This window comes from Astatotilapia calliptera, chromosome 12 (assembly GCF_964374335.1).
Source record: "Astatotilapia calliptera chromosome 12, fAstCal68.1, whole genome shotgun sequence".
In the NCBI taxonomy this organism is placed as follows: domain Eukaryota; kingdom Metazoa; phylum Chordata; class Actinopteri; order Cichliformes; family Cichlidae; genus Astatotilapia; species Astatotilapia calliptera.
The window spans coordinates 11966891-12099294 of record NC_137433.1 but is presented as its reverse complement, the minus strand read 5'-3'; the positions used below and the strand labels follow the sequence as shown (position 1 = coordinate 12099294).

General features: G+C 42.2%; 2 protein-coding genes and 2 long non-coding RNA genes across 6 annotated transcripts; 1 reads left to right on the top strand and 3 right to left on the bottom strand.

Moving 5' to 3' along the window:
- Nucleotides 1–33300: 33300 nt before the first annotated feature.
- On the bottom strand, nucleotides 33301–34203 carry LOC145432234 (uncharacterized). 2 transcript variants are annotated; one of them, XR_013912513.1, is made up of 3 exons: nucleotides 34073–34203; nucleotides 33876–33987; nucleotides 33301–33795 (listed from the first exon to the last, which is right to left on the bottom strand). It is a non-coding gene; the product is annotated as an uncharacterized LOC145432234 (long non-coding RNA). The 2 variants fall into 2 exon arrangements; XR_013912512.1 differs by lacking the exon at nucleotides 34073–34203 and having other exon boundaries at nucleotides 33876–34015.
- Nucleotides 34204–44201: 9998 nt separating this feature from the next.
- LOC113033131 (histone-lysine N-methyltransferase EHMT1-like) lies at nucleotides 44202–118336 on the top strand. Of its 2 annotated transcripts, none has more exons than XM_080308905.1 (23): nucleotides 44202–44338; nucleotides 46711–47080; nucleotides 47187–47322; nucleotides 53977–54059; nucleotides 54665–54893; nucleotides 55035–55180; nucleotides 56166–56309; nucleotides 57726–58030; nucleotides 58159–58242; nucleotides 58333–58421; nucleotides 58521–58627; nucleotides 62087–62209; nucleotides 64051–64152; nucleotides 64243–64347; nucleotides 88402–88556; nucleotides 89270–89437; nucleotides 89583–89727; nucleotides 89896–89973; nucleotides 90268–90383; nucleotides 113109–113195; nucleotides 113302–113380; nucleotides 114167–114342; nucleotides 117858–118336. In XM_080308905.1, exons 1-23 carry the CDS (start codon nucleotides 44217–44219, stop codon nucleotides 117952–117954), a joined length of 3246 nt encoding a protein of 1081 aa, XP_080165031.1. In that variant the 5' UTR covers nucleotides 44202–44216; the 3' UTR covers nucleotides 117955–118336. The 2 variants fall into 2 exon arrangements, with proteins under 2 accessions (XP_080165031.1, XP_080165032.1); XM_080308906.1 differs by having other exon boundaries at nucleotides 53977–54063; nucleotides 54669–54893.
- LOC145432233 (uncharacterized) lies at nucleotides 77313–77965 on the bottom strand. Its single transcript, XR_013912511.1, has 2 exons — nucleotides 77830–77965; nucleotides 77313–77749 (listed from the first exon to the last, which is right to left on the bottom strand). It is a non-coding gene; the product is annotated as an uncharacterized LOC145432233 (long non-coding RNA).
- On the bottom strand, nucleotides 94943–105597 carry LOC145432232 (uncharacterized). The gene is made up of 2 exons (XM_080308907.1): nucleotides 105291–105597; nucleotides 94943–95704 (listed from the first exon to the last, which is right to left on the bottom strand). Exons 1-2 carry the CDS (start codon nucleotides 105576–105578, stop codon nucleotides 95264–95266), a joined length of 729 nt encoding a protein of 242 aa, XP_080165033.1. The 5' UTR covers nucleotides 105579–105597; the 3' UTR covers nucleotides 94943–95263.
- Nucleotides 118337–132404: the final 14068 nt, after the last annotated feature.

Genomic DNA, 132404 nt, shown 5'->3' with positions numbered 1-132404 from the left:
TCAGATCAATACCAAAATGTATTGTATTGCACAGCACTACCAAACTCTCAAACCACAGGCGATGGGTGAGCCACGAGAAGGACCTCCCAGCTCAGTGAAGAGATTATGAGACAAAAAATGGATATAAGTCCATTGGGCTATTACTTTACCTTCAAGGTAAAGTAATAGCCCATGGCAAATTTGGAAACTGTTGGCAGTTGACTATCTTCAACACATCTGCATTTGTTTTGCAATTTTCAAGTAGGCTCATGTGTTAAAACTACCTGTGCAAGCTCAAAGTACTTCCCAAAGTCTGCATAGGCCCATCTGCTCAGTGTCCTCCTCAGTCACGCTGGTTACCATGATTTCTGGTACGATTCAGTTTAACTTACACCCACAGTGTATCAGTGGAATTCAGCTGTGTGTGTGTGTGTATCAGTGGACATAATTTTATACATAGAGGTTAGAGTGTGGCTATGAAGAAAGCTTTTCTTTAAAAAAAAGAGTTTAGGGACATAATTACAAAACTTGTCCCATCCTGACGACCTCTTCCACTGTGATCTGGACCAATCTGTATTTTGTCTCTTCTACACCCTCCAACTTGAACTTAAGTATGTGAAATATACTTTTATCAAGATTAAAGAGAGTACTGCTTGCTACTGACTTTAATGTAAATTAACTTTACTGTTAACATTCCTCGTCTTTTACTTTGAAAGGTACAAATAGAAATAGTATTGGACATTCCTTTCTTTGCTACAGGCCGGGTGGGCTCCTAGTAAAGTTTGCAGTATTTACATCAGTGTTGTCTGAAGCCTGTCCATCACAGACAGTGAATCCACCCGTTGGATCTTTTAATGAATTTATTCGATGGTTCTTGGTTCCAGTCAGCTCTGTACATTTATTCGCCCCAGTCTTGGTTCCTGTATGACTGTAGCACACACAGAGTGTGTCTAGTAGAAACTGAAGCATAAGTTACATGACTCTTCTATAATTAACACATCAACTGTGAGCATTCCCTATTTCCCTTACCTCTCTCTCATGTTGGCCACACACCTGAGACTATTCAGACAGATCTGTTGATCACAGATAATTATGTTGTTTTCTAAAGCAGACTTGCATTTGACAACTGAAGAGCATTTTAGGCCAGTAAGTTTCTTTCTGGAATCAGTGGGCCATTCAGAGTTCATTGATGCACGCTCATTAAATGAGACCACCTCTTCCTTAAAAATAAAGTCTGCCAACTTTGACAAGAAATGAGTCGAAACACAAGCATTTTAAAAAAAAAGTAATAAGAAAAATGTATGGATTTATTTGAACTGATGAAAGATGAAAAGCATTCAGTTATGTTACACGCAATAACTCCATTTGATGTTACATCTTTATGATATATGTGATCAGTGGGAGCAGATGACTCCTCAATCCCTCATTGAAAGACCTTGTGGTTCATTAAACATGCATCTCCCTCCCACCATCACCACCAAAGAATATTGTAAATACAATGCAGCAAACAAAGTGGTGGCCTTCCTGTACCGTGTCACATTTCTGCAGTTTCAGAACCTCAATAGAAGCCCCACATGGACCAGAAGAGTGGTTTTCTTTGTCATCACTTACCTTCCTTAGGTTTTTGTTTCTCCTATGCCAAACAAGAATCTATTAAAGATCCTTTTTTGTCTACATCTGAGTAGGTGGGGCGATCGTGGCTCAAGAGTTGGAAGTTCGCCTTGTAATCGGAAGGTTGCCGGTTTGAGCCTTGGACAGTTTCGTTCGTTGTGTTCTTGGGCAAGACACTTCACCCGTTGCCTACTGGTGGTGGTCAGAGGGCCCAGTGGCGCCAGTGTTTGGCAACCTCGCCTCTGTCAGTGCGCCCCAGGGTGGCTGTGGCTACAATGTAGCTTGCCATCACCAGTGTGTGAATGTGTACACTCTAAAAACTATTGTTTAAGCTCAACAAAAAAAATTAACGCAACAGTTTCCATTAATCTTTTTGCGTTAAGATAACTTGTGTAGAAATTACGTTGAACCAACAAACTACATTGAGTTAGAGGAATGAACTTTTCCTCTATAAGTAAAGGTAATTTTAATTACCATATACTTAATAATTGGTAACTTAAAAACATGTTTTTAAGTTGTTTACTCAAATAATTTATGTTCCTCCAACTTCTTTTTCCATATTATTCAAAACTGTTTTTTAAGTGTTATGTAATTAATGATAGTAGTTACGAAAACATTTTTTTAAGTTAATCATTTAAAATATTAAGTAGCTGATTTTCTTCATTATCATCATAATTTTAGCTTTTTCTTGTTTTTATTATTGCACTAGCTTTTAAGAATTGAATGAATTCCACATTTTTAAGCAATTAACTTTTTTTATTGTTTGTACAGTTTGTACAATTTATATTTTACTTTAGGCAATTCAACACCTTATAGTTAAACAGTGAAAATAAACCAGAAATCCACTTAGAAAACATTTGTACTAAGTGTTCAGTAAATGTTAACTTTCAGTGTTCAAACTTTCATGCAGTAAACACATTTAAGATTAATTTTACACATACAGGACTCAAAATGGTTAACAATTTTTGAAACAGAGTCAACATGTTTAACATAATGCTGGTTCATTCATCAGCACATCTCTTTGAGGATTAAATGCAGGATAAGTTTTAAGGACAGGGTAGTACAACAACTGTCAAGACACATTTCTTGAATATAATATCAAAAATAACTAGATAGAAAAAAATTAGTGTCTTCTATTTTTTATCAACACTATCATTTTTTTCCCAGTGGACTTCCAAATACAAAGTAACACAATCTGAATAAAATTTCTTAGTGCTCAAAACAAGTGACATCTTTAGAACATACTGTTCTTGAGACTTACTTTTGCACTGGCTCTCAGTCCATCAAGATCAAGCAACAGCTTCTGAAAGACTTCGAAAGTATATTTCAGTTCCTTGCAATAGCTCAGATTGAGAGCATATATTATGCCCATGAGTAACGCACAGCAACTTGGGATATCCGGGCCCTCCAGGATTTTTGTTCCTTCTACCACAATGGTTGCAGTCTTGTGGTCAGATCCAGGGGTATACCGGTCACCGATGATGGCAATTTTCATCACCTGCCTTTCTAGGTTGGCCTCAAATTCTTCTGTGTCCTTGTAAAGCACATTTTAAAAATAGGTTAGTTGATTATAGTGTTGCAGGAATTGCTGTCTTGTGTGTGACTGGGTGCAGTAAGGAGTGTATGTGATGTGTGTGTGAGCATGCGCGTGAAGGAAACGCGGGGCGCGAAAGAGGGAAAAGAGAGAGAGAGAGAGCGTGTCATGGGTAGAGAGGGCGACCGGGAGCAGCGTTCTAATGGGCTACAGGCTATGCAGTGTGTTTTCAAAGTGTGCAGTACTGTTATTAAAGCCTCATCTCTTCAGTACTCTCCAGTGCCTCGGCTGATTTCTGTCTGCCTCACTACTCCACAAAAGTGAAGGGAGTTAACCCCGGAGGAGGACAAACTTCGGCCCTGGAGGAAGCATCTCCCCTCGCGTCTCCCGACCACGGTCAGAGGACTGACGGCAAGGAATGGTTAACAATAGATTAGACTTTTATCCTTGCTGAATCTTAATAATTCAGAAGATCAGTGCACACACACACACACACACACACACACACACACACACACACACACACACACACACACACACACACACACACACACACACACTGACCCAAATAGGATGCATCAATAAGCATGAGACAAAATTATGGTATCATAAGACAAATCAATAAAAACACAGCCCGTTTTTTGTTTTGATTTTTTTTAACCACACAACATGAACAACATTTTCTATGACCAGTTTGACCTGCTCTACCTAAATCGATTTCTAACATGGGATTTACTTGCTTAATGTGAGGTTCACTTGTGTAGGCCTAAAGACAACATTCTAGTTTGTTTTTAAGAAAACTAAACAACAGTATGCCAGGTTTGGTCATCAATTTAGAATGTAAAACTAAGGAAAACAATAAACTCAAATCGAACATATACATAATTATTAGCTTTGACATATTGGATTAGCTGAAATGATTAAGTGAAACGCTACAATCATTAGTTGAATTGTTCAAGGAGCCTTTTGCCATGCCCAACACCTAAGCTGAATAGGCCATTGCTATGATATTATTGGTCAGGGTGTGACCTTAAGTGAAAAATATTTACAAATTTACACTGTGATTGTGTGGATTTATTTGTGTTTAAGATGCTGAATTACTTACACCAAACTCCATGAAAAGGTCTTCTTCCTTCTCTCCAAGGTATGTGATAAGGCAGGGGATGGCTACTTCTCTGCGCATTTCAATTGTATTGTGCTATTCAAGAAAAAAAAAGATAAAGTATGAGTATAAACTACATGGGTGACTGCCAACAAAGTGCATTTCAAAGATAACACAAAGTGCAACACAAAGTCTAAATAGTTATCATACCTCAAGAAGCATGTCCTTGATCTGCCTGATTCTCACTCCTTTAGCTCCTCCCCTTGATGAAACGACATCCATCAGTTTTGGGATGCAATGGTCAAGTTTAGCCATTAACGTGGATTCCAGGCTTACAGTGGTTATTCTCTTGAACTCTTCCTTTATCTGTAGATGACACAAACAGAAGAATTAATCCTTGCAGACAATTAGCTATATTGCATTAATGAATGTTCTAATACATTAGTTAAAGAGGAACAACTAAATCTGTATGAACCACAGCAGTAAAATGGACAACATCAAAATGGCCCACTATTACTGATTGTTTTTTCCCCATACTCTTTAAATGAGTCACTTGTGAAAACCTGGACCAGTTAAATAATAGGAAACTGCAGACTTCACCAAAATTATCTTTAAAAGAAACCTGTTGTTTTTAAAGCATTTAGGATAAACTTGCTTTAAACTGATAATCCACCACATTCATCTTTTTTTTTTTCTGTAATGTTGGAGTCATGTTTCTGCTTATTTACTGTTGCATTCAAAAATATTTGTGTATGAGAATGTTTATTTATTTATTTTTTTACTTTGTGCATTAGGATTAAGATTGTAATCAGAAAATCAAATATAGAACATATGGGGAGTGATATGAGTGTATTATGTATGAAATGTAAGAGAAAATTTTTGTTACCTGTGTCGCATCAAATAATGCAGGCCAACGCTCCATGAAGTTCCTGATAGCGGGTGCCTCATATACGATTTCTTGCCTGCGAAGAGAGAATGTCTTACCCATTTTCCCTGCAATCACCTGGCAATTATCCCTCTTCATCACTTCACACAAGAGGTCCACTCTTTCCTTCTCCAAACTTCCACTTGTTTCCCCTTGAGGATGTGGAGGTAGGTAATTTACTTCAGCCTTTTTAGGCTTTTTAACATTTTTAGCAGGAGCCTGCTCATGTGCTGGTTTCCTCTTGAGTGAGTTCACCACAATTTCGGGGCAGCCAGTACCTCGAAGATTGGATCTGAAGTTGTTCATTTTATATTTGAGGCGCTGAATCCATCCATAACATCCATGAAAAGAACCTGGTTCTTCGAGGCAGGGATGTTTTTTAGTCAAGGTCTCTGCTACTTGATTTAGTTGTGCACTTGATGGATAAGCAGTGTACTCAAAAATAGCCTCAGCTAAACTTCCAAGGATGTCTGGAAGTAGTGTGATGAGATCTTTAGTACCAAAAACAGTCCCAGAACAAATGAAGTTTTGATTGCCGGACTGCAGCAGAATCTCCGTACTGGTAGAGAAACGAGGGATTGGAAATTCTATGGGCCATCCATTTGATCGCTGGACTGGTATTTCTGTCTCTAATTCTGAAGAGACAGGCAATGTGTCATGTGACAATGCAGATGAGCAGGCATCATCAGAAAATTGAAGAGGATCATCAGCAAGGCTTGTAAAGGATCTGTCTACATCTGTTAAGGTCAGAGTTAGTGTAGGAGGTTCCTGGATATAGATCACCTTGATAGTGTCCTTATCCTTAATGTCAGTTGTTGAAAGCAAGGAGAAAAACTCATTACCAAAATCAGCATCCTTGTAATGAAAACAGAAATCCCCAGAAATCCTAAATGTATCTTGAACAACTGTTTGAAGTTCCTCAACTGTTCCAGGGATTCCAGATGGTAATGCCAGTTTCTCGACATCATGTTCTGAAAGAATCACTCGTAGATGGGCTGGTTGTGACATCTGTAATAATAAAAAAAAAAGGTTTAAAATGTTTCAGTGAGCACCATAACAATGAAGGTAAGTAAAAAATGCACAATAGCGTTTCCCACAGAGTTGGCTTCACAAAATACCAGGCCAACACCAAACTCTATTCCTTCTAATTTTTCTCAATCTGTTTTAAATGCAAACATGAAGACTACATTATAACAACGTCAACAACAATATCATACTATGTTCTTGCACTTTATTTGCATCTTGTACCCACATCTTAATGTAATGTCAAGGCTGATCATCATATAAAAGTTACAAATGAGAAAACCCTGTTACTGTCTTTTTGTTCTGGACTTTTGTTGACTTCCAAATTTGACAAGTCAAGGCTATGTTGGCATTCTATGGGACATAAATGTAACGTTTCAGGGTTACAATGCTTTTTCCACCAAGCATGTAAGGTGTTAAGGGGAAGATATCAGACAGCTCTGATGGCTCTAGCACTTTCACAGTGTGTGTTTTCTCAAGAACATAGCTCCTGAGATGCTCAATTGACCAAGCACTTAAGCATTTAACAATGAATACAAGCATGCCCTTCAAAACAACTATTTGGATCAACTCTCCAAAATCTGTCACACCACCTGTCGAGCCATTAGCCAAAATCATGCCAACTGCATACTTTGTGCCGCTATAACATACATTGTTGGCTATCTGAATGCGTGTTTCACCAGCAAATTTAGCATGCAGTGCTTCCTTGATGTCTTCTCTTAGCACAGTAACATCTACAGTAGACTAGAAAAGCGCTATACAAATGCAGGCCATTTACCATTTTACCTCCTCCTCCAAGCTCACAAGGTCTTTCAGCAGTGGCTCCAGTACAGTACTGTAACCAAATCTTTTCACATCATCAGCCTTGCAGAAAATTGCTAAGAAGATGGAGGTCAGTGAAGATCTGAGCTGTGCAGGAATATCAGCTATCACCCAGTACACAGCAGTGACTTTGTGTTTTTTCCTTGACGTACCCAAGGGATTGCATATTTCAAAGTCATCAATATACAGAATAATAGCAATGGTAGGATCTTCTCCAGAAAACAACTCATTTGTTTTATAATAAATGCCATCACAAAATGCCCTGTACTGTGTTCCATCTTTACCTTGAGGTTTTTCATCATGCAAGATCAAATCCTGGATCTCTTTCCGTGTCATAGCCTGAAGCAATGACTTCAGAATAGGAACATACTGGAAGCTTCTGTCTGCCTCCCTACTAAGTGCATACTCCACTGGTTCCACTACAGCAAACTGCTCCCTAAAATATGCCCTTCTCTTGTAGGCAGAAGAAAGTGAACCACCACTACACAAGGTGGAGGTAAAGGGGTTGGCCTCACAAAGCTCTGTCACCATATCTGACACAACAGATTCATCTATCTCACAATTGTTCTTCCTCAGACAGGACTGTAAAATCTCTTTTATGAGGGGGCCTGATGCTGTTTCGGTGATAAAGTGTAATTCCTCAATAATCTCATCAATACACTTGTTAGATACGTTAAATTTGCTCTCCAGTTTTAGAAACAACAATGCCATGTTTTTTTCAATGATATTTGGTAGATCTCTCACATCATCATCGTTACCTTGACCATCATTGGTAATCGATAATTCCTCATCCTGAACATCCATATTACTACAATCTTCTGTGTTTGAAGAACACACATACCTTTTTAACAGGTTTTCCTTGAAGTCTTGCAGTGAATGAGGAGTATGCCTTCGGCTTCTGTGGGAGGCAAATGTTCCATAAACATTAGTGCTGAAATTGCAGTTTTTAAATACACAAATGACCGTTTCGTGTTTTTTTCAAATGTCGACCAAGGTGCTCGAAAAACATTTTTTCTGTGGAGATTGCACTGGTGCTACAACACTGGCAAGTGAAAGACAGAGTTTCTGCAGATGTGACTCGTTCCTGAGTTTCCTGAGAGTGATTTCTTGATAGATGTGATCTAAGGCTACCCCAAGTTTTGAAGGAACAAAAACAATCTTGGTGAGGACATGGGAGACATCCCCCTCCATAACTATGGCGTAATCTATAATGTTTTAGCAGCCCTGTTTTTGTAGTGTTTTTGTAGTTAGAAATGTACACATTTTGCACACCCAGCCCATTTTGTAAAAATGTGTACTAACTTAACAAACTACTAATGACCCTAGATGATCATACTATGTACAAACTGCTTACGTAAAGTCTTAATGTCAAGTAGGTTTACATAGCCTATGCCAGAATGATGCTGTCGGAATCACATTAACAATATTTCACACAACCTGTGTTAGAAAAAGTAATAAAGCTAGATACAACTTTAAAGATCAAGAACAATACATACTTTAAGCTGTATCACAATAGTAACCACAATAAAATGTAATATTATTTATGGCGTCTCGTTATGCAAGTTTTATAAAGACATAAAATAAGTGAGCCAGACAGAAAAAAAAAAGGTTTCTATGGTTATCCCACTGACAAAGCTATTCACAGCTTAAAGGCTTCTAATGTTGGTTTTTTTAAAAAGTCAGCCTAAAAAAAGTCACAATTTCTGATCAAAATTAGATTGCATTGTGTAGCAAAACTTCAACCATGCTTTTCCTAGCCACAGCAACACTATCTAGCTAAAGACTTTTGTCAAATGAAACTTTATAAGTCTTAACCACACCTGTGCTAAAGTTTAGAATGGCTAGCATTAGCTACATGTGGTAGTGTAAAATATTTCCTCAAGTGTATCAGCATAACATCATACACAAATCCACCAATGTGACTAGCACAAATCCTTTGCTTTAGTAGAACTGTTATTTGTAAATTAAATGTTACTTACCTTGAAATTTCTTTTACATAAGCTTGCAAGTCCGCCATGCAAGCACAGTCTTAATATGTGAATTTGCCCGGGTACGTTAAGTGGGTAGGGGAGGGAACTTGAAATCAGAAGTTAAAATGGAGAAAAAATAAGTTATCTATTCAATTTCTTTGAGTAATTGCAACTTGAATTTTGTTTTGGACACATTAATATTGGGATTTAATTTCATATTACATACAAAATTAATTTGATGTAATTACCAAAATTATTAATTCATCACAACCCCAAAAATAAAGTTTGCAACTTAGAAGATCTATCTTAATCAGTAAATTGAATTTTTATCTTGCAACCATGGATTTACTCAAGTGGTGGTAAACGGCCTGATGAATTAGCGCTTTGGGGTCCTAGGAACTAGTAAAGCGCTATATAAATACAGACCATTTACATCTGAGTAAAGTGCTCAGGCATTGAAATTAAGTTTTAATTCATATGGAAAATACCTGATTCATTCACTATCTGTGTATAAAAGGCTCTGGGAATTTATGTTCTGCAATATTGTGTGGGGTGGAGCCATAGGAAATGACATAGGCGGAAGTTTAGGGTACCGCGCAGTGTTGCCAACTTAGCGACTTTGTCGCTATATTTAGCGAGTTTTCAGACCCCTTAGTGACTTTTTTTTTTTAAACCAAAAAAAGTCGCTAAAAAAGACGTGAAAGCGCGTATCACTTTTACTCTGAACAAGCAGCGGGTGCTGTAACGCAGTCAGTTCTTTTACTCTTTTACTCTTATGCTGTTACTCTTATGCTGTTTTGTGTGTGTGTTTACTTATAAACACACACACAAAGTAACTCCACCAGAGTGCCTATTTCGGGTCACTTTTGCCGGTCCAAGCCCGGGTAAAGGAGCAGGGTTGGAATTGTGACATTAAAAAAAACAATAATTGCTAAAATAAATTTAATTTGTAGTTCTAAATAAACTCTAAATGCATTTAGGACGTTTTTTTACTCACTTTATGTCTCTTCCACGATGTTATTTCTCTCTCCAACAACATAGGTTACAATTAGATTAGCATGACCAATTTTGCAAATTAGGCGATGACGTCATTTAGCGACTTCTAGCGACTTTTAGGACAACCAATAGCGATTTTCCTTACTGAGGAGTTGGCAACACTGGTAACGCGCTGCTAATCCAGAAGGGGAGATTGTTTTCCGTGTTAGTTCTGTTTACCTTGTAAGCTATGTTCCAGGGGCCCGTTCTTCGTACCTCACTAAGTAAGTTAGCTGGATTAGATTGTTGACGATTTCGCGTGATCTTGGATCGTTTGGTTCCCCGAAGCTCATCCGGGACTTGCTGTCATAGCAACAGAGCCGTAAGCGTAAACCTGCTCGGGAGCAGGTTTACTTTATGTAAACAGGATTAGATCGCGGCCACGCAGGCATGTCCGCTTCAGTTATACGAAAGCAACAGCGATATTCCACCACTGTTTCCACCATAAATAAATAACATCAATGTAACTAAAGATAATGCAGCACTTGATCCTGTTATTGATGTCACACAGATACATACAGGTCATTTCCTAAAAAAGGGAAATGTACTATTAACATTCTATTACATGTATGTGATTATTACAGATGTAATTCATATTTCAGAGTAGTAATAGTAAATTACTTCATGTAAGCAAGATGAGAGACCACGGCTATAAAAGCGAAGGTGGATTTGGGAAGCCTGTCGCAGCCATGTCCTGTCCGTATACGCGAGCCACCCATTGCGGAAGGTGCAAGATTGATAAGGAGAGTCCTCAGAATTCAGCGTATATTGCGGGATAGACAGGATCCTTTAGCTCAGCGCGACAGTGTGCTCATTGAGAGATATCGATATTCCTGTGAGGGTATTATTTACTTAACCAACTTGTTGACGAGGGGGTGCAGGACCACCACCTGTCTTTTTTTTTGCTCTGCCCTTTTCTTGGTTGCTGTTATGAACAAACTAACAGATTATTCCAGGGTCTCTTTCCAAGAGACTAAAAGCAATATAAGTGATAAATATTACCATTCTGTAGAATATTCTTATATTTCACTTTTACTTGTTCCCATGTTCTAGTGGGTCCTGTTGTGGCTCCAATGTGAAAGGGGATATAATATAACATAATTTAACATAATATAATATAATGTAATATATTATTGGATAATATAGTGTAATATAATAAATCTACCCTACCGCCTACTGGTGTTGGCCAGAGGGGCCGATGGCGCGATATGGCAGCCTGGCTTCTGTCAGTCTGCCCCAGGGCAGCTGTGGCTACACCTGTAGCTGCCTCCACCAGTGTGTGAATGTGAGAGTGACTGAATAGTGGCATTGTCATGCGCTTTGGGTGCCTTGAAAAGCGCTATATCAATCCACTCCATTATTATTGTTATTATTAAATTACTTACGAGTTTAATTTGTCAGCAACTTTCTGCCAGCCCTCTCTCCTTGCTTTTGCAGCCTTTGCAGTGTTCCCTTGCGTTCTGATTAAACTCTGAAACTCCTGAAATCCCTCACTCAAGAGTTCTTGCTCTGCTGCCGAAAAATACCGAGCGCGCTCCTTCGACATTTTCGCCGACCAATCAGAGGGTTGCCGATCAATGTTTCTACTATCGATGCGTAGCCCCTTTTACGACACCCAGTGATCTCACATTACTTCATCCAGCTGTACTAATCGTCAACAGCAGGTGTGTTCGGAGAACCGGGATAGCGAGCTCACGGTTAGCGCGATGATTTGGTCTTGGATGTGTCATTTGATCTTGGATGTAGTAAGCCACGTACGAAGAACGGGCCCCTGGGCCCTGTTTCAGAAAGCCGGTTTAGTGCAAACTCTGAGTAAGTATACCCTGAGTTAACGAAAACTCTGGGTTTTCGGTTTCACAAAGCGAGTTTAGATTAATTCTGAGTGAGTTACTATGACGACACACTCCGTGAAGCTAACCTGCCCCCTAGCAGGTTTACTTCAACTAACCCTGACGTTCTCCGCCTCTTTGTCAGAAACCTGACTGTAGGAAGTGTCAGACATGGCGTGTCCCTTCCTTGACACTGGCAGTCCCAGGCTTCTACCTTTCTACCTTTAAAACCCGCCACCAGCCAAATGGCTGGTAGGCTTTTAGCTAAGCTTTAGCTTCAGGCAAGTGGAAGCTAAATTGGCTAGTCATTCATATGTAAATTGGGTTGTTAGCTGGGAATTCTGGAGGGAGGGGAGTGGGGGTGTGTGGATGAGGGGGTGGGGGAGCTGCTAAAAGCGGTGAGCTTCCTTTTGTGTTTCATCTTGATGCATTCTCAATCATCCAGGGAAACAAATCTCCAAAAGTCACCAACTTGGAGTGTTTCAGTTTGCCATCTTAGGGAGAAATCAACACACATGGGTGTATGTCCTTTGTTGCTGACATTTATTGATAAAAACAGTACAAAAAATCAACCATTTGTACACATTTTTACAAATAATTATAAAAAGTGAGTGAGTACATTTCAACATTTTCAGCAATCACTCACAATCCTGGCACTGCCATGGTATCTGTAGTCTGCATTTACCTTGGCTTGGCTTCCTGATCAATTGTCCACTACCAAAAGGAAGCCAAGCCCTGTGATCGCACCTTGTTTTGTTGTAAAGGGTGGCAGGGCTTGGCTTCCTTTTGGTAGTGGAGCATTGATCAGTCGTCCATTGTGGCATCAATGTGATCACACCTTGTTTTGTTGTAAAGGGTGGCAGGGCTTGGCTTCCTTTTGGTAGTGGAGCATTGATCAGGAAGCCAAGCCCTATATATATGATACAATCTCACTACACTTAGCCTAATCCTTCATTGCCCTGAAGAATTCTGTGGTGTACGGACCTCCTCTCCAAGGAAAGAAAATGCAGAGAAGACTCACCACTCAGCAGGCCTTGGAAATGATCCTGAGGGAAGTCGACCCTTGTGACTCGGATGGAGAAGACCTACAAGTTCAGCCGGATTCGGACTCAGAGCTGTCTGATCAGTCTTCCGGTTAGTTGCATTTCATGTTATTTCCTATTTCATTTCAAATAAGTAAGTGGATGTAGTTTGTAAGTAAGATATTTCAGACATTATTCTGATACAGAGGAGGAGATACTGGACCTTCCCATTGCTCACAATTTGAATTTGTTCACACTGCAGATGAGGAGACTGCTTCTGCACCTAAAAAGAGAGCTTGTTTGGGGACTGAGACAGCGAAAGATGGCACAGTGTGGCGTGAAGAACAGGTGGGGACCTGTCTCCCTTTCACCCCAATAGAAGCGTACGCTGCAGATGGAGAGCCAACGGCTAAGGCCAGGAGAAATATCACGAGTCGCCTTCGGAGCTTCCTGTGTTTCATCACTCTTGACATGCTTCGTAGCATTCAAGAATGGACTGTTCAACATGCACAGCAAACGGAGCATGTTCATTGGTTCATGGACCTCCCTGAACTAATGGCATTTATTGCAATTGTCATCTTGCGGGGGGTTACCAGGGTTCCATCTCTAAATGACTGCTGGTCAGCAAACCTGGGAAACCCACAGATAATTGGAACTATGGCACGAAACCGCTTCCAAGAAATCATGCAACACCTACGCTTTGATGACAAGTCCACCCGCAGTGATCGAGCAAAGACTGATAAGTTCGCTGCAATTTCCAGTTTGTGGGGATCATTTGTCACCAACTGCATCACGTGCTACAACCCTGGTCTACATATCACCGTTGATGAACAGCTTTTCCCATCAAAGACTCGGTGCAGTTTCCTGCAGTATATTGCAAGTAAGCCGGACAAGTTTGGGATCAAGTTTTGGGTGGCTTGCGACCTAAAATCCAAGTACATTTGCAATGTCTTCCCATATCTTGGCAAGGACCCCAGTCGTCCCACTGGGGAGAGACTTTCTGAAAATGTAGTAATGAGGCTGATGGAACCATTCCTAGACAAGGGCAGAAATGTTACCACGGACAATTTTTTCACATCGCTTTCACTTGTGCAAAAACTTCTTAGACGGAAAACCACCATCCTCGGCACAGTCAACAAGAGTCGCAGGGAAATTCCTCAATCCACTAGACAGACAGATCGCAATGAATTCACCACTCAGGTATGTTGCAGGTCTTTTGTGGTTCTATGTTTATGTGTTTCATTGTGTGTAAAAGTGCTATGGAAATAACAATTTATCTTATTTCTTAGGTGTTTTCAACCTCTGCTGCCACGCTGACGGCGTATGCGGCCAAACGGAAGAAGACAGTCTACATTCTTAGCAGCATGCACGGCGTGGTTCAGACTGATAACACTACCAAAAGGAAGCCAAACACTGTCACCCTTTACAACAAAACACAGTGTGGCGTGGATGTGATGGACCAGATGGTTCGGGAGTACACTGTCCGCAGAGGAACACGGCGCTGGCCAGTTGCCGTGTTTTATAACATGATTGACATGGCAGCACTGAATGCACATGTGCTGTATCAAGCATGCTCCGGGACGAAGGAAAGACGGGTGGACTTCCTGGTGGAGCTTGCAAGGGAGTTAGTTCACTCTCATGTAGCTGCGAAGAAGGCAAGAAAAGAACAGTTGCCTTTGACACAACCCTCCACACCGAGCCCTGGAAAAAGAGCCATGTGTCAGGTCAAACACAATTGCAAGAACAATCATGCCACTGTGCGATGTGTTCACTGCAACAGATACACATGTGGTAAAAGGATTGTGAGTGATTGCTGAAAATGTTGAAATGTACTCACTCACTTTTTATAATTATTTGTAAAAATGTGTACAAATGGTTGATTTTTTGTACTGTTTTTATCAATAAATGTCAGCAACAAAGGACATACACCCATGTGTGTTGATTTCTCCCTAAGATGGCAAACTGAAACACTCCAAGTTGGTGACTTTTGGAGATTTGTTTCCCTGGATGATTGAGAATGCATCAAGATGAAACACAAAAGGAAGTGCACAGCTTTTAGCAGCTCCCCCACGCCCTCAATCACACACCCCCACTCCCCTCCCTCCAGAATTCCCAGCTAACAACCTAATATACATACGAATGACTAGCCAATTTAGCTTCCACTTGGCTGAAGCTAAAGCTTAGCTAAAAGCCATTTGGCTGCTCTCCGGGTTTTAAAGGTAGAAAAGCCAAATGGCTGGGCTCTGGGCCTTCCTAGTGTTGAAGAGCCAGTAGATGTTGAAGCCCAAATTCTCCGCAGAGCTCTCCGCCGGGAGAGAGTGATTAGAGCGCGTTTGGACATTTTATCATTTCCTGATGATTTTCTGTGTGAACGTTACCGTTTTTCAGCACAATCTATAATTTATTTGAATAACATCCTCAGGCCTAATATTGCTCATGTGACACATCGCGGACATTCTCTCAGTTCTGTACATATTATTGTGTGGATGCTTTAAGCATCCACACAATAATATGTAAAATGTTCTCAAATTATTGGGCTATTCAGGTATGATTCAGCTTTTTCAAATCTTTTACTGTTTTACTTTTATGCCTCTTAAAGTTTTCAGTTGCAAAATTTAGATTTTTCACAAAATACATGCGTTGTTATGGTTGCTATGCACTTGGCTTCCAGTGTGCCACTGAAGGTTTTGCAGTCTTCTCTTCATGTCCGAACAACTTCTTGCTACTTGCTCAATTTTCACTCAACTTCCACAAATTATACATCAAAACTTAGGTATTTTTGCTGGGTTTCCGAAAATGTCACTATCATTGTTGTGGGATTTATAAAATTTTGGCAAATCTCGTCAGACCAACACAAAGTCGCAAAACTCTCCATAGAAAGTCAATGGAGAGCTTGTTCAAAATCACTGCTTGATTTCTGTAATGAGAGGCATATTCGAATCGTCATATCTCCTTAACGAAGCAAAGTTAAGACATAAGGCTTGTCCCAGTATATCTTCAGACACTCCTGACGCTCACAATTCAAGAATTATTTTCTCACCTATTACCGTTCTGAAATGAGTTAGACTTGTTTGAGGGTAGGAAATTCATCCTTCGCTCAGATTTCTTCAGATTTCAAACTCTGGAAATGAACCACTTTTTTCTCTCGTCATATCTTTTTAATGGATTTCCACAGAGACCTGAAAATTTCCATGATTGTTCACCAAAGCCTGCTGTCTCTTACGGTGAAAGAATGATATTGATAGTCCAAATAGATTTAGAGTTAGAAAGCGTTGTTTGAGGGCAAGTCAAGGCAGTTTTTGCTTTGCTCTACTCAGTTATGGTGCATTAGAAGTAAATTATCTTTAATAATTCATATTTTAATGATAAATTGTCAACACTTTAAGATTCCCCCATCTCTTCTGAACAAAACGGTGTAAGAATGACCGTTCTAGCCCCTACGGTTAGGAAATTATGGTCATTTGTTTGAGGGGAGTCGTCATTATGAGAAATAGACTGCAAAAATCCTGTGTCTCTCTGTGCTGCGTGCACCTGTTTTGGCGGGAAAAAGTGCACAGGCTCTCTGATTGGTGGATTCAAATTCAGCAGCTCCAAGGCTGCTTGACTGAGCTAGAAACTTACCTCTCTCCCTGTGTGTGTGTGTGTGTGTGTGTGTGTGTGTGTGTGTGTGTGTGTGTGTGTGTGTGTGTGACAGAGAGGGAGAGAGAGAGAGAGAGAGAGAGAGAGAGAGAGAGAGGAAGCCTTTTTATGGGATGATCTCATTGTAAGATTCAAATTCAATATATTTAGACTGGTTGACTGAATTGGATCTTGTGTGTGTCTCTCTCTGTGCATGTGTGTTTCCATATGTGTCCATATTTGTGATTGTGTGGCTGTTATTTTTTTTTGCCAATTTTTTTCATTTAACAAGTATATTTGAGGGACTGTTACAGGAAAAATGTTTCTATGTTTCTTTACCTTCTTTTAAATGTGCAAGCATGCCCTTTTGTCTATGGTTAGATTAGTTTAGAATTATCTTTTTAGACTTTCTCAGCAAAGACATCTTGTTTCTGGGACATATTGTTTTAGATTGTTTTATCTCTCACAGCCTTCTCCCAGCTCTCTGCTGACGAGACTAGCGCCACATATGGAGTTGTTTATTTTATTTGTTTTGTATTTTCTTATCCTGTTCTCACTGTCTTTCCTATAAAAATTACCAAGCCACTGTGCATGGTGTGAGTTGTCCTTAGCAGCTCACCCGTGTACACGTTTGATAAAGAAAGTAACTTTGTCTCATTGTGTCTTTATTTCTCCTGGGTTTTTTACAGAGTTTTCCCCCAACATTTCTTGGTCCTTCGGAGCCGGAGCGCCTCCATCGTGTCCCATCTCCGTGACCAGTCCACGTTGTTCGTCTGTCGACAGCCCACACACTAGGTGTGTGGTCAAAGACCAAGGGCGTTAAATTCGAGTCTTGGCCAACGTTCTTAGAAAGCGACCCACGGTGGTGGGGCCCGATCGAGGTGGACCAGACCCGGCGACACTGACCAGGTAGATACAGACACACTGACACAATCTTGCGTAAAATCGTATTTTAAATTCAGGGAATTTAAAATAGCGAAAGTAGCTCGTCGCGACTGGAAGCTCCCCACTTCTGTGGGTTTAAAGTAGCTCGTCGGCTGGTAGCTTGGAGCTCGTCGACTGGAAGCTCCCCACTCTTGTGGGTTAGGTTTGGAGCTCTGGGTAGCTCCCCCAGCTGGGTCAAGGGAATAAGTAGCTCGTCTACAGAAAGACTGGCAGCTCCCCTTTATTATAAGGGTTCCGATCGCGCGAATAAGTGTGAATGTGAATGTATGCATGTGTATTGTTTTAATTAACGGAGCAAGCTGAATTTTCACGGTCCAATAAGAGACTGAGCTGCTCCTACTGTGTTTTTTCTTTTACTGCTGTTCACTGACGTGCTGGTGAGTTGAGAGAACGGTCGAGTTCCGTCTCGTACAGTTCACACCGCTTTTGGAAATAGTCCGAAAGTAGAAGGGCGTGTGAGCAACCACTCTCGTCTCTAATACCAGCGAAGGTGATAGCAGCTGTATCGTGTATATATTACTTAAACAAAAATAAGTAAATACTGCTGACGAGCAGTGGTGAGAAAAGAAAAGTCCAGACGCCGGACAAAAACAGTGTCTGTAAACTGAGAGATTTAAGAAAACAAAATATAAACAGTCAGAAGAATAGAACTCAACTGCCAGTTTAGTAAAACCAAAAGACGAGACACTGTGCAGTTCCCACAATCCTTTTAGTAAACCATCACTCACTCCTGCAGCCGCATCTGCAGCAACACCCATATCAGGAAGAACATAATAATCCCTTATTAAGTGAAAACTAGAGATCACAGTAGTTTTGAAGTAGTTTAAAAGGGTTGAAAACAGACCCCACTGAGTAGATATAAATATAAAAAGTACGAAATAAAGATGAAGGGAAAATTACAGTAGAAATTATCTTTAGAGTATTTGAAATTAATAATAGCAAGGATAACAACCTGTAAAGTGATATTATCAATGAAACACAGTTGGCATGATGACCATGCCCACAATGTATAAAATGAATATAAAGCAAATAATTCACACGAAAATATTTTAATAACATAAATAAAGTATATTAAGGCTGTGTCACTGTTCAGCCAAGGACAGTGTGTGAAAAGGTAACTGTCTCCACCTTGGGAAAAGGATGATTCTGCAGGTCATCTGAAGCCCTTGATGGATACAAAATAAAATATAAATAATATATTATAATAGAACTGCCTGGTCCGCCATGCAACAGAGAGAACAAATGTGACCACAGATTGGATGAATTCTAAATTATCTGTTTGCTGAATAAGATGATCCTAACTAACAAATTGGCTCAGTAGTAGTATAGTGTTACACACTAATAAAATATTATAATATGATATTGCTGTTATATAAGACAAAGAGGATAATATTAACAATGACATAATATTAATATGAAGAGGCACCTTAATCGGTTATGATGTGAGGTGGATAACTGTTAAGCAGTAGTCTGCATCAAGCTTAAGGTTTGCTGAAACTCAGTGTAATGACATGTGAGATGAAGACAATACAGAGAATAACTAAACTAATGAAGTGCATAGAGGCACTTGACCAGCTTGAAACCTATCATCCTAGAATGACACATTGCTGAGATATAGAGCACACCTATAATAACAACCAATAAGCAAAACCCTGTAGACAACAGCTACAACTACAGGATTGAGAAGCTGAATTAAATATGTAGACACTGCTAAGCTGATGAGCATGTTCCACATTTTCTTTTCTTTTTCTTTTGTTTCTTTTAGAGCAGAAGCTGCTGTAACACACCCAAAGAAAGACTCTAGGTCTGACCAACCGTCTCAGTCGTGGGCAAAAAGATGTCAGTCAATAAAATTCTAAAAGATAATTTGTTGACAAAAAATATATCAAGAGATAAAAGATAAAACAGTCCAGTGTCCCACTTATGAATTGTATAAAAACACACAGTCCCAAGGCCAGAGCCAGCTATGCCACACAGCCAAGTTGCACTCCACATGTTGCCTTTAACAGGGTTAGAAGTTGTCCTTGGAGACCCACCACCCTGCAAGCATATAGTCAGTGGTCACTCAAGCCTCTGCAACCCTGCTGCCTTTAGGCTGTGGCATATAATAGGCCCTGGCCTGCACAGAGAGACAAAACGACACACCTAATATAAAATTCATAGGGCAAAACCCGTCCATCCCAAACATATCTGATTTCATCACATTACATACCTGCACAGAGAGACAAAACAACACAGCAGTGTTTGTAGTGTGGGCTATAAGAAGACCGGTGTATCAGTGCAATCAAGTACACCTGCCTCTAATTAGTCCAACCCCATTCCAGCCATTGGCTCACCAAAAATGTGACACACACACAACCACTCCCAACCCAGTGCAACTTCACACAATAATATGGAGCTGAATTAACACAGGCACATTAGTCTACCATGTTACAAGCTGCATGCTATTACAAGCCAACATATGCAGACTTCTGCCTTGTTCGGGTGGCAGCATTTTTCTTTTTTTCTTTTGTGTCCTGACACGTTTATGTTTTTTGGTTTTGTTTGATTATTTTGTTGGTTGTGGAAACGAATTTAAACGAACTTGTGACCATAATTGAGAATCACAGTGACACATAGTGATTAGGCATATGATTGAAAAATGCCTAGGTTTAGAGCTGTGAGCTATGAGCTGTGAGCAATGCAAAGTTAAATATATATATTTGTATAAATGGGAAACAACCCTAACTTGAAAGTTTGAAATGTGTGAGATCCATGCATTGTTTGAAGAACTACAAATTATCTAAAACTGCCTTAAGTGAAAATGTAGAGTTGCATCTATTCTCCCAAACAAAAAAACAAAAAACAAAAAAAGGGAGAAGCTTTCTGTAACTTAAAAATAAGGCTGACTGTTGACAACAGACTAAAACACTAATTCGCAGGTGGCTATCAGGAACAGAGAGGCGAGCAAAGTCACAAACACCAAGGCCGCAGACAGCCACGCAGAAACAGCAGATAACATAGAGACAACGCCTGCTAGAACCGTGGAGAGGAAGGTCACTTCACACGAGATTGTTGCGCATGTGAAATACACAAAGATAAACAAATAACCATTTATATAGACAGCCAGTATGTTTTCTCTGCTGTGCATCATTTTGCAAAAAATCTGGAAAACCAGAGGAATGATTACACCAACTGGCAAACCAGCATGCCAACCTCTTACAACGCCTACTGACTCTTTCATTACTACAGGCAACAATTTTGCTGACAGAGCAGCAAAATAGGCGGCACAACAGGCAAACATCACATTGATGGCAGTAAACACACATCAGATTCCACTGGATGTGTTGAAAAATGAACAAAAAGCAGCAAGCACAGCAGAGCAGGCAAAATGGCTAAAACACGGTGCAGTTCTGACAAACGACTTAATGATGTGTTATGGCAAGCCAGTGTTGCCAAAATTCCTCCACAAAATGGCGGCATTAGTGACTCATGGCTGTATGCATTTGTCAACGGGGGGACTGACCAGTATTGTCAACTCTCATTTCTACACTGTAAATTCTACACAATACTCTCATTTCTACACTGTAAATTCTACACTGTAAATTTTGAAACCTCAGCAAAACAATTTGTCAGAACATGCATGACGTGTCAAAAATGTAATGCTCAGGGAAACCTGAGACCACACAATCCATATGGACTTTATTGAGCTAAATGAATGCCAAGGGTAAAAATACACCCTAGTGGTTATAGATGTATTCTCAAAGTGGCCAGAAATCTACCCAGTGAAAAAGGCAGATACAATTTCAGTAGCAAAATGTATGTCTAAGTTGTAGGAAAATAAAGAGATGATTGTAAATGACGAAGAATGTAATGATGTCTATCAAGTGTCTTGCAGATCACAGCCCGGTGACTGGGTTCTGATCAAAGTGCTCCAAAGGAAAAACTGGAGCTTGCAAAATAGCGGAACGACCATCTTGCATCCATCAGAGCCAGTAAGTGAAGCCATCTAAACACAGCTGACAGCAGGCTTGCCCGCTTGTTGTGATCTCGCCCGGTGGAGGGGTCAGCTTTCCTGGCCGGGGGGTCTACTCGCGACAGGAGGGTGTGTCTCGTCGTCATGAGGTGGTGGCTCTTAACAACTGCAGCGGCCCTGACCATGGCCGGGCTCCTCATCTTTGCTTCCGTGAGGGACAATAAGTCACGCTATATGAAGAAAAGGCAGACACTGTATGACAAAGGAAAGTACACCAAGTTTCCCCATGGCTACGCCACTAACTTCTGGTGGCAGTTTATGAACACTACAGCTTACTTGAATAATAAAACTGACTGCTATGCAAATACATATACACTTTCTGCCCACCGAGGAACGAGAGGAAGTGTATGGACTGTTCACTCAACGAAACCTGTGCCAGTAACACGACGCTGATGGGCCTAAACTGTCGCTCCGACTACAGCTACCGAATGCCACTACAAACAAAGACTCAGTACCAGACAGGATGTGCACGGACGGCACCCAGCAGCAGAGGAACCAGAGTTTTGGCTGACTGGTACTTCCTATGTGGCAACAAGGCTTATCTGTCACTCCCTGAAGGTTGGGGAGGTCTGTGCGCCCTGGTGGAATTATCAGATCACGTTTTCTTCATGCAAAGTGTTGCACATCACCCAAGCAGCCGGCAGAGACGTGAAGTGGACATCGCCTCCCCCAATTCTTTCGGCATTACCGTGGACACTGGAGTGCCGGGAGAGTTTCGCATCTGGGGAGGAGGAGTGAAATTCTTACAGAGCTTGATCCCCGGCATTGGAGTTGCCGAGGTGCGGGATCATGTGGAAATCAACCGATATGCTCTGCTACGACACATCAACTTGACTAAGACCCTGGGAACCGCCTTAGCAGGAGAACAGCAGGCCATCAGAACGATGGTGCTGCAGAACAGACTGACACTAGACCTGCTAACAGCATCACAAGGAGGAGTTTGCAAGCTGATCGGGGAAACATGTTGCACTTTTATCCCTGATGGATACGAAACTGGAGGAGACATTTATGAAGCTTTGCAGAATTTGACCGCTCTGCAAAAATATGTCACTGAACACACACCTGGAGCAGCTACAGCACAAAGCTGGCTGGACTGGCTGTTCAGCGGTTCATGGCTGGCTGCTGTGGCAAAGCCATTTTTCCTTCTAGGTCTCATCATGATAGCACTGCTCATATTAGTGTTGTGTGTGTTGCCATGCCTAAGAGTAATGATTTCACAGATGATAACAACTACAATGACTGCTTATGTTGCCGTGCCTGAAGAAGAACAACATCCCGTTGCAATTCTGTTAGAGGAGAACTTGTACTAGCTGCTAATAAATGACGTGGTGATTAAAAATGACTTGTCAAGTGATCATGCACTGATTAAAACATTAGTAGGTTATGCAAGTTTTCATGCTTTTATTTTTTTTGAAGTCTTGAGTTTTAAACATAAAGTTTTTCATTTTAAATATAACGTTTTCATGCTTTTATTTTTCGAAGTTCTCATCCTTTTATTTTTTGAAGTTTTCATTTTAAATATGAAGTTTTCATTATTTAAATATAAAGTTTTCATTTTACTTTTCACCCTTTTATTTTTTGTAAGTTTTCGTTTTAAAATATAAGGTTTTTATCCTTTATTTTTTGTAGTTTTAGTTTTATTATTTTTTCTTGTTTATTCCACTTGTTATTTCATTTACTATGTTTTTCTTTTTATTATTTTCTTTTGTTTTATTCTTTAGACCAAATGACTGCCATTTCTGCTATGCTGACATTTTGAAAATTTAAAAATTGCTTAAGATACTTAATCACAGACAATTGTTGTATACATTTAAAATAAGTTAAAACAGGAGGGAATGTTACAGGAAAAATGTTTCTATGTTTCTTTACCTTCTTTTAAATGTGCAAGCATGCCCTTTTGTCTATGGTTAGATTAGTTTAGAATTATCTTTTTAGACTTTCTCAGCAAAGACATCTTGTTTCTGGGACATATTGTTTTAGATTGTTTTATCTCTCACAGCCTTCTCCCAGCTCTCTGCTGACGAGACTAGCGCCACATATGGAGTTGTTTATTTTATTTGTTTTGTATTTTCTTATCCTGTTCTCACTGTCTTTCCTATAAAAATTACCAAGCCACTGTGCATGGTGTGAGTTGTCCTTAGCAGCTCACCCGTGTACACGTTTGATAAAGAAAGTAACTTTGTCTCATTGTGTCTTTATTTCTCCTGGGTTTTTTACAGAGTTTTCCCCCAACAGGGACCCTTAGCATGTTCAGCATTTTTTCAGCTGTCCATTTTGCTTTTCCAATTTTTCTGTTTAAGTTATTACTATTGTGCTAAATCATACTATTTCTGCTATTTTATAAGATTTGTGCTAAATATAGTATTTCTGTCAAATTATAGTATTTGTGCTAAAACATAGTATTGATTTAAAATTACAATATTCATAGTTCATCACAGTGTCACTGGTAAATCACAGTATTTCTGCTCTGTTGTACTATTTTTCTAAATCATAGTGTTTCTGTAATGCTTAAGTATTTTTGGCTAAATATATTCTTTCTGTTATCTTATACTATTTCTCCTAAATTCTTGTATTTTTGAGAAGTTATCATGTTTCTGGTAAGTTACAATATTTCTGCTAAGTTCTGCTATGCTATTGTATTTCTGCCAAGTATTATGTTTCCTCTAAGATATTGCAGTTCTGCTAAGTTATTCCATTTTAGCAAAGTTCCTTTGCTTCTGCAAAGTTTTTACAATTTCTGCAACTTTTCAGCTTTTTCAGCTAGTTTTTGCATACAGCTTCAGCTTTAAAGCATCCACACTGCATTTTCGCAGGAAATGCAAATTTTTCTAGTTTGTATTGCACTTCGGTTTTTTGCAAACGGGAGCTTTCTGTATAATATTGGTGACGCTGAGCACGTTTCCAAGGCTACCGTTTGTCGGGCAGTCAGGAATGTTACAGTTGCACTGAAACGTCTCCTGTACTCGTCTGTGGTGTTCCCCGGTCATAGACCCACAAGATTTATCAAAGAGGGATGCCACAAAATTGCAGGTATCAGGATGAACAAAACTTAATTCATGATGTGGTGATACTTGAACTACTACTTAAATTTTACATTTATTCTCACGGTTCCCAGGCGTGATTGGCTGTATAGATGGCACTCACATTCCAGTCATTGCTCCTTCAGTAAATGAAGGAGACTATGTGAACAGGAAGTCTTTCCACAGCATTAATGTACAGGTACATAGCTCCCTGTAGCATTTCAAACTAACAAATTATTTCATTATAGTAATGGATGCTAATTTGTGTTCTCTGCACTGTGAAGATCATATGTGATGCTGCCAACATTATCACAAATGTGGAAGCCAACTGCTCAGCCTCTGTGAGTGGTGGTGGTGGAGGACCCCCACCTGTTTTTCGGGCCTCCGCTTTTTTTCTAGTGGCTATAACGGGTCGCATATGAGCATACAGAGTAAGCAAATATGTACTTGTAATGTGCTCAGATAATTTCAATAAGTGCTTACAGAAACAAAATTAATGTAGCCTCTAACTGCAATTGATTTACATCGGACAAACAGACCAAGCACTATGGCTCATAATACAATTACACCTTACCTGTTTGGACTATATTTTTATATTTCATTTTTACTTGCTGCCAGGAACGTTTGGGGCCTGTTGGGTTGCACCTGCGCTCACATCACATCACAAAATAAAATGTATGAAATAAAAAATATAATATAATATAATAAAATAACGTGTTAAATGGGTGGAAATCCCTAGATCAATGTTTAAATTAACACTCACGCATTGACTCTGTCGGCTATGTTTTGCCATGCATGCTCCCTTTCTTTTGCAGCTGAGGCTGTGTTACTTTTTTTCCGCAAAATTTGCATGTTATCGGCATATGCTGCCATCAGAATTTCGGCCTCAAGCGCTGTAAAATACATTGAATGCGCCTTCTTTCCCTCCGTCTCCATGGTGACTCGCTTAATCTGTGTTCCACTAATCAGGGCTTTATGTATCCTCGTGCGCGCGCTTAATTTGGGGTTAAAGCAACTCCGCGTTGATTGAACTAATTGTTATCAGCCTTTCTGAAACCGAATATTCCGAGTTGGACAGTTCGGGGTTACTCAACCCTGAGTATCGTTTTTCACTCTGAGTTTTCTAAACCGGCTTCCTGAAATAGGGCCCTGGTAATGAACTAATCATGCGGGACGGTCCCTCCTACACTGGCCACGATCATGAATGTTATGAACAACTAGTCATGAATCCAAAACTGTGCAGGAATCATGTAAAATATCGAGTATAAAGAAAGAAACCTGAAAAATTGGACTGCAGAGAATGTTGCTCCTTAAAAGCTCCTTTGAGGATGTTTTCATTATATAAAGCATCTGAACAAAAGGGACATTTTTTGTACGAATATTCATATTTAATTGAATATATGTATATACAATAAACTTTAACAAAAGGTTAATTTATAAAAAAGTATAAGGACATTAAAATCCCCTTTGAACGCACGAGGGCAACATATCAGATGCTGAAACTTGTTTTATTATTTTTTAATATATGCAAAATATAAATTTTAAATTTGCTTACTTCACGGATGATGTCCTACAACTTGATGATCATATGGACAATAGATTCCTCCATTTAACACAGATGTACTTTTTGCTGCTTCTTCATGCTCGAAGTCGAAATCACAATGGATGGATGTTTGATTTGGCACAGATTTTATATAATATGTTCTGTCTGACACAACCCTCCAATTTATCCTGCCTGGGACCCACAATAAGAGTAAACTCGCTTGTGATTCCCTAGAGGTGGGTTTGATATTTAATATAATATTATAAATAAATCTCCATAAGATGTAGCTTTGCTAAAACTGACATGCCCGTGACAATAACTGCACCAGCGTTTTTGGACTCTATTAGCTGTGATTGTGTGTTACAGATATACTGTATATTAGAAGTTGGGTGTGGTTAATGAGGCAATCACTTTTTCACACAGGGCCATGTAGGTTTGGATGTTTTCCCTTGATAATAAACGCCTTCATTTAGAAACTGGATTTTCTGAAAAGTAAACAGGCTATACAGAAATACAGTTTCTATATAGGACGGTAGGACCTGAAAGATGGTGAACTATGCCTGAGCAGAGCGAAACTCTGGTGGAGGCCCTGACGAGCAAGTTGAATTGAACTTGTGTTATATTTGTGTAATATTTACATTTGTTTGATAAACTAAAACATGTAAGTGTGACAAACACAAAAAATAGGAAATCAGGAAGGGACACTTTTTCACACCACTGTGCATGGACAATGATCTGTGCTGAGCTTTACAATAATAACCTTTGCTCATGTTTCAGGGATGCTTTAAGAGATCGATATTCAATGCCCTGAGATGACATTGAATTTTAATGATACAGCACCAACTAACAACAACTAAATTTTAATCAACTACATTTCAGAGGAAAATAGTGGGGGTGGGGGTCTATTTATAACTAGTTATGTTCGAGTTAACAGTTTGCATGTTTTATCTACCTTTGCACTTTATATTATGTTAAATTATGTTTACTCTTTTTCAGGACCAACAGTGTTTTCAGGATATCAGATAATTAACTTCATTTCTATTTAGGCAGGCCAAAAAGGGGTGTACCATGGATTTCTTGGCATTATACATAGACAGTTTCTGAGGGCACTTCCTTCCTTAATCCAAAGCTTTCACGCTGACTGTTCCTTCATTTCCCATGGTGCAGAACAGAACACCAGGCCTTTTGCCCTGTAACCTTGAAATATCTCATCGGTGCATTTGTACAGAAGGTTCCAGTGCTTCCTGGATCTAGGAACACGTACAACTCAACTTTTTTTTGCTCCCTAAACAACAGACCTTCAACTGCATGATTACAAGTAAAGTGGAATGGAAATCTCAGTGTCAATGAAACTGAGGTTGCTTAAAGTGATGAAGACAGTCATGAACCCAGTCTAGAAAGTTCATCATAGGCTATTTGTGAAAAGTGTGTGATACAACAAGCTTTGAGAAGAAACATACACACACTCACATCTTCAAAGGCCGTTTCTTATTGATTATATTGGTTAAACTTACACCTGATTATACCCTGATCTGCATTAAGCAATTAAGTATAATTAACTATCATTAATAATGGATTGGATTTATATAGCGCTTTTCAAGGCACCCAAAGCACTTTACAATACCACTATTCATTCACTCTCACATTCACACACTGGTGGAGGCAGCTACAGTTGTAGCCACAGCTGCCCTGGGGCAGACTGGCAGAAGCGAGGCTGCCATATTAAAATCACATATGAATTATGGTTCTGTGTTCAACAGTTAATACCTCTTTCTTTTAATCAGTATCATGTCTAATGTTGAGTTGGCAACGCCTTTTTCATCTTTCACATTCCTGCAGCCACACACAGACACTAATCTGTCAAAGGTCAAAGCTGGATCATGTCTCTGGATACAAAATCTGGACATTAAAATTATTTTCTCAAACTGCATTTCTCATTCAACATACTGATCAAACTTAGATTTTAATTATATTTTTAAGACTAAAGATGATTAACTATAAGAAAATATAGATAAGATCTGTTATAGTGCTCTGCATCATTTTAAATATAGAAGGCTAGATGTCTTTACCCTCTCTCATATGTCCAAGAACTGGGACAAGGGGACTCTCAATCCCACCTTGAACTCTATAACAAAAGGGCATGCTTTATAACTAACATTACTCTTGCACTCAGTAACCAGCTGCTTTGCCCTTTTTCCTTTCATCAGACCATGCAGAGGTGCAGCCACAATCCCCCTTCCCCACAGCATTAACTGTATTGTAGAATTTTGATATTTTATGTCCCAGAGCTTCAAGACCATCCACTACACCCTGCAGGGCAAAGAGGAGAGAGACTCAGACAAAAGCAGCAGTATTTCTTATTTTATCATATAAATACACTGAATGCAAGAATACATATTAATCTTCCAAATGGCAAAGGGATGCTCGCAGGATGAATTAGGGTGCAGACACTTAAGACCATGATTATTGCTATGAGGACAGAGAAGGGCACTAGTCTGCATCAATTTATTTTAATGACACTTTATGGAGCATACTGAGGCCATTCCAGTTGTAAACCAACTCCCACCAAACAATCCAATCACCAGCATCCTTGACTGGGTCTTCTGCACAGCTGGGGCCATAATGGAGGGAGACCGCTCCCCTGAGAAATACAATAAAACCCTTGAATGACTGGACCAAGCTAAAATTGAGACTTGTCACTATTAGGAAAAAAAAAAAAGAACAAAATGAAACTCTGTGAAACATTCACACAACTCAGTGATTCAGCATTATAACACCTGAATTTGTTTCATAATGTCCTTGTATACCATGTATACCAGTGTTTCTCAGACCTTCCCTACATTTCTTCTTCCACGGTGTTGTTTCTGGAACAAGTGTTCTAATTCACCACCTGTGGGTCTTTTGTAGCCCGTCCCAGGGCATTCATGGTTCCACATCATAATGGATTTTGTCTACCTGCCTACCTCCATTAGCAGGTAATACACCATACTCACTATGGCTGACTATTTTTTCCAAAGCTCTTCCTGAGCTCCCTTCAGCCCCACATGGACCACACGTTCCAACTTCATGGGATACCTGCTGACATTTCACCTCTCACATTTGAAGGGTGTTCTACGTGATCATTGCAGCCAAGATTAGTCTGTCCTGTGGTTTTCACCAGTAGACTAATGGTCACACTGAGAGAACTAGCCAAGAGCAGGAAGCAGTCCTATGGTGCATGGTCCAATTCAACCAATCAACTTGGAGCTCACACTTGGCCTGGGCTGATTAGGCTCACAATTCTATAATCTCCTCTACTACTGGACTATCTCTGTTCAAGGCCTCTCTAGGATATCACCCACCACTGCTTCCAGGTCCAAAGAAATATGCTGTCTGTTTTTAGTTTTTTTTTTTTTTTGGGGGGGGGGGGGGGGGGGGGGGGTTGTCCAGGATAAACATAAACATGACATACAGGATCGCCAAGGCAACCTTCCTCAGAACAGCAGAACAGAACTGATCATCATTTGACCCCTGGCCCCCAACTATGTCAGAAAGTTTGGTTGTCTTCCAAATATACTCAATTAAGAACATAATCTAAGAAACTGGATCCCCGCTCTACTGGTCTATTTGAAACAGAGTCTCTCATGAACCCTGTCAGATGCGCTGCCAGCTAAAAGACATCCCTTCCACATCTCCCAGCTGAAACTGGTTCAGTCCAATCCTCTGTCTACTAAAGCTGTAAAAGAGATAAAGACAGATACCTTCCCCTACTTCAGGTGACTGTATCTAAATTTGATACATATATGTTAGTCTTAAAAGAATGAGGAGGATACACCATGATACACTAAGACTCACTGAACTCAGAAAGCAGAACGTTCTGACAGACAGACTAAAGCTTTTCAGAAAAATAGATAATAACATTCTTCTTTGAAAAAGGGAGCTTCACTTTTTAAATATTTTATACCATCTATATTTGGTGTTTTGTGGTATTTCTAGTATTGCTACATTCACTCTGATCAAGGATTTATTTCTTTAATCTACTGGCAAATTTAAAAGATTGATCATAACGATGATAAAATAATTCTTTTTCATCAATTGTGTTAGGCTCTTCACTTTCTTTTAAACAACTTTATTTTTAAAAATTCTATTCTCAAGGCCTTTACACATCACACATGAAAAATTCATAACAATATTTTGTGCATTCAAAATATTTTTCGGACTGAGCTATTTTTCAACTTTTGTAATTGTTCACATGTTCACACCGACCGCATAATTTCTCTGACATCATTTATTTTTTGAACCAAGCTTGATTTTCTTCATCTAAATAAACTGATCCGACCAGTCAGAACACTGCATTTGGCAACAGCTGAGCTCTTGACTCAAAACAGACACTGGTACTGAAAATACAACAATATGGAAAGAGTAAAATAAAACAGTTTTATCTCAGGCACACAGCTGGATGCTTCTCTGGCTAAGTCGCTTGTCTAATATTATTTGTCTGCCTCCTCAGATGTGCTGCTCCTTAAATCCTGAAACATGTGCAAAAGTGATTCATCCAGCATCCTGGATCACATCATAAAATTCTCCCTTCTGTTGCCTTCTTGTGAGAACTAGGTAAACTATTTATTCCTTTTCCTGTTTAAAAACATCAGGACGAGTTGATCATCACTTGATGTCATTTAAAATTTTTCCACAATGTTCTTTGAAAATACATTTTCTGCAAAAATGCAATCCCTTTAGTGTGTATATAGATTATATAAGTTTAGATCCAAAGAAATTGTAATTTTGTGACAGTGTGCTCTATGTGTCATGGCTTTCAGTCTTTAAAAAAATTGTAAAATTTTGGGAAGGATCATTTTTTCCAAGTAATAGACCTTTCATTGTATTCAACAATCAATAGCTGCATTAATGTGAACAGCTCAGCTCAAAACAAAATTATCTAACAAGCATCATTTTGTGATTTCAAAGAGTAGACGCACTGCAGTCCATGTCTAACAGGAACCTTTCATGATGTTGAATGGAGGGGTGGAGGGAAGTACATCTTGTACTCACCCAAAGGAACATCCCACACATCAGTCACTGTAACTTTATAGATGCCAAATCCTCAGGTGTGAGTGTTCTCTCTGAAATAGATCGAAACATAGTTCTGCAGAGCAACATATTTCATAATCTAGACTTTAAATTGATTCAGACAGTGGACAATGTAGGATCATGGCAGGGCTTTAAAGAGCCAACTGATGTGTTTATTTGTAATTAGATCATTGGCAGACATAGAAAACTGTCAGAAAAGAGAGCAGGATGAATCCCATCTGACAAGACATGTTATTACACGTGGTCCCAAAACACATGATAATATTATTATTATTATTGTTGTTGTTGTTGTTGTTGTTGTTGTTGTTGTTGTTGTTGTTGTGAGCACACATCAGCAGAATTAACTGAAATTACCTGAAATTTATGACAGCAGAATCGATTTGTGACAGCAGAAGGAATAATAAATCATTAATTAAGTGCAAAATAAACAAATAAAAATCAAGATTAAATATTACAAAATGCTACAAAATAAAGGAAATGTTATATTAAAGGAAATGTGATATTAGTAATAATAACAAAGTAATAATAACAAAATACTTCAGTATATTTGTGTCTCAGTATGTTCACGTTAAAGTCTGACGTGAATTTCTCTATGGCTCAAACACTACATAAGCAGTGAGGGTGTAATTAATTTTTGCACATGCCATCTATAACTACAGGTTAAAGCTCTGTCATGCAAGAAGGGGTCATAATTGGGTGCTGGGTGAGGCTGGGTGCTTTGACAAACTGGAAACATCTGGATCATCATGACATGAAAATGACAAAGAGCCTGTTTAGACTGTTTAGAGACTGCTGCTGTAATATGAAAATGCTTGCTTGAGTGCACACAAGCACTGCTGTGCTAATAACAACACAATAAGGAATCCGGGCCCTGTTTCAGGAAGCCGGTTTGGAAAACTCAGAGTGAAAAACGACACTCACGGTTGAGTAACCCCGAACTGTCCAACTCGGAATATTCCGTTTCAGAAAGGCTGATAACAATTAGTTCAGTCAACGCGGAGTTGCTTTAACCCCAAGTGAAGCGCGCGGACGAGGATACATAAAGCCCTGATAAGCGGAGCACAGATTAAGCGAGTCACCATGGAGACGGAGGGAAAGAAGGCGCGGTCAATGTATTTCACAGCGCTTGAGGCCGAAATTCTGATGGCAGCATATGCCGATAACATGCAAATTCCGCGGAAAAAAGTAACACAGCCACAGCTGCAAAAGCATGCATGGCAAAACATAGCCGACAGAGTCAATGCGTGAGTGTTAATTTAAACATTGATCAAGGGATTTCCACCCATTTAACACGTTATTTTATCATATGCTATTTTATTTGTTATTTTATACATTTTATTTTGTGATGTGATGTGAGCGCAGGTGCAACCCAACAGGCCCCAAACGTTCCTGGCAGCAAGCAAAAATGAAATATAAAAATATAGTCCAAACAGGTAAGGTGTAATTGTATTATGAGCCATAGTGCTTGGTCTGTTTGTCCCATGTAAATCAATTGCAGTTAGAGGCTACATTAATTTTCTTTCTGTAAGCACTTATTGAAATTATCTGAGCACATTACAAGTACATATTTGCTTACTCTGTATGCTCAAATGTGGCCCGTTATAGCCAACAGAAAAAAAGCGGAGGCCCGAAAAACAGGTGGGGGTCCTCCACCACCACCACTCACAGAGGCTGAGCAGTTGGCCCTCAGCCAAAACAGCGGGCGCCCTGTGGCCGAAGGCATCTCTGCGGGGACATCCTCTGAGTCAATAACCCCGCAAGACACAAGTGCCTACATAAGGGGTAAATTCAAAATAATACATGATGTGCATACATCCTTTCTTCACAGTCACCTTTGCAGTGCTACTCATTCATTTGATAAACTCTTTACCATAATGGATTATTTTGTAGTGAAGTTATTTTCCGACTGATCTTGCCTTCCCTCAGCCTTGGTTGTCTTTGAGAGCATAATGACAATGAAGTGTAAGGTGATTGGTATGTTTGTTAATTGCCATTTGGTCCCTTGTAAGTTATAAGTGACCTGTATAAACCTCATATTCTATCAGTTGATGGTGATGGTGTACTGCATCTGGTGCAGCCTCCTGTTGAGCCAGACCAACATGCAGTTGTGAGTACTCTTAATACTCCACAGATTATATGAGTTTACAGTAGAACAGCAATGTTGTCTATTTCTTTACTACAGGAAAATAATGAAGAAACATTGACAGCTGTTACAGAGGAGGAAGCAACAGAGACACTTTATGAGGTTTACATCTTTTAATACTTTGTGTACAGGAAACACAGGTGACCAATAAAGCCAGTTGAACAAAAAATCTGTTTATTCTTCTTTCAACATGTTGAGGTGATGGGTCAAAAGAAATGATTGTGACATATGGTGTCTCTGACTGCTCTTCCATCTTGTATGTCCGTGGGAGGGTCAGGATGTTCATGGTTTGGATCACTGCTGATGTTTGGTTCAGAAGGACAGTGTTCTCCTCTAATTGTGGCAATGTTGTGAAGAATCACACATGCCACAATAATGTCACATGCCCTTTCTGGGGTGACCCTGAGTCTTTGCAGGCACTGGAACCGGGCCTTAAGCATTCCGATAGTCATTTCAATTCTGGCTCTTGTCCTGCAATTAGCCAGATTATATCACTGCTGTGGGCCCGGTTCAGGGTCAGGGTAAGGGGTAAGCAAATAGGGTAAACATGGATACCCCCTATCACCAAGCAAGTAGCCAGTGAACTCTCCTAAGACAGAAGGGTACACTTCAGTTCAAATGTCCCTGAAGCAATTGGTCTTTATATATTTTAAAGTATTCTCAACTCACCATGTCCAAATTTTGTGCTCAGTGTACATTCACGGAATATTTGTGAGTCATGGACAGAGCCTGGCCACTTGGCTTCCACATTTGTGATAATGTTGGCAGCATCACATATGATCTTCACAGTGCAGAGAACACAAATTAGCATCCATTACTATAATGAAATAATTTGTTAGTTTGACATGCTACAGGGAACTATGTACCTGTACATTAATGCTGTGGAAAGACTTCCTGTTCACATAGTCTCCTTCATTTACTGAAGGAGCAATGATTGGAATGTGAGTACCATCTGTACAGCCAATCACGCCTGGGAACCCTGAAAATAAATGTGCAATTTAAGTAGTAGTCCAAGTATCACCACATCATACATTAAGTTTTGGTCATCCTGATACCTGCAATTTTGTGGCATCCCTCTTTGATAAATCTTGTGGGTCTGTGACCGGGGAACACCACAAACGAGTACAGGAGACGTTTCAGTGCAACTGTAACATTCCTGACTGCCCGACAGACGGTAGCCTTGGAAACGTGCTCAGCGTCACCAATATTATACAGAAAGCTCCCGTTTGCAAGAAACCGAAGTGCAATACAAATAATATGTACAGAACTGAGAGCATGTCCGCGATGTGTCACATGCGTAATATATGGCCTGAGGATGTTATCCAAATAACTTATAGATTGTGCTGAGAAACGGTAACGTTCGCACAGACAATCATCAGGAAATGATAAAATGTCCAAACGCGCTCTGATCACTCTCTCCCGGCGGAGAGCTCTGCGGAGAATTTGGGCTTCACGATCTACTGGCTCTTCAAGGAAGTGGCACGCCATGTCCGACACTTCCTACTGTCAGGTTTCCGACAAAGGGGCGGAGACAGTCAGGGTTAGTTGTAGTAAACCTGCTAGGGGGCAGGTTAGCTTCACGGAGTGTGTCGTCATAGTGACTCACTCAGGCTGCAGCTGAACTCGCTTTGTGAAACCGAAAACCCAGAGTTTTCGTTAACTCAGGGTATACTTACTCAGTTTTTCCACTAAACCGGCTTCCTGAAACAGGGCCCCGGTCGTTAATTGATGACATGACGAATCCTACTTCCGGGTCTAAAGTAGTCTGCGTTTAATATGGCTTTTGTGTTGTTAACATGTTTAATGTTATGTATTTCTTCTATTTAAGCTCAAAAAGCTCCTAAAACAGTCAGTGATCACTGTTGACCTCCCTCAGCTTTTATTACCGCTAATCATTTATTTAAGCTCAGTTTTTAAAACCTTAGGATGTAACTACAGCCCAGCCCATGCAACAGTATATGAATGACTAACCTCATATTGTGGATGGATTATCTCAGTTGTTCTCCTGGCTGAAGTTTGGTCCTTTTACAGCATCCTGCCATGCGATTACATTTGTTCCTGACCACCGAGTACACTCACGTTAACTTTTATCGAGTGGAAAAAAAGTTAGCTTGCTTATATTATGCTACACAGCTGTGTCACTAGCGGTCACGTAGCACATCATTATATAGCAGCTAGCCAAACTTCAGTAACCCTACAAACGTCACTGCTGTTTAGCTTTCTGTCTTCATTTATGTTGGAAGTGATAACAGAGCTGTACGTTTTAATTTGTTTCCAAAACCCAGCAGTCAGGACATGCTATATTGTATTTAGATAGAAGCTAGCGAGCTAACTTCTTGCTTCTAACTTCTAACTTCTAACTCCGTTAAATATCATAAATTCCGTTTTCATGGATGGCTGGATGTTAAACTCAATTGTTACACCTGGTAGAGCATTTTACCATAATCATTTTAGCTAAAATGGATGTGGTATGCTAACAGTGAATGCCGTCGGTGTTTACTGATAGCAAACTGTGGTACGGAGATGACTGTTTATAATATTTCTAGTGATACTCGAAAGGTCTCATCAAGTCCCGATTTAATTCGATTTATGCTGTTATCAGTGTTTGCAACGATAGCATGGCTGTGGTATTATATCAATGTATGCTCTCGGTGTTTGCTGATATCAAACTGTAGCATTAGGACCACTGTGAGTTAACCTTTGTAGTGATACGCACGCCTTTTTATTTAGACCTGGTTTAATTCTGGGATAGTTGAATATTTGTATATAATCCCTGTAGACCGTTTTAGATTATATGTAATATACATTATGTAATTATCCTTATAATTACAAAATGTTTTATGTAAGATTTATGTTTTGTAATTTAAATCTGACATCACAAAAGTATTTTGGAATTTGAATAATGTATTTTGTAACTGCAGTACACATAATACTAATTTTAAACAATTTTGTCCAGGTTCCTTGCCACTGGGGACCCCTTCAGGACCATCGCGTTCAGTTTTCAAGTTGGTGTGTCCAGGGTGAGCCAGATCATCCCCCAGGTAGCGACGGCCATCTGGGACTGTCTAGTGGACGATTTCATGGCTGTGCCTTCAACTGCAGACTGGCAGTCCATTGCAGAGGGATTCCAGGAGCGCTGGAACTTTCCTCTCTGCTGTGGAGCTCTGGATGGGAAGCACGTCCAGACGAAGGCACCCCCCCCAACTCAGGATCCATGTTCCACAACTACAAGGGAACTTTTTCCATTGTTCTCCTTGCGGTTGTGGATGCAAGGTATCGCTTCCGCGTTATTGATGTTGGGGGGTACGGGAGGACCAGCGACGGTGGTATTCTGGCCAACTCCACCTTTGGTGGCTCTTCGGGCTGGGACTCTCCATCTGCCTCCTGACCAGCCTCTACCCTGTGGAGAACACCGTGGAGCCCAGCCCCATGTCTTTGTGGCTGATGAAGCGTTCCCGCTGCGGCGTGAGCTCATGAGGCCTTTCCCTGGATGCCTCCTCCCTTTAGAGAAGAGGGTCTTTAACTATCGCCTTTCCAGGGCCAGGATGATAGTGGAGGGTGCCTTCGGTGTCCTCTCCTCACAGTGGAGGTTGTATCGGCGCGCCATGGAGCTCCGTCCTGAAATTGCGGAGAAGTGTGTGAAGGCAACTTGTGTTCTCCACAATTTTCTGCGCTGTGTGGACGAGAGAGGGGCACCTGCTGTGAGGGGTGTGGCACCTGCTGTGAGGGGTGTGGCACCTGCTGTGGTGGAGCCGTTGCAAGGCCTGGGTCGTATAGCAGCAAACAACTCCTCCAGAGAGGCTGTCCTAGTGAGGGAGAAGTTCATGGCCCACTTCTCGGCGGAGGGAGCTTTGTCTTGGCAACCAAATGAGCAGCCTGTTTGAAGTCCGAGTGACTTCCCCACAACGGCTCTTTTAAGAGCTACCCACAAACCTCTAAAGAGTGTTTCTGTCTTTTTAATTTTTTCTTAATAAATGGAGCTCTACTCCAAAATAAACTAACCTCTTTTTACTCTCTTAAGTAACTTGTCTTCACTATGTTCCTATATACAGTGTGATGCAAAAGTTTGGGCAACCTTATTAATAGTCATTATTTTCCTGCATGAATCGCTGTTACAGTAAAAAATGTCACTTGCATATATCATACAGGAGACACATACATTGATATATACTAAATATTTATTTCCTTTCTCTTTTTTGTGTTGCCAATTTATGCACCTGCTTGATTTAGTTTAAACAGTTATTGCACACTTTCTGTAAATCCAGTGAACTTCATTTCACTTCTCAAATATCACTGTGTCTGTCTCCTATATGATATATTTAACTGATAATTTTTATTGTGACAACCAATGATTTGTACAGGAAAATAATTACTTTTCACAAGGTTCACAACTTTTGCATCCCACTGTATTAGTATGTTTTGCCATTAGTATAATATGAAATAAATTCTACTTGTGTCAAGTCGTGTGCCAACATTTGCTGTATAGTAGAACAGAGACATTTGTCTTTATAAATGTTTATTGGAAAAAATGTATAAATTCACTAACAAAAACATTAAACATAAATATATAAAATTTAACTATTTACACAGAGAGAGGAATAAAAAGGACCCAGCTTGGAGTGGAAGAGCCTCAGGGAGAAGGAGAAAAATAAAACATTGTTTCTGCCCTGGAGAGCTGCTGCCTCATCAGAAAACTACTGATCATTAGTGTCCAATGTTTCCAAATTTAACACAGCTGTGCTGTTTTCAAAAGCTAATTTATAAATTTCAAATTTCACGGATTCTCGTGTCTGAGGCGGCATGCTCTCCAGAGCAGGAACAAGGCTCAGGAGGAAATGTTCTGTTAGAGACTGGCGTGACCTCTTTAGGGACTCCAGGATGGCCAGCTCCACCGCCGATGGACCGTCCTCGACCGCCTTCGAGCTGTCCTCCTCTGTGGGCCTGTAAAACACAGCACAAAACAACACAAAGTAATGAGAAGGCTGCTACTAGATTTTCATTTTCAAAATTGAAAAAAACAGGATATAAACAGATTGGTTGTAGATATTTAGTAAAGGTGATCACAAGGGAATTCAAGCAAGTAAAAAGCTATCAGTGTTTGATGTACATACCTGTGCGTGCAGCAGCAGGAGCTGAGGGACCAGGGACTGGGGAGCCAGCAGAAGCAACAGGGGATGACTCTGCTGCATGATTACTTGACTCTATCAAGACAATATTAAATATTAACAGGTTGAAGACAATAGTCATAGAGAATATTATTATATACTTATTATTATATACAGTGGTTTCTCATTTATTGCAGCACATGAACAGTAGGCGCAGTTCTCACAAGTTGATTCTCAAAGTGCAAACCTTTGGCGATTTTAAAACGTAAAAGTATTATGCCGTGCTTTTTCTCCGTCTGCAGCGCCACTTTTGTGCGCCTTTTTCGCTCGCGGTGCAGGTGTCTATTTCCGAATGAGGGGGGTCATAATCATGAGTGTTTTTGTGCTGTTTTTTCTATTGGACGTGATGGTTATCAAAACCAAACATGATAAGTTTGGCAAGCGCAGGAGACACGACACGGAGGAGATTTGTCAATTGGGCTGCAGAATGCAATGCGCATTGTTGAAAGCTGTACGGTGCAATAAAAAAAAATCAGCGAAAAGGCGAGGCAGTGACGGATGAACAGCGGGACCACTGTATACTGTTTATTAATAAACAAAATATATTCCTATATGACAACACGCATAAATTAACTGCCTACATTAATTCATTGTAAACATACCTTCTGACTGACACTCCCCTGCTGCCTCTTCGGGCTGTCCCTGGTCCTCAGGGGAGAAGTTCTCCACGGTCCGCACCATATTACTGCTAGTCTCCCGCGGGGTGAGGAAGGGGTCCAGAAACTCCATGACCGCGAAGAACTTCCATCTCCTCCCCGATCCTGCTGCAGACCCACTCCTCCTTCTCTGTCCTCTTCTCCTTATTATACGTCCCTGAGGCTCTTCTACTTTCTCCTGCAGATGTCCTCTGAATAAACGCATTATCTTGTTAGCGGAAAGGTATTTTGTACATCAGTAGGAAAATAGCGGGACAGTAGGCGGGCTTGCTAGCTTTTGCGCGGCTACATCGGGTCAGTCTGAAAATTAAAAAGAAGAATGAATGAACTTACCATGTTGCCCGATCTCCTCACTTATGTGTCTCCAAGCTAGGTCCTTTTTATTCCTGTCTCGGTAGAAGTAGCAGCTAGCATCATATATCTCTGGATGATTAGTCACGGAACTGATGAGCTTTTCCTCCATACTGAATGAAGAATGAAGGGCTCCTGATTGGTTGTTGCGGCGCGATTTGACGCTGGAGTTCAGATTTTTCCAACTCCAGCGGTAGACGCGAAATGCGCTTATGCACAAAATGCAACACAAAAATTCATGGGCGTGGTTTTTTTTCGCGAGTCAAACGCGCCAGACGCGCTACACTGACGCGCGTTTCACGCGTTTTCGCGACGCAAATCTGCATCCGAATTTTCGCGGAAGCCACAATCGCGAGTCATCACGCCTTTCCATTGACTTTACATGTAAATCTGACGCTCTGGCCGCCTCTATCGCGTTCGGTGTGAACACACCGTAAGATAGCTGGGATAGGCTCGAGCTCCCCTGTGACACTGAAAAAGAAAGACAGCAGAGAATGGATGGGTGGCTGATCAAACGTAAACATTTAGATAGAAGCAAAGGCCCTGATGTGTTGTAGATGGCCTCAGCAAGTAGCACAGGCCCTGGTGTGGCGTAGATGGTCTCAGCCAGCACCACAGCCCCTTTAGTGGTGTAGATGGCCCCAGCCAGCAGCACAGGCCCTCTTGTGGTGTAGATGGCCTCAGCCAGCAGAACAAACCATGGTGTGTTGTAGTTGGCCTCAGCCAGCAGCACAGGGCCTGGTGTGGTGTACATTGCCTCAGTCAGCAACACAGGCCCTCTTGTGGTCTAGATGACCTCAACCAGCAGAACAGGCCGTCTTGTGGTGTAGATGGCCTCAGCCAGCAGCACAGGTCCTGGTATGTTGTAGATGGCCTCATCCAGCATCACAGGCCCTTATGCGGTGTAGATGGCCTTGCTAGCGGCACAAACCCTGGTGTGTTGTAGATGGCCCTTAGGCACCAGCACAGGCCCTGGTGTTTTGTAGTTGGCCTCAGCCAGCAGCACAGGCCGTCTTGTGGTGTAGATGGCCTTAGCCAGCAGCACAGGCCCTCTGGTGGTGTCGATGGCCTCAGATAGGAGCAAAGGCCCTGATGTGTTGTAGATTGCTTCAGCCAGCAGCACAGGTCCTGCAGTGTTGTAGTTGGCGTCAGCCAGCAGCACAGGCCCTGCAGTGTTGTAGTTGGCCTCAGCCAGCAGCACAGGCCGTCTTGTGGTGTAGTTGGCCTCAGCCAGCCGCACAGACCCTGGTGTGTTCTAGATGGCCTCAGCCAGAACCACAGGCCTTGTGGTGGTGTCGATGGCCTCAGATAGAAGCAAAGGCCCTGATGTGTTGTAGATTGTCTCAGCCAGCAGCACAGACCCTGCAGCGTTGTAGTTGGCCTCAGCCAGCAGCACAGGCCGTCTTGTGGTGTAGATGGCCTCAGCCAACAGCACAGGCCCTGGTCTGTTGTAGATGGCCTCAACCAGCTACACAGACCCTGGTGGGGCTCAGTTGGTGTCTTCTAGCATCACAGGCCCTGGTGAGGTGTAAATAGCTTAGACCTACGGTACAAGCCCTGGTGTGGTGGAGATGGCCTCAGCCAGCAGAACAGGCCTTCTTGTGTTGTAGTTGGTCTCAGCCAGCAACACAGGCCCTGGTCTGTTGTAGATGGCCTCAGCCAGCAGCACAGGCCCTGGTCTGTTGTAGATGGCCTTAGCCAGCAGCACAGACCCTGGTGAGGCTCAGTTGGTGTCTTCTAGCAGCATAGGCCCAGGTGAGGTGTAAATAGCTTAGACCTACGGCAGAAGCCCTGGTCTGTTGTAGTTGGCCTCAGCCAGCAGCACAGGCCGTCTTGTGGTGTAGTTGGCCTCAGCCAGCAGCACAGGCCCTATTGTGGTGTACATGGCCTTAGCCAGCCGCACAGACCCTGATGTGTTGTAGATTGTCTCAGCCAGCAGCACAGGCCCTGCAGCGTTGTAGTTGGCCTCAGCCAGCAGCACAGGCCCTGGTCTGTTCTAGATGGCCTCAGCCAGCAGCACAGGCCCTGGTCTGTTGTAGATGGCCTCAGCCAGCAGCACAGGCCCTGGTCTGTTGTAGATGGCCTCAGCCAGCAGCACAGGCCCTGGTCTGTTGTAGATGGCCTCAGCCAGCAGCACAGGCCCTGGTCTGTTGTAAGGCAAGGCAAGGCAAATTTATTTGTATAGCACAATTCAACAACAAGGTGATTCAAAGTGCTTTACAGAGACATTAGAAACAAAAACAAATAAAAAGCATGATTTAAAATTGATTAAAACAAGCAAACAAACAAACTAACTAAACACACACATTTCACACCTGTTCGCGCGATCTGAACCCTTATCGTAAGGGGAGCTACCAGTCCTTCTGTGGACGAGCTACTTTCTATTTTAAATTCCCTGAATTTAAAATACTCTCTAGACCCAGTCTAGACCCAGTTGGGGAGCTACCCAGAGCTCTAAACCCACTTAACAAACAAACAAACAAACAAACAAACAAACAAACAAAACAGTATATAAAATCAAAACAGATAAAATCAGAACAGTAGATAAAATCAGTAGTTAATGTAAGTTTTGAAATTTAAGCTTAACAAACAAACAAAACAGTATATAAAATCAAAACAGATAAAATCAGAAATAGATAAGATCAGTAGTTAGTGTAAGTTTTGAAATTTAAGCTTAAAAAAGCTTAAAAAAGCTTATATAGAGGCCCTCAGGCCTCTATAAAAGCTTAAAAATTTAAGCTTGTAGATGGCCTTAGCCAGCTACACAGACCCTGGTGAGGCTCAGTTGGTGTCTTCTAGCAGCATAGGCCCAGGTGAGGTGTAAATAGCTTAGACCTACGGCAGAAGCCCTGGTCTGTTGTAGTTGTCCTCAGCCAGCAGCACAGGCCCTGATGTGTTGTAGATGGCCTCAGCAAGCAGCACAGGCCCTGGTGTGGCGTAGATGGTCTCAGTCAGCACCACAGCCCCTTTAGTGGTGTAGATGGCCTCAGCCAGCAGAACAGGCCCTCTTGTGGTCTAGATGACCTCAACCAATTTTCACACTTATCAGTGGCTCATAGCTACCTAACTAGTCCACTTTAAGCATGTTTCCTAATCTGTCACACTTATCAGTAACTCATAGGTATCTTACTAGTCCGCTTTATTCATGTTTCCTTATTTGTCACATTTTTCATTGGCTCATACATATCTAACTAGTCCACTTTATACTTGTTTCCTAATCTGTCACACTTATCAGTAACTCATAGGTATCTTACTAGTCCACTTTATTCACGTTTTCTTATCTTTCACACTTATAAGTAACGCATAGGTATCTAACTAGTCCTGAATATTCTGAATAAATGTGTGAGATGGCCCTCAGGCCTCTACGTCCAGGCTTTGGTGACTACTTGGATTGTCTTATTTAGAGCAATGTGTGTCACTTTGGTTAGTTACTCAACTGAGGCTGATTTTGTTCAGTCTTTTGCTAACTGAACTTTGACATTTAACATGCTAATTGAAGCGTGTAGAGTCTGAGATGTAGCTCTTTTTTTCTGTATTGTACAATCTGATTTAGGGGTGAATTTACTGTGATTTCCACCCCTAGAAAGATTGTCAACTGTGTTGCATGTTTTGAATAATCTTCTTCAGAGTAGACTTCTGGTGTAAGCTAATAGGGAATGAAAAGAACTATAAAAAGCTGCTGTGGTTTTAATTTTCCAAGAGAGGTGTTATGTATTTAGCAATACATTGTTTAGTCACACTATTATTATTATGTTCTAAACAGAAGAACATCAAGTGTGATGTATGTGCGCATTGATCCACCTGTGCTTTTCCATGACATGTTTAATAAAAGTAAGTAACTTTCCACTTAAAGGGTTGTTGTGCCTAAGTAGCTAAGTTATAATGCTCCAAAGACACCTGTAAGCTATTGCCATTTATGTAAACAGAGAACTCGTGTACATTAAAGGTGGCGAATTATACAAGGCATAAAAGCAGCCTGATATCAGATATAAGTGTTACAGGGTAGCACAAAAGAGGAAAGAAATGTAAATCATGCCTATGTGTCTTGACTCAGCATGTGATGACAATGTATCAGAAAAGCTGAGAATAATTACTCTAAAGCAGGGGTCTCAAACTTAAATGAACTCTGGGCCAATGCTGGCACTGTCATCTCATTGGAGGGCCACTTTATGTTCAAGTAGTACAGTAGTGCATTTTGTATTTAACAAAATAAAAATACAGACATTAGTTCAATGAGAGAATCAAACACTAACACAGCCAATCCCTCAACATGTTTGTAATCTCTGCTCATATTGCCTTCATAATAAACTAGGGTGGCCATAGTTTGACTTCCAAAAAAAGAGGACACTTGACCCAGTCAGGAAGAAATTTAATGATACTGTTTGTTTAAAGAAAATTTTAACATATTCAAACGATGCCTTCTCTCTGCGGTTAATGAATGGTGAAAAAAAAAAAAGTCATATAGGCCTTTACAAGTCAACTAGTGCAAAATAGGAGGACGGTTGGACATCTTATTTTTCTTTTCTTTTTTTTGCTTTTTAAAGAACTTAATTTAAGATTGCACTCAACAAGGAACAAATCCTTCCTAACAAAAAAGTAACTTCAGGTAGTGTTTAACTAAAACACAGAATCTTTATTTGAAATAAAGTATGGGATTGTTTTGTAATTATCCAGGAAAACACCGACTTATCAGGGGTAGTGGCAGTATTGCCAGTTTAAAGACTGGCTCGTCTTAGCTGAAATAAATACATACGTCTGGTTAGTGCTACTGAATGAGTTGAGGTCTTCGGCTAATGAAAGCAGAGACTCTGCAACACTTGAAAAAGATTTCACCAAGGATGCAAGTTGCAAGCGCTCCCAATGCGTCACGTGAGCATGCGGGTGGGGCGGAAGTGAGGACCGTAGTCTTCCTGTTCCATCGGTCCCACCTTAGTTTGGACAGCTATGCGGATGAGTGTAGGTAGGATGAAACTCTGCTGGTGTAACTTTTTGTTTTGGCTTTTAGCGCTACAACCTCCGGTTGCCCGTTATCACTCGTGGCTTGCAATGCTTCTCTACGGAAGCGAGCTTTGCACGGCCTTTCTTGCATCTTTAACCCAGTTTGTGTTTCTAATGTATTAGCATACTTTCTGGTCACAGAGCTAACTGTTGACTTCTCTAAAGGCGCTAAAGAACATGTAATACTTGAAAAGCGTGAAGGGTGGTTTTTCAGACACTCCGAGTTGTTTTGTGGTATCTGGAGATTCCTCAAAGACTCCTGTAGCGATCACGACTAAAAAGAATTCGTCCACGAAAGGATTACAAATATTTGATTTCGTTTCCTAACTTAGGCTTTTGCTTCCGAATGAAAATAAAGATGGCAGCCCATCTGCCGCAAGAATAACATGGGAAATGGCATTTCAAAAACGTATTTTGCATGGATTGGATTGTTTGAAAAGGTCTTTTGGGAGTCTCCAAACAACCCCGATACGATAGAAAGTGCCTTTGAATAACATTCAGTAGTTTTCGAAAGTACCCGCTAAGTTTACTTTTAGGATAAACGGTGGTTAGCTCTGTTACCGCTGAGCTGCTATTGGAAACCAAAAAAAAGGGGCACAAACTGACAACAAATATTCGTATTCTTTCTTTACTGCTGCTTTCGAACTTCTGTGTATATAAAAGTTGTTAGAATTCAGTCCTAAGCGAAACACGCAAATAGGCGACGTGAAATATGTATACTGTGTGGTGTGTCACGTGACATGACAAAAATGAATGGCCAGACCCCTTCGGGTCAAAGTTCATTGACATGCAAACGTGATAATTGTGTTTTTGCTGCAATCTCCATTACCCTCTATGTTGAAGGGTATTTGCACTGCTTTTAGTTCGTCTTAAGATCAGATGTCTCAAACTGCATAGCAGTGTAACCTCGAAAAGGAGCGCTAAAAACAACAGTACAATTTAATTCTCTTTAGCTTTATTTATGTAGTGAGTTTACAACAAGCTCAGAAGGCCTTTTGGTAAGGTCACTACATGCATAAGGAACCTTTCATGTAGTCTGTTGATGAATAAAGTCTAACCTGGGGTCCGTTCTTCGTACCTCGCTAAGTAAGTTAGCTGGATTTGATTGTTGACGATTTCGCGTGATCCTGGATCGTTCGGTTCCCCGAAGCTCATCCGGGACTTGCTGTCATAGCAACAGATCCGTAAGCGTAAACCTGCTCGGGAGCAGGCTTGCTTTGTGTAAACAAGATTAGATCGCGGCCACTCAGGTATGTCCGCTTCATTTATACGAAAGCAACAGCGATATTTTACCACTGTTTTACCATAAATAAATATTATCAAAGTAACTAAAGATAATGCAGTATTTGATTCTTTTATTGATTTCATAAAGATACATACAGGTCATTTCCTAAAAAAGGGGAAATGTACTATTAATCATTCTATTTTATGTATTTGATTATTTCAGATGTAATTCATATTTTAGAGTAGTAATAGTAAATTACTTCATGTAAGCAAGATGAGAGACCACGGCTATAAAAGCGAAGGTGGATTTGGGAAGTCTGTATACGCGAGCCACCCATTGCGGAAGGTGCAAGATTGATAAGGAGAGTTTTCAGAATTCAGCGTATATTGCGGGATAGACAGGATCCTTTAGCTCAGCGCGACAGTGTGCTTATAGAGAGATATCGATTTTCCTGTGAGGGTATTATTTACTTAACCAACTTGTTGACGAGGGGGTGCAGGACCACCACCTGTCTTTTTTTGCTCTGCCCTTTTCTTGGTTGCTGTTATAAACAAACAAACAAACAGATTATTTCAGGGTCTCTTTTCAAGAGACTAAAAGCAATATAAGTGATAAATATTACCATTCTGTAGAATATTCTTATATTTCACTTTTACTTGTTCCCATGTTCTAGTGGGTCCTGTTGTGGCTCTAATGTGAAAGAGGATATAATGTAATATAATATAATATAATATAATATGGTGTAATATAATAAATTTACCCTACCGCCTACTGGTGTTGGCCAGAGGGGCCGATGGCGCGATATGGCAGCCTGGCTTCTGTCAGTCTGCCCCAGGGCAGCTGTGGCTACAACCGTAGCTGCCTCCACCAGTGTGTGAATGTGAGAGTGAATGAATAGTGGCATTGTAAAGCGCTTTGGGTGCCTTGAAAAGCGCTATATAAATCCAATCCATTATTATTATTAAATTACTTACTAGTTTAATTTGTCAGCGAGCTCAAAGTTAGCGCGATGATTTGATCTTGGATGTGTCATTTGATCTTGGATGTAGTAAGCGAGGTACGAAGAACGGACCCCAGATGACAGTACTACATGTGATTATTTTGCACAGCACAGCAATGGATCACAGCGCAGCCGATGAGGGTCCTTCTCCCAGCAGACAACCTTCAAGTCCTGCTTCTAGAACACCTGTGGGTGTCAAAGGACAAGTGTCACTGAGCAGTCAAAGGCCCAAAGTATTGATAACTCCCTTTCACAGCTCACCCATAGCCAATGCAGCTTTTCACAGCAAACGGACAGCAACTGGGAATCCTCTGGGCTCTCCTGTCAGCTTTTTTCTGGGCACTGCTGGACGTGTGACCACTCCACTCTTCAGAGAAAGACCTACTGCTGCTGGGAACTCAGAAAGACAGGCTCACAGTTCAGGCTCATCACAGGTGACGCCAGGAAAAAAAGTGCAAGCAAGTCCGTCTACTGACAAGGTAAACAGATTTACTTTGAAATGTTATCAGGCAGTATTTAGAATATCCTGTGTTTATATAATGCACATATAAACTTGATAACATGACATTCTCATCGTCTTCAAAGGGTGCCAGCTTGAAGATGTCAAAGTTGGCTGTGAGAGACTCAGTGAAGTCTGGACCGCTGTTCAACATGGAGCTTCATCACAGCCCCAAAGGCAAAGGAAAGAAGACCGTCTCCACTTCAGTCAAACCTCAGGCTGGTTAGTCCATCCATTCCTTTGGAAACTTAAATTTTTATGAAATCTTTTATTGATTCCAGTTTGCTGCAGACAGATGGCATCATAAGTAACAAGTATGCATCAAAGTGCATGCCACGTTTACTGTTTAAAGGAGTAGGTGAAGAAGAAATCTGTGCATATATATCAAAGGAGCTATGTTTAGAAATGTGTCCAAACAGCAGTTTGCATCTGAGTAAGAATACAGGAATTCTCTATATCTGTGTCCGTTCCCTACCTTTACTTCATCTGAACTACTTACATACTTAACAGATTTTTTGCTTGGAACAAGTGGAAAAGACAAATAATGTTAAAGGCTTTAAGATAGGTAGTTCTTAAATTTTAACTAAAAATTGTTTTCTGTTCTTGTTTTGCAGTTGCCTGTGTGAGGCATTTAGTAAACAGGTGTAAATTGATACTGTGCAGTCAGTAATCATGCTCCAAATATTTTTAAAAAGGCAAATCATTTAAGCCTATATACCCGTATTGATAGAATTTCTTCGTTAACTCAAAAGACACGACGTTGAACTTTCATTCCCAGCGCTTTATTCGTTACGCCATTTTACATACATACAACAACAACACTTCGCGGTCAACAGTACTCTCGCGATATAACAGAAAATAACAAGTTAACAATCTCCCTCTTTCTTTTAAAAAAATAAAAGTATAAACACACCCCTATAAACATTTGTATACATATATGTATATATTTATATAAACAAAAAAAAACTTTTCAAAAGTGCTTTGCTTTACTTAAAGCATACTATCATTGCACACAATAAACAATGGTGCATTTTAATGCAAAGGCAACTTTGTAAACAAACGATTACAGTATCCAGAGTCCTTCATCTAGCGCCTTTAGAAGGGTTAAAGGTGAAACTCCCTTTTTTGTCAGACAATCAGCAAGTTGAGATTTTGAGTCTGACCAACAAACCTGTCTGATTTTCTTGGCTTGTATGAGCTCTTTAATGCTGCTCATTTCTAGCCTCAGTCTCTTCTCTGTAACCTGCTTAGTAGACTTGAGTGCATCAGACATGGAATGATTGTCAGTCACACAGATCAAAGGAAGAGCGTTCAGACTAGTGTTACCAGTTGTAAGCTCAGAAAAAAGTGTTGCCAGGAAGACAGCACTGTCTATTCCATCTGACATGGCAAGAGTTTCTCCTGCCAGTATACTTCTAACCACACGCCTGATTTTTTTTAAAGTGCCAGAAGAGAGGACAAAACTTTCCTCCTTTACCCATAAGGACAATTAATGCCCCTCTTTGAATACTGTCATCAGGAAGGTTGCCAAATGATGAAGCATCACTGAAAACAACCAATGCCAGATCCTCACCCAAGTGCTGAAACTTAAGAGTCACTTTCTCTGCCTTAAGTTTACAGATAACTTTGTTCACTCAGGGCTCGCATAATCGCTAGCCCGACATCCCGAGGCTAGCGATTTTTCCAGTCGGGCTACCAAAATCTATCTCTGCCCTGCCCGTCGGGCTATCATAGGAAGAAAAAAAAATATGTCAATGCTTTTGCATTCTTTCGGAAATGTAGCTGGGTAATTATGTCATTGGCATCGATGAGCCACTGTAAATATGTGACATATTGAAATCGCGTTTGAATTTGCGCTTGTTTTTTGCTTTCACTTTGCAATCGCACGAACTGTGTATAGAGAGCGACAGTACTGATTGGTGAGTCACGATAATTTGCGCAGCAATTCCTCTGACATCGTCTTATCAATCGTTAGCTTACTATGCAAACATGACGAGTGAAATCTCCCGCAGCAAGCTTAAACATGTGAGAGGTTGATCGCGCAGAGAATCGCTGAGCGTTATGTGAGTGCATGTGTAAAAGCAGCAGGATATATATTTTAGTTCTGCTGAGCTAAATAAGACAGGTCAGGGTGAAGAAGTGACAGCCAAAGAAAAGCTTACCACAAAACGGAAAAGTTATGACAAATCAGACTATAAAGCAAAAATAAAGTGCAGCTTTATGGTTTCATGTACAAAAGAATTTTTGTGGCTGCATTATGACGAGCTAAATAATAACCAGGGGTGCAGATGAGTGGTCCGCAGGTGCGCATTCGCTGTCAAAATAAAAAAATGCGGACAAGATAAGAAGTTGCAACGCGTGTTTGCGTACATAAGATTTTCTGGAGGAGGACAGACATTTGTTTAGAACTCATAAAGATGTCGAAGAAGCAAGCTCCTTTAAGCAATTACTTTGGTGTTCCTCCACCGCAAAGGAAATGTCAGAAGGAGTCCGAACCACAAAAGAAGCACGTATTCTCGGAAAAGTGGTTGCAGGAGGTGAGCTGGCTTCAAACAAATGATGAACGCACAGAGATGTGGTGCAGAATGTGCCGTGAAAATCCCACTCTAGCGGACAAAAACACTGCCTTTTATATGGACGCAAACGTGCGTTGCAACTTCTTATCTGGTGCGCGTCTTTTATTTTGACAGCGAATGCGCACATGCGGACCACTTATGTGCACCCGTGTAAATAACATAATGTTCTGCCGGGTGTGTTGTTGGTTTTCCCTCGATTTCTGAGTTGACAAGCGCCTTTGTTACTGGGACCAGTAATTTTAAGAAAGGCCCCCATTAGAACCCATGAGAAATGCAAGAAATGCATTATTGCTCAGTCTGCAATATCTTTCCCAGAACAAACACCAATTGCAAATAACATACTAAAAATAAACCTGAAAATTCTGTTTAGAACAGCGTACTATGTTGCAAAGAGTGAACTACCACTGGCAAAATTTAGCAGTCTTTGCAAACTTCAAAAAGCAAATGGCCTAGATCTTGGTTCCACTTGTTTCTTACCCGTGACTTCAGTGGAAATTTCAAATTCAGGATCTGACACAGACGGATTCATGTTCTACACAGTTCTTACAAGTTCATAGAAATTTCTGTTCAATTAGAACCAAGTATTTGAGTTGATGATTGCAATTTTTATACAATGTTGTAATTTTTTTGATTAATTTTTTGTTTCTGTTACAATATTATACTTTTATGTATCATATTGTAAAGGAAACAAAACAGGAAACAAAACATCAGTCAAAAAATTGCTCTCTTTTTTTATTCGGGCTACTTAAATTTATTTTGGGCTACCAAAAACTGAAGAGTCCCTGCCTGAAGGGCTACCAGGGATTTTGAAATTTTGCGAGCCCTGGTCACTTCATGAATGAAGGAGTTGACGATCTCTGCAGCTTTCTTTCATGAATAGACTGTACAGTTGCATCTTTGATATTAGATCCAAGGCTACATGTGTCAAACATAACATCAGGCCTTGTTCATCAGGCCACATTTTTTTTTGACCTGAGTTGCTCACATTCCGTTTCACTTAAGGAAGCATCCCTCTGTACAGCCCGTGCTGCTTGTAACTGAACCGGTTGTAGGTTGTCAATGTAAAGTTGTTGATGCACCTCTATTACATCATTAACTGTACAAATGTCCATACCAACATAAGAAAAGCTGTCATGTTCTTCACGGCCCACAAGGAAGGTAGATTTCAGTACAGGAATGTTATGAGTTGCAAAGTGACTTGAACCAGCCCAAAGGAAATCATCAATGTGACATGCAAGCACTCCTGTAATCTCAGATTGTTCATTCTGCCAATAGAACACTGCAGGATCAACCTGTGATATTTTACCACCAGTTTTGAACATAATGTCTTTGACCTTATTATACCAATAAAGTGAAGCATGCAAGTCCATAAACACACTTTTTCAGTTTCCATAGAACATTGTCCTTGCCAGCTTCAGGTGGGGGACGAAGATAAATGTCTCTTGACAGTTGCATTCCCTGCAATAAGGCAGATTTAATGTCCATTGAATTTACTCTCCACTTGTTTTGACATATCACAGCTAGCACCAGTCTGAGGGACTCAGACACACATGTTGGAGAGTCTTTCTGTAGTTCTTTAGTATTTACCTCTTCAAACCCCCGTGCCACAAGTCGAGCCTTTGGGACAACACCATTAGCAGTTTCTTTGAGTGTACAGACCCATCTGGTAGACACAGATTTTTGACCCAGGTCTTTCACTTCATCAAACACACCATTACTTCGCCAGCTCTCAATCTCCTGCTGCTTACAACAACAACAACAACAATCTTTATTTATAGAGCACATTAAAAGCCAGGGGCATGCCAAAGTGCTTTACATAAAACAATAAAACAATAAAATGATTTACACTAAAACATCGGAGTCATATAAGTGTGGGATTATGTTCACAGGTAAAAACCACTGATAGGAATAATCTATAGCACACAGCTATAGCAAAGTAGAACTGTACCATCATACACAGTGATAGAGAACATAGACAACGCAACAATAAAATAATAAAATAATTAGCACTATAACGTCAGAGTCATATAAGTGTGAGATTATGTTCACAGGTAAAGACCACTAATAAGAATAAGCTATAGCACACAGCTATAGCAGAGTAAAGCTGTACCATCAAACACAGTGATAGAAAACATTGACAGCGCAGGACAATGCAAAACAACCAGACACATTAATAGAATAACTCACAGAAGCGAGGCGAGAATTTAACTAGTAGAAAAAGCAAGTTCAAACAAATATGTTTTAAGCCGTGATTTAAAAGATTAGCAGAATCAAAGGAAATATCTTTTGTTATGAGTACATCTGCATCTCTGTTTTCAGCTTCAGTGCAAAGACCATCAACAAGTGACATGTCTACAGCTTTCTTTTCACCTTCACTACCATCATGCTCAAGATATTGCACATTGTACCAGTTTTTGTATTGCCCTTTTGCTTTTCCCGCTCTGCCTAGCACTCTGGCTGTGTGTTGAACACCGTTGTCTCTGTTGGTAAAAGTGATCAGCTGTCCTGCCCTTAACTTTACATTTGCAGAGACATGATCAGTGGGTGTAGAGGGCTCATTTGCAGTTTGTGTGACAGACATGTTTTCTGCAGTGTGTGTGACAGACATGTTTTTCTGCAGTGTGTGTGACAGACATGTTTTCTGCAGTGTGTGTTTATCCAGCTCCGTAACTTGTCTCTAGATATTGACTTCATTCTTCCAGCATTCATATGGCCTGGCTTCATCAAGCTTTGGTGGTACTTTGCAATTGGAAACCATCCGCTGCTACCAATGTTAACTCAAAAGACACGACGTCGTACTCTCATTCCCAGCGCTTTATTCGTTACGCCATTTTACATACATGCAACAACAACACTTCGCGGGCAAGAGTACTCTCGCGATATAAAAGAAAATAACAAGTTAACATTCTTTTCCTGACCTGCTAACGTAGGTCACTGTTTACAGAAGACATAAAATTTTTTAGAGCTTAAGTTTTATTTATAATCTGGTATTAAGTTAAAAATGTTTGGAATTTGCATGGTTTTACACCATTAATCAAAACCGTTCTCACGGTGAGAGTTTAATCCACTATATTTTTGAGTTTCACATCAGCAACTTGTATACAAATATTTTCTCCAAAGTTTTTTGTAGTTCTAACTTGAATGGACTGAATTGACCATCATATTTAACAACAGTGTTGGTCAAGTTAGTTGAAAAACGTAAACAGTAACTGATTACTGATTACTTCCCCAAAAAAGTAATCCCGTTACTTTACTGATTACTTGGTTTCAAAAGTAATTAGTTACTTAGTTACTTTTTAAAAACACGATTTATAACCTGAATAGGTGATAAAGCGATAGGTCTTTCAGCCCAATTCTACTTTTTCTGCATAATCCATCATACAAAATGTAATCAAATGGAAAAGTCTCTTTTTTTTTAAACTTGTTTTATCAGTTTTAATCTTTTAACTTTATGCATCAACTAAAAATTAAATTATATGCACCATTCTCTGACTTGAAGAAATTAGTTTAACATTTAAACCTATTTTCTGTACATTCCAGCACATAAAATAAAAATATTTTTTGTGTTTACACTCAGTCTTTCAAATAGATGCAAGTAAAACGCAGCAGAAAATAAATAAAATCAAACACTAGCGGTCCTGTTGCTCTATTTTCACCTGTAAAGCAGGAGTAGGGTAGGCGGAGGTTTACCCTGGTGCAGGTGTGCCGCAGCGGTCAGTGGAAGAATCCGCGAGTTTCTCTGTGAATTTCCCATTACGTTGTTGCGCACTCGGTGCTTGTTTAGGGGTTTTTTTTTCGCTGTAAAAAGAAGTTTTCTTCCTATGCACAACGGACACTAATGTTTTTGTCACTTTTTATGGAATCAAACTCAAAGTAAGGTCAGTACTTCCACGCTTTAAACGCTGCACGCTCATACTATCTCCCCTACATGATATATTATCCATTGTTGATCTGCACACAGCTGTTGTCGCGAACGTCGCACTCGCTTACGTCATTGTCATGAGACATTCTCGCAAAAAAATCACGGTTTTAGTAACGCAGTAACGCAGCGTTCCTACAAGAAAGTAACGGTAATCTAATTACCGTTTTTGCGATAGTAATCCCTTACTTTACTCGTTACTTTAAAAAAGTAACGCGTTACTGCCCATCTCTGTTTAACAATGAGATGTCGCTGAAGTTCATGTGCGTGTGAAGGCAGACAAGCGAATACAGTTGACAGTATAAAATTTCACAGTTTTGACATTCGCAGAATAAAAATGTTTATGGTCAAATATTTTTGGTCTTTTTGTCCCTTTCCTAGGTCTGAAGAGGAAAAAGCGGAAGATGGGAATGTACAACCTGGTCCCTAAAAAGAAGGCCAAGGCAGTTAAACAGCCAGAGAAGGCAGGTCTATTAATTTATTTGCTCACTGACACAAACGTTGACTGGGGGTTTGGTTGAAAAGAGGCACTCTACTAAGATATTACGCAGTTGTTAATACCAAGTGCAGATCTTTGAATCACATGGTGTTGTATGTTTCCCTGTTGTTCTGCATACACTTACAGACATTGTTCTTTTGTATGGTTAAATGTTGTTAATTCATTATTTGTCAGACTGATTCTGAGTGGGACATTGGCATTTTTCATTTGTCACTGTCACGATGTGGTTTTCTTGTTCAACTGTTTCAGAACTTTTGCTATGAAAGGATGTCTACACAGAATTCTGTTTGCTTGTTGCAAATTGCTTTGTAGTTACTGGTCACTCGTTCGCTTCAATTTGTTATCATACATGTCAGTCATAATGTCAATACTTTGCTCTCACTGGTAGTTGAGAAGCTTAATTTGAGACGTGCCCACTGGACTTTGAGGTTGGCAAGTGTTGTCTTCATGGACTTGTTCCTGCAGACTACTTCCAGTTTGGACTAGCCTTTTTTCAAATGACTAGACGTAAATTGTCAGAAAATGTTATTCCTGTCTTTATCAATTTTTTATTATTTTTCTGTGTTTTAGAAAGAGGAGCCTAAAGTCAGAATGGAGAAGAACCAAACTGCAGTTGTTGAGAAACCAGTGAGTCCTCCTGTAACTGTACAGGCTGGAGCAACGACAGCTGTCAGGAGGGAATCGCACGTGGAGGAGATGGAGTCAGGACAAGGGAGCCATGTAGAATACACAGAGCTGGCTTTGGACTGCCTGGACCTGAAAGCTCAGCAGGAGCTTCTCTCACCATCCGTATCAGCAGGTAAGATGAACTTACTGAAGGATAACTGGATTACCTCTAACCTGAAGTCATCACAGCTCCTCTTTTCTTTCTACAATGCTCAGTTTTAGAGTTCACAGGCTTGCTGTGATCTGTATTAGAATAACAGGATTTTGTGTGTAGGTCTGGCAGCATATTCTGAAGTGGCAGAAACAGACTTGGCTGAGGAATTGCCGCTATGCTGCTGTCGCATGGAGACACCTAACAGCAGAGGAGGCCTCTCTGCGTTGGATCAGACCTGCATGGCCATGGAGAGTGCAGATGGAACGGTAAAGATCAACTAGAATAACAAAGACATTCATGGTCTCATTGCCCCTGGAGAAAAAAGCTTCACAGTAAACTATATGAAATAAATTTTATTTGTAAACACATCTTCAGATAAACAATACATGACTTTTTATTTAGCTAAAATTTAGGGTTAGCCAATTAGTGTATGGCAAAACTAAGTACAGCCTTTCTGCTTCGATAGGAATTAAGAGATTAAGTAGTGCTGCTAATCAAATATACTTGATTAGATGACCATTAGTAAGTGTGGGCACCTCTATAAAAGCAGAGGTTTTGGTAAGGCTGGAGCATTCAGCTGTGTTATCAGAAAAATTAGTAATGGTCTTAAAGAAGCAATTGCTGCTGCCCATCAGTCTGCAACGAGTTTTAAGGCCATTTCCAAATAATATAAACTCGTATCATTCAACAGAGAGAATGTCTTTCCATGAGTGAATCTCCCAGTAAATTCACCACAATGGAAGACTGCAGCGGTCAGAGAAATCTGTCTGACAGCTAAAACAGAAAGTCCACAAGTTACATCTCAGACTCTATAGGCCTCAGCATGTTAAATGTTAAAGTTTATCACAGTAAAATTTAAAAATGGCTTGATAGGAAAGGTTTTTAAATGCTATTTTCTCTTAAAAGGTCATGACATCACAGCTTGGCTTTGCTAAGATGCATCTGAACAAAACACACAATTTCTGAATCAATGTCTTTTGGAGAGTTGAGATCAAAGTGCAGATGTTTAGCCTTAATACACAGTGCCACATTTGTCAAAAACCTAGCACAGTGATGGAGAGGTGATGATTTGAGCTTGTTCTGAAGCCACTTTTGTATAACAAAGTATTCTAAAATTAAAAGCAAGACCATCAGCGTGAGAGCTAAAGCTTGGCTGAACTTGTCCTGTCATTCAGCGTGACAATAACCTTGTTTGCATTAATGCTGCATCAGTGTGGTATTCATTTTTTGTGTCTGTGTGTCTCCGCTCAGCTAAATCGCTGTCACAGGCGAGTGATGAAACAGGAAATGATGCGCCCCTCCAACACTGTCCATCTGCTGGTGTTGTGCGAGGATCACCGAGCCGGTATGGTTAAGCACCAGTGCTGCCCTGGATGTGGACTCTTCTGTAGGACGGTGAGCAGACAAAGCACACAAAGCCCTGAGATTATTAATTTACTGCAGTACATGCTCAAATATACTGCAGGACATTTTTGGCTGTTTTTGACTACTTTTGATTTTACCTCTATATTTCACTTTTAAAAACATTTTTCATTTTCACATACTCTATTAGTATATAGTATATTTACTATACATACTATATACCAGAGCTTCCCAAAGTGTGGGGCCTGCCCCCCAGGGGGGGGCGTAGAGCCATTGCAGGGGGGCGCGGTATGAAAAGGGGAGAAAAAAAACAAAAAAATGCTTGGACACTGCTAGCACAGGGCGCCCACACAAACGCATAGCAGGAGATGAAGCATCACTGAATATGTTTCCAAACCAACTTCATTCTAAGCCAAAGACTAGAAAATATGGTGAAGCATATCTTCCCTTTGCCTTCACCTGCACATGTGCCAAGTACGGATGGGTACCGGTAATGGCACCGGTTCTGACATAAACGGTAGTAACCAGACCGAAAAGCAGCGCACATTTCGGTACTTTTTTTTTTTCCCCTGAGATGTCATACACTTTGGATTCTAGCCAATCATTTAACCTTCACAAGGATAGTAGGCGGGCCCACGTACATTCTTTTAGAGCAGAGCTACAGATTAAAAATGCCCAAGGCAAAGAGGTCTAAAGTCTGGCTGTACTTCACAGCAAAAGATGCAAACTCAGCAGCCTGCAGGTGATATTGTGCAAAGGACATTTGCACAGTATCACTGTTTTTCATTTTGTCATTATTGTATGTAGAAAAATTGACTTTAATCCATTTTGGAATAAGACTCTAACATGACAGCATGTGGAACTGTGATGCGCTCGGAATACTTTCCGGATATTCTGTGTATTTACTTTACACATTTAAAGGGGATGCCGCATTCCTCCAAGAGACTCATTTACAGATGTCTGACCTCTCTTCCAGGAAGGTTCCTGTCTTCAAATCAACACAAATTAACACAAAATATTAGTAATCGCTTTGAGTGTATATGTGGCTTGACAAGTGAAAGATGTGGCGATCGTGGCTCAAGAGTTGGGAGTTCGCCTTGTAATCGGAAGGTTGCCAGTTCGAGCCCCGGCTTGGACAGTCTTGGTCATTGTGTCCTTGGGCAAGACACTTCACCCGTTGCCTACTGGTGGTGGTCAGAGGGCCCGGTGGCGCCAGTGTTCGGCAGCCTCACCTCTGTCAGTGCGCCCCAGGGTGGCTGTGGCTACATGTAGCTTGCCATCACCAGTGTATGAATGTGTGTGTGAATGGGTGGATGACTGAGTATGTAAAGCGCTTTGGGGTCCTTGGGGACTAGTAAAGCGCCATACAAATACAGGCCATTTAGAAACGTTTCAATCTGAAACATGTTGAATGTTTCACTGCTGTTCTTCTTAACTTTTATCCCATAGGGCACCTTCATGGAGTGCAGGCCCTATGGCAGCATCTCCCACCGCTTTCACCGTGACTGCGCCTCCATCCTGAAGGACCGAAAGTTTTGCCCCCACTGTGGAGAGGATGCCTGTGGGGCAAAGGAGGTCACAGTCCCCAAGGCTGATCTGTCACCCTCTGTCCCTAGATTGAATCCTGAGTCATTGCTTCCAGCTGCATCTGCGGTGGCTATGCCGGCTTCAGTCCCAAACATGTTACGAATACAGGGGCTCAGAGCTAAAAAGAGCAGTGAGCCGCATAGAGGCAGAGATGAGAGCCCAAGCAGGTAACATAGTGCTGCTTGTGGCCATGACATCTCTTCTCCTCACAGATGAAAAGTAAAGACTAACTTCCTGGATGAAAGGAACTATTAAACGATAAATCAAGCTTACTACTTGTTTTTTTTCTCTGCAGGTTAAAGGATGAGGCTGTGAACACTACAGAAAGACTTCCCAAAGAGTCACTGGAGAGCATTCTGTTGGCACTGGATGATGAGAAGTAAGGTTACCCATGAAATATAAGAGTGACATCAGTGTGGGTATCAAAGTTTACACTTTGAGATAAATGAATAAGCTGTATTCTTTTCAGCCTCAAACCAAAGAAGGTCAAGTACCCCACAAGGCAGCTGTACATTTCTGCAAAGCAGGGAGACCTCCAGAAGGTCATCCAGCTTCTAGGTAGCTCACATATGTTCTCAGAAGAAAATTGGCTTTAGCAACATCAACTCTGGATCTACTTCTTGGCGGCTGTGTAAGACCAAAATTTGTGTGTTACAGTTGATGGGAAGGACCCCAACTTTTTGATGGAGGGCCAAAACAAATGCACCCCCCTTTATGCAGCAGCTGCTGAAGGTCACCAGGAGATCTGTCACATGCTGGTCCAGGTGAGACGATATTAGCTTCACTGCAGACTGTTTGATAAGACGTATTGGAGACATGCTTTTTGGACACCCAAGTTGTAAATGCGATTACTCAAGACAAGGTGATACCTCAGGTGCATCTACCGTATTTTCACGACCATAAGACGCACTGTACTAAAAGGCGCAGTCTCAGTTATGTGTGCCATTACTGTATTTAACACACACATAAGGCGCACTGGATCATAGGGCGCATACAAGTACCGTATGCGTATTTAAAAATAAAGCGGGAGCAAACCTGAGTTCGGTACCTTACTCACATTTTTATTACCAGTAATCGTCATCATCAACAACACACAAGCATACAAGTGTGCATATTTAAAAATAAAGCAGGAGCAAAACAAAGTTTGGTACTCACATTTTTATCATCAATCAAACCCATCGAAGTCCTCATCCTCTGTGTCTGAATTGAACAGCTGCGCTAAATCTCCATCAAACATGCCAGGTTCACTTTCTTCACTGTCAGAGTCACTTTCCGTGCCGTGCGGCTCCTCGGAAATGATGCCAGCTTTTGCGAAAGCTCGAACAACAGTGCCAGCAGACATGTTAGCCCAAGCATCTACAATCCATTGGCAAATTGTGGCGTAACTCGCCCGGCGCTGCCTTCCACTCTTGGTGAAACTGTGGTCTCCATCGGTCATCCATCACTCCCAGGCCGCTCGCAGCCTTACTTTGAACGGGCGGTTCACACCGATGTCCAGCAGTTGGAGTTCCTTTGTCAGGCCTCCCGGAATGACAGCAAGCTCACAGTTAATTTGTTTCACTAGTTTTTTCACATCGGCTGTGAGATGGGCACGCATAGAGTCACAGATTAAGAGCGATGGTGATGCGTGGAAAAAACCACCTGGTCTCCTTACATACACCTCCCTCAGCCACTCTTTCATCATTTCCTCATCCATCCAGCCCTTTTCATTTGCCTTAATGATGATTCCTGCTGGAAACTTCTCTTTAGGCAAAGTCTTTCGCTTAAAAATCACCATAGGCGGCAGTTTCTGTCCATTAGCATGGCAGCCAAGCACAACAGTAAAAGAAGACTTTTCATACCCCGTTGTGCGTATCGCTACCGTGCTGGTCCCCTTCTTCTCCACAGTGTGACTCACCGGGATGTCAAAAGTAGAGATGGACCGATCCGATATTACGTATCGGTATCGGTCCGATACTGACCTAAATTACTGGATCGGATATCGGAGAAAAATAAAAAATGTAATCCGATCCATTAAATATCACGAAAGCACCTCACAAAACTTGCAACACGCCGTAACTCACCTCAGAACGTTAGCACGTCGGAGCAGTATGCATCACGTGATAGAGCGGCTGTGGCATGCGGGACCTGTCGGTGGTCTGGATAGCATTTGGAGCTTCGCTAGCAACCCGGCATTTCATCTCCGACAAAGTTATCCTGAGAGAAGTAAAGCAAGTGTGTAAGTCCATCTCTGAATGTTTGTAAAGCATTCCTGCATTAAGCTTAACAAGCGACTGCCTCTCCTGCTGCTACTTCAATCATGAAACTGCTTAACGATCAGCTGATTGACTTTTCTGTCGCGAGTCCGTGTCTCTAGTTTGCTTTTGGCCCATTTTGCACCAGAAAGAGGAAACCAGCGGCTGAACAACAGCAGCACGTTTAAGCTTGATCAGCTGTTGTTATTGCATTTGCATTTGTTTATCTGTCCAGTATTATTAAAATTCCAACATCCTTTCTCAGAGTGGTACTGAAAAAACTGGTTCATGCATTTATTACTTCAAGGCTGGACCAACTCCCAGTTTAAATTCAGAAGTGAGACTCCCTCTCCGCTTTTAGTTGGGACTGATTGAGGTGACCTTAGTTTGGCGTTCACTTTTGGGAGATTTCCGATAATGCACTAGTACTTCTACATCGCTCCACTTTTTTCCTCCCCATATGATCATATGAAAGCATTGTCATTTGTTTTTGTCTGCTCTGTTTGTTGTTCATGGTTTCTCTGTATGAGTTAACATGCCCGTCTTGGCTCACAGGTGGAAGGTGTAGTCATACTGAATACTGACTTTAAAGCTTACTACTACGGTACAAACTCTATTTTTTCAGTATGTACTCTATTTATGTATGTTTGTGCACATTGCTTCACCTAGGTCCCATTTTCCTATCAAAATATAAAGTAATTGAGCAATAAGATATCATCTTAAATTTTGTACAGTACAGTATGTGTGAGTCAAGGATTCCCAGTTTAGTCTCTGGTGGAAATTATTCTTTACAAATTAAAAAACAAACAAACAAAAAAAACACATCAGGGTTTTAATAGTTTTGCAATTTTCATTAGTTTTTATTTTTATTTAGTTTTGACTTCAGATTTTCAATTTTATATCAGTTTTAATTAGTTTTTACCAATTGTTTGCTAGTTTAGTTTAGTTTTTATTTTTTTGAAAATCCTTAGTTTCAGTTTAGTTTTGATTAGTTTCAGTTATAGTTTTAGTTGTGTTTGCAATAATTAAGTGCAACAAAATCCCAGTTTCATCATATCAGTCATGCTCTTCTGCTTATCCTTGGGTGTGTTGCTATTCCAGCTACCACACCCTGCACCCTGGACAGGTCGCCTGTCTGTCGCAGGGCTAACACGCAGAGACAGACAACTCACATTCCCACCTATGGGTTCTTTAAATAAATAAATAAATTAGGGCAGATGAACAACCATTGATACCAGGCAACTATAAAATGTATATCTTGGCCCCAATGAGACTATTAACTCTTGCAGCACCGGGTGTTCGTAATTTTGGTTCAAGTGAATTGATAAACTTTTTGAAGGCAATTGACTCACACGGTTATGTAGATATCCTAGTCCTGTTGTCTCGGGATGCATCACGCTGCCTTGCCTGGGGTTAGCTTCTGTTTTCTGGGGATGAGGGTTGAGTGTGCTCCCTTACCTTCTCATGGTAAGCTAGGTTAGCCTTCTTATGTGAGCTTTTCAAGAGCACTTTAAGGTTTGTGGGATTTTTTTCCCCTTTAGAAATGTCCCTCATAATTTGTCTCTTTCCACTACAAGACACTTGCTTTATCCAAAACACATATTCAAAGTAATCCCAAATTGGACTCCGGCGCTTTCTCCTGACTTTTCCTGACATGATTCTGCGAGTGGACGGAGCAGCAACACAGACGACTCAACTAACGTACTGCCACCTGCTGGCATAATGAGACAGCAAGAAAAAAATCTGTAAACTAAACTTCATTTTTACCCTTGACTATTGTATGACACGCACACATCAATGAAAACTAGACACATTTTTACTATAAATTCAGTTAATTTTAGTTAGTTTTGTGAACACTCATTACAGTTTTAGTTAGTTTTCCTTTTTTTGTTTTTATTTTTATTTCCGTTAACGAAAATGTTTTTTCACTTCTAGTTTTCGTTATTTCATTAGTTTTCGTTAACAATAACAACCTTGGTGCACACACAGGCTGGAGCTAACCTGGACATGTTTGATGAGGACCAGAGAACACCACTGATGGCAGCCTGTGAAAACAACCACCTGGACACGGTGAAGTATCTTCTTCGAGCCGGAGCGTCCGTCAGCCACAAGGTGGGTGGGTCAGTCCCCATCTTGGGCACCGTTAGCGTCTCCTATCAGCCTGGTGTATGCTTTACTCAGATTCTGTGTCATCCATCACTCAGTCTGATTCCACTCTCTGTCATCTGCTGCCACTTCTTAGGACCTTCAGAACCTGAGGTTCTGTTTTTAGAATCATATTCATTTTTTTCAACTGCTTATTAACAGGTCAGGTTAAAGGGGGGGTCCAGGCGAACAAAAGAAAACAACCCCTAAAACATGACAAAGGCATTAGATTACAAGAATCTAAGATTATCGTATAGTTTAAGAGATTCAGGGACCTGAAAACAACCAATACAGTAAAGCAAAAAATATATTTTATTTTCACTACATGGGCAACCTGGTAGCTGTACAGTTTCTAGCTTTACACAATTCAGAAGATCAGTTTATTGATGGGGAGGATTGAACGTGAGTTTTGTCTCGCACGGGAAACTGGTCGCAACTAGCATTGAGAGGTTCAGGCAGCAGCTAACCCAGGTACAATTTTGCAGAAAATCTGCCTACAATTTTGTCTGTGTAGGTTCTCAGCCATCCAGGTCGTTGTAGTCTAAGGAGCTGGGAAGAAAGCAACTGGACCTCTTTGAATTTTGTGAAGATGTTTTACCTCATCCAAGAAGCTTCTTGAGTTTTAAAACCAAAAGGTAGACAGTCCCAGGTATTTAGACCCTAGTGTGGGTTGTCCCTTAAGAGGGTCTAAGGAGCTTGGAAGGAAAAGCATCTGAACTTTTTTAAGTTGCTTGAAGATGTTTCACCTCTCATCAGAGAAGCTTCTTCAGTTCTGGGGTCAAATGGTGGAGAGTCCCAGATTTAAACCCTGTGGGAGTGCCCCCCCAAGAGGGATAAAAGGACCCCCTAATGATCATCCACCTAATCACATGAGTAAAGGTGTGAAAATGGGTGTAGGTCACAATCAGCCAAGGTTTCAGGTGAGCTCATTGTGAAACCTAGCCCCACCCTATCATGTGATTTCCTGAGGATGTGAGTGGGTGTTAAGGTGTCTGGGAAGGGATCTCAAAACTAGATTATAGATGGCAGACATTTGGTGTCGTAAACCACCGCCTCTGTTCAAAGATAGTCACTCACAGTGGACATAAATGGCTTCATTTATGTCCACTGTGAGCGACCATCTTTCTGCTGTCTGCCATCGATAATCCAGTTTTCAGATCCCTTCCCAGGCGCCTCAATTCCCACAAACATCTCAACAGGTCACATGTGTCAATCATACACATTAGAGACCAGAACTAGAGTGTCTGAGTCAACCTACTCGATAGCTTTGCAGTGTGAAAATTGTCATTACTGAGTAATGAATAATAATCCACTGGTTTTCCTGGTGTGATGATATGATGGCAGCATTACTACACTAGAATAAAAAAGTGCATTGTTTTGATCTACACACATAGTTTGATTTGTTATGGGTTAGCGAAAATAGGATATGCAAAGTGTTCTGAGTATTTTCAGAATCTGCTCTGTTGTGATTTGTTATTTTATTTATGCAGAGAATTGGTTATGTAATTGTGGCCAAGAAAAGAATTAGCATTGAAGCAACAAATATGCGAGAGACCCCCATTAAGCAAGTTTCTGAAACTACTATATGAAAAATAAATACGCTCACCAGCTGTAAGGCATAAACAGTGGAGCAGGAGCAGGTAGAGAACATTTCTGAGCTGCTTGATGCACTTTGCTTCATCATTTTTTGTCTATTGTCCTGTTTGACTCACAAGGTCCAGAAATCAGTAAAGTTCTCTTTCTTCTGGGCTTTGACAGTGTTGGCAGCAATGCAGTGTTGTTCAGTGTGAATCATGTTGTCATCCCAGGATATCACGGGCTTCACTTGTCTGCATCTGGCAGCTAAACTGGGGCATTACAATGTAATTCATCATCTGCTCTCCAAGGCATCCAAATACATCAATTGTCAGGTAAAAACACGGTGCGATTCACTAACTGCCCCTAATAGTCATGCGTTATGGGGAATCTTGGTGTGACATTTTCTGCGTATGTGTGCACAGGATGATGGAGGGTGGACTCCCATCACCTGGGCCATCGAGTACAAGCACAAGGAGCTGGTCCACCTGCTGCTGGCCAAAGGAGCCGATGTTAATATCAGAGATAAGGTTGGTGTGCTCGGCATACTGTTTTACTCTTGTTCCAGTGTTGGGTAAGTTACTTTAAATTAGTAACTTAGTTACATTACTAGTTACTTCTATTAAAAGTAACTCAGTTACTTCAAGTTACTCGTTACTTTCAAAGTAACTAGTTACTAGGGAAAGTAACTTTGGTTTTACTCAGAATTCTCTTGTTAATGTGTTGCTTCCGTAACTGGATATCCAGCAAGATAGGTAAATGCACTTCCTCCTTCTACGCACGCACCTGATTCAGTAAACAGGTTCTAGCACTTGTAACAAGGTGTCGCAGGCAACCAGAACAGTGTGAAAAAGTATGAAAATATTTGTTGAACACAATACAACAAACCATATCACCAGTAATAATCTCCAAAGAAGAAGAAAAAGCCACACAGTTCCCGCTTGATTGCGTTTGTGTTTTAGTTTATTGTCCTGGCTCATCTAAAGAGAAGCACTAAGTTATTTGTGAACCCCCGCTACAAGAGCGTCTCTCAGCATGGGCCTGAAAAAAGTTCTGTCAGCCGAGGATATTAAGAAGTCGCTGGAGTTTATGACAGAGGAGATTTCTGCTGTCAAACTGCAGCAGAAAGCCGTCCTGGACCTGGTCGAGGAAGTTAAGGCTCTCCGCATCCAGAACGCCGAGAAGTAGGGCTGCTCGATTATGGCAAAAATGATAATCACTATTATTTTCACTGAAGTTGAGATCTCGATTATTTGACGATATTTATTTAACCCTTTAAGACCTACTATAGAACCAAGTCCGCCAGAGCTTATATTATTTTTTTACATGTTGTAGTGCCATTTGTGGGAGCATTTCAAGTTGCTATACGTCAATACAACTGTTATAGCCCATATTTTAATAATATGTATGGATTAAGTCCATAGTAACTACATTAATTGCAAAAAAGTGCAATAAACTACAAAAAAATTGAAAATCGTTTTTGGTTTTTTTTACATATATTTCTACTTGGAGAAATTTAAGAGGTTTATCCCTCAAAACGTTAAATACAAAAAAGTTGCAAAAAATAGTTTACAACAACAGGAAATTTATTGAGTGTCTTCATAGTTTTATTTTGGAGATACACCAATTTTTATATACTGCAGGAAAAACAAAAAAACAATCCTATAATGCCAGTTTGCAAAGAAAACAGCATGTGCATCAAAATAAACTATTTCCAGCAGTGCAATTTGAGTTCTAAGCATCCCAGAAACTATTCAAAGAAGTCAAACATGACTTATAAAAACACCAGTATAGGTTTTTAAAGCCTACAAGTAAAAAACTACATTTTCCGCGAAGATGACGTCACTTCCAGTTTCGGGCAGGAAATGGCGGACCTGCGATAGTTCGGGCTGACGTCTTTTTCAATGTGGGAAGTGTTACGAACAGCTGATCGAACAGCTGAGAAAAATGTAATAATTAGCTGTATATATAGAACACCTGGCTCTAGTATTCAAGTATTTAATGACTTCATAGAGGAAATATTCTCTAAAACAAATCAAAGTTATGTTTATCTGTGGTGATTTTAATATTGACCTGTTGAATCCGAAAAAGCATAAAATGACCGACGAATTCCTAAACCCTATGTACAGTTTGAGTTTACATCCTAAAATAACCAGGCCTAGCAGAATTACACCACAGGGATAGCTCAGTAGGTAGAGTGGTTGCCCCGTGATCGGAAGGTCGGGGGTTCGATTCCCCTTAACAGCTACCCTGAGGTACCCCTGAGCAAGGTACCGTCCCTACACACTGCTCCCCGGGCGCCCAATGGCTGCCCACTGCTTCACTAAGTGAATGGGTTAAATGCAGAGAGCAATTTCCCCACGGGGCTCAATAAAGTACAATAAAGTACACACTTTCTTCTTTCTTCTTCTTTTCTTCATTGTGCCACCTTACTTGACAATATTTTCACTAACAATATGGAAAACAACATTGTGAGCGGAATATTAATTAATGACATCAGTGATCACCTACCAGTTTTTGCAGTTTATGAAAAATCAGCATGAAAAACAACTGAGATACAGACGTGTAAGGACAGAAGAAACTATGAATGCACTTAAGAACGATCTATTAAATCAGTACTGGGACAATATGTACAAAGAAACTGATATTGATATTGCATATGGCATATTTCTAAGAATATTCATGGAATTGTACGATAAAAACTGTCCAACAATAGAATACAACAGAAAGCACAAATATTCAGATAGACCATGGATCACTAAGGGTTTACAAAATGCATGTAAAAAGAAAAATACACTCTATAGGGAATTCCTAAAACAAAGAACAAAAGATGCTGAAAATAAATATAAAAAATACAAAAATAAGTTGACCAATATTATACGTATATGTAGAAAGGAGTATTATAGTAAAATATTGAACAACAATAAACATAATATGAAGGGAATATGGGATGTTTTAAACGGTATCATTAAAAATAATTCTGGACAACAAAGTTATCCTCAATACTTTATCGACAATGGCAATATTATGGAAAACACTGCTGATAAGGTCAACAGCTTTAATCATTATTTTGTAAATATTGGACCAAAACTGGCAGAACAAATTCCTGAGTCACTGCCATCAGTAGACTGTAGTGAAAACCTGATTGATAGGAACCCTAACTCAATGTTCCTCACATCAGTGGAGGAAAAATAAATAATTGACATTGTACACATGTGTAAATATAAAACATCTACTGATTGTAATGATATTGACATGAAAATCGTCAAGAAGGTCATTGAAGGAATTGTAGGACCTCTAACATATATTTGCAACTTATCATTTCAGACGGGAAAAGTTCCAAACAAAATGAAAATAGCTAAAGTTGTGCCGCTGTATAAAACTGGGGATAGACGCCACTTCACAAATTACAGGCCTGTTTCTTTACTACCACAATTCTCCAAAATCCTAGAAAACCTGTTTAATAAACGATTAGACAAATTCTTAGATAAATATAAATTACTCTCTGACAGTCAATAGAGATTGACAGACCACGTGACTTTCGCGCATTGCATGCCGTGAACTCGTGGCAAAACAATCCAAGTACCGCATCAAATGCAAGCATTTGCAGCACCGCAAAACGTTCATTCTTCGGTTACAATAAACTCTTGCTTTTTCTTTGCCCCCCAAAAAGGTATGTACAAAACGAAGGAGAACAATGCCGGTCCGTACAAAGACAGACTTGATGAAAAGTCAAAGAAAAGATACGAGGAAAAAAATCAAACCAGTGAAAGTGTTAGACCCTTACGAGCACACAGAGGGTCAAAAGACGTCAGCGTGCTGCCCAACTTTCACCATGCTCATATTTATAATTATACGGTTCTTGGAGTGAGTGCATACACTCGTGAAGTTTAGTAACTTCAGGTCACTGCAACAAGCCCAGGTACAGTTTACCGACGGATGGGTACAGGACCTTGAAATGCACCGTGTAGAAAGTAAAGACCATCGTACGTATCATAAGTTTACCAGTCTCACAAATTGTCTTCATAAATACACATTCGTTAACCGTTTATTAATATAACCTTTGAGCTCAACGGTAATTAATTAGTAGTGGAAATAATTTCTGGTACGCATCACAGAAATGTAGCAGTGACAATAATATTGTATGCTGTAATCGTACTGGGCAATTAGTGATACAAAACAACTGTTTTATCCTGTGAATAAAATGTTTTTGTTAGTGTACCATGGTAATAACAGAAGCGAAACACAATATTGTGTCGGGACAATTCACTGTTTATGCACAATAAACAAAGGAGCATAAAGCGACAATTTCTGTTCAGCGCCAGACTTGCTTGTAACCTATATCACCAATTATGTTAAGAAAAATGACGCATTAACTACAACAGCAGACTGACCTGTGTGGAAATGCTTGGAGCATTAACCTGTGAGCTGGAGTGTTCTGGGACGTTATATTTGATCTTTGAATGGCTGCAATCCAGGCCATCCGTCGCCTCTTTGTTACTTCGGAAACATGGCTCGAACAATTTCTCTTCAACGACGTAATCCGATAACAACCGATCTCTTTACCCGTCGGCTTCCCGTGGCTGTCATGCGACCGGCTATTGCAGTTAATAATACAACAGCTTCTTGCCATTTTTTGTGTTTCTTTTTATCGCTGTATAACTGATTTCAATTGAAAGCCTACGTGCGCTAGTACCTCTTGCCACGAGTTCCCAGAATTCTTTGCGGTTTTACCCCTGAGTGACGTCACATTTTCAATCTCTATATGGATTCAGATCAAAAAGATCAACATCTCTGGCATTAATCGAATCAATTGAGGAGATTACGAATGCTATAGATCAGAAACAGTATGCAGCTGGAGTATTTCTGGATCTCAAGAAAGCATTCGACACAATCAATCATGACATATTAATTAATAAACTGGAGCGGTACGGGATCAGGGGGGTTGTACTGCAATGGGTGAAAAACTATTTAAGTGACAGGAAACAATTTGTGAAGCTGGGTGTTAGGGCTGCACGATTAATCGTTAGAAAATCGCGATCTCGATTCATACTTATGTGCGATCTCATTTCCAAATGTCAATGATTTTTTTTTTAAAAAAAAGAAAAAAAGAAAAAGACGACGACGACGATTGTGCCGCATCTTGATCCGGGACGTACTCTGCATGAAAACAAGTGCTCACTCTTCCTGCTCAACAAATGACAAGGGCGGAGCCTTATACCACGTGATACAGAAGCTGTGCCGTGTGATGCTAAAATTAGCAGGGAAAAAACAACGGAGAGCACGTCAGGGATGATGAGAAAGTGACAGGAGAAAATCCGTTCCGGTCAACCACCCAAACATCAATAACGGGAACCTTACACAGCGCTTCCCTATATACGTCGAACTCAAAGAAATTACGGAGGCTATCACTTATCACCTGACCAAAGATATGGCTCCCATCAACACTGTGCAAAACGAGGGATTTAGGAAAATGATCAACACCCTAGACAAACGCTACACAGTGCCGTCCCGCAACTATTTTTCTATTGTTGCACTACCTGCTCTATACACGCAGTGTCGAGCAACGGTGGAGACGGAATTTCAAGCAGTACAACATTTTGCGGCAACAAAAAACGTGAGACATTTGTTGTTTTTATGTTTATTTATTGTTTTTATGTTCAGTCTCAACTGTTACGAAGTTGATGTGCAGTTAATAAGTGCAATAAATATTTATACTGGAAAAGAGAATCGTGAGAGAATCGTGATCTCAATTCTATGCCAAAAAATCGTGATTCTCATTTTATGCAAAATCGTGCAGCCCTACTGGGTGTCCATTCCTCATCATGCTTGGACATTGCTTGTGGTGTTCCTCAAGGCTCTGTACTGGGTCCAAAATTAATATTATTCATATAAATGATATTTGTAAGGCATCTGATATATTAAAATTTGTATTATTTGCAGATGACACAAATATATTTTGTTCTGGGGGGAATCTAAAGGAGCTGCTGGATACAATTACTTCAGAAATGTGCAAAATTAAAAAATGGTTTAACAGGAACAAACTATCGCTAAATCTAAGTAAAACTAAGATAATCTTATTTGGGAATTCCCTTAGAAATGCACAAGTGCAGATTCATATAGATGGCGTGGAAATTGAAAGAGTACTTGAACATAAGTTTCTTGGTGTGATTATAGATGATAAATTAAACTTGAAGTCTCATATAAATCATATACATAACAAAATTTCAAGAAGTGTCTCAATCTTGAGTAAAGTAAAGCACATTCTGGACCACAAATCACTCCACATTCTCTATTGTTCCCTGATTGCACCGTATTTGAATTACTGTGCAGAGGTTTGGGGCAATACTTACAAATGTTTGCTATCATCAGTCTTTATATTACAAAAAAGGGCCATAAGGATAATCCATAAAACTGGTTACAGAGATCATACAAATCCACTATTCTTAAAATCAAAAATTCACAGATCTGGTTCATTTTCTCACTGCACAAATTATATATAAAGCAATAAATAACCTGCTTCCTGACAATATTCTAAAAATGTTTTCTAAAAGGGAACGGGGATACAATTTGAGGGGGGAATTAAATTTAAAACATCCTCGTATCCGTACAACATTAAAAAGTTTTTGCATCTCTGTGTGTGGAGTGAAGCTGTGGAACAGACTAAGTAAAGATATGAAGCAATGTCCGAGCATGGCGCAGTTTAAAAAGCGGTTTAAGGATATGGTTTTTACAGGGTACAGGGAAGAGGCAGAGATTTGATAGCGTGTTCTTGTCTAATATTTTCATGTGTGTGCTAGTGCACGGGTATGTTGGCATGGGTATATATTTGTAGGTTGTGTATCCTTTGAGGTGTTAATGGGGTTATTGAAAATGTGTATAAGTGCGTATGTGTATATACGTATGTATGGATATATATATATATTAGGGGTGCAACGATATTCGTATCGATATTGAACCGTTCGATACAGTGCTTTCGGTTCGGTACGCATATGTATCGAACAATACAACATTTGTAATTTATTTTATCAATTTTCCTTCTGACGATGCTGTCTGTGTTGAGCGCTCAGTGAATCTGTGTTCGACTACTCCGCCTAGGCTGCACTGTCGAGCGCAGATCCACTGAGCGCTCAACACAGACAGCATCGTCAGAAGGAAGAGCGCAGGGCAAGCTAGCGAGACAGAAGTTAAGCTCTCCTTGCAACAGGCAAATTGAACGTCATTCAGATCTGGCGTTTGGAATTATTTTGGTTTTCATGTGACGTATGACCCTGAAGGTAAGCGAGTCATGGACTAAAGTAAAACAGTATGTTGAATGTGCCATGCAATGCTCAATTACCTTGGTGTGAACTAGTGTGTTAGCGCAGTTAGCTCGTTAACGTGTTGGCCGTCTAGCCCCATGCACGGAGCGATCGGCGGTAGCTCGTTAACGGAGATTTGCCGTGTTGTGGCGTTAAGGTCATTTCAACGAGATTAACCTGAAAGCACTAGTGGGAACACAACGAATATGACTGCACATTTACGCCGACATCATCCTAGTGCAAAGACAAGTGGAAGCAGACAAAAAAAAGCAAGCATGCTACTAACTTTAGCCGAGTCATTTAGACAGCTGTTAGCACATGATTCTCCTTATGCTGCTGAGAATATAGCCCAGAAGAAGCGGATAGTATAGCTTTTATTTTGGAAAGAGCCATTTCTCTGTAATAAACTCTCTTTTCCAAAGATGAGTGATTCCTCAATCAGATACAGGGCTTGCAATATCGCTAGCCCGGGTTAGCGTTTGAATTTGCGCTTGTTTTTTTGCTTTCACTTTGCAATCGTGCGAACTGTGTATAGAGAGCGACAGCACTGATCTGTGAGTGATGATAATTTGTGCACCAATTCCTCTGACATAGTCTTATTAATCGTCATGTTTGCATAGTAAGCAAACAAGTGAAATCTCCCGCAGCAAGCTTAAACATGTGAGAGGTTGATCGCGCAGAGAATCGCTGAGCTTATGTGAGTGAGTGTGTAAAAGCATTTCAGTTCTGCTGAGCCAAATAAGACAGGTCGGGGTGAAGAAGTGACAGCCAAAGAAAAGCTTACCACAAAACGGAGAAGTTATGACAAATCAGACTATAAGGCAAAAAGAAAGTGCAGCTTTATGGTTTCATGGACAAAAGAATTTCTGTGGCTGCAATATGATGAGCTATAGTTAATATGTTACGTTCTGGTCCCGGCAAGTAAATAAACGTAACAAATAGTTTGCCCCACTCACTTCCCACCCACGCACAAACCCCAACAACGACACCTTTTTTAAGTATTTAAGCAGCCATTTATTTTCATCAGCAGTGAGCAATGCCAAAACAATAAACAAAACTCCCTATAAAACAATCCCTAGTCTTCCCTACACCAAAATAAAAAGAAGCCAAAACAAAAGACAAGTCACTTACCTAACTATCTAACGAAAAACAGGAGAAAACTTGTTCAACAAAAGAAAACGGCTTCTCACGCCTACTAGGCTGCGACAGTGAAAGTTATACAGCAAAGGAACAAAAAAAAAGTGACCGCCACTGGTTAACTTATTTACAATTATTTACATGGCAAGGCTAGAGGTACACGTGAATACTCCAGCCTGCACTACAATGACACAACACACAACCCCGTGACCGAGTCAACGGGGTTCCAAACAGCACTCCCAGGTGACTGTCATCCGGACGTTAAGTACTGGAGCTGGCCCATCAATTATCCAGTCGGAAGGTGTGTAGAGACTCCACCCAGATACCTAGCAGCCACGCCCAGGTGTCCACCTCCTAGGAGAGAAAAAAAGGGAAAATACCGCCACCATCCTCCGGTGGGAGGCACAACACCAACAAACACATCACTGGGTCATAACAGTTTCCCCCACCCAAAAAAAATCAAACATCCAACCCCACAACAGGATTGAGCTGAAAACGGTAAGACCCCCTCACGAATGAGCGACTGTTTCGCACCAGTGTCTCGCAAAATACTGACAGGAGTCCGCCGATCTTCTCCTATCAAGGAAACAAAGCCGTTTGACACAAACGGCTTAAACTCCTTATCTACTTTATCATTTTCGGGTGCCATCACCTCCCCCCAAGTAGGAGAGTTTGTCTGTAGAAGGTTTATTGGGGAAGGAGATGTACCCTCCCTGGTCATTTCTTTTCTCTTCAGAGCAGGGCAAACCGCAATAAGGTGTCCCTGCTCATGGCAAAAAAAACACACGCGGTTCTCAATGGATGAGGGGATGGCACGGCGGGTGCCCCTTGGAGACCATCTGGGCGGGCTACTGGAAGACGGAAAACTGTGAGCAGGAGCCGAAAACACCACTTTATGTGTCAACACAAACTCATCAGCCCGTATAGCAGCAGCGGCGAGAGTCGTAACCTCATCATATTGCAGAGTTTTATTAAAGTAGCTCAACTAAGAGAGACGGACAAGCCGCTATCACCATTTAAGAAAAACAAACAAAAACTCAGGCGTTGGTCAATAAAGCAAAGTCAAAAGGAAAGCGCAGCTCACTAGCTGGAAACCACAAACACAGCTCACTAGCTGCAAACACCACAAAACACAGACAGCTCACTAGCTGCAAACACCACAAAAAATGGCACTCTGGCCCAGAGCTCACCTTTCCCTGGGCTTAAATACTTTTAATTACTGATGTGAGTCAGCTGTGTAACAGGGAAAGGTGGCACCTCAGGCAGAAGAAGTGGTGGGACACGCCCACACAGGCACCTTCAGGAGGAGGCCCTGCTAGGGCCGTAACACCCCCTCCCATAAATACAAACCCGTGGTTTGTCAAATTATCTCGATAACCAATATGATTAATCAAGTCCGTAACCATTGCATCACCAAATTGCAGGTTTTCCACCTACCAAACCGCGTAGCAACGGTTAGGCATTGCCCGCGGAAGCTGCCAACCCCATCTCATTGGGTTCAAAATACTTACTGAAGGTGGCCCCAGACCCTCAAAACAATGTCTCATGTGATGGCTAGGGCTTTTTTGAGCCATCACATGTGGAGAACACAGGCAGTCAGAAGACCTTTCTGCAACACTTTGCAGACGATTCCTCAAGTCACCGGTACAGGCATGTTTGTTAGCCAGGGTTGCGGGTCTTACTGGTGGTTTTATACACAGCCTGTCCCCCTGCAGGTCATTTTGGGGACCTGGGAAATTGTCAACCAGCGGCCGCTCAGGGTTAATTGATCCCTTACACTGACCACAGGAGCCCCTTATACAACTATGCCCCAAGTGTGGTCCTTTGCTGGGCCTGACAACCTTGTTAGTTTGAGAACCATGAGTGACTGTTTTCAAATCAGGCCTTCTTCCCTTTCGATACGCTTTCCGCTTAAGTGCCAGTTTCACACAATCAGCAACCACATGGCCAGGGTTGTGGCAGAAGAAACACAGTTTTGCTTTGGAACTTGAAACCACCACTTTTTCAGCCTCGTTAGCTGGCTCCCTCCTAGCTCTCCAAGATGTATTGTAGTGAGAAGGGATGTCACATTCTACAGCATTTGTTTTATGAGTTAGGGTAAACTCATCTGCCAGTATGGCAGCCTGCTGTAAAGTGGAAACCCTCTGTTCACTTAAATAAAGAGCAATACACTCAGGAACAGAGTTTTTGAAATCCTCCACAAGCATGAGCTCACGTAACGACCCCAAACTTTTAACCTGGCTTGCAGAGCACCACCTACCAAAAAGCTTTGCCTTCTCCCGAGCAAAGTCAAGGTAGCACTGACCCTGTGCCAACTCCAAACCTCGAAAGTTCTGCCTATAGGCCTCAGGCACAAGTTCATAGGCTTGGAGGACGGCACTTTTAATCTTTTCATAAACTAGGCTGTCCTGCCTAGACAGACCAGAGCAAGCTTCCTGAGCCTTACCTGTGAATTTACACAGCAACATCACCCCCCACACGTCTTCAGGCCACTGTAATGCAGTTGCTATGCTTTCAAATACACTGAAGAAGCTCTCAACACTGGATTCACAGAAAACGGGAACCAGGTGGATGTTATTGCCCACAAACGAGCTTCTAGACACCTGCTCACCAACAGATGTAGGCCCAGTGCTTGTCAGCTCCAGCTGATTCAACTGGAACGCCATTTCAGCCTGAAGAAAACCACCACACACACACCTGTGCCAGTTCTCACAGGCTAGCCAACAATTAATGGTAACCGAACAACTTACTCTTCTTGACCAACTTACCTTTTGCTACACACACACACACACACACACATTAACAAATACAACCTACCCAGTTCCTAAGCACAACAAACTTTACCTACCTATCTTCTGGAGCGTGCTGGGCTCGAGGCAACTTGAAAGGCAGAACTTCAGCGACCGGAGCCCTGAATTGCCTACCCCCAACAGGGAACTAATCCCCGCCCAGGGGCGATCGTGGCTCAAGAGTTGGGAGTTCGCCTTGTAATCGGAAGGTTGTCGGTTCGAGCCCCGGCTTGGACAGTCTCGGTCGTTGTGTCCTTGGGCAAGACACTTCACCCGTTGCCTACTGGTGGTGGTCAGAGGGCCCGGTGGCGCCAGTGTCCGGCAGCCTCGCCTCTGTCAGTGCGCCCCAGGGTGGCTGTGGTTACAATGTAGCTGCCATCACCAGTGTGTGAATGGGTGGATGACTGGATATGTAAAGCGCTTTGGGGTCCTTAGGGACTAGTAAAGCGCTCTATAAATACAGGCCATTTACCATTTTACCATACATACATACATACATACATACATACATACATACATACATACATACATACATACATATATATATATATATATATATATATATATATATATATATATATATATATATATATATATATATATATATATATATATATATATATATATACATACATACATACATACACACATACACACATACACACATACACACACACACACACACACACACACACACACACACACACACACACACACACACACACACACACACACAGTGGGGCAAAAAAGTATTTAGTCAGCCACCAATTGTGCAAGTTCCCCCACCTAAAATGCCTCAAACAGTCAGACTCCAAACTCCGCCATGGCCAAGACCAAAGAGCTTTCGAAGGACACCAGGGCCCTGTTTCAGGAAGCCGGTTTGGAAAACTCAGAGTGAAAAACGACACTCACGGTTGAGTAACCCCGAACTGTCCAACTCGGAATATTCCGTTTCAGAAAGGCTGATAACAATTAGTTCAGTCAACGCGGAGTTGCTTTAACCCCAAGTGAAGCGCGCGGACGAGGATACATAAAGCCCTGATTAGTGGAGCACAGATTAAGCGAGTCACCATGGAGACGGAGGGAAAGAAGGCGCGGTCAATGTATTTCACAGCGCTTGAGGCCGAAATTCTGATGGCAGCATATGCCGATAACATGCAAATTCCGCGGAAAAAAGTAACACAGCCACAGCTGCAAAAGCATGCATGGCAAAACATAGCCGACAGAGTCAATGCGTGAGTGTTAATTTAAACATTGATCGAGGGATTTCCACCCATTTAACACGTTATTTTATCATATGTTATTTTATTTGTTATTTTATACATTTTATTTTGTGATGTGATGTGAGCGCAGGTGCAACCCAACAGGCCCCAAACGTGCCTGGCAGCAAGTAAAAATGAAATATAAAAATATAGTCCAAACAGGTAAGGTGTAATTGTATTATGAGCCATAGTGCTTGGTCTGTTTGTCCCATGTAAATCAATTGCAGTTAGAGGCTACATTAATTTTCTTTCTGTAAGCACTTATTGAAATTATCTGAGCACATTACAAGTACATATTTGCTTACCCTGTATGCTCAAATGTGGCCCGTTATAGCCAACAGAAAAAAAGCGGAGGCCCGAAAAACAGGTGGGGGTCCTCCACCACCACCACTCACAGAGGCTGAGCAGTTGGCCCTCAGCCAAAACAGTGGCCGAAGGCATCTCTGCGGGGGACATCCTCTGAGGCAATAACCCCGCAAGACACAAGTGCCTACATAAGGGGTAAATTCAAAATAATACATGATGTGCATACATCCTTTCTTCACAGTCACCTTTGCAGTGCTGCTCATTCATTTGATAAACTCTTTACCATAATGGATTATTTTGTAGTGAAGTTATTTTCCTACTGATTTTGCCTTCCCTCAGCCTTGGTTGTCTTTGAGAGCATAATGACAATGAAGTGTAAGGTGATTGGTATGTTTGTTAATTGCCATTTGGTCCCTTGTAAGTTATAAGTGACCTGTATAAACCTCATATTCTATCAGTTGATGGTGGTGGTGTACTGCATCTGGTGCAGCCTCCTGTTGAGCCAGACCAACATGCAGTTGTGAGTAATACTCCACAGATTATGAGTTTACAGTAGAACAGCAATGTTGTCTATTTCTTTACTACAGGAAAATAATGAAGAAACATTGACAGCTGTTACAGAGGAGGAAGCAACAGAGACACTTTATGAGGTTTACATCTTTTAATACTTTGTGTACAGGAAATACAGGTGACCAATAAAGCCAGTTGAACAAAAAATCTCTTTATTCTTCTTTCAACATGTTGAGGTGATGGGTCAAAAGAAATGATTGTGACATATGGTGTCTCTGACTGCGCTTCCATCTTGTATGTCCGTGGGAGGGTCAGGATGTTCATGGTTTGGATCACTGCTGATGTTTGGTTCAGAAGGACAGTGTTCTCCTCTAATTGTGGCAATGTTGTGAAGAATCACACATGCCACAATAATGTCACATGCCCTTTCTGGGGTGACCCTGAGTCTTTGCAGGCACTGGAACCGGGCCTTAAGCATTCCGATAGTCATTTCAATTCTGGCTCTTGTCCTGCAATTAGCCAGATTATATCGCTGCTGTGGGCCCGGTTCAGGGTCAGGGTAAGGGGTAAGCAAATAGGGTAAACATGGATACCCCCTATCACCAAGCAAGTAGCCAGTGAACTCTCCTAAGACAGAAGGATACACTTCAGTTCAAATGTCCCTGAAGCAATTGGTCTTTATATATTTTAAAGTATTCTCAACTCACCATGTCCAAATTTTGTGCTCAGTGTACATTCACGGAATATTTGTGAGTCATGGACAGAGCCTGGCCACTTGGCTTCCACATTTGTGATAATGTTGGCAGCATCACATATGATCTTCACAGTGCAGAGAACACAAATTAGCATCCATTACTATAATGAAATAATTTGTTAGTTTGAAATGCTACAGGGAACTATGTACCTGTACATTAATGCTGTGGAAAGACTTCCTGTTCACATAGTCTCCTTCATTTACTGAAGGAGCAATGATTGGAATGTGAGTGCCATCTGTACAGCCAATCACGCCTGGGAACCGTGAGAATAAATGTAAAATTTAAGTAGTAGTTCAAATATCACCACATCATGAATTAAGTTTCGTTCATCCTGATACCTGCAATTTTGTGGCATCCCTCTTTGATGAATCTTGTGGGTCTGTGACCGGGGAACACCACAAACGAGTACAGGAGACGTTTCAGTGCAACTGTAACATTCCTGACTGCTCGACAGACGGTAGCCTTGGAAACGTGCTCAGCGTCACCAATATTATACAGAAAGCTCCCGTTTGCAAAAAACCGAAGTGCAATACAAATAATATGCAATGAACTGAGAGCATGTCCGCGATGTGTCACATGCGTAATATATGGCCTGAGGATGTTATCCAAATAACTTATAGATTGTGCTGAGAAACGGTAACGTTCGCACAGAAAATCATCAGGAAATGATAAAATGTCCAAACGCGCTCTGATCACTCTCTCCCGGCGGAGAGCTCTGCGGAGAATTTGGGCTTCACGATCTACTGGCTCTTCAAGGAAGTGGCACGCCATGTCCGACACTTCCTACTGTCAGGTTTCCGACAAAGGGGCGGAGACAGTCAGGGTTAGTTGTAGTAAACCTGCTAGGGGGCAGGTTAGCTTCACGGCGTGTGTCGTCATAGTGACTCACTCAGGCTGCAGCTGAACTCGCTTTGTGAAACCGAAAACCCAGAGTTTTCGTTAACTCAGGGTATACTTACTCAGTTTTTCCACTAAACCGGCTTCCTGAAACAGGGCCCAGGAAAAGTATTGTAGACCTGCACCAGACTGGGAAGAGTGAATCTACAATAGGCAAGCAGCTTGGTGTGAAAAAATCAACTGTGGTAGCAATCATCAGAAAATGGAAGACATACAAGACCACTGATAATCTCCCTCGATCTGGGGCTCCACGCAAGATCTCATCCCGTGGGGTCAAAATGATCATGAGAACGGTGAGCAAAGATCCCAGAACCACACGGGGGGACCTGGTGAATGACCTGCAGAGAGCTGGGACCAAAGTAACAAAGGTCACCATCAGTAACACACTACAACGGCAGGGAATCAAATCCCGCAGTGCCAGACGTGTTCCGCTGCTGAAGCCAGTGGATGTCCAGGCCCGTCTGAAGTTTGCCAGAGAGCACATGGATGATACAGCAGAGGATTGGGAGAATGTCATGTGGTCAGATGAAACCAAAGTAGAACTTTTTGGTATAAACTCAACTCGTCGTGTTTGGAGGAAGAAGAATACTGAGTTGCATCCCAAGAACACCATACCTACTGTGAAGCATGGGGGTGGAAACATCATGCTATGGGGCTGTTTTTCTGCCAAGGGGACAGGACGACTGATCCGTGTTAAGGACAGTGTTGGGGGAAAACTCTGTAAAAAACCCAGGAGAAATAAAGACACAATGAGACAAAGTTACTTTCTTTATCAAACGTGTACACGGGTGAGCTGCTAAGAACAACTCACACCATGCACAGTGGCTTGGTAATTTTTATAGGAAAGACAGTGAGAACAGGATAAGAAAATACAAAACAAATAAAATAAACAACTCCATATGTGGCGCTAGTCTCGTCAGCAGAGAGCTGGGAGAAGGCTGTGAGAGATAAAACAATCTAAAACAATATGTCCCAAAACAGTATGTCTTTGCTGAGAAAGTCTAAAAAGATAATTCTAAACTAATCTAACCATAGGCAAAGGGCAGACAAAAGGCATCTTTGTACATTTAAAAGAAGGTAAAGAAACATAGAATCATTTTTCCTGTAACATTCCCCCCTGTTTAACTTATTTTAAATGTATACAACAATTGTCTATGAAAATTATTTATTAAGTATCTTAGGCAATTTTTAATTTCCAAAAATCTTCAAAATGTCAGCATAGCAGAAATGGCAGTCATTTGGTCTAAAGAATAAAACAAAAGAAAATAATAAAAAGAAAAACATAATAAAACAAAAGAAAATAAAAAGAAAAACATAGTAAATGAAAATCATAGTAAATGAAAGAACAAGTGGAAAAAACAAGAAAAAATAATAAAACTACAAAAAATAAAGGATAAAAACCTTATATTTTAAAACGAAAACTTACAAAAAAGGAAAGGATGAAAAGTAAAATGAAAACTTTATATTTGAAAATGATGAAAACCTAATATGTAAAATGAGAACTTCAAAAAATACAAGGATGAAAACCTTATATTTAAAATGATGCAAACCTTAAATTGAAAACTTTATATGTAAAACAATGAAAACTTCATGTTTAAAATGAAAACTTCAAAGAAAATAAAAGCATGAAAACGTTATATTTAAAATGAAAAACTTTATGTTTAAAAGTCAAGACTTCAAAAAAAAAAAAAATAAAAGCATGAAAACTTGCATAACCTACTAATGTTTTAATCAGTGCATGATCACTTGACAAGTCATTTTTAATCACCACGTCATTTATTAGCAGCTAGTACAAGTTCTCCTCTAACAGAATTGCAACCGGATGTTGTTCTTCTTGAGGCACGGCAATATAAGCAGTCATTGTAGTTGTTATCATCTTTGAAATCATTACTCTTAGGCATGGCAACACACACAACACTAATATGAGCAGTGCTATCATGATGAGACCTAGAAGGAAAAATGGCTTTGCTACAGCAGCCAGCCATGAACCGCTGAACAGCCAGTCCAGCCAGTCCAGCCAGCCTTGTGCTGTAGCTGCTCCAGGTGTGTGTTCAGTGACATATTTTTGCAGAGCGGTCAAATTCTGCAAAGCTTCATAAATGTCTCCTCCAGTTTCGTATCCATCAGGGATAAAAGTGCAACATGTTTCCCCGATCAGCTTGCAAACTCCTCCTTGTGATGCTGTTAGCAGGTCTAGTGTCAGTCTGTTCTGCAGCACCATCGTTCTGATGGCCTGCTGTTCTCCTGCTAAGGCGGTTCCCAGGGTCTTAGTCAAGTTGATGTGTCGTAGCAGAGCATATCGGTTGATTTCCACATGATCCCGCACCTCGGCAACTCCAATGCCGGGGATCAAGCTCTGTAAGAATTTCACTCCACCTCCCCAGATGCGAAACTCTCCCGGCACTCCAGTGTCCACAGTAATGCCGAAAGAATTGGGGGAGGCGATGTCCACTTCACGTCTCTGCCGGCTGCTTGGGTGATGTGCAACACTTTGCATGAAGAAAACGTGATCTGATAATTCCACCAGGGCGCACAGACCTCCCCAACCTTCAGGGAGTGACAGATAAGCCTTGTTGCCACATAGGAAGTACCAGTCAGCCAAAACTCTGGTTCCTCTGCTGCTGGGTGCCGTCCGTGCACATCCTGTCTGGTACTGAGTCTTTGTTTGTAGTGGCATTCGGTAGCTGTAGTTTGAGCGACAGTTGAGGCTCATCAGTGTCGCGTTACTGGCACAGGTTTCGTTGAGTGAACAGTCCATACACTTCCTCTCGTTCCTCGGTGGGCAGAAAGTGTATATGTATTTGCATAGGTAAGTAGGCAGCTCCCCCACTGCCCGCGATCCATTGTTCATCACACATACTGGAAGTTGTGCTGCGTTCAGCTTGTTCAGTAGAATTACATCAGGCAGTGGGTCTGAGACTTGGGGCCAGGTCAGTAGGTAGGTCTGTCCGGAACAGTGCACATTCGTGAGTGACGATGACCTCCAGGTTGCTTTTGCTGGGATGCTGTAGTTGGCTTTGGACCAAAGAGTACCGTAGCCTGGATGTGTTGCCAGGCCCAACAGGCACCAACTGCGATCTTCAGGTATGCTGTACGGCCACAGGCCAGACGTCTGCGAGGATAGGGGCATATGGGTACATGCATAGCAGTCAGTTTTGTTATTCAAGTGAGCTGTAGTGTTCATAAACTGCCACCAGAAGTTAGTGGCGTATCCATGGGGAAACTTGGTGTACTTTCCTTTGTCATACAGTGTCTGCCTTTTCTCCATGTAGCGTGACTTGTTGTCCCTCACGGAAGCAAAGGTGAGGAGCCCGGCCATGGTCAGGGCCGCTGCAGTTGATAAGAGCCACCACGTCATGACGACGGAACACACCCTCCTGTCGCGAGTAGACCCCCCGGCCAGGAAAGCTGACCCCTCCACCGGGCGAGATCACAACAAGCGGGCAAGCCTGCCGTCAGCTGTGTTTAGATGGCTTCACTGACACGCCTGCAGTGACTCTGATGGACCCAGGATGGTCGTTCCGCAATTTTGCAAGCGGTCGGTGTAGTGAGGAGGACTTGGTATGGTCCCTCCCACCTGGGTGTGCTCCAGTTTTTCCTTTGGAGCACCTTGATCAGAACCCAGTCACCGGGCTTTAGTCTGCAAGACACTGGAGAAACATCATCAGGTTGTTGATTATGTACAATGATGTCTTTGTTTTCTAACAGCTTAGACATCCATTCTGCTAATGTGTTTTCTCTGATTGCTTTGTCTATTGGTTGACTGGTAATAGGCAGTGGAAACGGCCAGCCATGAATGATTTCAAATGGAGTTAGTCTATGGGAGCCTTGTGTTAAGCGCATCCACATTTTCACTAAACCCAAACATTCAGGCCACGGCCTTCCTGTTTCTGCCATGCATTTCCTGAGCCTTTGTTTTATAGTGCCGTTAGTTCTCTCTACAAGGCCTGCGCTCTGAGGGTGATAAGCACAGTGGTGTTTTATGCTGAAACCGAGTGCTTCAGAGACCTTAGTGATGACATCATTTACAAAATGAGTGCCGTTGTCTGACCGTATCAAAGCTGGGATGCCATATGTGGGTATGAAGTGATTGCACAGGCACTTTGCTACTGAAATTGCATCTGCCTTTTTCACTGGATAGATTTCCAGCCACTTTGAGAACACGTCTATAACCACTAGGGCGTATTTTGACCCTTGACATTCGCTTAGTTCAATAAAATCCATATGAATTGTGTGAAAAGGATGAGGCGGAGTTGGAAAACGGCCTCTTTGTGGTCGCAGGTTACCCTGAGCATTATATTTTTGACACGTCATGCACGTTCTGACAAATTGTTTTGCTGAAGTTTCAAAATTTACAGTGTAAAAATGAGTGTTGACAATACAGGTCATTCCCCCCGATGACAAATGCGTACAGCCATGAGTCACTAATGCCGCCATTTTGTGGAGCGATTTTGGCAACACTGGCTTGCCATAACACATCATTAAATCGTTTGTCAGAACTGCACCGTGTTTTAGCCATTTTGCCTGCTCTGCTGTGCTTGCTGCTTTTTGTTCATCTTTCAACACATCCAGTGGAATCTGATGTGTGTTTACTGCCATCAATGTGATGTTTGCCTGTTGTGCCGCCTATTTTGCTGCTCTGTCAGCAACATTGTTGCCTGTAGTAATGAAAGAGTCAGTAGGCGTTGTAAGAGGTTGGCATGCTGGTTTGCCAGTTGGTGTAATCATTCCTCTGGTTTTCCAGATGTTTTGCAAAATGATGCACAGCAGAGAAAACATACTGGCTGTCTATATAAATGGTTATTTGTTTATCTTTGTGTATTTCACATGCGCAACAATCTCGTGTGAAGTGACCTTCCTCTCCACGGTTCTAGCAGGCGTTGTCTCTATGTTATCTGCTGTTTCTGCGTGGCTGTCTGCGGCCTTGGTGTTTGTGACTTTGCTCGCCTCTCTGTTCCTGATAGCCACCTGCGAATTAGTGTTTTAGTCTGTTGTCAACAGTCAGCCTTATTTTTAAGTTACAGAATGCTTCTCCCTTTTTTTGTCTTTTGTTTTTTTGTTTGGGAGAATAGATGCAACTCTACATTTTCACTTAAGGCAGTTTTAGATAATTTCTAGTTCTTCAAACAATGCATGGATCTCACACATTTCAAACTTTCAAGTTAGGGTTGTTTCCCATTTATACAAATATATATATATTTAACTTTGCATTGCTCACAGCTCATAGCTCACAGCTCTAAACCTAGGCATTTTTCAATCATATGCCTAATCACTATGTGTCACTGTGATTCTCAAGTATTGTCACAAGTTCGTTTAAATGCGTTTCCAAAACCAACAAAATAATCAAACAAAAACAAAAAACATAAACGTGTCAGGACACAAAAGAAAAAGAAAAATGCTGCCACCCGAACAAGGCAGAAGTCTGCATATGTTGGCTTTTAATAGCATGCAGCTTGTAACATACTAGACTAATGTGCCTGTGTTAATTCAGCTCCATATTATTGTGTGAAGTTTCACTGGGTTGGGAGTGGTTTTGTGTGTGTCACATTTTTGGTGAGCCAATGGCTGGAATGGGGTTGGACTAATTAGAGGCAGGTGTACTTGATTGCACTGATACACTGGTCTACTTATAGCCCACACTACAACCACTGCTGTTTTGTTTTGTCTCTCTGTGCAGGTATGTAATGTGATGAAATCAGATATGATTGGGATGGATTGGTTTTGCGCTATGAATTTTATATTAAGTGTGTCGTTTTGTCTCTCTGTGCAGTCCAGGGCCTATTATATGCCACAGCCTAAAGGCAGCAGAGTTCCAGAGGCTTGAGTGACCACTGACTATATGCTTGCAGGGTGGTGGGTCTCCAAGGACAACTTCTAACCCTGTTAAAGGCAACATGTGGGGTGCAACTTGGCTGTGTGGCATAGCTGGCTCTGGCCTTGGGACTGTGGTTTTATACAATTCTTAAGTGGGACACTGGACTGTTTTATCTTTTATCTCTTGATATATTTTTCGTCAATAAATTATCTTTTAGAATTTTATTGACTGACATCTTTTTGCCCATGACTGAAACGGTTGGTCAGACCTAGAGTCTTTCTTTGGGCAGAATAGCAGCGTCTGCTCTAAAAGAAACAAATAAATAAAAAGAAAAGAAAATGTGGAACATGCTCATCAGCTTAGCAGTGTCTACATATGTAATTCAGCTTCTCAATCCTGTAGTTGTAGCTGTTGTCTACAGGGTTTTGCTTATTGGTTGTTATTATAGGTGTGCTCTATCTCAGCAATGTGTCATTCTAGAATGATAAGTTTCAAGCTGGTCAAGTGCCTCTATGCACTTCATTAGTTTAGTTATTCTCCGTATTGTCGTCATCTCACATGTCATTACACTGAGTTTCAGCAAACCTTAAGCTTGATGCAGACTACTGCTTAACAATTATCCACCTCACATCATAGCCGATTAAGGTGCCTCTTCATATTAATATTATGTCATTGTTCATATTATACCCTTTGTCTTATATAACAGCAATAGCATATTATAATATTTTATCAGTGTGTACCATTATACTACTCCTGAGCCAATTTGTTAGTTAGATCATCTTATTCGGCAAACAGATAATTTAGAATTCATCCAATCTGCGGTCACATTTGTTCTCTCTGTTGCATGGCGGACCAGGCAGTTCTATTATAATATATTATTTATATTTTATTTTGTATCCATCAAGGGCTTCAGATGACCTGCAGAATCATCCTTTTCCCAGGGTGGAGACAGTTACCTTTTCACACACTGTCCTTGGCTGAACAATGACACAGCCTTAATATACTTTATTTATCTTATTAAAATATTTTCGTGTGAATTATTTGCTTTATATACATTTTATACATTGTGGGCATGGTCATCATGCCAACTGTGTGTCATTGTTAATATCACTTTACAGGTTGTTATCCTTGCTATTATTAATTTCAAATATTCTAAAGATAATTTCTACTGTAACTTTCCCTTTGTTCATCTTTATTTCGTACTTTTTATATTTATATCTACTCAGTGGGGTCTGTTTTCAACCCTTTTAAACTACTTCAAACTACTTTGATCTCTAGTTTTCACTTAATAAGGGATTATTAAGTTCTTCCTGATATGGGTGTTGCTGCAGATGCGGCTGCAGGAATGAGTGATGGCTTTCTAAAAGGGTTGTGGGAACTGCACAGTGTCTCGTCTTCTGGTTTTACTAAACTGGCAGTTGAGTTCTGTTCTTCTGACTGTTTATATTTTGTTTTCTTAAATCTCTCAGTTTACAGACACTGTTTTTGTCCGGCGTCTGGACTTTTCTTTTCTCACCACTGCTCGTCAGCAGGAGTGAGTTTTAATTTCACTTGCTTGATTACCCATCTTATTTATGTATTTACTTATTTTTGTTTAAGTAATATATACACAATACAGCTGCTATCACCTTCGCTGGTATTAGAGACGAGAGTGGTTGCTCACACGCCCTTCTACTTTCGGACTATTTCCAAAAGCGGTGTGAACTTTACGAGACGGAACTCGACCGTTCTCTCAACTCACCAGCACGTCAGTGAATAGCAGTAAAAGAAAAACACAGTAGGAGCAGCTCAGTCTCTTATTGGACCGTGAAAATTCAGCTTGCTCCATTAATTAAAACAATACACACACATTCACATTCACAGCTTCGACGCGCGCGCGACCGGAACCCTTATGATAAGGGGAGCTCCCAGAGCTACTTACTCCCTAGACCCAGTCTAGACCCAGCTGGGGGAGCTACCCAGAGCTCCAAAGCTACCAGTCGACGAGCTCCCAAAGCTACCAGTCGACGAGCTACGCTACCAGTCGACGAGCTCCCAGAGCTACCAGTCGACGAGCTACTTCCGCTATTTTAAATTCCCTGAATTCAAAATGCGCTTTTACGCAAGATTGTGTCAGTGTGTCTGTATCTACCTGGTCGGTGTCGCCGGGTCTGGTCCACCTCGATCGGGTCCCACCACCGTGGGTCGCTTTCTAAGACGTTGGCCAAGACCCGAATTTAACGCTCTTGGTCTTTTTCCACACACCTGGTGTGTGGGCTGTCGACAGGCGAACAACGTGGACTGGTCACGGAGATGGGACACGATGGAGGTGATCCGGCTGTCGAAGGACCAAGAAATGTTGGGGGAAAACTCTGTAAAAAACCCAGGAGAAATAAAGACACAATGAGACAAAGTTACTTTCTTTATCAAACGTGTACACGGGTGAGCTGCTAAGAACAACTCACACCATGCACAGTGGCTTGGTAATTTTTATAGGAAAGACAGTGAGAACAGGATAAGAAAATACAAAACAAATAAAATAAACAACTCCATATGTGGCGCTAGTCTCGTCAGCAGAGAGCTGGGAGAAGGCTGTGAGAGATAAAACAATCTAAAACAATATGTCCCAAAACAGTATGTCTTTGCTGAGAAAGTCTAAAAAGATAATTCTAAACTAATCTAACCATAGGCAAAGGGCAGACAAAAGGCATCTTTGTACATTTAAAAGAAGGTAAAGAAACATAGAATCATTTTTCCTGTAACAGACAGAATGAATGGGGCCATGTATCGTGAGATTTTGAGCCAAAACCTCCTTCCATCAGTGAGAACTTTGAAGATGAAACGAGGCTGGGTCTTCCAACATGACAATGATCCAAAACACACCGCCCGGGCAACAAAGGAGTGGCTCCGTAAGAAGCATTTGAAAGTCCTGGAGTGGCCTAGCCAGTCTCCAGACCTCAACCCCATAGAAAATCTGTGGCGGGAGTTGAAAGTCCGTGTTGCTCGGCGACAGCCCCAAAACATCACTGCTCTCGAGAAGATCTGCATGGAGGAATGGGCCAAAATACCAGCTACTGTGTGTGCAAACCTGGTAAAGACCTATAGTAAACGTTTGACCTCTGTTATTGCCAACAAAGGTTATGTTACAAAGTATTGAGTTGTATTTTTGTTATTGACCAAATACTTATTTTCCACCCTGATTTACGAATAAATTCTTTACAAATCCTACCATGTGGATTCATGGATTTTTTTTTCACATTCTGTCTCTCACAGTTGAAGTGTACCTCTGGTGCAAATTACTGACCTCTGTCATCATTTTAGGTGGGGGAACTTGCACAATCGGTGGCTGACTAAATACTTTTTTGCCCCACTGTATACAAACAGAGGGTTTGAAGCAGCTTGGTGGGCTTAGCTAGTTGTGTCTTCCAGATAAAAAAAAAAAAATTAAGGATATCAGCTACGTCTAACAGACTTTTATCAGTTGTGGGCGTTACTTGGAGACCTAATTATTATTATTATTATTATTATTATTATTATTATTATTAGAACTAAGACACAGTGACATGCCTTGATGGAACTCTGTATCCAAAAAAGTGTTTTCCTCCTGAGGTCACAGTTCAGAAATTCACATACTCAAAATAGTAGCTTCTTTTTCACTTGCATGTCTTGCTGGAAGCCTTTCTTTCTGCTACCCCTGGGGATTAGTCAGCGCAAATGGCGACTTCAGTAAAGTCTTTGCGAGTGCTTGTCGAGATGTTTTAGAGCACTGTTGCCGAGGGTAGAGGTATGTCATGTCTGATGCTTACATCTTACACCTGTCACTGTCATTTTAGGAAGAGAATGTCTGCCTACACTGGGCCGCTCTATCAGGCTGCGATGACATTGCCCAGGCTCTGCTAGAGGCTCGATGCGACCTAAATGCTGTGAATGTTCATGGTGATACACCACTTCATGTCGCTGCCAGAGAGAACCACCTGGAGTGCATATTGTGAGTGTGAAGTCTGAGAGGTCACAGAGGTCACTCAGTTTCTTCACATCAGATGATGATGCTGATTTTGAGGAAACTTTTTTTTTTTGGGTTTATGTCTGTAATGAGAGAAGAGAGTATTATTGGAAACAAACAAATACAGCTATTCAGCTATTTAGTCACTGCATTTCTTGTATTTGTTTGCTTCCTGGTTTCAACCACAAACAGATTATTTAAACATTTTGTTCCTTATACACAGTGTTCAAATGTTTTCTCTGCAGCTGTAGAAAGCCTTATCTATAAAATGCAGTCTGCTTCTCCTGAAAGTGTATTAATATGCAAGAGTTCTAGAACAAATAGTACGTGGGTTTGCATTCTGGGAAATCAGCGCTCAACTGATAAAACCAAATGAAGCCGTTAATTTCTGAGGCAAACTGATATTAATCAGATGGTTTGATACCTGGCTCCTCCAGTGCACGTGTCCTTGTGTCCTTGCTCAAGGTACAGAGTTGCATATGTCCATCAAGTGTGTGGGCGAATGTTAGAAAGTGCTTAGGCACAGATAAAAATGCTCTATAGCTGTGTGTGTAATTAGGTAAATGAGATTTAGAAACGATTTTGACTGCTCAAATTGAGCAGCGACAGTGCATACCAGTCTATCTCAGTGCTTGTCACCTTCACTCTGTTTTTTTTAGATGACCATAAGTCTTAACTTAAACATTTTCCACGCGCAGGTTGTTTCTGTCTCGTGGAGCTGATGTCAGTCAAAGGAACAGGGATGGAGAAACAGCTCTGGACTGCTGTGCTTCCGGTTCCAAAGTGTGGACAGCCCTTAATACCAACAAGAAGCTGACTGATGCCAGGAGAGGAAGGGAAGGCCGTGGAGAGAGAGTGCTCAGCAGGTAGTGCTGCACTTTGTCCTGTTCTTTTGTTGGCTGATGAATTTCTGCTTTCTCAAAATCTGCCATTCCTCAAAAAGGAAAACTAAAAACTTGTAGATTTTTTTGTTTCTTTGTTTTGTTTTTGTTTTCCTTTTCTGTCTGTTAGGGACATTTCTCGGGGGTATGAGGCAGTGCCTATCACCTGTGTTAATGCTGTGGACAGTGAGCCATTGCCTGAAAACTTTAAATATATACCAGACAGCTGTGTCACCTCCCCGCTGAACATAGACAAAGATATCACTCACTTACAGGTAAGTGAGTGATGACAGGTAAGGTGTAAATTACACATTTATTGCAGCAGTCCAGAGAAGGCACTAGTGCTCTGAAGAAGTTTGCAGTCATTATGCAGAAAATGACTAGCATTGTAAGAGAATAGGTACATGGCCAGCTTCTAACGGCTCACTGATTGTGTCACTCAGCACTGCACCTGCACAGATGACTGCTCATCTAGCACCTGCATATGTGGCCAGCTCAGCTTGCGTTGTTGGTATGACAGTGTAAGTAGAACCTGTGTACCTACTGAAATGATTTCACGTGACACCCACATTTCCTCATTTTAAATAAGAATGTGTTCTCAACGACTTGTTTAATAAAGCTTACATTTGCCCCCTTCACTGCTGGGGTCTAAACTGGTTTTACATTACAGTACGGCCTGGCCCACTTATATTTTGTTTATCTCTTCAATGTAATGTTTCTTCACGTTCTGTTGACTAAAATTACCAACAGATGCTCTGAAGAGAATCTGTTTTTATTCCCAATGACTATTTATCTCATGGTGTATGTGATTGCAGGAGGGTCGACTACCAATGGACTTCTGCCAGCGGGAGCCCCCGGTGCTGTTTGAATGTAACCATGCATGTTCCTGCTGGAGGACCTGCAGGAACCGTGTGGTCCAGAATGGACTAAGGTAAAGTGCTGCTGTTTGGTAATCTACTTTTAAAGCTGTGAAGAAAGTGAGCCTCATAACAAAGATCAGCTTAAAGGATCCGCTTTGATCACATGGATGAGTTTTTGCAAAGAAGATGCTCAATGATAAATTCTGTCAATGGGTCCTGAATAGCGTTGGGAATCGAGAACTTAAGGTTATGTATATAACCCCGGTTCTCTGAGTAGCATGAGTGAGTGTCTCACTATGGGGAACGCCTCCTGCGTGACCTCATCAGAAGCTCAAATACCATTACGCCAGCCCTTACAGGCTGGCTAGGTGACGCCCATGTCAGGAGGGGCCAGTGCCTCCCTATATAATAGGCTGACATAGCGTCAGATGTCATTCAAAACAAGCCCACCTCTTCCTCGCTTCCATAGCAAGGAGGGCGGTCTGGTGAGACACTCACTCATGCTACTCAGAGAACCGGGGTTATATACATAACCTTAAGTTCTCTTTCATAGCATTCGTTTCGTGTCTCACTATGGGAGAAATACTGACTCCCGGATTGCCAGACATGCCTGTTAAGAAGACAACTGTCCCCAACAGCACTTCACAGGGGAGAGGCCCCCACCCGGGAAGAACCTGCACTGAGGACTGAATGTGCTAGGTTAGGTGCTGTCACATCTAACCTGTAAAACCTAGCAAATGTATGAGGTGAGGTCCAGCATGCAGCTGCACACACCTCCTGAATAGAAACTCCCCTAAAGAGAGCCCATGAGGTCGCCAGACCTCTAGTGGAATGCGCACGTAAGCCAGCAGGGGGCTGAAGGCCCCTGCTAGTATAGGCCAAGGCAATTGCCCCTACTATCCAATGGGAGAGGCGCTGTTTAGACACAGGCTTTCCCATATGTGGTTTAGCCCAGGACACGAACAGCTGGTCACTTTGTCTGACACTCTGGGTTCGGTCCATGTAAATGCGCAGAGCCCACCGCCTTTCTCCTCAGAGAAAGGCGGTGGGCAAAAGGCCGGCAGTTCTATAGGGGAACATGTGCCGACAACCTTCGGGACAAAGGCAGGGTTGAGCCGCATACAGACCCTCGTATTATCCGAGGAGAACTGAATGCATGACTGATGCACTGAGAGAGCGTGTATCTCTCCCACACGTTTAGCAGAAGCTAAAGCAATTAAAAGAGCCGTCTTCAAGGACAGAAATTTCAACTCAACCTGTTCCAGGGGTTTGAATGGGCAACAGGAGAGCGCAGCCAATACTGTGGGAAGGTCCCACGATGGAGCCAATGGCCTAGACGTAGGCAATTTACGCCGTGCACCCTTCATGAAACGGCATATCAAAACCAATATGGCAGGCTGAAATTGCTGCCAAATACACCTTGATGGTGGAGAAGGCTTTACCCTTATCAATCAGGGCCTGAAGAAATGACAGAATCACAGCCACAGAGCACTGAAAAGGGATGGCCTGTGATTCTAAGCACCAGCTTTCAAACACACGGCACTTATGCTCATATAGCGTCCGAGTAGACGATGCTCTAGAACACTGAATAGTGTCGATAACACTATGAGGGAGCCCCACCGTGTTCAGGTTAAACCACTCACGGGCCAAGCCCACAGAGCCAGCCTCTCTGGGTGGGGGTGGAATATTTCCCCCCGTGCCTGAGACAGGAGGTCTCTGCGTAGTGGTAACAGCCAAGGTGGGCCGCACAGCTGCTGAAAAATCTCCGCCAGCCAGTGTTTCCCTGGCCAGTGCGGGGCTATCAGGATCATATAGTGACTTCTCTCCCTCACTCTGGCCAGAGTTGGAGAAATGAGGGCCACTGGGGGAAAAGCATAGAGGAGGGTTCTCGGCCGCTCGTGAGCTAGAGCATCCACCCCGAGTGGAGCTCTCTGATCGTTCAGCGAGTAAAACAGGGGACACTGAGAATTCTCCCTGGATGCATAAACGTCCACGGTCGCCAGACCGAATTGCAGCCAGATCTGCTTCACCACCTCCGGGTGAAGCTTCCAGTCCCCATACAGCGGGTTGCCCCTGGAGAGAAGATCTGCTCCAAAGTTCAAGATCCCCGGCACGTGAGTTGCTCTCAGTGACAGCAGGTGAACACTGCTCCAGACTATCAGTCTGTGTGCCAGCGTGTGTAACTTGGGGGACCCCTGTATGAGAGCATTTGTGTGACAAGTCGCTCCCTGGCGGGTTGGGGCTGTCACCAGCCAATCGTCGATGTACGTGGCCACCCGAATGCCCTTTTTCCTGAGCGGGGCCACTGCTGCCTCGGTGCATTTCACAAACACCCTTGGGCTCAGTGAGAGACCAAAAGGCAGGACTACAAACTCGTATGCCATCCCCTGGAAAGCAAATCTCAGATACTTTCGGTGTGGGGGATACAGTGGGGCAAAAAAGTATTTAGTCAGCCACCGATTGTGCAAGTTCCCCCACCTAAAATGATGACAGAGGTCAGTAATTTGCACCAGAGGTACACTTCAACTGTGAGAGACAGAATGTGAAGAAAAAAAATCCATGAATCCACATGGTAGGATTTGTAAAGAATTTATTCGTAAATCAGGGTGGAAAATAAGTATTTGGTCACCTCAAACAAGGAAAATCTCTGGCTCTCACAGACCTGTAACGTCTTCTGTAAGAAGCTTTTCTGTCCCCCACTCGTTACCTGTATGAATGGCACCTGTTTGAACTCATCATCTGTATAAAAGACACCTGTCCACAGCCTCAAACAGTCAGACTCCAAACTCCGCGATGGCCAAGACCAAAGAGCTTTCGAAGGACACCAGGAAAAGTATTGTAGACCTGCACCAGACTGGGAAGAGTGAATCTACAATAGGCAAGCAGCTTGGTGTGAAAAAATCAACTGTGGGAGCAATCATCAGAAAATGGAAGACATACAAGACCACTGATAATCTCCCTCGATCTGGGACTCCACGCAAGATCTCATCCCGTGGGGTCAAAATGATCATGAGAACGGTGAGCAAAGATCCCAGAACCACACGGGGGGACCTGGTGAATGACCTGCAGAGAGCTGGGACCAAAGTAACAAAGGTCACCATCAGTAACACACTACAACGGCAGGGAATCAAATCCCGCAGTGCCAGACGTGTTCCGCTGCTGAAGCCAGTGCATGTCCAGGCCCGTCTGAAGTTTGCCAGAGAGCACATGGATGATACAGCAGAGGATTGGGAGAATGTCATGTGGTCAGATGAAACCAAAGTAGAACTTTTTGGTATAAACTCAACTCGTCGTGTTTGGAGGAAGAAGAATACTGATTTGTATCCCAAGAACACCATACCTACTGTGAAGCATGGGGGTGAAAACATCATGCTATGGGGCTGTTTTTCTGCCAAGGGGACAGGATGACTGATCCGTGTTAAGGACAGAATGAATGGGGCCATGTATCGTGAGATTTTGAGCCAAAACCTCCTTCCATCAGTGAGAACTTTGAAGATGAAACGAGGCTGGGTCTTCCAACATGACGATGATCCAAAACACACCGCCCGGGCAACAAAGGAGTGGCTCCGTAAGAAGCATTTGAAAGTCCTGGAGTGGCCTAGCCAGTCTCCAGACCTCAACCCCATAGAAAATCTGTGGCGGGAGTTGAAAGTCCGTGTTGCTCGGCGACAGCCCCAAAACATCACTGCTCTCGAGAAGATCTGCATGGAGGAATGGGCCAAAATACCAGCTACTGTGTGTGCAAACCTGGTAAAGACCTATAGTAAACGTTTGACCTCTGTTATTGCCAACAAAGGTTATGTTACAAAGTATTGAGTTGTACTTTTGTTATTGACCAAATACTTATTTTCCACCCTGATTTACGAATAAATTCTTTACAAATCCTACCATGTGGATTCATGGATTTTTTTTTCACATTCTGTCTCTCACAGTTGAAGTGTACCTCTGGTGCAAATTACTGACCTCTGTCATCATTTTAGGTGGGGGAACTTGCACAATCGGTGGCTGACTAAATACTTTTTTGCCCCACTGTATATGGGGATGTGGAAATAAGCATCCCTCAGGTCGATTGATGTGAACCAGTCGCCCGCTCGTACAAACCGTAGCAGCGAGGCGTGCGTCAACATCCTGAACTTGTATGTCCTCAAATGCCGGTTCAGGGCACGGAGATCCAGAATGGCTCTCATCCCCCTTCCCCCTTTCTTTGGCACAAGGAAATACCCTGAATAAAATCTGCTGTGCATTTCCTCGGGAGGGACAATTCTTATAGCTCCTTTGTCTCTCAAGGTGGAAATTTCCTCCAAGAGAAAACTGGCAGACTCGCCCGGAGCACGAGAGTAAACAATGTCTTTGAATTGTGGTGGAGCGACACTGAATTGCAACCTGTAGCCCTTTTTCAATGTCCTCAGCACCCATGCTGACTGAGTGCAGGTGGCCCAGCTCTTCATGTGGAGAGACAGAGCGCTCACTGGCCACTTCACCGAATATGGCGTTTTGGCGCCCCCTTGTGGTCGCAGCGCGAAACATACACCATTTCGGCGTCCCGTCACCTCTGTCACAGGCGAGCGAGGTGACGGGCTCATCTGTATCATCACAGCCGTGGAAACGCGAGTCTCCACGGGCTGCGTTATGGCAGACGGTGCTCTGTTTTTCAGCATGTTTGATTTTCTCATGTGTTTTGCAACACTCGACAGCGCCCTCGGCAAACTGCCTGGATGCGCGTGTCGGGGCTTTTTTAATACAGAATGCATGAGAGAAGTGCTCGTGAAACAACACTGCGAACTTTGGCTCTCTTTCCCTCTGGCGGGTCCGGTGACAGGAACGCCGGCCCGAGTCAAGCACTCTGTGTGGAACATGTCCCGTTGAACTTGCTCTGGAATGGAGCTGGGAGGCGGGAGGGTGGCCCATGAAGGGGGGAAACTGGGTTCGCTCCCGCCTAGAGGAGAGGCTGTCAGGCCGGCCGCTTCTTCCTCCTCACGATCGCGGCAGCGGGGGGAGGAGGAGGGGCCGCTTGAGGTCTGGCCTGGGGAGACTGCTTCCGAGTCCATGGATTCTTAGGGGCCCCGGCAGCCTGGGGGGCTGCTTGCGTCTTAGGCACTTTGGGAATCCTGAAAGCGGGGACCGGGCGAGACGCTGCCTGCGCGAATGACTGGCGCGGCGCTGCTGGGGTGGCGTGCTGGGCCCTCCTCGGCAGGCAGAGTTTCAGAGCCTCATCATCTCTCTTTTTCTCCTCACATCTCTTCTGCATGGATGTAACAGCCGCACCGAAGAGACCGTGAGGGACGACAGGGGTGTCGAGGAGTTCCTCTTTTTCCTTAGTCGTCAGGTTGGTGAGCCCGAGCCAGCGTGCTCGCTCCTGAAGAACCATGAGGCCCATGGCTCTCCCAGTAGCCTGTGTTGAAAACACACAGTTCTTTGAATCTTTGGGCTGAAGGAAGGACAATACTCGGTGTATAAATGCTCAATCAACAATCATTTATTTCCATACAATTCAACAATAAGAGCATTACAACGTCCGGACGGGAGAGATGCCTGCAGAGGTTCGACAGCATGTCTCAAAATGGTGACGGGTTGCTCAGCTTTTTATAGTCTCTAGTGGCCCCCAGCTAGTCGTAAAAGCCAAAACATCACATTTTTTCTCTGTTACAGCGCCTAAGTTATGACCTCGGCAGTTGTTTCTCTGCTTTCTGTAAGGTGGGGGTGTGGAATGTGGTCTGTCTATCTCCCCTGTCTTTAGACACAGAGTCTCCTGCTTACAACCTTCTCTTCATGATTCAACAATTAAGCATGTCAAGAAAACAGTGTAACACATTCCCAGCAGATCAAGGATACAGAGTGATGCACATTTATCCAATGGACTAATATGTGAATATGTTCTGTTAACTCAAAAGTATAATGAGAACTAAACTACATACAGCTCACACACTCTATTTTAAAGGGTATAATATGATCTACAGCAGTATTCTAATTCAACTACTTTGATTACATATATAAGGTAACATATAATAACAGAATAATTTAATAATTCCCCCTTTTGATCTCTGAAAGAGATCACTTACAACATGCACTCCAGGGTTGCAAGGTCCAGGTTTTCTTGATCCTGAGGCCCTCTGTCCCCCTTTAACGGGTGGACCATATGTGGGATGACCTCTGTGTTCACGCAGTTCAGATGCAAGCAAAGTTAGATTTACAACCATAACAGCAGTTACAGATGACACTCCCATCATTCCCAATTTTCCCACAGCTTTATTTTGGTGCTCCAGTTTTCCACTCCCATTTTAATGCCCCCTTATACCTTTCAAATGTACTTAGACTAGAACCTCTGTCTAAGGAGCTTTTAACCTTTATTTTTATTGCTGCAGCTACCAGTGTCTTCCAGTTGGGTGATTCTCAGCTTCTTTCTTCGTCCTCCGGGGTTAGACCACCCTTTAGTCATTGCACAGTTCTGGGGATTATTGCGATTTCAAACAAGGATCTGTGTGTTTTGGGGTCACCGCCGTGTCCCCCTTTTTGCCAAGAGCCTCTCGAACCTCGTTGGTCTGGTGTTCCTGGTTTTCGCCAACCCCTTCATGGTTATTGCTGTGTTTGTGGGATCCATCTTCTCCAGGAGCCCAAACGTCATGACACTTGACCCCAGTTGCTGTCTCGGCTGTCACTGTGTCTGACTCTGCTACGGAGGATCCTCGCATCTCTGTGACCTCGTCTGGTGTCTGTTCCTTTCTCTGTAAGAGACAGAAAACCAAAGCACCTCTCTTCCTAACCCTAATAATCTAATGTTCTTATCTACTGACCTTCTAGTGATTCAGAATTGGTCTAAAACATTCAGAATGTCCCAGGGACTTATTCTAATCATATCTTATGTGTGTGTAAGCATGTTTGCATTTCGCCCTCCGCACTCAAGGCATTTCTTACACTTTATCAGTCCGGACAGTCACGCCGAACGAAGCTTCTGACCTTCAAAAGGCCGAGTGCCAACTCGTTATAAGCACATTTGCAAGGTGTGTCTGAAAATTATTGAAACCCCTCTTTTTAACAAAAGACAAAAAATTAACAAATCTTCTAAACGCTATTCAGTTCATTTCAATGAGTAATGATTAAACATGAAAGTGATAGTTTATGCTTTTTCACTGATTCTCTAAAAGGTCCGTCTTCTCGGACCGCTATTAGCTTAAGCTTTACCATTCCTAAATTATTAAAGACACAAATGAAGTTATAAAATGTTCAAATAATCCTGGTTTGATGTTAAAGCTCAACCTTCCCCCCCTTTTTTGACACATTCCAATGTGTCAAATCAACGGAGCTAGAACATTCAAAAAAGTTAGGCAGCTACAAAGTTTCCCAGACTCTTAAGGTGATCCGCGTGTAACGTTCTGACTCAGGTATTTAATATTTTAATAAATCTCGTTTAATTAACTGCCACTATTTAAACTAAACTTAAAGACATAATTTAAGAAAAGATCACAAAGAATAACATGATATCAGTGTTTTGTAAGCGCGTGCGGCCTTCTATGCTCGAAGCCTTTTCCCTCAATAGATCAGTCAGACATTCGCGCTGACTGTAGCTTTTAACCCTTATTAACTTGAGCACAACTCTACAATGAGCAACAAGTTGCAATATGTATAAAAACGATCATGGTTACACCTGCAATGAAAACCATCACTGGCGTCTGACAGGGTGGTGCTGCATACTCTTCCTTTAATGTCACTATTTTCACCCTGTTAATTAGAGTGTTTAAACCTGAAGTCGACTACGTCCACAACAAGTCAATACAGCTGTAAATGTGGCCAATTATCAATCTATTACCAATCAATAACAACAGATAACTTCTATTTTATGCATACTTTTAATCAACCACTCACCCAGAGGATCTCCAATCCCAGCAAGTTCCTTCTCCTCCTTTAATGAGTCTGTCCTCCTTCCATGCCCTGGTAACCGGTCCATCCAGAGCCATATGATCTCAAATATACATACAACAAGCCAAACCACACCTTGGTCACACCAACCCCTTTCCACCCCCAAGATGTCCAATGCCATCCTAGTATGGACTGTCAAATGTGGCTTTAACGCTGACTGTTCTGACAATCCATTTTATAACGTTCCTGGTCAGATTTGCCAATCTCTGCACCAGAGTTTTAAACGTTTCGCCATTTTCATTAGGTTTTATCTTTTATTTAGTTTCGACTCCAGATTTTCAATTTTTTGCCAGTTGTAATTAGTTTTTACCAATTCTTTGCTAGTTTAGTCTAGTTTTTATTTTCTGAAAATCCTTAGTTTCAATTTAGTTCTATTTGTGTTTTGCAAAAGTTAAGTGTAACAAAATCTCAGTTCCATCATATCAGTCATGCTCTTCTAATTATCCTTGGGTGTTGAGACTAATAACTATTAACTCTTGCCGCACCGAGTGTTCCTAATTTTGGTTAAAGTTAATTGATAACCTTTTGAAGGCGATTGTTTCACACCTTTATTTAGATGTCCCAGTCCTGTTATCTCGGGATACATCACGCTGCCTTATCTGGGGTTAGCTATTTTCTTGGGATGCGAGTTAAGTGGGTGAGCTCTTCAACGAGGGGGAGCGTGCTCCCCCTGATGAGGTCTTCTAGGTAAGCTAGGTTAACCTTCTTGTGTGAGCTTTTCAAGTGCACTTTTAAGGTTTGTGGGATTTTTTGTTTTATAAATGTCCCTCAAGACCCCCTGATGACCCAGTAATTCATTTTTGCGCACTGTAGTACACATTTAGTTTTTGCTTGTAGCTCGCATACTCTACTTGCCACTCCTCTAAGTCCTGATGTTTCTTAGAGAGGGCAACAGAACCTTTAAAATTATATCACACGTGTGGGGGTGTGGCCTTGCCAATTGTTTTGCCCACCTTTTCAAAATGTCTGGCGTGCCCACAAGCACATTTCATGGAAAAAGAAAGGTAAGCTTGATATTTACATTTAAAATGTTTTGTTAAACTCAGATTTTTATTTTATTCTTTTTGCAAGTACCCCTCCTCGGTGGCGAGAAACTGTTGGTGTGGTCAAGTGGGTGCTCTAGAAACAAACGCCCAGGACAGAACAGTTATCAGTCATGTACTTCCTACAAATTTTGCATATGTTTTATTTCATATTGATCCTCTGAGTGTAATGATACATTTTAATTTTAATTTATCCAAACTAAACACAATATTTTCTTTATTTACTTTGCTCTTGTTCTTTTTCAGTACCACATCCTATCAAATGTCCCTGTCAATTATATTCTACATCTAATAACTTACTATTTCAAGTGAGAACCTAACTCATGTGGACCAATGTTTATTATTGCATATCTCTATTCTGAATGTGGCCAGTCATTCATAGGTATTGTTCAATTTTGGCGATTTTCCTCTATAAAATTTAATTGACTTTTTACAGTGGCCTGCTATGGTTAATAATAACATATTCCAGTCACGAGTGGTATAAAAAATCTTCTCCACTGTAGCATTTGGCATTCCCAATAATATAACATGATACCTTAATCAAAACACAGCTAATATAGCACAGTTTTCTTAATGCAAACATCAGTAACTCAAAATCAGCAACCACAGTGTTAAGTCTGCAGTTCATACTTATGTGAAGCTAGAGTCTCCTCCTCCAGTCTCTCTTATCCTCCTGCTCCTGAAAAAACAAAACAAAACAAAGCGAAGCATCCACCCTTCTCTTGTCGGCTGGGTGAATTGTTTATGAATTGTTTATTGGCATTTACTAATCCTAAAGTGGGTGCAGTCATTGTCTCAGTATCAAGTCAGTCAAAACTTTTAGTCGTCAGTCCATCACAGTCCATTCGCATGCATACCTCCATACACATTCATACCAGATGTTGCTGATAATGGAGTCTCACGCGCAACCTATTCGAGCATCCATCACCAGCAAGATGACGTCATCATTTTAAAGGAAAACAATTCCTTGTTGTTTTTTGGGCCGGATTGACTCGGTGCAATCCTTTTAGACTCAGAACTTCTCAGTGTTCCCTATAAGTGAATTTCTCCCAAGCCAATTACAATCATGGAGAAGCACACTTTGCAACTGTTTACAGTAATAATATTTTATAGCGCTTTAAATTTCAATCTTTCAGGCCTTGTTTAAAGAGCTGATTGTTAAATCATGAACTCACAAAATATCAACATATCACCACCGGTGGATCACACCTCTCAGATGTTTTTTTTTTTTTTCTCCAGTGCACTGTAACAAAAACGAAAACAGACATAACCAACAAAATACTACTAAAATAACACAAACTAGGGCCCGTTGCAGACATGTCCAAGCATAAAACTATCCCTCTCTCGCTTACGAGAAAGAACACAAGCCAAAGCTCACTGATAAAATCAAGCTAGCGCTAAACAAAACCAAACAATCAACCAGAAATTCACAGGAACATTTTGCTTCCTGCCGGGACAATATTGTGTGGGAATGAGAACCTCAGGTGCCGTAACACCTTTTGTTCCTCCTTGTATTAAAACTCAATCACAGAAAATGCCGTACTCCGACCTAAAACTTACACTATTAATTCATCATTTTCACTCTGTGCCACTGTTCCTCATCAGGGCTGTGTGAAGCACAGCAAAGAATTCAGTCAAGGCCTTGAGCCATAAACAGACATCACGCACAGACATTGTTTTCATAACCAAACTTTTTTAGACCTTATTCCTAAAATCTACATAAATGCCCTCTGAGTGACATATAACACATTCTAAGTAATCAATGGTAATCACTGGAAATCAATGGCTCCTCATAAAAATTATGCATTGGGATGTTTGTGTGCAGCATTTTGCATATCAGCATAAGCAAAGCATTCTTCATTGCATCAGCGTGTATGTGTGTGTGCGTGTGGATCACTCTTTATTGCACAAGCGTGTGCATGTGTATGTGTGTGCATCACTTCTCAGTGAATCAACATTCCCGTGTGTGTGTGTCTGTGTGTGTGTGTGTCATTTCTCACTCACTCAACGAGTGCACGTGTTCATGTGTGTATTTCACTTCATTCTGAATCTGTGTGTTTGGAGACGTGTGTGTGTGTGTGTGTGTGTGTGTGTGTGTGTGTGTGTGTGTGTTCATCACTTTCCTGTTCTGGTGTTCTGGGTAAACCACTGCCTGAAGCATGGCCTGGGGTCCTGCCCCCCTCCTTTTTAAGTTTGTTTGCGACCATTGCTGCTGCTGCTGCTCAAAATTCAGTCCGTCCTGGTTCTGACCCCAATTAGGGCAGTCCTTTCTCCAGTGTCGATGTTCACCGCAGGTGAAACCTGCATCTTCTTCTGTGTTTTTGTCCATTCTGAGGTGCCTTCTGTCCTCAGTTACTCCTCTTGTCTCGGTCACGCCCTTTTTCGCCACCCGATCATCCGTGTTGGTCCATCACTGTCCTGCACAGTGTGAATGCAAAGTTATCAAGGTCAGCATTCTTTCTCTCGGCCTTACTTTTCATTCGGGCTTGGCGGGCGTCTCGTCACAGCTCTGTCAGCTGACGCAGTCTGGGAATTTTCCCCCGTGTAGTGAAACGGGCCTTAGGTTTAGTGCTCTCCGTCTCGGCTGCATGAGATCACATTCCTGCAGGTCTGTTGACATTCTCAGGTCGTTGTTGTGGGTCCAGCTGTTGCAGCATTTGGTCAGTGTCACGTATGGGGGAGAGCAGGAGTCCAGTCAGCCTCGGCTTTCAGGGCCGGCAAAGCAGCCTGTAATTAAATATGTATAGAAAAAACAAAAACAAAACAAAACAAAAACAAAACAAAACAAAACAAAAAACAAAAACAAACGAACAGGAAAATGATGTTGTGTTGGCTATGTTATTCAGAGGGGAGGCAATGGGGCCAGGCCCTGTGTCAGCCTTCTCTCCCCCTTTTTTTTGTTTTTTGTCTCCCGATATAATCCACTCCTAACCCACCAAGTTGACAGGACAACACCGGTATATGTTAAAATTCTTAAGATCATGTTTAAAAGCCCAAAAAAGGAATTTTCTTTCATTCAGTAATCACTTTTATTAATCAATCAACAGAAAACATGTCACAATTTGAATCTTTTAACCACTAAATTTGTTGTGTCTTACCTGGTTGGTTAGACCAGTGTTCCTTTTTTTTTTTTTTTTTTTTAGTTAAATTGTTGTCCTGCAACCCAGAGGGTTTCTTTGTCAGTAATGTATAGACTTCATCATTTAAGTATGTTAATTTTTCTTTAACCTAGCTGGAAAATCTTCACGTGTTCATGAGTGTAAGCTGTTTCTTCATTGCGTGTATGTGCATTTGTATAAAAGCAGGTTAATTTTATCTTTTCTCAAACTAGGCGTTACCTTAAAAGGAGCCTTTCTCTCAGATTTCTCTGCTTGTGTGTGTTTTTGTTTCACCTTTTTGTTGTGATGCTCCGGACGCCTTCCCAACCTCCACAAGTCCGTTGGCCCCAATTTTATGTGTTAAAACTTCTCTTAATTTCTCCTCTAATTCTCTCCTCGCTGCTGTCTGTTTCACAGCTGCTGATTCGCGCTGGGTGTGGTTCCCATTACCTATAATTTTGCTTCGGCCGCTGTGCTTGTGGGGGCAGTTGGTCCAGGTCCACAGCTTCCTGTATTAACACACTAAGAGATTTATTTAATTTCATTTTCATCACATGTTAAACAGATAAGCAGGCAACACGCCTACCTTGACAGCGTAAACTGTACGCCAGTCTCCCAACACATTCCTCTCTGTACTCCTCCATAATTCTCCACTGCACACCTCTTACTATCTCTCCTTTTTATTTTTATTACACCACAGAGTAATACACCCAATTATGCCCGTCTATCTCTATGTGGCTCCAAATTCCCTCTTTATTTTAATTTCACACTCGTCAGGGGACAGGCACACAACAATTTCAACCACTGAAACGAGGAATTCAACCTTTTTATATTTCTTTACTAAATCTAGACTCAACGTTTGTTCGCAAAATGTGTCTTGTTCTAGTCCGGAAATAAATGTGAACCCGTGATTACACGGTCGTTCCAGTGTTATTTCCGTGGCTATGCGGGGGCCCTCACCTCCCCAAGTCACCACCTCGGCACCCGGACGCCGCCGGTCCTGGCCAAGCGTCCCTGGACAGGAGGGTCGCTACTCCATAGGCAAAGTTCCACAGGTACACTAGGCATCAACCTTTGATCCTAAAATGTGTATTTGCTCTAATGTCCTCCTAATCAAACACATTAACCGTCACTGTCACTGTGCTCACGCTTCACACTCCACACAAAACACACTCAGAGCGCGCCTCAGTCACACTCTCACTCAGTGCGCGCTTCACCCACAAGACAGCACCCAGAGCGCGCCTCGCAGCTTCACACACACTCTCTCACCCAGAGCGCGCTTTGACACTCACACACAACACTTTTCCTCAGCGGGAATTTTACACAGAAACCTCTGAGCTCAACTATTAGATCTTCTTAAAGCACACTGCACCATAGACCAAAATACCCCTTTCTCTGCGCTTATGACCGCCACAACGGAGCAAAGTCGCATCATAAAAGTGATGCTTGCATCCCCGAAGTTATACCAGACATCATAAACCAGGTTTTGCTCTATGTACTTCTTGGCAAGTAAAATTTTACTTTGTTTTATGACCGCAGCCCTTAAAAAAAAACTCGACTGACGCCACAAACCACCGTCAAACCTCTGTTCAATGTACTAAAATTAGCACCAACCACTACTGCACTTCACGGCCGCATATCACCGGAACACGCCGTATCATAAACCAAACCTACGGACGTGTTTCGCTCTCGCGTTGCCAGTGTTTAACCGCACCGTGAAGTCAGCATCTGCTTTTCCTTAAATCAACTTCTATTTCATAGCCGGCAAGAGCCAGGACGTAACCGACACCATAAACAAACTTCAAACCTCGACTTCAATGTACTGAACTAATGGCCGCGTCTTCAGAAGAAATTCTAACGTATTATTGCTACAGAAGCCAGTATTAGACAAAATTAAATGTGGAAGGTAAAGTGGCTGCACTCTAGTCCAACGTAGTATGTTATTAGTATCTCGGTAGAAGCAGTTTACTGCAATCTAGACCAACGTAGTATGTTATTAGTATCTCGGTAGAAGCAGTTTATTTAACACCCTGGAATTCAGCCTCAACTTATGTTGTTAGTATCTTGCGCCAAAAACCAGACACCGACAAATTTACTGTGAAAATACATGTGACTCAGTGAACAGATTAATTTGGAAAGCCCAATATGCACATTTGGTATTTATAATACAACAGGCTGTGCTTACCTTTTTATTTTTGGACCGGTCCTCTGTTCACCTCGCCTCACGATCTCACCAAAGGTCAAATCTGCACCTCCTCAGCACACCAAAGATCCGGGTCACACGGCACCAAGTTGTTGAAAACACACAGTTCTTTGAATCTTTGGGCTGAAGGAAGGACAATACTCGGTGTATAAATGCTCAATCAACAATCATTTATTTCCATACAATTCAACAATAAGAGCATTACAACGTCCGGACGGGAGAGATGCCTGCAGAGGTTCGACAGCATGTCTCAAAATGGTGACGGGTTGCTCAGCTTTTTATAGTCTCTAGTGGCCCCCAGCTAGTCGTAAAAGCCAAAACATCACATTTTTTCTCTGTTACAGCGCCTAAGTTATGACCTCGGCAGTTGTTTCTCTGCTTTCTGTAAGGTGGGGGTGTGGAATGTGGTCTGTCTATCTCCCCTGTCTTTAGACACAGAGTCTCCTGCTTACAACCTTCTCTTCATGATTCAACAATTAAGCATGTCAAGAAAACAGTGTAACACATTCCCAGCAGATCAAGGATACAGAGTGATGCACATTTATCCAATGGACTAATATGTGAATATGTTCTGTTAACTCAAAAGTATAATGAGAACTAAACTACATACAGCTCACACACTCTATTTTAAAGGGTATAATATGATCTACAGCAGTATTCTAATTCAACTACTTTGATTACATATATAAGGTAACATATAATAACAGAATAATTTAATACCTGTATGGCTACCTTGTGGAGGCGGAGGACGTGGTCAGTTATAACGCAGATTTCTTCCCACACTGTGGTATCTGTGTTAGCTGTCATGTCCTCTTCTAGCTCAGCTTGGTAAGCCATTAGCATAGAAGAGGCATTGTGGGCTCTTACTGACAGAGCCGCTGCCTTGTAGCACTTATCTGTAAGGCTAGACTGGAAGCGGTCTGTTTTGGAGGGGAGAGATGGGGCCGATGAGGACAGAGACGTCTTCGGGTGAAGATGGCTCGCCACCAACGGCTCCATTTGTGGCATCCGGCGGAGGCCGATAGACTCCATCCCCTCCAGTCCATCCAATCCAGCAGGGAGCTCCCCACGATGGGGTGTTTCTCGCTGCAAGGTTTTGCTTTCCACGTCACCGCTATCTCATCGAGTAGCTCAGGGAAAACAGGCAACACATGCTTCCCCGTCTTTTTCGCCTTCGGCAATTTCTTACCGTCAAAACGAGACTTTACAACCTCTGTTTGTATGGCGGGCCACGGGATGTTGAGCCTAGCGGCTGCGCGCTTGCACATGTCCTGCATGTCGAGATCCAGGGGGGACGGCGGTGTCGGTTTTTCAACCTCGCCGGTAGCCGAGGGCTTTGCAGCCCAGCTGATGCTAGCCAAGGAGGTGGAATCTTCCTCCTCGCCGTCGTCAGACAGCAGGAGCTCCGAGTCAGCCGACTCATCTCCGTCCTCGTTAGCATCTCCTCCCCAGGTGACTCCAGCATCGCGGAAAAACACACGATCTCCGTGTGCCTCCAGCGACGGGAAAGCGGTCGCGATGGGCTGAGGGTCTGCCTCTGCCCAGCTCGGCCCTGGCGTTGCGGCCAAATCATCGGGCATCTCAGTTTCTCCTTGCGCCGCAGCAGCCTCACACAGCAAAGGGTCGCCGCCCGACAGGTTAGCCTGGCGAGCTAGTCTGCGGCGGAGTAGTTTGCGTGGGAAAGCCGCGCAGTGGATACAGTCGTGTGCAGGTGTCAGGGCAGCCTGAGCGTGAGATGAGCCCAGGCATGCCGCACACACGGGGTGTGTATCCCAGGCAGAAATCTTCTTGCCGCAAGGACAAAGTTTTGCAACTTCGTTGGCCGTTGTAGCCATGGTTAGCTAGAGGGTTGCGCACGTTAGCGAGACTGACACTGAGTGCGGAGAATATTGCTATTCCTCGCTAACGTGGGTTGAAAAGTGTTGCTACTTTTCTACAGGTATTGCTACCTAATGTGTAAAACCGCTAGCGTCGAAGGGTATCGCTACCTGATGGTGAAGCTAGGGGTACCTTTATTAGCAAAGTGTTGCTACTTCGCTTTCGGAAAGTATTGCTACTTCCCTGGGTGAAAGTATTGCTACTTGGCACCAGCACTAGCTACAGAACAGTATTGCTACTGCTTGTATGCTAGTGGACAACTGAAAGGCTGGGAACAAAGCGCCCGGCGACCGAGTTGTTCACTCGAATCTGTGGACAGTTTAGCTTTAGCACCCAATAGCACAGTTGTCTACAGGCTTCTGTGAGAAGCGAGAAGAGGTTTTTGAATGACATCTGACGCTATGTCAGCCTATTATATAGGGAGGCACTGGCCCCTCCTGACATGGGCGTCACCTAGCCAGCCTGTAAGGGCTGGCGTAATGGTATTTGAGCTTCTGATGAGGTCACGCAGGAGGCGTTCCCCATAGTGAGACACGAAACGAATGCTATGAAAGAGAACCAGTTATTGTAGAAAACCAGTTCCCAGTAGACCAGTTTCTTAGAATTGTTAGTCTGCCTGCCTGTTGATCGCTTATCTTCAGGGTGCTGTAAGTTAGCACTGTCACCTTACAGCAGGGAGGCTCTGAGCTTAAGCCTGCTTGTGACATTTCTTTGTGGTGCTTAGAGGTTCTCCCTACATGGGTTTTCTCCTGGTACTCCAGCAGATTGCTGTGCTTTTTCTGCCTAAGTGCTTTCTAGCTAGCACCCACATCAGAGAGTGACTTATTTTGCCCAAGGACTGGAACAGCAAAAGGATCAAACCACCAACCTGCCAATTAGTAGATGACATGCAGGCACCCCATTTAGAGCAATTTTTTCCTACTTCTTTATTTAGCACTTGCACTTTCTTTTTAAAGATTTAATGGGGCTCCTATTGTTACAGAGAACATACTCTGAATAGCTGTTTCTGCAGTTACAATGAAGGATACGCATTTTTGAGAGAGATATTTTCAGCAATTAGGTAAAATGTGTTTTTCAGGCCCAAGACTAAAAATTAAGTGTCACTTTTACCTGTACCAGTTTACATACTCTTCAGAAATCCTTGCTCATTAGCTCAAAACTTGCTTTATGTTTGTGTTTCCTTGGAGAGTGCCTCTTGTTACTGCCTTGATTGAGGTTTTGTGCAAGTTCGGGTGATAATAAACTGCATCACATCAATCATGCCAGCTAGATGTGTATGCTGTGCGAACCATTAGGTGACAACCTACGTGCCCGATACATTCCTGGCAGGCAGTGTTATCCTTGGCCAGAAGAGGGAGAACTCAGCTTGATGTAGAAGGAAAAGGACTCACTTTCTAAGATGTTTTCTGTCTTAATGTTCCTCTAAAGCACATGTGTCAAAATCAAGGCCCGCGGGCCACATCCGCCCCGGCGTACATTTATATCCGGCCGCGAGATCATTTTATATAGATGTATTATTATTGTTATGCATGGCCCGGCATATGAGCCGCTAATAATATACAAACTACAGATACCATAATTCAGTGCTGCAGCCTCCTTGCGGAACGCTAGGCTAACTGGGAACATTCCCGTCAGTGAAGTCAAACTTCTGTTATTGCGAAGGTAGGTGCTCACAATAGTGGAGAGAAAAGTTGATTCTGAAAGCAGAGCCTTTCAGCGCCAGTGGGTGACTGAATATATGTTTACAGACATTGCTGGTAAACCCGTGTGTGTTATTAGTGGAGCTAATGTGGCTGTAATTAAGGAATTTAATTTAAGACGGCACTACGAGACAAAACGTCAGGATAAGCTGAAAAACCTAAATGCAGATGAGAAACTACAGAAAGTAGAAGAGCTAAAGAAGAGTCTGACATTTCAGCAGACTTTTTTCACCGGAGCAAAATCACAAAGTGAAGCTGTTGTGAAAGCAAGTTTTACTGTAGCAGAGGAGACAGCCAAATCAGGCCGGTACCACTCTGAAGAGCTGCATGATGAAGGCGTGCGACGTCTTGTGTCCAGACAAAACGCAGATTTTGGCAAATGTGAGCCTGAGCAGAAATACGATTGCTGATCGGTAGGGATGGGTATTGATTTTTTTTTTTTTTTTTTTGCCTGTCCCGTTTGGCTCTTTTGCCATCAGAATTGTTGTCTAAAGGCAAAGAAAGATGCCCAACGGATTTACTTTACCAAATTGACCATCCCAGCCTTGCCATAATGGTCCATTTGATTCACCTTTTATTGTTTATTTTATTTTCACTTACTGACTATGGGACAGACTTGACTGGGGGAAAGAAGGGGAGAAAGAAAGAGGGAAAGAGAAACAGCTGAGAAGAGGGACGGGGGAGAAGGGCAAAAACCAACAGAATGAGCAGAAAAAGAAAAAAAAGAAGAAAAAAAGAAAAAAAATGCATATATCAATCACCTGGGTCACCTGCTGAGAAAGAAAAAAGAAAACAAGCAGAAGAGAACAAGAGTGATAGAATAAACAACATCACAATGATATATGGGAATATGACAGTAAATACTAAATATTAAACATTATTGTGCAGCACATAAGATCAACAGAACACAGTGTGCTTTGAGGTAGGAGCCAAAAAGGGTGTAGTTTGTGGGTGTGATCACCCGTGTGTACACCTGTGAGCATGGACGCGTTTGTTTTTTGTTTTTTTAAAAGGTTCCTTCATGTAATGATCTGCTAGAGGGTGTGGGGGGGCCACAGCCCCGCCCTCCAGGGCATGAAGCAGGTATGGAGGAGATCAAAACTCCAGACATCCAGAGGCCCCCAGAACACAAGAGACCAAGGAAGACCAACAGAGGGGCAGCCGCGCCACTGTCCCAGAAAGAGCTGAGGAGAGTCCCAGATGAGGGCTCACTCAGCAGCCGCGGAGCAGAAACCAGGGGGAGTTGCAGTGACGCGCCCGTGAGCTCCGCCGGCAGCCAGCCGTGCCTGAGTGACCGAGCCCCAGGCCGAGAGGCCGGGGGCACCCCACCTCCAAAGTGGCCCGAGCAAGCCCCAGGCTCCAGGCCCCGATAAGCGGCCGCCAAGGAGTGAGCCGGTGTGTACCTGGACGCCCACCCCCGGACACAAAGAACCACCAACGCACCGATGTCTGAGGGAGTCCGCCACTGGCAGGGGAAGTGGTGGTAGGGGGAGATAGGCCTCCATACCTTGGAGGGCCTAAGATGTCCCCAGAGAGGTGGCGCCTGACACCCAACCTGACATATAGACACAGAAATACAGGCACACACATATACAAACATTCATTCCCACCCTCATGCTCTCATATACACTTACTCCACACTCAACCAACGTGGAGACAGACATAAAGAGACGCTGTACACACGATCACACTCCCCAAGCGTACTCTAAGCCCCGGGTCTAGGTACCCTTGCCCCTGGAGGGGGGGAACTGCCCCCAGACCCAGGTGGTGTTACCCTTTTCCCTGCGGTGGGGGGAGGCAGACCGCCCCGACTCCGCAGCAGCAGGGAGGCCCCACACTCCAGACCGCAGTCGGACGGCCAACTCCTCCTCCTAGCCCCTCCAGCAGGTCGCAGAGAATGGGGGTGAGAGAAGACTCCAAACCTCCCTCCACCCGCTCATTGTAGTGTTGATGCATGTGTGTTCTAAGGTGCATTTAAAACCCAGGAGGGCATGGAGCTACCTGCCAGAGAGCAGCAGGTAAGCGCATGGTCCCTCCTGCTGGCCCTCAATGTCTACATGTATTTAACATTGAGAGGTGGGCAACGACGCCAGGGGTGGGGTGTACACCCTGATGGTACTTTGGATTCCGTGTATCGTGCCCACCCCCAAGATCCTATATGTATGTGTAACGAGAGTGTGAATAATGTGAATGTCTAAGTTGTGGGATAAAATTGAGGCAGAGGCAGCCAGAAGGGGACGGGGGGGGGTGGCCTCCTCTGCACCCTGGTGACATACCCCTACTCCAAGGTCCTGCATGTGTGGGTGGTTGTGGTGGAGCGGGAAGAGGGAGGCAGCTGGAGATGGGGAGGGAAGGAAGGGAGGGGCAAGTGACCCCTCCCTGGGGCCAGCTCCCCCGCTGACCCCAGTAGGCACCCCCATACCCCGCGACCCACCAGGGAAAGGGGGCCCAGGCCCATCCAGACCGGGGCCCAGCGCAGCAGCGCCTCCCGGCCCCACAGAGCCCAGGACAGTCTACCCAACCCCACCACAGAGAAAACTGCACCCACCCCACCATCCACTCTTCTTCCAGACTACATAAGACAATAAACACCCAGGCTGAGATCTTCCTCCACCTCTCCTGTATCTCCCCCTCCTGTAGAGAGAGCCCCTGAGGAGAGGAAAGCTCCTGCAAGATGTGACAATCTTCCCCACCAGTTGAAGAGCCCCCCAGGTGGCTCGATGCACCGGCGGCACCCTGCTCCAGGGCTGGGCCCCCATGCACCCACCCGCCCACAACCCCGGCAACACACCAACCAGGACCCAAGCCCCCGAGGCCCGGCCCGAGCCCCAGCCCAGAGATGGGATGGGTATTGATAAGATTTTAACGATTCCGATTCCATTTTCGATTCTGTTTAACGATTCGATTCTTTATCGATTCTCTTATCGATTCTTATTTTTAAAAAAGAACACTAAGGTCGATTAGCTTAGAACTTTGTTTTTTATCTTCTCTTTGAACAAGATAGAAATTTAGGAGTAACATGGCCTTACAAACCCAACAGTGAGATCTTAAGAGATCCAGCCTACGGCTCTTCAATGGGGTGTCACAGGGTCCCCAGGAAAAAAAATGTAAATGTAAAATAATAAAATAAATATTCTCCTGTAGCAATAACAAAGTGTAACATAAATTATTCTGTAGCAATTACACAAGAATATCCAGTAATGTCCCTGCCTACAATTAAACACATTCACTTACCAAAGTGAAATCGGGGCATCTGCTGTGGCAAATGGGTGCAAGCCTTTGACCACAAACTCAGTCACTGCTCGGTGACATTCGTCTATCCTGGCCTGAAAGGAGACGCTACCGGTAGACTGCAGTGAGAACTGCCAGCATATGAGACAGCCAGACTCTGTCTGTCTCTCTCGTCATGGTCACCTAAATGCACAGTAATGGCAGGTTTTGTAATAAGGCAGATCGCGCTAACATAATATGCACTGTTAGTTGATTATTTACCTGCCGCATTAACGGGAGAGGACGTGCAAGCGTTACCGCTGCTGCTCGGTTGAGATTCACGAGTCCGGAGCGGAATTAAAAACACGACATTCATTTAAGGTTATCACGTGTTTTGTGAGCAAATGCTTTTGCATATTCGTAGTGTTTCCTCCCTTAAATGAAATATCTACTTTGCAAGTATTGCAAGTTGCCCTGTTGTCATCCGTTCTCGTAAAGTATAACCAAGCTTTTGAGCATTTGAGCCGCTGGCGCCGTGTTTCCTGCCAGGTAAATGACGCTCCGCAACGTGGTGACGTCATTCGGGGCGACTGGAATCGATAAGGGAATCGTTTGCAAAAATGGCAAACGATTCCAAGGAATTGAAACAGTGGGAACCGGTTCTCAACAAGAACCGGGTTTCGATACCCATCCCTACTGATCGGGTTGGTGAGATGGCCACTGATTTAAGAACAAAGTTGTGTGAAAGAAGCAAAAACTTTATTGCATACTCTCTTGCTGTGGATGAAAGTATAGACATGATGCACATTGCACAGCTGGCCATCTTCATCTGTGGAGTGGAAATATTGAACATTAAGTCGATGCACGGGACAATGACAGGAAAAGACATTTTTGAAAATGTATGTCAAAGTGTAACCAACATGAAACTGCCCTGGGACAAACTTGTTGGACTTGCAACAGATGGAGCGCTGGTGTTGTGCGGTGAAAAAAGCGGACTAATCAGCAGGATGCGAGTAAAGATGCAGGAGGAGAACTGTACCGGTGAGCTAACAGCATATCACGGCATCATACAGCAGGAAACGCTGTGTGGTAAAGTCCTAAAAAATGGAGCATGTAATGACCACTGTAACGCAAACCGTAAATTTTATCGGAGCTAAAAGTTTAAATCCCCGTCAATTTCAGTCTTTTATGTGGGAAATAGATTCAGAGTTTGCCGACATTCCTTATCATACAGAGGTCCGTTGGCTGAGTTGGGATAAAAATTCTCAATAGTTTTTGAGCTCAGCAAGGAAATCTGTCAGTTCATGGACATGGCATGCATGATGCGGTGAAGGCATTTTAAGTGAAGCTGTCAAAAATGCACCAGTGCAACCTGCCTCACTTTCCCCGTTGCCGGGTAATGTTGAACCGAGTCAGCGGACTTTGCTGAACTGCAAAGACGTTTTGTCTCGTGTGTGTGTATATATACACACACACACACACACACACACACACACACACACACACACATATATATACATATATATATATATATATATATATAAAATCTGGAATAATATTCCTGTCTGTTTTTATTCATATTTATGTTTAAAAAAAAACATTGTTTTAGTGTGTTCAATAAACGTTTATCTTGTTTGGCCTGCGACCTAAAGTGTTGAGTTTTGGCCCTCTGTGCAATTGAGTTTGACACCCCTGCTCTAAAGCATGCTGCCACTTCTGCCGTCTACATTGCCTTGTTGTTTTTTTTCAGGGTCCGGCTACAGCTGTTCAGAACACAGAATATGGGCTGGGGAGTGAGAGCCATGCAGGATATCCCTCAAGGAACATTCATTTGCGAGTGAGGATTGTTTCATAAGTGAAGCAATAAAATGTAGTGTGTTTAAGAGCATAAAAGATATATAAAATGAGCTGTGCTATAAGCTCACTTCCGTTCTGATCCACAGGTATGTTGGCGAGATCATCACAGATGGAGAGGCTGACAAAAGAGAGAATGATTCCTTCCTGTTTACTCTCGACAATAAGGTGATTCAATAAGTTTAAATACATTTTTAAAGCTGCACTCAGCAGAGTTTATTTATATATAGCCATGGATAAAAGGAAGTCCATTTTTTGCAATTCTAAAGTCTTAGTGTAAATTGTAGGTTAAGGTACAACGTCTTGAAAAATCAGGCACTGTGTTGAAGACTTTGTAGTACTGTATCACCCCAACAGAGCTCCTCGCTCTCAGACTGCGGGCTTACTTGTGGTTTCTACAGTATTTAAAGTTAGGATGAGAGTCACAGCCTTCAGCTTCCAGTATGGATTCAGGAAACAGACACCCTCTGTATTTTTAAGACTAGGGTTAAAGCTTTCCTTTTCGATTTTGGTCTTTCTGACTTAGTTTCTCAGGTCATTTTAGAGAAATTTTGGCCCACTAATTTTCACAACATTGCTTCAGTTTCCAGGCATTTGTTTATGAACAGCTCTTAGTGTCCTGCCACAGCGTTTCAATAAGGTTGAAAACTTGACTTTGACAGGACTATTGCAGCACCTTCATTCAGTCCAACTATTCTGGAAATGAATTGCTGCTGTGAGCAGCAGTTTACATGTTCTCACTGTAGGTTCAACTTAATGATAAAACTGTTGATAAAATCTAGATTAACTGTTTGCTTTTGTAGAAGCTGATCATATGTTTTTTTGCTCTTTCAACTTCATCATGGGGGTGTCACCTTTTTCTAACATCTATCTTATCAAAAGGCAGTCATTAGCAGGATACAAATTTTGCTTTCCTTTTTTTCTTTTTGGTTTGTTTTTTTAACATGTGTGCAGGTTGGGGATGCCCATTGTATTGATGCAAGACTCTTTGGCAACATTGGTCGCTTCATCAACCACCTGTGTGAGCCCAACCTACTGGCTGTGAGGGTGTTCACCATGCACCAGGACTTACGCTTCCCCCGGATAGCCTTCTTCTCCAGTCGGTCCATCAAAGCTGGAGACCAGATAGGGTGAGTGGTGACGAAAAATCAGTGGGCCCAATAATGGCTATTTGCTAAATGGCTGATCAATTAAAAACCAAAAAGATGGGAGAAATGCACTTTAACCAAGTTATGAGTGCTGAGGTTGCATAGTTCATCCAGCAGAGGGCACTTTGCAACTTCCCTGTTGGGTAACCATCCAAACAGCATAAAATAGTAATTAAATAAGCGTGTATGTAAATGTGTCAAGTGTCTGCCTTGGGATCTCCTCAGAGTAGTACACTACCAATCAAAAGTTTGGACACACCTTGTCATTTAATGGTTTTTCATTGTATTTCCTATTTTCTATATTGTAGAAGCATGCTGAAGACATCAAATAGATGAAGCAAGATATATTAAATTATGTAGCAAAGAGAAGAAATGGATAAATAACTCTAAATGTGTTTTATATTTTAGATTCCTGAAAGTAGCCACGCTTTGCTTTGTTGATGGCGCTGTACACCCTTGGCCTTCTCTCAGTGGGCTTCATGATGTAGTCACCTGAAATGGTTTTTACTTCACAGGTGTGCCTTGTCAGGGTTTAATTGTTGCCTTCTTAATGAGGTTGGCACCATCAGTTGTGTTGTGCAGAAGTCAGGTTAGTACACAGCTGATAGCCATATTTGACAACTGTTAGAATTCATACTATGGCAACATCTGTTTGCTTTTGTAGAAGCTGATCATGTGTTTTTTGTTCTTTCAACTTTTATGCGTCACACAAAGACATACAGGGAGTGCAGAATTATTAGGCAAATGAGTATTTTGTCCACATCATCCTCTTCATGCATGTTGTCCTACTCCAAGCTGTATAGGCCCGAAAGCCTACTACCAATTAAGCATATTAGGTGATGTGCATCTCTGTAATGAGAAGGGGTGTGGTCTAATGACATCAACACCCTATATCAGGTGTGCATAATTATTAGGCAACGTCCTTTCCTTTGGCAAAATGGATCAAAAGAAGGACTTGACAGGCTCAGAAAAGTCAAAAATAGTGAGATATCTTGCAGAGGGATGCAGCAGTCTCAAAATTGCAAAGCTTCTGAAGCGTGATCATCGAACAATCAAGCGTTTCATTCAAAATAGTCAACAGGGTCGCAAGAAGCGTGTGGAAAAACCAAGGCGCAAAATAACCGCCCATGAACTGAGAAAAGTCAAGCGTGCAGCTGCCAAGATGCCACTTGCCACCAGTTTGGCCATATTTCAGAGCTGCAACATCACTGGAGTGCCCAAAAGCACAAGGTGTGCAATACTCAGAGACATGGCCAAGGTAAGAAAGGCTGAAAGACGACCACCACTGAACAAGACACACAAGCTGAAACGTCAAGACTGGGCCAAGAAATATCTCAAGATTGGTTTTTCTAAGGTTTTATGGACTGATGAAATGAGAGTGAGTCTTGATGGGCCAGATGGATGGGCCCGTGGCTGGATTGGTAAAGGGCAGAGAGCTCCAGTCCGACTCAGACGCCAGCAAGGTGGAGGTGGAGTACTGGTTTGGGCTGGTATCATCAAAGATGAGCTTGTGGGGCCTTTTCGGCTTGAGGATGGAGTCAAGCTCAACTCCCAGTCCTACTGCCAGTTTCTGGAAGACACCTTCTTCAAGCAGTGATACAGGAAGAAGTCTGCATCCTTCAAGAAAAACATGATTTTCATGCAGGACAATGTTCCATCACACGCGTCCAAGTACTCCACAGCGTGGCTGGCAAGAAAGGGTATAAAAGAAGAAAAACTAATGACATGGCCACCTTGTTCACCTGATCTGAACCCCATTGAGAACCTTTGCTCCATCATCAAATGTGAGATTTACAAGGAGGGAAAACAGTACACCCCTCTGAACAGGGTCTGGGAGGCTGTGGTTGCTGCTGTACGCAATGTTGATGGTGAACAGATCAAAACACTGACAGAATCCATGGATGGCAGGCTTTTGAGTGTCCTTGCAAAGAAAGGTGGCTATATTGGTCGCTGATTTGTTTTTGTTTTGTTTTTGAATGTCAGAAATGTATATTTGTGAATGTGGAGATGTTATATTGGTGTCACTGGTAAAAATAAATAATTGAAATGGGTATATATTTGTTTTTTGTTAAGTTGCCTAATAATTATGCACAGTAATAGTCACCTACACACACAGATATCCCCCTAAAATAGCTAAAACTAAAAACAAACTAAAAACTACTTCCAAAAACATTCAGCTTTGATATTAATGAGTTTCTTGGGTTCATTGAGAACATGGTTGTTGTTCAATAATAACATTATTCCTCAAAAATACAACTTGCCTATTAATTCTGCACTCCCTGTATGTAAAAAGAAATGACTGTCCATCATTGCTTTAAGAACTGAAGGTCAGCCAGTCCAGAAAATTGCTAAAACTTTAAATGTGTCCCCAAGTGCAGTCGCAAAACCATCAGGCATTGCGATGAAACTGGCTCACAAGGAAGACCAAGAGTCACCTCTGCTGCTGAGGATAATTTCATCCGAGTCACCAGCCTCAGAAATCGCAAGTTAACAGCACCTCAGATTAGAGCCCTGATAAATCCCATACAGAGTTCCAGTAACAGACACATCTCTACATCAACCTTTCAGAGGAGACTGTGTGAATCAGGCCTTTATGGTCAAATAGGTGCTAAGAAACCACAATTAAGGAAAAGCAACAAGCAGAAGAGATTTGTTTTGGCCAAGAAACACATGGACATTAGACCAGTGGATATCTGTGCTTTGGTCTGATGAGTCCAAATTTGAGATCTATGGTTCCACCTGCCATGTCTTTGTGTGACACAGAAAAGATGAATGGATGGTCTCTACATGCATGGTTCCCACCATGAAGCATGGAGGAGGTGGTGTGATGGTGTGGGGGTGCTTTGTGGCACAGTTGGGTTATTCGAAATTGAATGCACACTGAATCAGCATGGCTACCACAGCATCCTGCAGCAACAGGCCATCCCATCCCATCCCATGCCTTCAGTGAGAATCTACAACGTAAATAGTTATAAAAATAAAGAAAAACCATTAAATGACAACGTGTGCCTGGGAGACTTGGGAGCCTTGGGAGACTTTCACATTGACTTTGGGAGACTTGGGAGCCTTGGGAGACTTTCACATTGACTTTGGGAGACTTGGGAGCCTTGGGAGACTTTCACATTGACTTTGGGAGACTTGGGAGCCTTGGGAGACTTTCACATTGACTCAGTAATAGCAACATATTTTAATGAGATGCAGGGACAAAAATAACCACTGCATGTGACTGCTGAGACTAATGTGTACTCAAAGTTTTAGATGAATTTGTTTGGAAACTGAACTGTTCTTCATGCAGCAGGGTGCAAAGATGAAGCTTCTGTCTGAGTAATAATGTGGGAAATCTGTTTTATGTCTCTGAACGAAGAAAACAAAATTGGCCAATATATCGGAATATCTGATTTTTAAATGACCAAATATCAGTATCTGTATTAAAAATCAGAAATTGTCCAGGCTGTAGGATGAACAAGTTAACACAGTTGTTCTCTTTTCCTCAACAGGTTCGATTATGGTGATCACTATTGGAGGGTGAAAAGCAAGTACTTCAGCTGTCAGTGTGGATCTAATAAGTGTCGTCACTCAGTTGCTAGTAAATAGAAACTCACTGATTCCTCTTTGTTACTGTGGCCTCTTTAATGTAAGAAACACTGCCCCCTGAACCAGATACCATGTAAGAGTAATGTCATGACTACACGCAGTTATGTTGTCTGATATTTACCTGAAATGAAAGAGAGACATGTTTTAATCACCAAAGCACAAGATCTAACTTATTATAATGAAGTTACTTTTCTGCCAGAAAAAATAGTGCTAATGAAGACTGAGAGACACAGATGATTTTTACATTCATGGATTCTTCCTTTCATATTTCTACATGTGGAATAATGAAGTTAACTGATTTGTGGTAGTCTGAGTTCTTTTGTGAACTTTTAAGTTTTTAACCTCATGTTTGCTTTGTAGTCATTAAACATATTTTATATCATCTGTGGTATTTTTTCGTGTTAATAGAGAAATGTTTCAGTAGATGCAGCTTTTTTCCCTTCTTTTTGCCGGATGATGAGGTCTGTGTTACATTTGGTATTCCAGTTCATCTCAGGCTTCTTGGATTGATGGTAGTGATTAGGGGTGGGCTTTTATAATCGACTTATCGATTCTGGCTTGGATAACGTAAAATCGATTCATTAAAATCCTGAATCGATTTTTTAATATAAATTTATTTTGCCTGAAATGCCAGAATCTCAGGTAAAATCTCACAAAATTTCAACCACCACCAAACAGCTAAGACAGTAAATGAGAGCAGAAACACGGATTCTGCACAAAAACTTAAAAACACAGCGCGACCCGCGGATCAGAATCAGTTAGATGTCGCCTTTCTCACGGTTGGGGCTGAAAGCCGACAGCTTGGTGATTCTGATCTGCCGCGCTTTGTGTTCACGCCCTTTATGCGCTGATTCTAAAGCTGTTAGTTTGATGTCTCTCCAAACAATATTGACCGAACCAGCAGCAAAAGAAGATCCAAACTATGCTTCACATAAACATCGTCATGTATTCACTCTGACTTTTACTGTTTTGCTTTGACCAAGATGCACAGCTCTCTCTCTCTCTCTCTCTCTCTCTCTCTCTCTGTACTTCAAGAACAGTTTCCCGTCTAAAAATCTGTTTTCTTCATTATTCGCTTACTTGTTACGCACAAGACTACCGTTGTTTACAGCGCTGTCGGCCGACGTTTGGTTTTTTTTCCGTTTTATATACACTTCCGAAAAGAAAACCTAATTTCTGCTGTTCAATACTGAACAAATTTAAACTTTTTAAAATTATGCAAAATGCAAAATGCTTAGCCGTGTCTCTAATAAAACCGCTGTAACTTCAGATTACAATCATATGTTGATTAATGGTTTTCTTTCGTTTTTGATGTACTGCAGAATATTTTTATAAAATCCCAGGCCAGGAAAATCACCTTCATGTTTTTCTGTGTTTTATCTTCAGCTACTTTGACACAAAGGCATCTGCTGTGATGCTCACACCTTTGATAAAGTCTTGCGTGTGTCAGCTTCCTTTTTATAGATACAAAAATATGTAAATGTACTTATCTGAATTATAATATTTCTGTCAAAATTTCCCAGATTCAAATCGAATTAAATCGAATCGTGGATCGAATCGATTCGGGACCTTGTGAATCGGAATTGAATCGATTCTAGAAACCAGTGACGATACCCAGCCCTAGTAGTGATGTGTCGGTCGCAAACGAAACGGCTCTTAGAGGCGGCTCTTTAAAGTGAACGACACGAGCCAGCTCTTTATTGGGAGCCGGGGTTTTGGTTTTTTTTTTTTTTTTTTGTCTTTCTCTCACCCTCTCTCGCACTTTTTTTCCGCTTCACTCTGCACGCGAGCCTTGTGCTTTGCGCTGGGAAGAGGGGGAGGGGCGGTAGTTACACTCACAGTAGCACAGGAACAGTGCCAGAGGGAAAGAGAGAGAGGAAGAGAGCCAGGAACAACAACGTCACATTAGAAAGGTATAGTAATCATCCACAACTATTTTCAGTTGCAGATGATAAAGGATTCAGAAAGTTTATTCATGCAGGCCCATATGTCAGAGAATGTGCATCTTCTTTTTCATATTTATATTTAATTGTGTTGTGGTTTGCAGTGTTTTGTGTTGTTTCACTCTTGTTTAAAAGGAAAAAGCTGAAAATTTAAATAGTTAAAAGTTGAAATGTAAATCGTTGGTTTTTGTATTATATGATTTATTTATTACATTTTATGTGGAGTGAATAAATAAAAGTATACCTACGGTGGCCCCTAGAGTCAAAGCACGTACAAACCCCGAAGTATATACAAACTCCAAAACACGTTAAAAACTCTGAAGCACGTACAAACTCCAAAACACGACACAAGTGCTCCAGGATGCTGGGCGCAGTGTTGAGCTTTTTGTTACCTAGTGGCTACACAAGCCAAGAAGTACCAACGACTGGATTTGGTGTGTGGTAGTGACTAGAGATGGACCGATCCGATATTACGTATCGGTATCGGTCCGATACTGACCTAAATTACTGGATCGGATATCGGAGAAAAATAAAAAATGTAATCCGATCCATTAAATATCACGAAAGCACCTGGCAAAACTTGCAACACGCCGTAACTCACCTCAGAACGTTAGCAGTCGGAGCAGTATGCATCACGTGATAGAGCAGCTGTGGCATGCCGGACCTGTCGGTGGTCTGGATAGCATGTGGAGCTTCGCTAGCAACCTGGCATTTCATCTCCGACAAAGTTATCCCCGAGAGAAGTAAAGCAAGTGTGTAAGTCCATCTCTGAATGTTTGTAAAGCATTCCCACGTTAAGCTTAACAAGCGACTGCCTCTCGCTCTCCAGCTGCTACTTCAATCGTGAAACTGCTTAAATGATCAGCTGATCAGCTTTTCTGTCGCGAGTCCGTGTCTCTTGTTTGTTTTTGGCCCACTTTGCACCAGAAAGAGGAAACCAGCGGCTGAACAACAGCAGAACGTTTAAGCTTGATCAGCTGTTGTTAGAATTTATTTAATATTACTTTCTACACCAGGATCTTTTTCTACGTAGCTGAAGGCTGGTAACTGTGCAGGGGCGGATCTAGCAAAGTTTAGCCAGGGGGGCCGATAGGGCATGAACAGGGAAAAGGGGGCACAAAGACATACTTTTCTTTCTTATTCTCATTTAAAATGTCGAGCTTTTAATAAATAATTATCTGACACCCAAAGTTTTAATTTGATGTAAAATGAATAGAAGTCAATTACTGTATATAGTGACTATTAAGTCTAATATATATACCCTAGTAAGCTATAGTACTTTTTACTTTGGGAAGCTACCATCTGTGCAGTCTGCAATTTTGTTGAAGAAAGATGTTGAATCTATTTAATATTTCTTGAAAAATAATTGATTTCTGTGCATTTTTTTTCACACTGCATCAAATTAAGGTTGATTACGTCGATTAAGCATCATGAGGTGGAGTGTGAGGGGTGGTTCCCTATTTTTTATTTATTTCTTTTTGTTGTTGCTGGGAGTTGGAACCCTATTAGTTAGGTTGCTTAATATTTACGCTAAGTACTCTTTAAAATACCAGAATAGGGAGGATGGTGTAGGTCTAAGTTTATTAGATTGATCAGTATTGCTGAACTATGAAATATTTTTTTTGTATACAGGTATAACAGAATAGCTTTAGTGTAGTTGTTGTTTTAAACTTGAGTATGAACTTGCAGACTTGCAAAATGCAGCAAGATATTTTAAAAAACAGTTTTGTTGATTAAAAAACACTATATCGGATTCATATCGGTATCGGCAGATATCCAAATTTATGATATCGGTATCGGTATCGGACATAAAAAAGTGGTATCGTGCCATCTCTAGTAGTGACAGGTATATGAACTTTTTTTTTTTTTAATTATTTGAATATATATGAGTGCTTGTGTATAAATACACAAACAATACACGTATACTTTCAATTGTGTAATTTAAGTGATCTAGATAGCTCTGTTTTGGAAGTTCAGTTAATGCTAGAAATGTGTTTTGGAATTTGTACGTGCTTTGTCTCTAGGGGCCACCATATATATTTATATATAAACATATATAAATAAAACCACGTGGGTTTTTTTTTTTTGTTTTTTTTTTGTTTTTTTTTTTACATTAGTAATTCCTTTTGTGCATAATTTTATATTGTTGTTAATAATATATTAATTAAAGCAACAAAACAACCTGAAGAGCCGGCTCTTTTAAGTGATCTGAGCCGAAAAAGCCGGTTCTCTAAAAAGAGCCGGAAATCCCATCACTAATTGATGGGTTTGAGAGTATAGATTGTATGCAAAGAAGGTAAATCTAGCCATACAAATCTCTTTTTTTTCTTTTTTCTTTTTTTAAATTATAGCCATCACTGTTAACAAAACGTATGATGCCTTTTGTATGGCCTCCTTTAACAACGTGCTAACCTTTTTTACAATCAATATTGTATGGATGTATCGAAGCTGGATGTGACAATTTGTTTAAGAGCAGGGGTTTGATGAGAAATTTACAGCCCAGTAAAACCACTGCATAAAAACTGATCCCTTTCGTTTAGATTAAAAGGGGGGAAAAGTACAAAATTAATATGCAATTAACCGGTGATTTACAAAGATTACGAACAGCATGTTTTAATTTAAGTAATCCTCTTCCACTCCTCCATGATGATGTCGCGGAGTTTGTGGATGCTAGAGACCTTGCGCTCCTCCACCTTCCATTTGAGGATGCCCCAGAGATGCTCCATAAGGTTTAAGTCTGGAGTTATGCTTGGCCAGTCAGTACCTTTACCCTCAGTTTATTTAGCAAGGGACTGCTCTTTTTCGAGGTGTTTGGGGCTGTTATCATGTTGGAATATTGTCCTGTGGCCCAGTGTCTGAAGTGAGGGGATCATGCTCTGCTTCAGTGTGACACAGTACATGTTGGCATTCATGGTTGCCTCAATTAACTGTAGCTCCCTATAGGGCTGGGCCATATCATACCGTTCACGGTAATACCGGTATAATGTTGGGCAACGATAAGAAAATGAAATATTGCGATAGAATATGGGTAAAACGCACATGCGCAGTGCCTTTGTCTTCATGCCGACATGGCAGAAAAAGCATGGCGGCGAAGGAGAATGAGAAGGGCGAAAACGGATCGTTGAATGAAACCGATGAACCAGAATTGGTTTGTTAAAATGGTGCAACTTCAGTGGTGTGGAACGAATAGTTCAATTCAATTCAATTCAATTTTATTTATATAGCACCAAATCACAACAAAAGTCGCCTCAAGGCGCTTCATAGATACAGAGAAAAACCCAGCAATCATATGACCTAGAGCTGGGCAATATAAGATTTTTTCATATCACGATGTTTTTTTCATTTCAGGCGATAACGATATCTATCACGATATAAGCCAAATAACTATATTTGTAAGATTTAATGTGCCGTTGCTCACAAGTAAAATGTGAAATAATCAGCAGCTTGTTTTTATTTAAATATTTATTTCCCATAATAAGTTCAAGAGGGTAGATGTACTTAAGGAACATGAGACTTTTTCAGATAAATAAAGGCAAATATGGCAAACTACACAAAAGGCAGCCGCTGAAGCGTTTAAGTTTCAAAATAGAACAAACAAAACAGACTACTAAATTGTCAATTCCACTTAGAAACAAAATATTAATTCTAAAAATAAATCTTAGTAAGTTTTACAGAAGATCAGACAAAATTGACTAACTTTTGTCAATATCAAATAAACTGAGAACTAAAAGGGAATTCTCAATCTCTCCTTGTTGTATAGCTTAGCTTTTCAAACAGTTACTTTAATCTGACAAAAGCCGAATGACGAATTAGCGCTTCCAGTCAGAGATTGAGCATGCACCGCTTTATTGTATTTCCAGACTTGCTTTCGGCACATTTACAGTGCGCGCTACTCTGTTTTTGTCAGACTTGAAATAGCCGAAATACCTTCACACTACGGAACTTCTGTGGCTCTTCCGTTCGACAATCTCTCCGGCATTAGAACCATCATCTGTTTTCTCTTCGGTAACCTTCGGTCACGCTCAGTTGATCTTTCTCTAGTCGGCACACTCATTTCCTCCATTACCAGGCGGCACAGCGGCTGGCTGCTTCCCAAACAAATACACATGTGCGGCACGTAACAAGTCACGTGACGTGACGCTGCGGCTGTGATTGGTTCGGCTCTGCGCTACTTCATTTGGATTGGCTGTTGTTCTTTTTTTTTTTTTTTTTTTTAAAGAGGACAAGTTATTTCGCAATGCATATTGTTATCGTTCTATCGCCCAGCTCTAATATGACCCTCTATGAGCAAGCACTTTGGCGACAGTGGGAAGGAAAAACTCCCTTTTAACAGGAAGAAACCTCTGGCAGAACCAGGCTCAGGGAGGGGCGGCCATCTGCTGCGATCGGTTGGGGTGAGACAAAGGATTATGACTCGTTCCTCTCCTTCAGAGAACAGAAGCTATAGACATAACTATTCGTTCTCTTTCAGTCGACTCACTCGGTACAACACATAAGTATGGTATACACGTATAGTATATATAAGTATACACGCCCCACAGAGCAGCCACTGAACCGGAATCGGACCATCACATCCTTAGTGAGTGGTAGACCCAGCAGAAAGGACAGCATGAGCCACCGAAGGGGCTGTAACGTCCAACCGATAAAACCGCACAAAAGTGTGCGGTGATGCCCAACTAGCTGCCGCACAAATGAGGTTGCCATCCCCCTGGTGGAATGAGCTCTCACCCCGTGGGGCAAAGCGAGACCTCTGGTGCCGTATGCCAGTGAGATAGCTTCTATAATCCAGTGGGAGAGCCTCTGTTTGGACAGAGCTCTAGCTCTATTTGGATTAGCGAAGCAGACAAACAGCTGGTCACTTAAACGCACATTCTGAGTGCGCTCAATGTAGGTGCGTAGCACATGCACTGGACAAAGAAAATGCATGCTCTGCTTCTCAGATGCAAAAGGAGGGGAGCAAAAGCTCAGCCACTCAAACTCCATTGAGCTATAAGATACGACCTTTTGGCCATCAGGAGAGAACTGTGTGCAGGAGGGATGCACAGACAGCGCATGAAGGTAACCCACTTGCTTTGCCAAAGGCAAAGCGAGAAGTAATGCAGTCTTATATGAAAGAAATTTCATATCCACAGACTCAGTGGGTTCAAACGGGGGGCTACAAAGGGCCTCCAGCACCAAAGACAAGTCCCAAGCAGGGACATTGGACTTAAGCACGGGCCTCAGCCGGCGAACTCCTTTCAGAAAACGTATGGCGAGGGGATGTGCACCTAGTGTTACCCCGTCAAAGCCAATATGACAAGCAGATATAGCTGCTAAATAAACCTTAATTGTCGAAAATGAAAGGCCCTTATCCAGCAGCTCCTGCAGGAATGTCAAAACAGCCACAATAGAGCACTGAAATGGCAGAGTGTGGTGGTCCATTTGTAAGCGTACAAGCCTCTAGTAGATGAGGCCCTAGCACTCTGAATTGTCGCTATCACACTAGGTGGCAAACCCTTAGAAATCAAGTTTAACCTCTCAGCAGGTAAGCATGAAGGCACCACAGATCTGGGCGCGGATGAAACACTTCTCCTCACGCCTGAGAGAGGAGATCCCTGCGGAGAGGAAGCTGCCAAGGACTCGCTGCTAGCAGGCTGATTATCTCTGCATACCACGACCTTGTGGGCCACCAAGGGGCCACTAGAATCAGAGAGAGGGAATGCCGACGCACTCTCTCTAGAACTGGAGATATCATTTCCACTGGAAGAAATGCATACAGGAGCACGTCTGGCCATTGGTGCGCTAGCGCATCCAAGCCCAAGGGTGCATTGTGGTCGATTATGGAGAAGAACGGGGGCAGTGAGTATTTACCCTGGAAGCAAAAAGATGTATTTGCGCCTTGGCAAATAGATCCCAAATCTGAGCCACTATTAAAGGGTGTAACCTCCATTCTCTCACCAGAGGACCCCCCTGGAGAGAAGGTCCGGCCCCAGGTTCAGGTGGCCCGGGACATGGGTGGCTCTTAGAGGCAGAAAATAAACACTGCACCATAACAGCAGAGAGCGAGACAGCTTCAACAGGGGAAGAGAGCGTGTTTCTCCCTGCCTGTTTATGTAAGACGCCACTGTTAAATTGTCCGTCCTGACTAAGACATGCTGGCCCTCCAGGACTGAACGGAAATGCTTTAGAGCTAAGAACACTGCTAACAGCTCTAAGAGGTTGATGTGCAGCTGGCGCTGGGCTGCGGACCAGATCCCCTCTAACTGATGCACCCTTCCACAGCGCTCCCCACCCTCTTAGGGAAGCATCTGTGGACACCACCTTGCGAAACAACCCCCTCCCAATCCGAGAGCCCTGATGCAGCAGCCTGGGCTCCCTCCAAGGACTGAGAGCTAGCATCCAAGATGCGGTTACCGGCAGCCTCCTCCGGAGGTGACGCGATGCACACAAACTGTGAGAGAGAGTCCAGCATCGAAACGCTCTCATTTTTAACAGTCCAAGTGGCACTACGGCAATCATAGATGACATCATGCCCAACAAGCTTAATATCGTCTGGAAACACAGTCTGCATCCCAGCTGAAACTGAGCGAGGCAGCGATGAAACGCTGCCACTCTGAGCTCCGACAAACGTGCGCGGCTGGAAAGCGAGCATATTTCCAAACCGAGAAAAGTAATCTGCTGACTCGGGATTAGCGAGCTCTTTTGAAAGTTCACAGAGAACCCCAGTGTCTGAATGTGTGACAGAACCAGCGACAGCTGTGTCTCCGCCTGCTCTCTGGAGCAAGCTACGAAAGCCCAGTCGTCTAGGTAGGCGCTGGGCACATTTCATGAAGGTGCGAGGAGCGAGCGACAGCCCGAATGGCAGCACTAGGTATTCGTAGGGTACGCCCTCGAATGCAAACCTCAGAAACTGCCTGTGTTTCGGGTGTATAGCCACATGAAAATAAGCATCTGTTAGATCGATTGCTGCAAACCAATCTCCCGGGCCGACTGCATTCAAGAGCTGTCTCAATGTTAGCGTTCGTAGATATGTGTTCAAGACTCGCAGGTTGAGGATGGGACGAAGCCCTCCCCCTTTTTTTGGAACAACAAAATAACGGCTGTACCAACCTTTGTCTGTCTCCGAAGCGGGGGACCACTCGAACTCATTTTAAAAATAAAGATTTGGCAGAAGTAGAACAGAAGCTGGGGTTGCAGCACCGATTTGGGACGGTGTATCATCCTCAGTCCCAGGGGAAGGTGGAAAGAATGAATCTAAACCCGAAAAACAAAATAGCTAAAATTTCTGCTCAGACGGGGCTAAATTGGGTTGCAGCCCTGCCCATTGCATTGATGATAATAAGATGTTGTGTTAATCAATCCACAGGTTTCACACCATATGAGCTGTTGACAGGACGACAGTTTCCAGGTCCTTGGACAACAGTCCCGGCGGAAGGAAGTATAAAAAGTAACAGAAAGCATGCGGAATGTTGGAAAGAATTAAAAGCTCTTGTGTCTAGTTTCCCACAACAGGTTGGAGTGGGGGTGAATGCGGTGGACAGGTCCGTCCCCGACGCCAAGGCGGTGTGGCTGAAGGTCATTAGCGAAAGTGGAGAGATCCGAGGTGGACGGGGCCATTCGAGGTGACGGCTTGCACCACCAGTGCGGTTCGGCTGAAGGGAAAGGGTGAGACCTGGTTCCATTGGTCTCAATGTGCAGTGGCGGACGAGAGCTTACTCGAGATAAGCTCCACCCAAAGTAACACGGGGGGGAACATAGAGGCAGAATAATCCTCTCCCCCTGTGCAGCGGTTCTCCCCAGCAGTCTACCTGGGGAGACGAAGAAAGAAGAGGAGCGTCACGCGCCAAGCATCAATTCATTCCAGGCTCCTGATAGGCTAGGGCTCTAGTCTAAAGTAATTGAGAGGTTAAAGGAATCGTAATAGTTTTGTACGTGAATCGCATACTTTTATACTCATAACCTTATACTCTTATCACGAAGGTTAAAGTAAAAGTAAAAAGAGCCTGGGAACAGTGATCATGAAACTGTGGGAAAATTGGAAAATAACGGGGGTGTTGGGGTTGATAAGTGTTATAACGTGTTTGTTTGTTTTGGCCTCGCAAGCGAGCCCAAGAGGAGGCGTTGTCACGTCAAGGAATGTTATTTTACTGTCACTGTGTTATCATTAACATGCACGGTCATTAGTTCATCATTACTCCATTAGTCTGCATCACTTATCAGTTTATTATCAATATTATCATGTATCATTTATCATTTAGTAAATCTGCTAACGGTGTGGGTACTGAATGATCTTGTATTAACACGCAGAATAAAACACATTCTAGAAAGCACCAGCATGGCTGTAGGTCCAGGCAGTCCGTAGTGAGTCAGATAAGGACACCGAACTTTCGTTGGCTTGGACCTACAATCTCACAAAACTGCACACTCGTCTACACAATTGGTTATGTTCCCAGATACAGATGATGGGAAACATCTGATTTCAAGCCTGGGAAAGTGTTGTTGTTCTGAAAAGAGGTGGTCCAGGAATTGTCCTGACGTCATAAAGGCTATAAAGCTTTCTGTAACGAGCAGAGAGGAGAAGACCGATCGGCGGCTTCCCACACAGGTGTAAATTGTGTGTGTTTAATAAATCACTTTTTTGGACACCTCCGAGGACTCTGCTTGTGCTTATTTTCCTTCCAAACAAACGAACCTTACAGTCTTTTCTGCAATAGTGCCTTTATTTCATCTCTGAGTATCATGGCTGTTGCGATATTACTTCAGGAAGCAGACATGACACCGTCTTAGGTTTTAGCCATCACTTTTTTATTATGTCTCTACACCACCCTTCGGTGGCTTCCACATGAACTGCACCTTAATCAAAAGCTGTTCACTCATATCATGACACCCCCCTTTTTTTCTTTTTTTATTCAAAGAATATACTCGAAACATAATGTTCATTTTATTCCTCAAAAAGCCTTCTGGGCTTGGAAACAATACGTCCAGTCGCAGTTTTGGGTGGGGAACTTGGAAACTCTGTGGGAGTGACATTTTTACTTTGCATGTCCATCTCACTTTGTCCCCGTGTTTTATCACGCTCATTTTGCTGTGTCACGTTTTGATTGTCCCTTGACTGCCTTAGAAACTTTCTGTTCCTTCTATATGTCTGTCCATCAAGCATCTGACAACATAAGATCTTGGATGTTCAGATAAACCTGTCACCTGAGCTGGATTCCATACACCTTGTTGCCACATTCTGACAGTGTCACCAACCTGCAGTTGTTCAAGTGCTTTGGTTCCTTGGTTAAAGTATTCTCTCTATTTCTGTTGTCTTGTTTCTAACAACCGCTGCACTGTCTTAGTGACCATGTGGGGTTTCAATCTTTGCGATGTTGTTGGAAGTCTTGTCCTTATGCGTCGACCCATTAGCAGCTGGGCTGGTGACGCTCCAATGTCCTCCAACGGTGTACTCCTCAGATTCATTAATGATGGATACGGGTCATTCCCCTTGGCTTTTGCCTTTTTTAACAAGAGTTTCACTGTTTGTACTCCTCTCTCTGCCATTCAGTTTGACTGTGCATGGTGGGGGCTCATAGAGTTGTGACAAAACTCCCACTCTTTTGCAAAGTCTTGGAATTCACGGGAGCTGAACTCTGGTCCGTTGTCTGAAATCACTGTTTCAGGAATTCCGTGTCTAGCAAATTGTGACTTAAGATGAGTGATAACTGTTGCACTTCTTGTGCCCGACTTCAGCCACTCAACCTCAATGAACTTCGAATAGTAATCCACTAAGAGGAGATATTCCTGCTGGTCAAAGATAAATAGGTCCACACCTATCTTCTGCCAGGGTCTTTCTGGAACACTATGTGGATGTAGTGGCTCTTTGTTCTGTCGTTTCTGGTGAGTACTGCACACATCTCTGTGATACTCTGTGACATTCCAGGCCGAAAGAGTACTTCTCTGCAGCTTTCAATACCCAAGTGACCCTCGTGAATGTGCTTTAGCATTTCTGCTCTCAGTGCTACAGGAACAATAAGCTGTTCTCCTTTGAACAGAACTCCATCCACTACTGAAATTTGTTCCCTGTAATTCCAATATTCTTGGATTTCTGTTGCAGCTTGGTTTCTTGCTTCTGGCCATCCATCCAGAACTGCCTCTGTAAGTTTAGTCAGTGTCATATCATTCCTTGTTTCCTGTCTGAATTCCTCTAGTTTTGCACTTGTCACAGGTTAAGTTGGAAATTACCATGTGCACCTGGTCTTCTATCTCATTATCAGATGAGCTGGTCACTGGCAAATACAGGGAGTGCAGAATTATTAGGCAAGTTGTATTTTCGAGGAATAATGTTATTATTGAACAACAACCATGTTCTCAATGAACCCAAAAAACTCATTAACATCAAAGCTGAATGTTTTTGGAAGTAGTAGTTTTAGTTTGTTTTCAGTTTTAGCTATTTTAGGGGGATATCTGTGTGTGCAGGTGACTATTACTGTGCATAATTATTAGGCAACTTAACAAAAAACAAATATATACCCATTTCAATTATTTATTTTTACCAGTGACACCAATATAACATCTCCACATTCACAAATATACATTTCTGACATTCAAAAACAAAACAAAAACAAATCAGCGACCAATATAGCCACCTTTCTTTGCAAGGACACTCAAAAGCCTGCCATCCATGGATTCTGTCAGTGTTTTGATCTGTTCACCATCAACATTGCGTACAGCAGCAACCACAGCCTCCAAGACCCTGTTCAGAGGGGTGTACTGTTTTCCCTCCTTGTAAATCTCACATTTGATGATGGACTACAGGTTCTCAATGGGGTTCAGATCAGGTGAACAAGGTGGCCATGTCATTAGTTTTTCTTCTTTTATACCCTTTCTTGCCAGCCACGCTGTGGAGTACTTGGACGCGTGTGATGGAACATTGTCCTGGAATGAAAATCATGTTTTTCTTGAAGGATGCAGACTTCTTCCTGTATCACTGCTTGAAGAAGGTGTCTTCCAGAAACTGGCAGTAGGACTGGGAGTTGAGCTTGACTCCATCCTCAAGCCGAAAAGGCCCCACAAGCTCATCTTTGATGATACCAGCCCAAACCAGTACTCCACCTCCACCTTGCTGGCGTCTGAGTCGGACTGGAGCTCTCTGCCCTTTACCAATCCAGCCACGGGCCCATCCATCTGGCCCATCAAGACTCACTCTCATTTCATCAGTCCATAAAACCTTAGAAAAATCAGTCTTGAGATAATTCTTGGCCCAGTCTTGACGTTTCAGCTTGTGTGTCTTGTTCAGTGGTGGTCGTCTTTCAGCCTTTCTTACCTTGGCCATGTCTCTGAGTATTGCACACCTTGTGCTTTTGGGCACTCCAGTGATGTTGCAGCTCTGAAATATGGCCAAACTGGTGGCAAGTGGCATCTTGGCAGCTGCACGCTTGACTTTTCTCAGTTCATGGTCAGTTATTTTTAGGGATGGGTATCGTTTAGGTTTTATCCGATACCGGTGCCAAATCGGTACTTTTGAAACGGTGCCGGTGCTCAAACGGTGCTCAAACCGGTGCTTAAAGAATGGAGAACACAAAATTGGTCCAAAAACCTCTCATGTTCAGCTGTTTTTTGTAAAAATATAACAATGTTAGCCTTTTCTGCAGCTATGGGGCATATATGGTATCACTCTTGGCTGGAAGCAGTGCTTAAACAATGGAAAAAACACAAACTTTGTCCTAAACCTCTCATGTTTAACTGTTTTCCACTTTTTCTTTGGTCATTTTAGACTTTTTAGCCAGGGTGAAGGGAGTATCTGCCATCAAACAAGAGGACAGCCACATGTAGCTATGATGATGTTTGCTAGTTCACCTTACATGCATTAATGTAATAACGTGGTTAGCCTACTCAATGTAAATTAGCTACTCACGCAGAGAAGAACGGCTGCTGCCACCATCATCCGTCATCATTTCTGCTACACTGGCAGGGCTAGGGGCCAGGACTCTCCTCTTCATGTTTTTGGGGGATGTTGCATAACAGGCAACCCACCCGCAGTAGATGTGCTCGGTGTGAGGTCTCGCAGCAAGCTATCAAATACGGCGCATTTCTGGGCTTTTAAAAAAAACGCTATGCGTCGCCAGGTGTTTCATCGGATTTGAGGTGTTACCTCCTTTGACAGTATCACAGTATCAGCTTAAAGCACTTGTTGCAGGCTGCTGAGTTTGCATATTTTGCTGTGAAGTACAGCCAGACTTTTGACCGCTTCGCCTTGGACATTTTTAATCTGTAGCTCTGCTCTAACAGAACGTACGTACCTGGCCCCGCCTACTATCCTCGGAAACATAAAATGATTGGCTAGAATCTAAAGTGTATCACAGCTCAGGAAAAAAAAGCACCGAAATAAAGCACAGAAATGTGCGCTGCTTTTCGGTCTGGTTACTACCGTTTATGTCAGAACCGGTGCCATCATGGCACCGGACACCGGTACCCATCCCTAGTTATTTTGCACCTTGGTTTTTCCACACGCTTCTTGTGACCCTGTTGACTATTTTGAATGAAACG

What these genes read in the sequence shown, in the direction of transcription:
- LOC113033131 (XM_080308905.1), top strand. Translation starts at nt 44,217, where the DNA reads ATGCAAGTTGCAAGCGCTCCCAATGCGTCACGTGAGCATGCGGGTGGG. An exon ending in TGCGTTGTTGGTATGACAGT is followed by an intron (nt 89,974 to 90,267) that starts GTAAGTAGAACC and finishes ATGTGATTGCAG; the next exon opens with GAGGGTCGACTACCAATGGA. An exon ending in AAAGCTGGAGACCAGATAGG is followed by an intron (nt 114,343 to 117,857) that starts GTGAGTGGTGAC and finishes TTTCCTCAACAG; the next exon opens with GTTCGATTATGGTGATCACT.
- LOC145432232 (XM_080308907.1), bottom strand. Translation starts at nt 105,578, where the DNA reads ATGCCACAAATGGAGCCGTTGGTGGCGAGCCATCTTCACCCGAAGACG. An exon ending in TCCACAAGGTAGCCATACAG is followed by an intron (nt 95,705 to 105,290) that starts GTATTAAATTAT and finishes TTTTCAACACAG; the next exon opens with GCTACTGGGAGAGCCATGGG.